We start from the raw sequence: 144179 nt of genomic DNA, 5'->3' as shown, positions 1-144179 counted from the left end.
AACTACCAAGAAGCAGGTTTTTCTTCTGGTGACACAGAATGCAATGTCTGGCGTTGGAGTGAAGAAGACATCTCCTCTTGTGGCCAAGACGGTTGGAAGAAGGAACCACCGTGTGTTGGAGTGGGATCTTCCCCAAACAGCAGTTCTGAACACCTTTCTCTGTTGTTTGGACAGCAGTACAACTCTTCCTCAAGTTCTTCCAGTAAGGCTGCATGGAGGCCAACCGATGAAGCTGAGGAGGAAACCCTGGACTGTGACTGCGCTGCAAACTGTCCATATTCCCGAAGTTCTGGTTACCACACAACAGACGCCTGCGCAAACGACCTGGACAGCGAGCCATCGAGGAGCTTGAGCTGCTCTACCGTTCTGTTGACTGATTGCGATGACGGTTACCCGGCACAACATTCACCCTGCGATGAATATCCATCTTCTGCGGATACTCTTGATCTCGGGTCCGCTGAGAGTCTGGACAGGGAATGGACAGACCAGAGCCTTTCCAGAGGGGAAGTATTGGAATCATTATCACAAACATCTTCTGACATAGATTCAGAGACCATACCCCAAACCCCCATTGACAAGGTTGATGAAACAATGTTCAGCGAGGCTGTGGTCACTTTTAGTTCTGCTTTAAAAGGGGAAATGAGGAAGATTTCAGTGCCCAACCTGAGGGAGTGACTGACTCTCACTTGTCTCCATCACCGGTTGGACGAGCCGGTGAACCCAATGAGAAGGAAGTTCACCAATTTACCTCTGCAATGCGGGACTGTGGGAGTAGTCAAACACATGACAAGACACCAGTTCTCCACAAGAACTTCCCACTCCAACCAAGTATAAATTAGAATTGGCACAAAAAACTGAGGAGAGCAGTGGAGAGTTGTCCAGCGTTGACGTAACCCCAAACCACAGTCCTGCAGTACGGCCGAAAAGTCTTCTGGACCCAATCAGCGAAAATGGTCCCACTGCTGAGGGAGACCAAGCGAACCAACTGATCCCAGCCATAGAGAGCGAATTGCTAATTTTCAGCGCATATTGAGAGAAAAAAGACAGACACAGCGTCGACTCTCCAGATCCACTCAGGGTTCCTACGGTCTCAGGGATCTCAGGGATCCAATCGCAAGACGAATTCATCCCAGGTATCTCTAAAAATGCATTCAGGTTCTTCTTCTCTAACTTTAATTACAATGCCAGAAATTAGGGTTAGGTATTAATTGGTGTTTTGAAGATTTAATTTTTGGATAATCTGGGTATGGGGATGAAAAATCGCATTTCAGCCAAAAATCACAATTGACCAACAAGTGAACGCAGAGTCTGATGCACTTGAATTTAAAAGAAAAATAATTTAAACCACTTTATGTGGTTTATATTATCCATGATCTGTTTTTTTTTCCCTTTTCAGAGTTTGGAAGAGAAGAAAATCAGGTTACACAAAATATTTTAATTATTCGCCCATGTTTCTTTGTGGTGTTGTTTATTTTTACTTGTTAAAGAAAATAAAAATGTGTTTTATGTTTTATGTTGTGTGTGTTTTTGTTTTCATTTGTTTTGTTCACAAGTTTTACCACCAATGCCGGTTAGAAAGTATCTGCATTAAAATATTGGTTTCGATCTGAAAAGTAAGCCGATATCAACAACTGATAAATATTCCTCTACACTGTTATAAATCTGTATTTTTTAATATTTTGACCTGTGTGAATTTGCATGCTACCACTAGTCTGTCCCCACTGTGGGAAAATAAAGTATATTTTTGTTCTTTTTCTTCTTTTGGCCATCACCAGGATACCATATGTACAGCTACTGAGTTTAATAACTTAATGAGTTTTTTATGTGACATCAGAGAGGTTAACCTCAACCAGACCGTTTCTCCTTTCCTCTCAAAATGTCTTCAACCTAAAATCTTTAAAATATTCCCACAGGTCAGAGATGTGGAGCCCAACAGCAGACAGGCCTGGGTCAAACCAGGGTAAGTTTTACCTTCTTATTACAAGTTTACTGATCACAGCTTGAATGCTTTTGACCAGGAGGGAAGGAGTTTATGGTGCCAGTGCAGATCTAGTGGAGGTTTCTGTGTTTTATGAGTTTCTGCCCTCATTATGTTGGCAGCGGTGGATCTGGCCTGTATGGAATCGACAGCAGATTTGCGTAAGAAGAAGCCCTTCCCCCTGGTCAGCGAGGTGGTCAGTACCGTTCATTCATTCTCTTCTATCTGTCATGTTGTTTGCTTCTTTCTCTTAGCTTTAAGTTTTTTATTGTGAAACAGATGTTACAGCCTAGTTGATTTTCTTTTTTTTTTTACTTTTGGGGGGATTTTATTGTAATCCATAAGGGGAACTAAGAAGAAAATCTTTGGGAACCATTGTGCAAACATATTAAAAACTTTTAACAAAAACAAAGAGCTTCTGTGAAAGTAAACCCTTTTTAGCTAAAAAAAGTGAAAGGAAAAAGTTCACATTTGCATGTAAAATGTAAACATGAACGTCTCTCCAGGATGAAGTCCTTCTTTGTCCACATTGGTAGAGGAAAAAATGAGCATTTTCTTATAAAAATGTAAAAGTAGCATCTCTATCTAAGAACAGATGTCAAAAGGGCACAGAAATCATAAATATTTTATGACTTCTATGTACTATATGATCTTCAACATGTTAGTTTATTACCAGGCTGAATTAAAACAAATGTGTGTAGTGAAAAACGAATGCTAATTTTTCTCTCCCTCCTCTCCTAAACCTGAAACTATTCCCCACAACTCTCTTGAATGCATTCTCTCTTCCTGGTCAGGCTATGGTAAGTTATAACAGAGATGTCCCTCCCCCTTTTCCTCCTCAGGTAAAATAGATAAAGTAGAGGGTAATAAAACATTAGCAGCATGGTGCAGGTTTAATCTGGATAGAAACGTGCATGCACCCTGTTGGTCCTGGGTGACTCTTCTTCCTGCTTCATTTTATCAATTAAATATTGTTTACCAATCATTTCCTCACCCTGTGGCTTTCCTCACCTCTGTTAGTTAGAAACTCCAGGGCACTAACACAGTTCACATTGCAAAGTCACAACATATCACCAAGTATTGTGATCCAGTTTGCAGTAAAAATATCTTAGTTCACTTAAAATAAGACAAAACTAACCTATCAATAAGTCCTTCATTATAAGGAGTTTACTGAGGTTCGTTTTGTCTTATTTCAAGCGTATGATATTTGCACTAAAAACTAAACCAAATATACTTTGTAAGTAAGTGCTGCTTTCTGATTCAAGCTTCTGGTCTGAATTTTCTGTTGATCTGCTTCAAACTAACAACACTCCGATGGGTTTGTTTCCTCCTTTAAGGGGTTGACTGATAAAAACCAAACTTTTCTAACCCTACTGACCTCTCCTCTAACCACCGTCACTCCAAACTGCTACAGCAATAAAATGGACCTTTATTGGGTTTTTTTTTTTTCGTGTGTGGCACATCAATTTGTTTACCGGATGCAAACTTATGCAAATGTCCCCCGTTCAGTCGCTCGTCCAAGCCAGAAAGGCAGGGATCGCCTCCGCCATGGCGGCACGATCCTCGTCAAAGACGAGGAGCTGGTGAGTCAAACTGCTTTGCTGGTTTTTATTTTTATCTGCCTTTATTTCAGTATAGTTTTTAGAAAGACGAATCATTTACATTTTTACAGTTGAAACTGGATATTTACATACACAATCCAGGCATCCTTTTCCTCACAGTCTGAAGTTAAATCAGACCAAACTTTTCTTGTTTTAGCTTATAATTACCTCAATTATTTCAATTTGCTAAATTCAAAAGTTTACATACACTTGGTATGTAAACTTTTAAATACCATGGGTTTCCATAGACAAGCTTCTCATTGGTCAACTGACACATGTGAGTTAATTGGAGTCATACTTGCTTTCTGGTTTGACTCAATGGAAAAGGAAATTGGTCTTAGCTTAGAAGAAAGTCAAAAATGTTCATCTATATCTTCATCTACATAAACAGATACTCTCCATCCATTTGTAGAAAAACCACGTTTACAAGAAGACCCTGCAGGCGCTCATCTACCCATTTTTCCTGCACGACGCCGCATAACTTTGAGGTGTGGACGGCCACCACTCCCACTTACTGCTATGAGTGTGAGGGGCTGCTGTGGGGAATCGCCCGCCAGGGCATGCGCTGCTCCGAGTGTGGCGTCAAGTGCCATGAAAAGTGCCAAGAGCTGCTTAATGCGGATTGTTTACAACGTGAGCATAGACAAGTTTCATGTTTCATGTTTACATCTGGAATCTCCAATTGGTGCACTGCATTCTGTCAGTTGGTGTTTTTTTAACTTTCTGGTGAATTTGCAGGCGCAGCTGAGAAAAGCTCCAAACACGGAGCAGAAGACCGGACCCAGAATATCATCATGGCCATGAAAGACAGGATGAAGATCCGAGAGAGGAACAAACCTGAGATCTTTGAGCTGATCAGAGGTCTTCGTCGTCACCAAAGCCATTCACGCTCAGCAAATGAAGACCATCAAGCAGAGCGTGTTGGACGGGACGTCAAAGTGGTCGGCCAAGATCACCATCACAGGTCTGATCAATACGTTTATTTAAAGCTTACCTCCTCAGTCTGCATAGCTTGATCTCTGTCTACGGTTATGCTTGTCTTTGTTGCAGTGGTTTGTGCGCAGGGGCTGCAAGCGAAAGACAAGACCGGTTCCAGTGACCCGTATGTGACCGTTCAGGTGGGGAAGACCAAGAAGAGAACCAAAACCATCTATGGGAACCTCAACCCCGTCTGGGAGGAAAAGTTCCACTTGTAAGTAAAGATTCATCTTGGTTTCATGTTTGGAAATCCAAACATGAAAAAGTTTTTTAAAAATGCTTATTTTGTTTTAACAATGCCATTGGCAGTAAAAATTTATTTTAATTTATCCTATAAATATGGCCGCCCTTGAAGGGAAACGAATGGCTTAATAGCCAAGACGCATTGTTAGAATGGGAAATAACTTTTTATGATAAGTTTGTATTTCTTAACTAATCTTTTCTTTTCTTACTTTAGCGAGTGCCATAATTCTTCAGATCGCATCAAAGTTCGTGTTTGGGACGAAGACGATGACATCAAGTCCAGAGTGAAGCAGCGTCTGAAGAGGGAGTCAGACGATTTCCTGGGTCAGAGTATCATCGAAGTTCGAACGCTGAGCGGAGAAATGGACGTCTGGTACAACCTGGGTCAGTACACTGTGGAAAAATGCAAATACAGAGGTTCACACAGAAACAAAAAGGGTCAAAAACAAGACAAATTAATCAGATTACCAATAAGAACAATGACAATACTGAGTTTTTGTAGCATTTTAGCATTAGCTTCTGCTAGAAATTCTCCTTTCTCCCATTTTTTCCCCTCACAACATGAGATAATCAGCTGCAAATCAACCGTTCTGCTGACATGTGAAAATTGCCCCTAATAATGCCCCTGTCAGGGCAAATAGCAGGCTGAGCCGCCGTTGCCCTGCCAGAATATTTCCATTAGTGCTGCAGAAACCGACTCCCTGCCATGGAGCTGCCATGTTAATGACCTGTAATTACAGAAAACAGATCATGTGTAACATGCAGCTCCAGAGCTGGAGCCGAGTTATGAATCAACAAGGGCTGAATGTGTTTGGCTGCAGAGAAACGGACGGACAAGTCGGCCGTGTCGGGAGCCATCCGCCTCCAGATCAACGTGGAGATCAAAGGAGAAGAGAAAGTGGCTCCGTACCACGTCCAGTACACCTGCCTGCACGAGGTACAGCGACAAACCAACCAGATGCTTTTACAAAATATGGAGAAGGATGTGGGCCATTGAGGAAGTCAGACGTCTGAGAAAAATGTCCAAATTCTGAGAAAATGTAGTTTTGAGAAAGTTAGAATATTGTGAAAGTCAGATTTTTGAAAAATAAAAGCAGAATTTAGGAAAAAAGTCAGACTTTTGATATTAGTGTCAGAATTCCTAGAAAAACATAAAAATTTGAGAAAAAAGTCAAATTTTATTGAAAAATATTCAATAAAATTCAGACTTTTTCTTAATATTGATAAAAAGTCAGAATTTTGAGAAATCAGAATTTTAAGTCATGCAACAAACTCATCTCCCATGAGTTTGTTGCGTTATTCATTTTAATCCTCTGGTTCTGAATTGCTTTCCTTCTGCAGAACCTGTTCCACTTTTCCACCGACGTTCTGGGTCAGGGTGCGGTTCGGATCCCCGAGGCCAGAGGAGACGACTCCTGGAAACTTTACTTTGACGACGTGGCGCAGGAAATAGTGGACGAGTTCGCAATGCGCTACGGGATCGAAGCCATTTACCAAGCCATGACGTGAGTCGCAGGCGCTCCCACTTCCTGTCTGTACAAATTAAAAGCCTGCAGCTGCATGTGGCTCTTCAGACCGAGGATGTTCAAAGTCTGGTTCGGGGGCCATTTGTGGACCCAGGATTGATTTTTCTTGTGTCCCCCCAAATTATAAATTAAGACAAATCTACGACTTTTAAATCAAAATAATATAAACCACAATGTAACATCGAAAGCAGCAGCAGAAGTTATGTATCCAAGATTATTCAAACTTTTGTGCTAAAACACAATTTTTGTTGAAAGACAAATTCCCTTTTAGCACAGAACATATTCTAAACTTCCAAGTTTAATATGAATTCAATTTTAGCTTTTATTTTTAAGTGGAAGTTATGCTACCAATCTTAGCATAACTTTCATGGTTGCTTTTTGTTGTCGAGGTGTTTCCACTTTGTTGGCCCTTCTTGGCCTCCGTACATCCAAACCAACATTTTTCCTCCCCTAACTTTGACTGTGTCTCTGTTTCCAGACACTTTGCCTGCTTGTCCACTAAGTACATGTGTCCTGGGGTTCCTGCAGTGATGAGCAGCCTGCTGGCTAATATCAATGCTTTCTACGCCCACACTACCGCCTCCACCAATGTGTCCGCCTCCGACCGTTTCGCTGCTTCCAACTTTGGGGTTCGTACAGCTGTGACACGAACAACAACGCCTGCGTTCTTCTCTTCTCTCTGCCTTTTTCAGCGTTTCTCCCTGTGATTAATTTTACATTTATTTCCTCACAATGCAGAAGGAGCGTTTTGTCAAGCTTTTAGACCAGCTTCACAACTCATTACGTATTGATCTCTCCACCTATCGGGTAAGTTTTATTTATGAAACGCCTCAAAGATGATTAAAAATCACATGTTGGAATATTTTCACTCAGAAAGGTAAATATGCTTACATGTGAAATCATTTGCATTCCAAACACTAAACTCTTGGTTGCACAATGTGAGAAATTAGCTAGAAAGTAAAATTTATTGATATTGAACTGGATGTTCTTGTGATATTTTTCTATTTCTATTATATTATTTGAAAATCGCAATAATTTTACCCTCCAGCGCATTAAATTCATGTTTTTTCTGTGCAGAACCATTTTCCTGCCAGCAGCAAAGATCGGCTGCAGGATTTGAAATCAACCGTGGATCTTCTGACCAGCATCACTTTCTTCAGGATGAAGGTACCAAACACCATAAACTTCTACGTTTCTCCATTTTTATGCTTCACATTAAGTTAGTTTCTTTATTTACTTATTTTTTCCAGGTATTTTGCTCTTTAACATCTTAGCTTCTTCTGTTCGTCGGCTCCAATATGGCCGACTTCACACCGGGTTTTCTGTATTTATTCTAACAAGAGGAAAAATCAACCTGTCAGTTACTGGTTGCGACGGAAATGGCAAGAAAACACTGGATAATAGTTTTCAGATAATTAAAACAACAAACTAAATAATCGGTGATTTAGACTGAAACGTTTATATTGTGATGAGATTTTGTAGAATTTCTTTCCAAACAGGACGTTGACGGTGGATCGGTTCCTCTCTAGCTGAACTGGTTTTGGATCTCCTGAAGCTGACAAACCTCCTGTTGTAACTTGATGTTGTTGTTTTTTCTCTGCCTGGCGTTCAGGTCCAGGAGTTGCAGTCTCCGCCCAGAGCCAGCCAGGTGGTGAGGGACTGCGTTAAAGCCTGCCTCAACTCCACCTACGACTACATCTTCAACAACTGCCACGAACTCTACAGCAGGCAGTACCAGCCTGCAGACGCAGTGAGTGATGCATTATGGGGATTCTGTTGGATTTATGGCTGTTTTTTGTTTGATTTGGTGAAGTTGTGGTTTAATTTCTGTAACCCAGAACAAGGAGGAGCTCCCCCTAGAGGAGCAGGGCCCCAGCATCAAGAACCTGGACTTCTGGCCCAAACTCATCATGCTGATCGTCTCCATCATAGAGGAGGACAGGAACTCCTACACACCTGTGCTCAATCAGTCAGTCGTCCGTTTCAATCGGTTTTTCCCCAGAATGTTTTTGATTTCTGAGTGAAACGTTTTCCTTCTCCAGGTTTCCACAGGAACTGAGCGTAGGAAAGTTTCAGCTGAAGTCATGTGGACGTTGTTTGCTCAGGACATGAAGTACGCTCTGGAAGGTTGGTCTTTAGATCCTTTCATGATTATTTTTGTTAAATTATACTCAAATTCAGTTAAACTGTGCAGAATATCTTTTCTCGATTAATCATTATCAGAACTACACAGAATAAAACATATTCAATATATATTCAGACCTGTAATTACTGTAATTGCCTTTAAAATGAAAACAGTTTTTCTTTTAATTTGTGGTATATTTTATATTCACTCAGTTCAAATTCTTTAAAGGAATAAAATGTTTTTCTTATTTAAAAATTATTCAAATTATTATCTTTTCTGTTAATGTATTTTTAACATTTTATAGAAAAGGCTTAAGTTAGCACAGCTTGTTGTGAATGCTAAGGCTAGTTAGCATGGCCATCGGTGGATAAAAGGCTTCCCATAGCGATAAGTTGTACCTGAGGATGATTGACAGCGCTAAGCCCCTCCTCCTGCCTCTGATTTGTTATTTTTGGTGCATTTCTTCAATAGCAGCTCAGGGAAGAGCTGGAAATCGATCTCCTCACAGATTATCTGTGATGACAGTTTGAGCAAATATGTAAAAAAAATATATTTTTTAATAAAACTTACATTCTGTAATTGTATTATTAAAGGCAGGATTGTTTGGTTTATAAATATTGTTTTCTCCTTTTCTACAGAGCATGAGAAGCACAGACTGTGTAAAAGCACCGACTACATGAACCTGCACTTTAAAGTCAAGTGGCTCTACAATGAATACGTCAAGGAGCTTCCGATCTTTAAGGATGTCGTTCCTGATTCCATCGTAAGACTGAAAACTTTTTGAAATCAGGAGAAACGTGGGCAGGTCAGTGCTAACAGTCGATTTTCTGTTCCAGTTGGTTTGTGCAGTTCGTTCTGCAGTGGTTGGATGAAAACGAGGACGTGTCGATGGAGTTCATGAACGGAGCGCTGGAGAGAGACAAGAAAGACGGAGTAGGAACAGTCAGCTGTCATATCTCTGTTTTCACCAGTAACGGCTGTTTCTACTGAAACCCAATGTGATTTAGTTCCAGCAGACGTCGGAGCACGCGCTGTTCTCCTGCTCCGTGGTGGACATCTTCACCCAGCTCAACCAGAGCTTTGAGATCATCAAGAAGCTGGAATGCCCCGACCCCAGCGTCATGGCTCACTACAGCCGCCGCTTCTCCAAGGTAAAAAACCTTTATTTATTATTCCTTTAATATTCTCTTATTAGTGATGCTTATATTCATGTTTTCTTTTAAAATTACTTTTTCATCCATCGATTGGAAACAGAAACTATTAAAAACCAAATAATACTCCAATGTTTCAGTGTCTTTCTCCACTTTACCAGCAGCAATTTGCTTTGAGCAGATTTATTTACACTGATTGTCTTGTTAATTTGTTGAAATACACTTTGATCACAAAGTGTTGAGTAGCAGTGATGAGCACACTAAATAAAAAAATTGCTGTGCTAACCATAGATATTAGTTCTGCTAATGCTAAATACTTTGCTTACATGGTATTTAGCAGAAGCTAATGCTGAATGCTACACAACAGTTATTTAGTGGAAATCGAGGCTAAAGTATTTACCAGAAGCTAACACTAAAGCCAAACACCAACATGCTATACCAAAATGGTATTTATATATTAAGGAGATGTACCAACATCGTATTTAGTGACAGCTATCGCAAGATGCTAGGCTACACTGTAGAACTAATGCTAAAGCGCTATGCTAACATAATATTTGGCAGAAGATGATGCTAACCACTATCCCAACATGATATTTTCAGGCTAAAGAACTGTAGCAACATGACATTTAGTGGCTAAATGAACATTTATTAGCACATTACAGATTTCTGGACCGATTCTTTGACTTCTCATTTCTTGCAGACAATCGCCAAAGTTCTCCTGCAGTACAGTGCCATCCTGACCAAGAGCTTTCCTTCTTATATTGACAAGGAGAAGATTGTAAGTTGTTCAGTTTTTTGTCATAGAACACATCCTTATAATGATATATTTATTTTAAATGAGTAGCTGTGAGTGCTGTGGATGAATCTGCTCATGTCCTCCTGCAGCCCTGTGTCCTCATGAACAACGTGCAGCAGCTGAGAATCCAGCTGGAGAAAATGTTTGAGTCAATGGGGGCCAAACAGGTGAGTCAAATGGGAAACAGGTCAGGTTGGAAGGCTTTAGGAGTACAAAACATTAAAAATGTTGTTGATCCGCATTCGAATTTGCTCCTTCTGTGTCAGACTGCAACAGAGGAAGCGCGGGTATGTACGTTAGCGCTAGCTTGGATTGTTTGGTAGATGAAGGGAGTCGTTGGATTGGTTCTGGGCTGTAGTCACTGGAGTTTTAGTGTTTGGGTTTTGGTTCAGTTCTGGCTGGTTTTTGGTTGGATTGTAGGTTAGCTTGCAGATCAACACATTTATTTACTTTACAATTAAAGCAAGACGAAATCACAGAGGAGGAGGAGGAGGAAGCAGAAGAAGAGGAGGTAGGTTTGGGTCACAGTCTGTTCAGGACGGATGTTTCTCTTTATAAAACTCATCTACACTGACTGTTTGTATCTGCCTGGAACAGCAGGTTGTTGCAGAGGATGAGGAGCCAAAACCGTTGGTGGGTGGATCAGTTGACTAGACGGTAGTAGCTAGTCTGTAGGAGTCGTCCCAGAGCTGTAGAGTTCAAACGTTGATGCTTTGCAGTTTGCTGGTACCAGTAGTTTTTTCTCACTAGCTGCAGTTGTAGAAGCTCATGGAAAATCCAAATCCAGTTTTTATTTCATGTTGTTTTATCACCTTGACAAAATTGGCAATAAGCATAGAAATAAACAAACTAATTAATGTGCAACAAAATGAGAACTTCCTCAACTTATTTGATGACGTAGTTTGATATAAATTACTTTATCAATCTGTACAGATGGGAATTGATAAGAAATTAGTGATAGATTCCATTTTTGACATCATATCAATTTGATTTGTTATTGATTGTTAGGAAATGCACTATGTTAAAATCATATAAAAGAAAATTAAGGCTGCCTTGGAAAATACAAATCACTGTTAAATTAATATTTTAATGTGCAATTCAAAAGTTTTTGTGCGGACAAATCTGCAGGTTTTCCTTTATAGGAAGAATAATCTAAGACTTAATGCATCTCAAACTGTGAAAAAACTGATATTCAGCTCATATATCTTTCTGAATTAGTTTTGTTTCATTTTAAGTGTCCAAATGTACTTGAACAATAAACTAGACCAAAAATAAATGGTAATATTTTGTTTTTCTCTGATAGTATCCATGTTTTAACTCAATATAAAGTCAGTTTTTGTAATTGTGGCTGGAGAAAGACATTCTCTACCTTTTCTCTGCTTTTCTAGCTGAAGAACAGCGCGCTAGCATGGCAGGCAAGTCCACTGCATATGCAAAACATGTAAACATGACTGCATATATGTCTTAAAAATAACTTTAAAAAAACCACTGCACAATTATCTGAATGAAGCAACAAGACAAAACCTTTGTTGCCTCTTTACTGCAACTCCTAGTTTGAAGGAAGTGAGGAGAGAGGAAGTTAAAGAGGAAGGGGAGGAAATGGAGGCAGAGGTTTGTTGCAGTTGAAAGTGGTTTTTAACATCCTTCATTCTCCAAATCCAAAGTCATTTCCAAAGATTTTCCCCAAACTGAAACTAAAACATCCAACATGGTGGAGTTTTGTTGTCTGGTTTGATTCTCATCTGTGAGGATTTCCTCTTTAGATTAGCAGCATTTTCCCTTATTTCCCATAAAAGCGCCACTTTCACGTCACCTTCAACTGTATTTTTTTCATTTTAACACTTTATTTTGTTCCTTTTCTAAACCATGTGTGATAGACTGAGAAGGATGAGGTGGGTTAAACATGTTATCTGGGATTAAATCACCTTAATATTCACCAAAAAGTCCAGAAATCATTTGGATTTATACAGCTCCTCCACCTCTTCAGGACAGTTTTGACACTGTTTGTGTTTTTTATATCTCTAACAATTTTCTGACTCAAAGATGGACGAACCGTTTGAGAAGGTAGGCACAAGCAGAATATCCTAAATTAGATCCTTAATAAGCAATTTCCCACTTAAAGAGTGTCAAAATGGGGCATTTCATCCAAAATGTCTTGTTTTACCTCCCAACTTTCTGCCACATAGAGAGAAAATGCATGTGAGGATCATGAGGTGAGTTCATGCGTGTTACAGGAGGTGAACTGTAACATGCATGTTATTATGAGTAGAAATGCAAACTACACCAACAAGGTGTTTAACGGACTCGTAATGCAACCGTAGACTCTCAGGTGTTTTGTAGTAATTCAGCTTTAGAAGTAATTTAGCTTCCAGGTTCTGAGTCTCAGTAAAATCCCAAACTTCCCAGTTTTATTTCCCTTTTTCTTTCTCTAAAACCTTTTGTCAGCCTTTTGAACTTGAAGGTTTCTCTCCTCCAGATGGACACGGAGGCCAGCGACCTGCTCAACGACCTGCAGGTTTCGGCTCAACAACGTTCTGGACGACCTCAGCAGCACGTTTGGGAACAGGTACGCCGCCCTCACACCCCCACGTTTCCCCACTTTGTCCCAGTGCATCACTGGCTTTTCTTCTCTTGCAGCTTCCAGAGCCGCATCACCGACTGCATGCGGCAGATGGCGTCGCTGCTGTACCAGATCAAAGGACCGCTCAACGAAAACACCAAGAACCAGGTGGAGGGCGACTCGGGACAACATGCTGCGGCCGCTCATGGACTTCCTGGATGCGCAGTGGGTTCAGTGGGATTTCCCCAAACACGGCTCGTCCGTCGGCGTGTGTGTGAACGTCTTGTTTTTGCAGATTAACGCTGTTCGCCACGGTGTGTGAGAAAACCGTCCTGAAGCGCGTTCTGAAGGAGCTGTGGAGGATCGTGATGACCAGCCTGGAGAAGAACATCGTCCTGCCGCAAGGGAACGACACCTTGGTGAGTCTGACGCTCGTCTCCGTCACTGGACAGGTTTCCATCCAGATGGTTTTTGAAATGTTGTCAAAAAGTGTGAATTACATGAAAAACACAATCTTACCAAATATTTTTGATCTAGTTGTCAGTGAAACTATCGTAGAACAGCAGAAAAATGAGAAAACTAACTCACAAGTAGCTTTTCAGCAAGAATAGAAGCTTGTTTTAAGTCAATAATTTCTTAATATTGCTGACAAAATTTGATTATTTCACCTAAATCAAGATATTTTTGCAATGTTATAAGGGAAATAATAACCAGACTAAAATCTCATTTTATATCAATCATTTTGTGCAAAATAAATATAATGAACTTATTTTGTGTAGGATGGATTATTTCACTTATAACAAATCATTTTCCCTTAAATTAAATAATCTGCCAACTACTTTTTTTTTAATCAATATTAAGGAATTATCTACTTAAACAAGCTTCTTCTTCTGATAAGTTACTATTAAGTTACTTTGGTCTTATTTAAAATGTGCTGAGATATTTTAAAATTCTAATTCAAACATACTTTATTGATCCCAAAAGAAAAGTTAAATGTAATTCACATTCGTCAAATTTGCACTAGAAACTAGAGCAAAAATACTTGGTAAAAGTTTATGGTTTTGCAGTGTAATTTACATTTTCTTTTATACATTATTATAAAAATTTGCTCAAAATTTGAATCACAGCTGGATGGAAACATGGCTGCCATTTTGAAATGGATCAACTCGTAATTGTGTCAGATGATGAGATGTAAACATTTGACAGACGTGACCAAACACAAAAAATATTTTTATCCATTATGTTTTAAAATGATGACTGTGGCATATTCAGTTTAATTATTAGTCAACAAACTGAACATCATCCAATCACATACAGAGTAGATAAATAACTCACTTTATGTATAAACATGAGTTGTATCGATGCTTTTTTTCCATTTCCATCAACTTTACTAATATGATACTTAAAATTGAAACAAGGCTTCTGAAAACTAAAAGAATCATTCATTTTTCTTTTTTCCTGAAGGGAGCACAGATCCTTTCTGCTGCTAAAGAACTGGGACACCTTTCCAAACTGAAGGTATCAGGTTGCCTTTGAGTTTGCTTTCTCCTGTGAATTGGTCTAGTCAAAGTCTTGGTTTGGGTTGTTTAGGATCACATGGCAGGAGACGCTAAAAGCCTGACGCCCAGGCAGTGTGCCGTCATGGATGTGGCTCTGGATACCATCAAGGTGAGAGCGAAACGTTGACCCCTGGTCAAACAGAAAAGTACAATTCATTCACATTTTAAGAGTCTTTTAGTTGATTAACTAAAAGTCTGATTAACTCCACTTTAAGTTTAATCATTCAGGTTGTAGAACGCTGATTCCTCTCGTTTTGTTTCCTACGCAGCAATACTTTCATGCGGGCGGGAACGGCTTGAAGAAGACTTTCCTGGAGAAGAGCGCTGAGCTTTCGTCGCTCCGCCACGCTCTGTCGCTCTACACCCAGACCACCGACACGCTCATCAAACCTTCGTGACCACGCAGCATTCACAGGGTAGATCCAAAACGCCTCAAAGGAGATTAAATACGGGAGAGTTTCAGATTCCTTGCTGCTTTTATCTCCTGGATTTGGTTGTTTAAGTTGCTGTCTTGTTTTTATCTCTGCTGCCTCTGTGCCAGTGCACAATGGGAAGGGTATTAGGTTAACCCCTAATGAGAATATCCAGCCCAGCAGGGGTAGGTCTCCATGAAATCATCATCAGCCCAACTTCCTTTCATCGTTTCTCTCTTCTGTTTTGTGAAACCTGCGTTTCCGTCGCATGACTATAAAACGTGGTTTTCTTTGCCTGCATTGGACCAAATGTTGTTTGTGTTAAACCAGGCTCAGGTGTGGACAAACCCATCGGAGAGGTTTCCCTGCAGATTGAGCTGTACACTCATCCCAAGAGCGGAGAGCGGAAAGTTACTCTCAAAGGTCCGTTTGGGCTCATTTGAACCAAAAATCAAAGCTGGAGCATTTTAGTGTCATTTCTGTTTAAATGTTTGTGTCATTGATGCAGTGATTGCAGCCAGTGATTTGAAGTGGCAGACGTCTGGGATGTTCAGACCCTTCGTGGAAGTCACGATGATCGGGCCGCACCTCAGCGACAAGAAGCGCCGATTTCAGACCAAATCCAAGAACAACAGCTGGTCTCCCAAATACAACGAGACCTTTCACTTGTAAGTTCAAAACCAAACATTGTGACACATTTAGGATTTGAAGCTCTTTTAATTCTGACTTCATAAACTGTTGGTTACACAAAACAAAGTCCTTGTGAAATTACTGGACAATGTCAGCTAATGCGCTAGCAGCACAGCTAATTGTTCATTTAGTGTTTCTGCTAAACATTTAGTGAACTTCCTCAAATTTAACTTTTCCAAATAAAATCCGGATTTATTTTAAGAAATTAATTGTGTGGCAATAGTTTTAAAAGTTATAAAAAAAGCTAAAATTAGCTCTACGATTAGCACATTAGCAGCTAATGGAAGTGTCCCTTCTACTGCAGATGTCAAACTTTATTCAACTGAAAGTCTGGAAAACAGCAAAAGTACATTAGTGCTTTAGAATTTAACTTGAAAAACTAATTTAGGGGAATCAAAATGTGTTGCACAACAAATTTGCTTAGCTATTAGCATATTAGCAGATTAGCAATAGTGTAATCTACCACTGCAGATGTGGACCTCAAATCAAAGTAAAAAGTTTTGATTTAAAATGGAAAATTAGATCATCAAAAGCTAGGTGTACGAATGTTTTTAAAGTTTCAGAAAAAAGCACAAAATCAGGAATTAGCTCTGCAATTAGCGCCCTAGCCCATGTGCTCCCACTCCTGTGTTCTGCTCTCGCTCTGCAGCGTTCTGGGTGTTCAGGACGGGTTCGAGTGCTACGAGGTTCAAGCCTGCGTCAAGGACTACTGCTTCGGCCGCGCCGACCGGGTGGTGGGCCTGGCCGTGGTGCAGCTGAGGGACATCATGGAGAGGGGCAACTGCGCCTGCTGGTGCCCCCTGGGGCAGCGCATCTCCATGGACGACACGGGCCTGACCGCCATGCGGATCCTCTCCCAGCGCTCCAACGACGACGTCGCCAAGGAGTTCGTCCGGCTCAAGTCCGAGACCCGATCAGCAGAGGAGGGAAGATGAGGCTCTGCTTGATGCAGTGGCACTGCTTTGACCTCTGACCTTCTTGGCTGCTGTGTAAAACCTCACCAGCTTCCAGTGTTCTTCAACTTCACATTTTTTTAAGTCTCGTCCGCCTCTACTGAGGAGACAGAACCCATCCAGAACCTGTCAAAGGGCCGAATAAGAACCCACCCGCCCCGAGTGTTCTTGTGCAATAACTCCAACCCACCCCTCCCAAAGTGTGGCCAAGTGGTTCAAGCCTTACTCTGCAAGCTGTGAATGTGTGTTCATGTAAAAGGAAAGAAATCCTGTTTTTAATGAACACAAGTCAAATATTTCACTTCACTTAGCAAAGAAAAACTACAAATCACAATTTGTTTTCTAACAGTTTGAGCAGGAAAATGCCTTGTCATGCAGAAACGATGCTAATCCTCGTTTTCACATGAAAAAATGTTTGAATTTAACTCATCGCTTCATTTCATCCTCTATTGGTAGTAATTTTTATTTCTCTGTTTTCTGCATGTCATGGCCCTTTTATTTATATTTTTGTATATTTATTTCCTTTTAAAGATTTGATCTGATTTCTGCTCATTTTTGACATTTTTGAGTTTTTTGGGGTTTTGTTACAAACTGAGTTGCACAGCAGGACTTGAGTTGGAATAATTACAAGTTTACATTTCTCTCCTCTTTTGTTTTTTATTCTGCTCTTCATACGAGTGGCCTTAATTATAAAAATGATGTTATTTTTAATCTCTTTACCTTGTAATGATTATAATTTGCATCTTGTTTCTCCAGATTGATGTCCTTAACATTTTGTATTTTTCATTTTAGTGATTTTTATGTAAGCTGTAATCTGTCATGCTGAGTATCAATCCCATGTTTTTTATTTACCATTCTTTGTATTTTCTGTAGACAGCGATTTATTTTGAGCTCTTTTTTTTCTGCAGCTTTTTAATGGATGAAATTAAACTACAGATCCAGCCTCTTACCTTCCCTCAGTAATTCAATGTTTCTGTTGATGGGAGCAAATATTTCCTTGTGCCAAGTTAAGTTTTCACTTTAGGTTTTTTTTAATTATTGCACATTTTTGTAACTTTGACCATAAAATCACTGCATTTATCTGGAGTTTTCATTGGACTGTCGTCTCTTTAAACCTGTCTCACTGTGTATGATTTCCACTCAATATTTTGTATAAAGTATTAAGACTTGTATGGAAATGTCTTTTATTTCTTACACTACAGACTAAAAATGTAATTTTCACGTGAAATCAGTGTTTTTATACTGGGCAAATTTATAATAGATCTTATTGCACTTTGTGAGGAAAAAGGCGCAAATTCAAACTGGAAGTCTCTTCTAACCCCACCTGCATCATCCAACCGTTGCTCCTGTTCATCACCATGATTAATCAACACTGGTCCAAGACGCGTCACGTCCAATCACTGTCCAAGTCCCAGCTGATAAATAGCACCGTCCATGGCGTCTTCTGCTGTCCAGCAGAGCTCAACCTCCTCCACCCCTTCACCTCCACTCGCTCGGCTCTCCGGCTGCATCCTTTCTTCACCTCCATCACCAATGTCTCGTCTCGGGGGATGACGTTCCTTTCAGCATATGGAATGCTCATCCAAGCTCATCGCAAAGATTGTGATGATCCATGTCCTCAGCCGGGGCCCAAGCGCCAAAGACTTAAATTTTGTATGTCAATAAACTCTTCTAATGGTTTCCATTTTCTCCGTCTAAGTCTCTCCAGATTGAATTAATGTTCAGATGAAATCAACTCAGATTTTTCCATTGTGAACTAACCATAAAAGTTCATCTGAATATGTGTGAAGTGCACAATTCTAGTCCAAGTTCAGGGAGCAAAAAACAATCTTTAATACATCTGCAGACAGAGGGAAAAATATACTCTGCATTAGGCGAAAATCTAAATCTGCTCTAACGAACTCAGAGTTACATAGTTGCTTTATTCACCTCTCAGCTAACAGAGGAGAAGATTAAGTTCCCAGACGACCCGCCTGGGAAACTTCAGCAGACGCATCTTGTTCAGTTAGTTTGTACACCCTCTGCAGCTGCACCGAAAAACATCTTGACTATGATACAATTACATTTATGTGATACATAAAAGAAGACTGTATGATGCAAATAAAACATTTTCTCTTAAAGAAAAATCTACTTCACATATGTTGGAATGTCATTGTTCCAGAAATGGTGAATTTCATATGTGCATCTTTTTTTCCACCAGTTTTTCTTTCCACTCCACTTTTTATTAAAATGTAATACTGTCTTCTGGGAAAAGCCATCTTGTTCAAGAATGAATTTTTGTGGCAGATATTCACCATGATTGATTACTCCATAATGTGGCATAGTTACCTTTTTATTGGTTTTGTGTAACCATGCAATTTATTATCTTACAGAATAAAATTTGTTCAATTAGCTAACTGAAAAGTGAGTTTAAAACTTCTTTTAGTGTTGTAGTTCAGTCTCCATCCAGTAGAGCGTCCCCACTGGTCATTCTGAGGAGCCATTGATACGAGTTTGCAGTGGTATCTCTGAAGAGGAATGAGGTCAAAACCATCAATATGGTCCAGTTTGGGGTCTCCATTCTCCATTTGTGGATTGTTTGGAAAATTGAGAACATAAATTTACTGGATTGAACTGGAGATTGATAAAACAAAGAGTGGAGTTTTCTAATTTACATTTTGTGCCATAAAAGGATTGGAAATCAAACGTGCAAAGAGTTTGACTGGAAAGTAAAAACCAGATTTAATAGAACACACTGTGTCAAATAAAGTGTTACTCCTTTCAAAACATTTATTTCCAGGATTCCAACCACAGATGGAGGTTGGAGGAATGTGTTGAATGGTCGGTCATCACACACGTCTTCTGGTTCTGACCACAAATAAGACTTTCTGGGAGGAAATGAAACAGGAGATTGAGGACATTCTGAGGACAGATCTCCCCATGGAGCCTCTTCTGTTTCTGCTGGACTAACACCAAGGATTTACTCACTAAACATCAATGTTACATATTGTTGCACCTCTGCTGCTGGTAGCAAGAAAGACAATAGACTAAACTGGATTAAACCCCAGTTCACCAACTGTTGCTGAATGGAGGAAAAACTGAAACATGACAACATGATGGAGCGTCTGACTGAACAACTAGACATGAAAAAGATCATTAAATATGTAGTTTGGAAAATAAATACTGAATTTGAAAATTAATGTTTAGTTTGTAAAATAAATATTTTTTTTGAAGCCAAACATTTAGCTAAAGTTTTATTTCCAAAAATTTTGTTTACAATCCAAGTAATATTTAGATTGTGAATTAAATATTTTAGTTTATAATGAACGTTTGAATGACATGATGAAAATATTTGTTTGAAAAATGCATTTTCCCAACTTTTTCGTTATGACATGATGAATAAACTAAAATACTGTTAGTATTTTCTGTACTATCAATCATCACTACAGTAATGATCAAAAGTAAGTACACCTTCATTTTATCAGAACTTCTCTTCTTCCTCATTAAGATTTTATCAACCTGCCTCTGATTTCACCTCAGAGCTTCTACTTCCTGGTTCTGTTGCTAAAAAAACTACAAGTCAGGTGAGCTGTGACGTCATCAGTTATACAACATCCGTCACATTTACTTTCGGTTTGGATTCACCTGTTCAGGTGCGACTCCAGTCCGTTTGTAGAGTCTCAGTCTGTTGTTTAAATTTTCTTCTTTAACTCTTTGGATCGTTTGAACAAACTGTAAGTTTAATTTGTTTTATTTCTTGAACTTTTCATCACTTTAACTTTTTCCTGATTGTTTTCTAATCTCTGATGTTTGGAAGAAAAAAATTATTTCCGATTTCAACTGAAAGTTTAATATCTGCTCTTTGAAGGCTAATCTACAGGATTATTAGATTATTGATGAACTGGAATCAATCAACATGATGAACAGCTGATGTTTCACTGTTTTCTTCTCAGAACTGATTCATGTTTTTATTTCCTGGGACTGAACTCAAGTCTCCACCATTAATGTCAGCAACAGTTTCCTGATGCTTCCTTTCAAAATAAAATATTATTAAAATATTATTATGATTCAGTCAAATTATTAAATAGTTAACATTTAATGGAGCGAATAATCCACTTGTATAAATTACTAATTGTGAACTATAAGACTTGTTCAGGTTGAATCAGTGAATGTAAATGTTGCTCCATGTCTCCATCTAGTGGACTGATTGTAGAAGTGCAGCAGATGGCAGCTTCCTCTGCCTCTCTGCTGTCTGACTGCATTCACCTGACACTGATATGAAGCAGAGAAGAAGAGCCAATCAGAGGAGGAGCAGCTGATCTTTTTCCAGCACTAATGATGTAAAGGATGATCAGAGTTGATGTGCAGATGAATGATGTGTGTTTCCTCTGCAGGTGAAGCTAGAAAGTGTGTGAGCTGATGTGGATTCAGCAGCATGGATCAGTGTGAGGACAGAGAGGAGGGAGTTCCTCCCTCTAAAACCACTCTGTGTGGGGAAGATGAGAGCCAGAGCAAAGGTCAGAGGTTGAGGTCACCATCTCTAACTGTCCACAGCCCTTTTCACACAGCGTTCACTATATCAGCCAGAACAGACGTGGTGATGAAGCTGCTGCTCCTCTTTGCTGATTAAGTTTTAATCATCATGTTTCTGTCAGGATCCATCAGAGACTCAAACCAGAACCAGAACCAGAACACGAGCCAGAACCAGAACCAGAACACGAGCCAGAACCAGAGCCAGAACCAGAACCAGAACCAGAGCCAGAACCAGAACCAGAACTAGAGCCAGAACCAGAACCAGCTGTGTGTCCTTTAAGAGTGACAGGTCAAAGGGTAAACTCATTCACTTTAAATCTCCTGGATCTCCACCATCAGAGAGGTGAGATGTTTCTAATTGCTGTTAGTGTGGAAACTGAACCAATATGAATATCCCAGTTTTTATTTATTCTGCTGACAGTGTGGAGTGTTTAAAGTGCAATATCAACTTTTTTACATAATCTGAGTGATTCTAGTGTTACTGTAATCCATCTTCCTCTTTCTTACTCCTTTGTATTGTGTTCATGTCATGCTCTGTTTTTCTGATTCAAGTATTTTTTAGTGTGAAACTCCTGGTGATTTCCTCTGTGAAAACTGCTGGATAAATATTTCATTACTTCCTAATTGTTCCTGGTTCCTCCACAGAGTGGACCAGCAGAGCTCAGAGGTTCCCAGTGGTTCATCTGTCCAGCACCATCAAACACAACTGGACTCCATATTTATGGTTTGTAAATATACAACTACTTTTCTGTGGGTTTTGTTCACAGTTATCTCCATGCTGCAATTTGTAGTCCAAAGGATTGTGAGTCTGTTTAACATCCATCTGGTGTTTGGCTCCATGATTTAAACTCTGACGTTTCCTTCATCTATTATTCTGTTTCCAGCTGCTGGAGGAAAACATTGTCACTTTTGTAAAAAATGAGCTGAAGAAGATGCAGAAAGTTCTGAGTCAAAATTACCCAGAATGCTCAGAGAGTCAGAGTGAGGATGTTGAGGTGTCAGAAGGTGATGATGAAGAGCAGAGGAGGAGCAGCAGAGAGGCAGTGATGAAGATCACACTGAACTTCCTGAGGATGATGAAGCAGGAGGAGCTGGCTGACCATCTGCAGAGCAGTAAGAGGATTTCTGCAAAGATATAACCTGATGGATAAATCAGAAATTTACTGATGTTTGAAAAGATGGAATTATACTTATTAAACCTCTTAGGAATATGATTTTGATATAACTTTTTATATTATTTAGAAAACCTTGCTGCAGTTTGTCAACATCAACTTAATCTGGTCTGAAGAAGAAGTTCCAGTCTGTGTTTGGGGATTGCTAAAGCAGGAAGTCCAACCCTTCTGAACCAGATCTACACAGAGCTCTACATCACAGAGGAGGGACTGGAGAGGTCAATGATGAACATGAGGTCAGACAGATTGAAACAGCATCCAGGAAACCAGACAGACCAGAAACAACAGTCAGACAAGAAGACATCTTTAAGTCCACCTGGAAGAGATCAACCAATCAGAACAGTGATGACAAAGGGAGTGGCTGGCATTGGGAAAACAGTCCTAACACAGAAGTTCACTCTGGACTGGCTGAAGACAAAGCCCACCAGAACATCCAGTTCATATTTCCATTCACCTTCAGAGAGCTGAATGTGCTGAAAGAGAAAAAGTTCAGCTTGGTGGAACTTGTTCATCATTTCTTAGTGAAACCAAAGAAGTCTGCAGCTTTGAACACTTCCAAGTTCTGTTCATCTTTGATGGCTTGGATGAGAGTCGACTTCCACTGGACTTCCACAACAAGGAGATCCTGACTGATGCTACAGAGTCACCTCAGTGGATGTTCTGCTGACAAACCTCATCAGGGGGAAACTGCTTCCCTCTGCTCTCCTCTGGATAACCACACGACCTGCAGCAGCCAATCAGATCCCTCCTCAGTGTGTTGGCATGGTGACAGAGGTCAGAGGGTTCAATGACCTCAGAAGGAGGAGTACTTCAGGAAGAGATTCAGATGAGAAACAGGCCAGCAGGATCATCTCCCACATGAACATCACGAAGCCTCCATCATGTGCCACATCCCAGTCTTCTGCTGGATCACTGCTACAGTTCTGGAGGATGTGTTGGAGACCAGAGAGGGAGGAGAGCTGCCCAGAACCCTGACTGAGATGTACATCCACTTCCTGGTGGTTCAGACCAAAGTGAAGAAGGTCAAGTATGATGGAGGAGCTGAAACAGATCCACACTGGAGTCCAGAGAGCAGAAAGATGATTGAGTCTCTGGGAAAACTGGCTTTTGATCAGCTGCAGAAAGGAAACCTGATTTCTATGAATCAGACCTGACAGAGTGTGGCATCGATATCAGAGCAGCCTCAGTGTACTCAGGAGTGTTCACACAGATCTTTAAAGAGGAGAGTCTGTACCAGGACAAGGTGTTCTGCTTCGTCCATCTGAGTGTTCAGGAGTTTCTGGCTGCTCTTCATGTTCATCTGACCTTCATCAACTCTGGTGTCAACCTGATGAAAGAAACATCAAACATCTAAGAATCTTCACTATTTAATAAACGTAAAATAATTTCTCTCCACCAGAGAGCTGTTGACCAGGCCTTACAGAGTCCAATGGACACCTGGACTTGATCCTTCGCTTCCTCCTGGGACTTTCACTGCAGACCAATCAGAGACTCCTACAAGGTCTGCTGACACAGACAGGAAGTAGATCACAGACCAATCAGGAAACAGTTCAGTACATCAAGAAGAAGATCAGTGAGAATGTGTCTGCAGAGAAAAGCATCAATCTGTTCCACTGTCTGAATGAACTGAATGATCGTTCTCTAGTGGAGGAGATCCAACAGTCTCTGAGTTCAGGAAGTCTCTCCACAGATAAACTGTCTCCTGCTCAGTGGTCAGCTTTGGGTTTCATCTTAGTGTCATCAGGAAAAGATCTGGATGTGTTTTGACCTGAAGAAATACTCTGCTTCAGAGGAGGTTCTTCTGGCTGCTGCCAGTGGTTAAAGCCTCCAACAAAGCTCTGTAAGGACACACATTGTTAATGCAGTTATCTTTGATAGAAATATACTAATGATGAGGTAATATATATGTTAATTTTTTAGCTTATATATTGTTGCATTGTCTCCTCAAAGTTTCTCACTGGGGGTGATGTGTGAAGGAGACACAGACTCCCTTCAGCAGCTGACATAGTGATACATATTAAAGCAGCAAAACTCGTCCTCTTTATGTTAAAATTTAAATTGCATTAACTTTGTTAATTGTGGAATTTTATCATTCTCTTTCCAGACTTCTTGTTTCCTGTAGTTATAAACTTTAAGGATGGTGGACTAACTATAAAATGAACCATTTCGCAACAAAAGGCATCATAAATATGTGTAAAATAAGATAGTTCATTCTCTGTCCAAGAAAAACCTTGAAAAATATAAATTTTTGTAGAATTGTATGAATAACATATTTCCTCCCTGTCTCCTCAGACTGAGTGGCTGTAACCTCTCAGAGAGAAGCTGTGAAGCTCTGTCCTCAGTTCTCAGCTCCCAGTCCTCCAGTCTCAGAGAACTGGACCTGATAACAACAACCTGCAGGATTCAGGAGTGAAGCTTCTCTCTGCTGGACTGAAGAGTCCAAACTGCAACCTGGAAACTCTCAGGTAAAATGTTCTCAATCCTGGTGAATCCAGATATCTGTCCATTATATTCTATCAGTTATGATTCAAATGTTTTTTCAATAATAGAAGAAAATGATAATAGATGTCTTACTGTTAGATGGGTATTTCCCCCTATATTGGTTTCTCAATGTTTTTTTTCCAAACATGAGTTTAAATTGGAGGAGTTTTTACACAATCCTTTTATAGAACAATTTGATTCTTGTTCAAATAGTTTTTGTCAGTTACTGCTCAGTTTTCTATCTCTGTATCCAATAGTTAAAATATGTAAAGATGAAACTGTAGATTTGCTCTGCTTTGATTCAAGCTGCTGTTTTCCCTCCAACCAGCTTTGATGCTGATCCTCAACTGAGCCTGATGCTGATCTTCAGCCCAGCCTTGATTCTCAGGCTTCATTGGACTCTTTCTGTTAAAACTGACATGGATTCATTTAGTTCATAGAGGAATTTAATATTTCTCTTGCCAGCCTCCTTGTTGCCTTTAGTTCAGTTCTTCATGGCTGGAGACCCAAATATAGACTGAACCAGTTCACAACAAAAGGCAACATGATTATATATAAAACAGTCCATTAAATCAGTAAAGAGGAACATTGACTGGAAAAAAGACATTTTAATAAATTATTTAATAGTATATTTTCCTCCCTGTCTCCTCAGACTGAGTGGCTGTAACCTCTCAGAGAGAAGCTGTGAAGCTCTGTCCTCAGTTCTCAGCTCCCAGTCTCCAGTCTCAGAGAACTGGACCTGAGTAACAACAACCTGCAGGATTCAGGAGTGAAGCTTCTCTCTGCTGGACTGAAGAGTCCAAACTGCAACCTGGAAACTCTCAGGTAACTCTGGGCCATCCGTCCATCCATCCATCAGTTCAGACCTTGGTCTCTACCTCAATGTTCTCATTTCTCATCATGTGATGAATCAATCAATCAATCAATCAAATTTTATTTGTATAGCACATTTCAGCTACAAGGTATTTCAAAGTGCTTTACATCATAAACACAAAACACAAAGGCATGCAACATAGAATAAAATACCAAGGTTTTTTTTTTTCTTTTCTTCCCTCCTCTTTCCCTTTCTTCCCCTTCCCTTTGACACGGAATTTAAGCGCCTGTTACCGCCGGACTCCGCCGTCCGTTTAACCACGGGTATTTGCCGGGCCCCGTTGCCCACAACAGGAAAAAAAATTAAAAAAAAAAATTACATACATATCCACAAAATCAAATCCATACATATTACATTTCAAATGCAACTCTAAACAGGTGCGTTTTTACTTGAGATTTGAAGGAAGTCAGGGTTTCCGCTGTTTTACAGTTTTCTGGAAGTTTGTTCCAAATTTTTGGTCCATAGATGCTGAAAGCTGCTTCTCCTCTTTTGGTTCTGGTTCTGGGGATGCAGAGCAGACCAGAACCAGAACCTGAGAGTCTGGAAGGTTGATACAACAACAGCAGATCTTTGATGTATTGTGGTGCTAAACCATTCAGTGATTTATAAACTAACAACAGTATTTTAAAATCTATTCTTTGAGCTACAGGGAGCTAGTGGAGGGACTTTAAAACTGGTGTTATGTCTCTATCTTCCTGGTTCTAGTGAGAACGCGAGCAGCAGCATTCTGGATCAACTGCAGCTGTTTGATTGATTGTTGACAGGCCTGTGAAGACGCTGTTGCAATAATCAATGCGACTAAAAATAAACGCATGGATGAGTTTCTCTAGATCTGGCTGAGACATTAGTCCTCTAATCCTGGAGATGTTCTTCAGGTGATAGAAGGCCGATTTTGTTACTGTCTTTATGTGGCTCTGGAGGTTCAAGTCCGAGTCCATCACTACTCCCAGGTTTCGGGCCTGATCGCTAGTTTTTTAGTTGTAATAACTGAAGCTGTGCATTGACTCTAGATCATTTCTCTTTAGGTCCAAAAATAATGACTTCAGTTTTATTTTTGTTCAGTTGGAGAAAGTTTTGGCACATCCACACATTTATCTGCTCTAAGCATTTATTCAGTGATTGGATGGGTTCAGAGTCACCTGGTGACATCGTAATGTAGAGCTGTGTGTCATCCGCATAGTTGTGGTAGCTAATATTATTTCCTGTTATGACCTGAGCTAGTGGGAGAATATAAATATTAAATAAGAGGGGTCCTAGGATTGAACCTTGGGGTACCCCACATGTGACCTTTGACCTCTTTGATGAGAAGTTTTCAATTGAAACAAAGAAATCCCTGTTCTTTATGTAGGATTCAAACCAGTCGAGCACCGAACCAGAGAGTCCAACCCAACTTTCAAGTCGATTCAGTAATATGTCATGGTCGACAGTGTCAAAAGCTGCACTGAGGTCCAACAGAACCAGCACTATGGTTCTCCCACAGTCCGTATTTATATGAATATCATTGAATACTTTGACTAGGCCAGTCTCCGTGCTGTGGTGAGCACGAAAACCAGACTGGAAAGTGTCAAAGCAGTTGGTCATCATTAGGAAACTATTTAATTGTTTACACACAGTTTTTTCAATAACTTTGCTGATGAATGGGAGGTTTGAGATTGGCCTGTAATTCTGCAATAGTGATTGTCCAGGTTGTTCTTTTTTAACAGTGGTTTGATGACTGCTGTTTTCAAAGCCTGGGGGAAAACACCTGATGTAAGCGATGAGTTTATGATTTGGATCAGATCAGTAACAATAACAGGCAGGACTTTCTTAAAGAAATGTGTGGGAAGGACATCCAGACAGCAGGAGCTTGACAGGAAGTTTGTGTGTCTGCAGCTTATCAGGCTGTTTGGTCTCAGAGGAAGGCTGTGCTTCTCTGGCCTCAGCTCTGACCTCCAACCCCTCCCATCTGAAAGAGTTGGACCTGAGCTACAATCATCCAGGAGACTCAGGAGTGAAGCTGCTGTCGGCTGGACTGAAGGATCCACACTGGAGACTGGAAGCTCTCAGGTATGGAGGAACCTGCTGCAGGAGCAGAGAAGGTCTGATAGAGGAGGAAGAGGGAGAAATGTCTTTAGTCAGTCTGCTGGAAAACATTTAGTTTGAAGATTAATAGTTAACTTGTTGCTCAAAGGAACAGTTTTTGTCAGTCACTGCTCAGTTTTCCATCTCTGAATCCAACCAGTTAAAAATGGAAAGATATAATCTAAGATTCTTTCTGCTTTTGTTGAAGCTGGTGTTTTCCCTCAAACCAGCTGATGCTGATATTCAGACTAGATTTTCAATGGACTCTTTCTGTTAAAACTGACACTGGATTAATGTAGTAATATTTCTCTTGCCAGCCTCCTTATTGCCTGTAGTTCAGTTCTTCAAGGTCAGAGTCCCAACTATAGAATAAAGTTTTGAAAAATATGACCTATTCTTCAATAAGTCCAAGAATATTGTTGACTGGAAAGTAACACAAACATTTGATGATTTCTTAAACATTGGGGGTTTCTGTAAAAAAGAAACGACTTCCTTCTGCATGGATATAAACTATAAAATTAAACAGTTCATAACAAATGGAAATATCATGTAAAATTAAATTGTTCTCTCAAATCAACAAAAACATTGTTGACTGGAAACAGAAGGCTTGTATTAATAACATATTTTCCTCCCTGTCTCCTCAGACTGAGTGGCCGTAACCTCTCAGAGAGAAGCTGTGAAGCTCTGTCCTCAGTTCTCAGCTCCCAGTCCTCCAGTCTCAGAGAACTGGACCTGAGTAACAACAACCTGCAGGATTCAGGAGTGAAGCTTCTCTCTGCTGGACTGAAGAGTCCAAACTGCAACCTGGAAACTCTCAGGTAACTCTGGGACATCCATCCGTCCAGACCTTGGTTTCTACCTCCATCTTCTCATTTTCTCATCATGTGATGAATTGTGTGTCTGCAGCTTATCAGGCTGTTTGGTCTCAGAGGAAGGCTGTGCTTCTCTGGCCTCAGCTCTGACCTCCAACCCCTCCCATCTGAAGAGTTGGACCTGAGCTACAATCATCCAGGAGACTCAGGAGTGAAGCTGCTGTCGGCTGGACTGAAGGATCCACACTGGAGACTGGAAGCTCTCAGGTATGGAGGAACCTGCTGCAGGAGCAGAGAAGGTCTGATAGAGGAGGAAGAGGGAAAAAATGTCTTTAGTCAGTCTGCTGGGAAACATTTAGTTTGAAGCTGAATAGTTAACTTGTTGCTCAAAGGAACAGTTTTTTCAGTCACTGCTCAGTTTTCCATCTCTGAATCCAACCAGTTAAAAATGGAAAGATAATCTGAGATTCTCTCTGCTTTTGTTGAAGCTGGTGTTTTCCCTCAAACCAGCTCTGATGCTGATATTCAGACTAGATTTTCAATGGACTCTTTCTGTTAAAACTGACACTGGATTAATGTAGTAATATTTCTCTTGCCAGCCTCCTTATTGCCTGTAGTTCAGTTCTTCAAGGTCAGAGTCCCAACTATAGAATAAAGTTTTGAAAAATATGACCTATTCTTCAATAAGTCCAAGAATATTGTTGACTGGAAAGTAACACAAACATTTGATGATTTCTAAAACATTGGGAGTTTCTGTAAAAAAGTAACGACTTCCTTCTGCATGGATATAAACTATAAAATTAAACAGTTCATAACAAATGGAAATATGTAAAATAAAATTGTTCTCTCAAATCAACAAAACATTGTTGACTGGAAACAGAAGGCTTGTATTAATAACATATTTTCCTCCCTGTCTCCTCAGACTGAGTTACTGTAACCTCTCAGAGAGAAGCTGTGAAGCTCTGTCCTCAGTTCTCAGCTCCCAGTCCTCCAGTCTCAGAGAACTGGACCTGAGTAACAACAACCTGCAGGATTCAGGAGTGAAGCTTCTCTCTGCTGGACTGAAGAGTCCAAACTGCAACCTGGAAACTCTCAGGTAACTCTGGGCCATCCATCCATCCATCCATCCATCCATCCGTTCAGACCTTGGTCTCTACCTCAATGTTCTCATTTTCTCATCATGTGATGAATTGTGTGTCTGCAGCTTATCAGGCTGTTTGGTCTCAGAGGAAGGCTGTGCTTCTCTGGCCTCAGCTCTGACCTCCAACCCCTCCCATCTGAAAGAGTTGGACCTGAGCTACAATCATCCAGGAGACTCAGGAGTGAAGCTGCTGTCGGCTGGACTGAAGGATCCACACTGGAGACTGGAAGCTCTCAGGTATGGAGGAACCTGCTGCAGGAGCAGAGAAGGTCTGATAGAGGAGGAAGAGGGAGAAATGTCTTTAGTCAGTCTGCTGGAAACATTGAGTTTGAAGCTGGTATACAGTCATATCATTTATAAATGAATGGATAACATTTTGAACCCCATTTTATCTCTTATTACAGTTTAATAACTCAAATTATCTCTTGTAATTTTGGTTGTGTAACTTTTCAAACAGCAGCTCATTTAAACTATAAGAATCTTCCACATGGTTCTGAATGAACCTGGGAAACCAACCCATCTACTGAACCACAATAACATGGTATTCAGAGCAGCAGGGGGCCAAATATAGCTCCATGTGGAACCAAGAGGTTGGAGAGAGAATCAGTTGAAACTGTTTCCTATCAGAGTTCAGTTTGTCTCTCTGTCTTCACAAACCAGGAGCATCATGGGCTGGGCGGGGCTTCCACTGATGATCTACTGAGGAAATACAGGAAGCTGATTGGCTGATTTAAAAATAAGTTAAAAATATGCAGATTAATGATATCATATAAAAGATATATGTAATTGTAGAGACACAGCTGGGAAACAATTTGGACTTTAAAAGAATATTTCATGGAGATCTAGACCAATCAGCCCAAATGAGGAAAGATCAGAAAATGGTCAGATGGATGTGGAAAAGTTCTCAAAAAGTGAAACAAAGATTCACAACTTTCAGGACTTAATGAAACCAAAAATACAAAAAACATGAAGCAAACTGTTTGAGGCAGAGTTTAGAAGTTTTATTTGTATGGTAGTTTGTCCTCAACTAGGTGGCGCTAGAGTCAGGAGGAGCAGCCTGGAGAAAAGGCTGATCCTCCCTGATCTGTTTCCAAGCAGTCAGAGTGTAGAAGTTGAGAGCTGGAGAAGTTTCCTCCTGTTGCTGCAGCAGCAGAGATGTTCTGCTTCATGGACTAAATCAGGTTGGAAAGAGGAGAGATCTTTACTGAGCTGCAGGATAAAAGCTGCTGAAACATTTCAACTCTTTCTGGAAACTAATGAGACAGAAAAACAATGGATGTTTTACCATCCAGACCTTTGGAACCAGTTCAGCTCAATAATTCAGTTGTATCTGTGGAAGATGAACAGATTTGATGTGAAATGATGAAATTCTTCATTTCTATCTGATGTTCCAGCAGATCTGTAGAAAATGGAGCTGCAGCTCTCAGATATTTCATGTTTTCTATCAATGAATCCACTGATTAAAGCAGGAATCTCATCTCCATGTTCTCCTCCAGAGGTTCCCAAGGTTTGTTCCTGGAAGCTGCTGCTGGTTCCTCCAATCCAGGCTCCGCCCCCTTTAGAGGAAATCTGCCCATATATGGCGCTAAGAGTCACCTTGATGCTGCAAAGCTTTGTTCAGGGATGAGATGTCAGGATGTTGGTGTCAGTCTGTTCCAGGCTTTAGTTGTTCTCCTCATGAGGAGCTGAAGTCTCTGACAGGAACGTGGAGCTGAACAGGAGAAGAACTTGAAGCTTCTTCTTGGCCTCTGATTGCAACAGCAGGACAATCCAACATTTTAGTCTGATTTCATCTGGAAATATTTCTTTGACCCTCAATCAGTGTGAAGGCAGGCCAGCTCCTCATCAGAGCTGAGATCTTCTCTGTCCTCCATGCTGGAAATGTAGAAGTCCAGCAGCTCCTGGTCAGTGACATCAGAGCGTGACATCATCAGCAGAGTGATGATGTCATTTCCTCTCAGAGCAGCTTGGAAATCTGAGAGGAAAGATGCAAACAAAGACTCTCTGGACTGTTGGATCTGCTGGTTCTGGTTCCAGATGCTCCTTGGACACTTTCACAAGCCATTACTGCGCTGCTGGATTCAGGATGCTGCTTCTTCTTCTTGGGCTCATTGTAAATGTGTGCAGCGCCACCTGGTGGTGCTGGTTGGTAGAGGAAGTGCTGAAGGTTGGAGGTGTTTGTCAGAGGTGTGTGATGATGGAAGCCTCTCCCTGGTTTGTGAGTCTGAGCTCAGAGATCAAATCTTTGATTCTTGTTGAATCTTTGTTGAATGTGATGCAGCTTCTCCTTTTTAATGTTTGTATTTCTGGATATTACAGTGAGGCCACAGCAGGTTTTCAGCAGCAGGGCTGTTTAGTGTTTCATTCCTTCATCTGTGTGTGGGAGTGTGGATGGATCAGGTATCCAGGTGTTGATCAGAGTTTAGATTGATTGTATTTTAATGCTGATTATTAAATCAGGTGGAGCTTCCAGAAATGTTTCCTTAGTTTCCTGATGTCCTTTTAGGCTTCAGTGAGTTTCTTCAGGTTGTTACTGAGGGATTTCCTTTCTCCTCTCTGTTGGAGCTTTTCCTGTGTTTGGAGAAATGAGTTGTGCTGCAGCAGCACCAACTGTCCTTCCTACATCCACTGCAGTTTGCAATCCAGATGTTGGACTGTTCCTGTCTCAGTGGAGGACAAAAACTACACTTGGCTGCAGCATGCGGAAAGGGGCGGGACGGACCATTGTCAGTCTCAGACCTTATATGGAAATGGGACTATTGCGTTCCGGAAATGAAGGGGGCGCTAGTGACACCATTTCCTGTATCAGCCGTGTTTCAATATATTATAATAATAACGCATTTTATTTGACAACGCCTTTAAAAACACCCAATAACACTTTTAAAATTTAAAATTAACTACAAATTAAACAGTAAGAAAATGACATACCACGTGTATGTCCCTTTTTTTATTTTTAAATCTTTATTAAATCTTTGTTTTGGATGTTAAAATTATATTAGTAACAAACAATCTAAAATAAGCAATAATAAGGAATCATTATGGATGTATTTATCTATCCTTACACCCTAACTTTCTCAAACAAAAGTCATAAAACATAAATTAACATTTTAGAGACAAATGTACACTATATTAAAAACACATTTATCAATCCATCAATTTTTACTCTCAGGTTATCCGTGCAGTGGGTGATGAGAGCTGCTGCAGGGACCCTGGACAGATCGCCAGTCCATCACAGAAAACAGATATAAACAAATACCTGCTGGTGTTGAAGTTCAAACAATAGATTTTGATGTTGTGAATGGTACTCTTAAAATAAATAAGTTAAAATCTAAATAGAATATCCTTTGCCTTATTTAATAAGGACTAGATGGAAAAGAGGCCGATAGTCAAATCGTTGACTAACAGTAAAACGTTTAGTCAATTTTGGCCAACTTGGTCCATCCATTCACAAAACACTTTTGTTCTGTTTATTTGGCAAATATTTTTTCTTATTCACATTGTGAATACAATTTATAAACAAATTAAATTACTTTTGAACTTCTAACAAGCTCAACTGTTATCATTGTTTACCATAATGTCTTAACCAGTAAACTGATTGGTGTCCCACTATTCTGTTTAGAAATTCAAAATCAATTCTACCAATTGCAATTGATTCATAAACTGAGCCCCAAAGACCTTAAATATGCCATTGTTGCAAAACCCAAGTGATTCATTTAAAAATTTAAATGTAGCTTCAACCTGGAAAGACTCACAGAAAGTAGGTTTTAGAAAGTTCATTTGAGAAGAAATGATCTTCGGACCCCGGCAGTAGACACTGAGCTGGTAACAGTCAGAGAGAATGATTCGCTGTTGGGTTTCTTTTTCTCTATGAAAACCTTTTTGAATAAATTCACTGGATACATAAATTAAATCTGTGTAAATTGTAACCGTCTCCTCTGATCACGGCGCCGGTCTCATCTCCTCCATCCTTCACAAACTCCGGCTTAATGTGCAACTGCTCCTCACCTGAGCCTCCATCACCTCCACCTGGTCTCCACCTTCACTCAGCTCACCTTTAGTCTTATGTTTGTATTATGACTTTGTAACTAAACAATGTTTCTGTATGTTCTTGCTTTATTATAAAACAACAGTTGATTCTGACTGTTAAAACAAACAACTTAGCCGTTTGTCAGGTTTGTAAAGAACATTTGTAATGATTCCAGTCATTGTTTAAAAAGTATAGGAAACATTGCATTTACACATTTAAAATATTGCAAGTTATTACTTAGCATGTATTTCAAATTTTTAAAACTAGGTGATCCAATTGCTAAACAACACTGTTACAATATATTTACAACTACTTTATTGGTTCTACTCTCTCCAACAAAATGCAGCCACAATGTAACACAATTTCTGTACAAACTAAATAATGTAAATCAACTGAGCTACAACAAAAGGAACATTCAAAAATGTACATAATATTGAAATAACACATTATGAAACAAATGACTGAACAAGTCAAAAGGCAAATGTGCTTCAGCATAGATGATTTAAAATGACATTTCACAAAAAAACACAATGTGTGACAACTGAAATGTGTGAAAGACTATAGAAAACAACTAATACTGTCCTAGCATTCAGTACTGGCATTCAGGGCAGTGTCCAGATGTGCCATCAGAGTAGTAACGAGGGAACTCTCCTCATCTTCCATGTTCAGTGAAGCCCACACAGTCTTTATGTTGCCGGTTGCAGGAAGAACATCTTACAACCGCAAAAGGAATCCTGTTTTCTGCCTTGAATGATTCTGAAAATGTCGCCCAGCTGATCTCACCTGTTGATGAAAAACTGTTTTATGTAGTTTGAAATCTAATTTCACATGTTTTAGGTGAAAAAAGTCAAAGGTCTTTACCATCTAGCCAAGCAAAGTGAGTCTTCTTCCTGAAAACTGGGTCAGACACAATGGCTTCTAAGCACTTGCAGGTCAATGCCAAGGTGAGGGAAGATGTGCCTCCCTGTGCCAGAATCACCTCCTGGAGAACAGCTTCCAGTGCAATCAAAGGCATCTGAAAATAATAATAATAAAAAAAAACATGTGCAATGCAAGACTCATACTGGAAGAATGGCTATGACATGATTATGAATGAATCTTAAAAAAGAAATGAATAAAATAAAAAAAACATCTATATACATTGCAGATATGTTTAAACAAGATGTGATTCATTCTCACTCAGAACAGAGCGAAGACTCAGCCTAATAGCTACTAAGATAAAAGAAAAAGGTTATTACACCAAGAAATATACAAATGATTGGAAGAACAAAAGGCATGTTTGAATTAATCACTGTAGATTCTTTAACGTTGTTGTAACTGTTTTGTAGGATTTAACAATTAATGGCTTCCAGATAACACATATATGTTATGCACAAAATGAACAGCCAAAGATTAACTAATCAGATTTACTCAATTACTCTGTAACTTTGATAAAAAAAATAAATAATTAGGACCATTTTTCCAAGTGTTATACTCTTGTGTTAATGTTGTTGATATGCAACATAATGCGAGAAACTTAACTGAATGAAGAACACATTTTTAATCCATAAAAGAATTAAAAACGATACACTGATAAATGTTGTTTATGTTAGGTTTCTTCTAACCTTAATTTGTTGTCTTGTATTAAAATACCTAACAGTGCACATAACTTCATTTTTATTAATGTCTGCTGAAATAAATGGGTAATATTACATTGCACATTATAATCAGTAAACAGTACTTAATAATAGCCATTTCACAAAATACTTTGTTACTTTTAAATGTGTAGTTTGCTGCACAGTTACTAAAAATACATTGAAGTAGTGCTGCTCGTCATTACAGTATCATCTCTGGGTTCCACTTATGATGGCAGCTGTTAGCTTATAAAAAAAGCTGTTAGTTTATAAAAAATATTAGACTTTCAAGAAATTTAACATTGGTGTGTCCAAAAACATATTAAAAATATTAACCTTTAAAAATGAAATAAAAACACTAGAAAACTGATAAGAATGTAAAAATAAACATTCATAAGTGTAGTTTCACATACTGTTATGTTGAGCCATAGCAGTTGTTGCTATGTGGTTCTGTACCTTTAAGACTCCTCCGCACTGTATGAGCAAAGGGACAGCGGTATTTGTCTTCAGACAGTACGGGAAGAATTTTCTGTCCGATCCCAATGTTGCAAATTGATAAGTGCATCTGTATAATGGAAAAAAAAATTGGGGCATAAAATACATTTCTCAAGTATACATTTTTCTACTTTTCGATTTTTATCTAATGATGCCCTGCACGGAAATAATTAGCTATGCTACATGCTAAAATTTGCCTTCCCCTGTACGAACTATGAATTTCACTCGTTTGCAGCTGTCAATTATATTTTCAACCTAATCTAGAAAAAGCGCTTTGATGTACTATGTGAAAAAAGTTTTAATAAGGTAGAAAATACCTTTTGCTGACTTTGTGCTTGTTCCATTATGAATAGCGTTCCGAACGTCAATGGCGAAACCTCTCAAACTTCTTCCAATCGACCTCTTCACCCCCACTTCTTTAAGGTATTAGTGATTGTGAAAATAGCGCCCCCTTCATTTCCGGAATACAATCGTCCCAATTCCATATAAGGTCTGAGACTGACAGTGGTCCGTCCCCGCCCCTTTCTGCAGGCTGCAGTCAAGACCCTCTCGAGGACAATGTGTGTCTGAGAGACATGTAATGTCCATGTTTGCTGCTGAGACTGATGGTCTGACCCCCTCCTCCTTTCAGGGTGGAGCCTGCTGGAGGCCGATTCTTGACTCCAGGTCTGAGGAAATGTAAGTGTGTTTTTCATCTGATTCATGACAACAAAGCAGCTCACATTCAACCATCTTCAAACTGTCACATCACTCATTCAGGAGTCAAAGTGTCAATAAATGATCAATAACTGCAGCTGGATTGTGTTTGTTCTCCATCAGATTCCTGTCAACTCACCATCGACACAAACACAGTGGACAGAAACCTCAAACTGTCTAAAGACAACAGGAAGGTGACATGTGTGAAGGAGCTTCAGTCATATCCTGATCATCCAGACAGATTTGATCTTCCTCAGCTGCTGTGTAGAACTGGTCTGATTGGTCGCTGTTACTGGGAGGTTGAGTGGACAGGAAGAGTTTATATATCAGTGAGTTACAGAAGAATCAGGAGGAAAGGAATCACTGAAGACTGTTGGTTTGGATGTAATGATCATTCCTGGAGTCTGAGATGCTCTGATATTGATGGTTACTCTGTCAGCACAATAACAGAGAAACTCGTCTCTCCTCCTCCTCTGTCTCTAACAGTAGCAGTGTATGTGGACTGTCCTGCTGGCATTCTGTCCTTCTACAGAGTCTCCTCTGACTCACTGATCCTCCTCCACACCTTCAAAACCACATTCACTGAACCTCTGATTCCTGGATTTGGGTTCTTATGGTCCAGTTCTGGTTCCTCTTCAGTGTTTCTGAGCTGATTTGAGTCTAAAGAGTCTAAAGTTTTTTCCTCCTGTCAGAAAACTCTCTCACTGTTGAACAGATAGTTCAGTCTGTACAATCTATTTCTTGTTGAAACGATTCTGATTGAGTCCTTGGAAACTTGTTCTTCTTCCAGTCCTTTAAAGATGGAAGCTGGGTTTATTCCAGGATTATTCCAGGATTATTCCAGGATTATTCCAGGATTATTCCAGGATTATTCTGGGCTTATTCCAGGATTATTCCAGGATTCACATGTTTTTCAGTTTGTTTTCTTGTCATAGCTTCACTCTATCAAGAGATGCTGGTATACTGGTGGTGAAGCAGCAGGCAGAAAACCCAGGATATAGTTAAATGATTTTTAATAGTAAAAATAGTCCAAGTGGAAACACAAAAACAGGCAGCATGGCTGAGCTGAAGCCAGGGCTCAACGCCTGTAGCAACTGTTCATCCTGGTGGACAGAAGAACAGGCTTGACAAATGACGTGAAGAACGATGAGGACCCGATGAGGAACAAAGGACAACCGTGGGATTAAATACACAGATGGTAATCACAGAACGAGAAACACCTGGGAACAATCAAGGGAAACAGGACAACGCAGAGACTGGAAGCATCACAGAAAAATAAGGACCGCTTCATTTTGAAGGCTGCCTACGTTCAATAACATGAAAAACTGCATGTTTTATATGAATTCAATTAGTATTTAATACTCTTTACACAAAGTGAAAGTACAAATGTAATGTGTTTTTTCTAAATTCCTTCATTTTATGAAAAGATGGTTAGCTCTCTTTATACAAGAGACTATTTTTAAGAGAGTTGCCACTGATCAATTAATCGTTATTGATTCTAAGACCAATCATCTTTAGATTAATTCAATCAATCTGTAAAAATGTTAAATAAATTAGTGGTTTTCACTGGCTATACCCAATAATTATTCATTAATATAACATTCTAAAAACACCAGTCTCTTAATGTTATTCCTTTTAAAATAAGTTTTGTTTCTAAAATGATCAAATTAAAATAAGTTACTTGTTGATTTTATAAGGATATTCTGTAAAATTGTAACAGTTTCAAATTTCACAATAAAATAATCTCATTAATCCTACATGATTAGTTTTCCATTTTTATTCAACAATTAATCATTTCACCTCCAAAAACCTAATTTTTAGTTTATTCCTTGTCAATTTTTTTTTTTATTATTCCCCAATAATTAAATCAAATTTACTGACAAAGATCCATAAGTTAAAACCTGAATCTCTAACAGGGAACATTTAATGTCCATATCTGGTTTAAAAGGCTCAAAATTAGCAGCCATGTTTAAAAATGTTGGTCATCCTGAAACCCAAGTGGCTGATGGGAAACCTGAGGGGTTAGCATGCTAATCTTTATCCCTGTATCTACACTTTAATTACTTTTTCAGTGAAATGCTGAATTTAAATACGTCATCATGTATATTTACATAAGTCTACTCTGAGTCTAGTCAAAGTTTTTATAATGAATCAGTGATTTATGATGTGTTCAGAGCCAATCCAAGCTAAATTATTTAATTGTTCATAACATAAATATCATGTTTTATTATAATTTGGCAAACCAAGAGATTATTCATGTGTTTTATTTACTGTCACAAAGCTTGACCTCATGACCTCGTGTGTTTTCTCCTGTAGAGGAAGTGCTGCTGCTTCTGTTTTAGCTCAAACCTGAAACAATCGACCTCCTGATGAACACAAAGTTCTGCAGAGTGTGTGTGAACACACCACTGGGTGTGTGTGTGTTGACCGCTGCCTTCTTGTCTTGATCACATGCAAATCAGCTGTTATGAAATGTATTTCCTGCTCCATTTCAGAAACACTTTCCCACTCAGAAGTAATAAAATACACACATTTTGAAGCGATGTTCATTTATATTTGTCAAACTGGCAGATTAAGCAAAGATCAGAGTGTTTGGTTATTGATCTCTGTTAAAAAGGGAGAGGTTTCAGGTTTTCATAACTTTAGAGCAAAGATAAACTCTGAAGGACTTTCCAGTGATTACATGATCCTTACAAAATCATTTTATTCTTAGACCAAAAATAACAATTCCTCTTCATTTCAGGTGAATAACTGCAAGGTGAAAGTCCTGATACACAAAGAGTGAGTCAAGATTCCAAGATTTTACTAATAAAACAGTTTTTTATCAAGCCAGATAATTTAGAGGATTTTCTTTCCAGGCTGAGAGAAGAAAAATGGATGAACATTCAGGTTGGAAACATCATCAAACTGGAGAGCAACCAGTTTGTTCCAGAACTTTCTGATCTCAGATCTGGAAACAAACTTTAACTGAGACGTTACTGAAGCTTGATGTTCAGTTGGTCCAAATCTAAAGCTGGTCTGCAGAGATGACTTCAGGGTTTGTTTGTTTCTGCTCACCTGGAGCACCAGCCGGGTGGAGTCAGTCTGAGTTCCTTCATCATCTAAAGAGAACATTGAAGATCCTCCTGGAAAAAATGGAGCTTTGGAAAGAAATCAGCAGGAAGTGAAAGAAAAATGAATCTTCATCACTTGTGAAGTGGACGACATCAGAGTTGGATTCAGTGGAGTCACATGAAGAACAGAAAACTGAGGCTAGAATAATAAACATCATCCTAAATATCAGCTGCAGCTAATCTGTCAGAAGAAGCTTCAGGTTGAATCTAAAGGAGGCTGAAGATCTCAAAGTGGATGAGAGGAAACCTGATGAGCTCTACAGTCCACTAGATCCAGATCAGAACCCTGGAGAACATCTACGCTGGAAGCAGAACCACAAGCTAGAAAATATCCAGGTTTCTATCCAACCTGAACACAGGAAGTCCTTTCTTCTTCTGCTGCAGCTGAGAAGGTCCTGCTGCAGAACTGGAGCCACACAGTTCCTCCACAGCAGAACAGAGGAGGTTCTGGAGGAGACCAGGGTCCACATCTGGACTCAGAGTTCTCCTGAGCTTCAGCAGAGCTGCTGGCTTTGGTTCTGATCCGCCTCTGTTCTGGTGTCTGATCTCCAGAGAGGATCTGAACCAACCCATCAGAACTCAGTGGAGGTGGAGGATGAGGATGGGGCGCGGCGAGGAGGTGGAGGAAGAGCGCCGTGATCCATCTCTCTGCTGTGGAGACCTGAGGGAATCTGACAGAGAAACAGCAGCCTTGAAATTACAACAACACACTATTATTTAATAGTGTTGTTGTAACACTATTGCTGTTATTACAATATCAATGACGATAACGTTTCTCCAACATTGATGTTGAGGGTCAAGTGTTCAAATTAGTGATAGATTCCAGTTTTGACATCATATCAATTTGATTTGTTATTGATTGTTAGGAAATGCACCATGTTGAAATCATATAAAAGAAAATTAAGGCTGTCCTGGGAAAATACGAATCACTCTGTTAAATTAACATTTTAATATGAAATTCAAAAGTTTTTGTGCAGACAAATCTGCAGGTTTTCCTTTTTAAGAAGAATATTCTAAGACTTAATGCATCTCAAACTCCCTCCAAGCTCATATATCTTTCTAAAAAGTTACTTGTAAATTAGTTTAGTCTTATTTTAAGTGTCCAAATGTACTTGAACAATAAACTAGACCAAAAATAAATGGTAATATTTTGTTTTTCTCTGATAGTATCCATGTTTTAACTCAATATAAAGTCAGTTCTTGTAATTGTGGCTGGAGAAAGACATTCTCTACCTTTTCTCTCTGCTTTTCTAGCTGAAGAACAGCGCGCTAGCATGGCAGGCAAGTCCACTGCATATGCAAACATGTAAAACATGACTGCATATACACCTTAAAAATAACTTTAAAAAAAACCACTGCACAATTATCTGAATGAAGCAACAAGACAAAACCTTTGTTGCCTCTTTACTGCAACTCCTAGTTTGAAGGAAGTGAGGAAGAGGAGGAAGTTAAAGAGGAAGGGGAGGAAATGGAGGCAGAGGTTTGTTGCAGTTGAAAGTGGTTTTTAACATCCTTCATTCTCCAAATCCAAAGTCATTTCCAAAGATTTTCCCCAAACTGAAACTAAAACATCCAACATGGTGGAGTTTTGTTGCTGGTTTTATTTCTCATCTGTGAGGATTTCCTCTTTAGATTAGCAGCATTTTCCCTTATTTCCCATAAAAGCGCCACTTTCATCACCTTCAACTGTATTTTTTTATTTTAACACTTTATTTTGTTCCTTTTCTAAACCATGTGTGATAGACTGAGAAGGATGAGGTGGGTTAAACATTCTTGGATTAAATCACCTTAATATTCACAAAAAGTCCAGAAATCATTTGGATTTATACAGCTCCTCCACCTCTTCAGGACAGTTTGACACTGTTTGTGTTTTTTTTTATATCTCTAACAATTTTCTGACACAAGATGGACGAACCGTTTGAGAAGGTAGGCACAAGCAGAATATCCTGAATTAGATCCTTAATATGCAATTTCCACTTAATGAGTGTCAAAATGGGGCATTTCATCCAAAATGTCTTGTTTTACCTCCCAACTTTCTGCCACATAGAGAGAAAATGCATGTGAGGATCATGAGGTGAGTTCATGCGTGTTACAGGAGGTGAACTGTAACATGCATGTTATTATGAGTAGAAATGCAAACTACACCAACAAGGTGTTTAACGGACTCGTAATGCAACCGTAGACTCTCAGGTGTTTTGTAATAATTCAGCTTTAGAAGTAATTTAGCTTCCAGGTTCTGAGTCTCAGTAAAATCCCAAAACTTCCCAGTTTTATTTTCCTTTTTCTTTCTCTAAAACCTTTTGTCAGCCTTTTGAACTTGAAGGTTTCTCTCCTCCAGATGGACACGGAGGCCAGCGACCCTGCTCAACGACCTGCAGGTTCGGCTCAACAACGTTCTGGACGACCTCAGCAGCACGTTTGGGAACAGGTACGCCGCCCTCACACCCCCACGTTTTCCCCCACTTTGTCCCAGTGCATCACTGGCTTTTCTTCTCCTGCAGCTTCCAGAGCCGCATCACCGACTGCATGCGGCAGATGGCGTCGCTGCTGTACCAGATCAAAGGACCGCTCAACGAAAACACCAAGAACCAGGTGGAGGGCGACTCGGACAACATGCTGCGGCCGCTCATGGACTTCCTGGATGCTCAGTGGGTTCAGTGGGATTTCCCCAAACACGGCTCGTCCGTCGGCGTGTGTGTGAACGTCTTGTTTTTGCAGATTAACGCTGTTCGCCACGGTGTGTGAGAACCGTCCTGAAGCGCGTTCTGAAGGAGCTGTGGAGGATCGTGATGACCAGCCTGGAGAAGAACATCGTCCCTGCCGCAAGGGAACGACACCTTGGTGAGTCTGACGCTCGTCTCCGTCACTGGACAGGTTTCCATCCAGATGGTTTTGAAATGTTGTCAAAAAGTGGGAATTAAAACACAATCTTACCAATATTTTTGATCTAGTTGTTAATGAAACTATCTTAGAAACTTGTTTTAAGTCAATAATTTCTTAATATTTCTGACAAATTTGATTATTTCACCTAAATCTAGATATTTTTGCAATGTTATAAGGGAAATAATAACCAGACTAACATCTTATTATATATCAATTTTGTGCAAAATAAATGTAATGAACTTATTTTGTGTAGGACAGATTATTTCACTTATAACAATCATTTTTCCTTAAATTAAATAATCTGCCAACTACTTTTTTTTAATCAATATTAAGGAATTATCGACTTAAACAAGCTTCTTCTTCTGATAAGTTACTACTACTAAGTTACTTTTGTCTTATTTAAAATGTGCTGAGATATTTTAAAATTCAAATTCAAACATACTTTATTGATCCCAAAAGAAAAGTTAAATGTTGTAATTCACATTCGTCAAATTTGCACTAGAAACTAGAGCAAAAATACTTGGGAAGAGTTTATGGTTTTGCAGTGTAATTTGCATTTTCTTTTATACATTATTATAAAAATTTGTTCAAAATTTGAATCACAGCTGGATGGAAACATGGCTGCCATTTTGAAATGGATCAACTCGTAATTGTGTCAGATGATGAGATGTAAACATTTTGACAGACGTGACCAAACAAAAAAATATTTTTATCCATTATGTTTTAAAATGATGACTGTGGCATATTCAGTTTTTAATTATTAGTCAACAAACTGAACATCATCCAATCACATATAGAGTAGATAAATAACTCACTTTATGTATAAACATGAGTTGTATCGATGCTTTTTTTCCATTTCCATCAAACTTTACTAATATGATACTTAAAATTGAAACAAGGCTTCTGAAAACTAAAAGAATCATTCATTTTTCTGTTTTTCCTGAAGGGAGCACAGATCCTTTCTGCTGCTAAAGAACTGGGACACCTTTCCAAACTGAAGGTATCAGGTTGCCTTTGAGTTTGCTTTCTCCTGTGAATTGGTCTAGTCAAAGTCTTGGTTTGGGTTGTTTAGGATCACATGGCAGGAGACGCTAAAAGCCTGACGCCCAGGCAGTGTGCCGTCATGGATGTGGCTCTGGATACCATCAAGGTGAGAGCGAAACGTTGACCTCTGGTCAAACAGAAAAGTACAATTCATTCACATTTTAAGAGTCTTTTGTTATTAACTAAAAGTCTGATTAACTCCACTTTAAGTTTAATCATTCAGGTTGTAGAACGCTGATTCCTCTCGTTTTGTTTCCTACGCAGCAATACTTTCATGCGGGCGGGAACGGCTTGAAGAAGACTTTCCTGGAGAAGAGCGCTGAGCTTTCTTCGCTCCGCCACGCTCTGTCGCTCTACACCCAGACCACCGACACGCTCATCAAAACCTTCGTGACCACGCAGCATTCACAGGGTAGATCCAAAACGCCTCAAAGGAGATTAAATACGGGAGAGTTTCAGATTCCTCGCTGCTTTTATCTCCTGGATTTGGTTGTTTAAGTTGCTGTCTTGTTTTTATCTCCTGCTGCCTCTGTGCCAGTGCACAATGGGAAGGGTATTAGGTTAACCCCTAATGAGAAAATCCAGCCCAGCAGGGGTAGGTCTCCATGAAATCATCATCAGCCCAACTTCCCTTCATCGTTTTCTCTCTTCTGTTTTGTGAAACCTGCGTTTCTGTCGCGTGACTCTATAAAACGTGGTTTTCTTTGCCTGCATTGGACCAAATGTTGTTTGTGTTAAACCAGGCTCAGGTGTGGACAAACCCATCGGAGAGGTTTCCCTGCAGATTGAGCTGTACACTCATCCCAAGAGCGGAGAGCGGAAAGTTACTCTCAAAGGTCCGTTTGGGCTCATTTTGAACCAATAAAATCAAAGCTGCAGCATTTTAGTGTCATTTCTGTTTAAATGTTTGTGTCATTGATGCAGTGATTGCAGCCAGTGATTTGAAGTGGCAGACGTCTGGGATGTTCAGACCCTTCGTGGAAGTCACGATGATCGGGCCGCACCTCAGCGACAAGAAGCGCCGATTTCAGACCAAATCCAAGAACAACAGCTGGTCTCCCAAATACAACGAGACCTTTCACTTGTAAGTTCAAAACCAAACGTCGTGACACATTTAGGATTTGAAGCTCTTTTAATTCTGACTTCATAAACTGTTGGTTACACAAACAAAGTCCTTGTTAAATTACTGGACAATGTCAGCTAATGCGCTAGCAGCACAGCTAATTGTTCATTTAGTGTTTCTGCTAAACATTTAGTGAACTTCCTCAAATTTAACTTTTCCAAATAAAATCTGGATTTATTTTAAGAAATTAATTGTGTGGCAATAGTTTTAAAAGTTATAAAAAAGCTAAAATTAGCTCTACTATTAGCACATTAGCAGCTTAATGGAAGTGTCCCTTCTACAGCAGATGTCAAACTTTATTCAACTGAAAGTGTAGAAAACAGCAAAAGTACATTAGTGCTTTAGAATTTAACTCGAAAACTGATTTAGGGGAATCAAAATGTGTTGCACAACAAATTTGCTCAGCTATTAGCAGATTAGCAATAGTGTAATCTACCACTGCAGGTTTGGACCTCGAATCAAAGTAAAATGTTTTGATTTAAAATGGAAAATTAGATCATCAAAAGCTAGGTGTACGAATGTTTTTAAAGTTTCAGAAAAAGCACAAAATCAGGAATTAGCTCTGCAATTAGCGCCCTAGCCCATGTGCTCCCACTCCTGTGTTCTGCTCTCGCTCTGCAGCGTTCTGGGTGTTCAGGACGGGTTCGAGTGCTACGAGGTTCAAGCCTGCGTCAAGGACTACTGCTTCGGCCGCGCCGACCGGGTGGTGGGCCTGGCCGTGGTGCAGCTGAGGGACATCATGGAGAGGGGCAACTGCGCCTGCTGGTGCCCCCTGGGGCAGCGCATCTCCATGGACGACACGGGCCTGACCGCCATGCGGATCCTCTCCCAGCGCTCCAACGACGACGTCGCCAAGGAGTTCGTCCGGCTCAAGTCCGAGACCCGATCAGCAGAGGAGGGAAGATGAGGCTCTGCTTGATGCAGTGGCACTGCTTTGACCTCTGACCTGTCTTGGCTGCTGTGTAAAACCTCACCAGCTTCCAGTGTTCTTCAACTTCACATTTTTTAAGTCTCGTCCGCCTCTACTGAGGAGACAGAACCCATCCAGAACCTGTCAAAGGGCCGAATAAGAACCCACCCGCCCCGAGTGTTCTTGTGCAATAAATCCAACCCACCCCTCCCAAAGTGTGGCCAAGTGGTTCAAGCCTTACACTCTGCAAGCTGTGAATGTGTGTTCATGTAAAAGGAAAGAAATCCCTGTTTTTAATGAGCACAAGTCAAATATTTCACTTCACTTAGCAAAGAAAAACTACAAATCACAATTTGTTTTCTAACAGTTTGAGCAGGAAAATGCCTTGTCATGCAGAAACGATGCTAATCCTCGTTTTCACATGAAAAATGTTTGAATTTAACTCATCGCTTCATTTCATCCTCTATTGTTGGTAATTTTTATTTCTCTGTTTTTCTGCATGTCATGGCCATTTTACTTATATTTTTGTATATTTATTTCCCTTTTAAAGATTTGATCTGATTTCTGCTTCATTTTTTGACATTTTTGAGTTTTTTGGGGTTTTGTTACAAACTGAGTTGCACAGCAGGACTTGAGTTGGAATAATTACAAGTTTACATTTCTCCCTCTTTTGTTTTTTATTCTGCTCTTCATACGAGTGGCCTTAATTATAAAAATGTTTTTATTTTTTGTTTATTTTTAAACTCTTGTAATCGTTATAATTTGCATCTTGTTTCTCCAGATTGATGTCCTTAACATTTTGTATTTTTCATTTTAGTGATTTTATGTAAGCTGTAATCTGTCATGCTGAGTATCAATCCCATGTTTTTTTATTTACCATTTCTTTGTATTTTCTGTAGACAGCGATTTATTTTGAACTCTTTTGTTTCAGCAGCTTTTTAATGGATGAAATTAAACTACAGATCCAGCCTCTTACCTTCCCTCAGTAATTCAATGTTTCTGTTGATGGGAGCAAATATTTCCTTGTGCCAAGTTAAGTTTTCACTTTAGGTTTTTTTAATTATTGCACATTTTTGTAACTTTTGACCATAAAATCACTGCATTTATCTGGAGTTTTCATTGGACTGTCACGTCTCTTTAAATCTGTCTCACTGTGTATGATTTCCACTCAATATTTTGTATAAAGTATTTAAGACTTGTATGGAAATGTGTTTTATTTCTTATACTACAGACTAAAAGAGTAATTTTCACAGTGAAATCAGTGTATTTATACTGGGCAAATTTATAATAGATCTTAATGCACTTTGTGAGGAAAAAGGCACAAATTCAAACTGGAAGTCTCTTCTAACCCCACCTGCATCATCCAACCGTTGCTTCCTGTTCATCACCATTGATTAATCAATGCTGGTCCAAGACGCGTCACGTCCAATCACTGTCCAAGTCCCAGCTGATAAATAGCACCGTCCATGGCGTCTTCTGCTGTCCAGCAGAGCTCAACCCTCCTCCACCCCTTCACCTCCACTCGCTCGGCTAACCGGCTGCATCCTTTCTTCACCTCCATCACCAATGTCTGGTCTCGGGGGATGACGTTCCTTTCAGCATATGGAATGCTCATCCAAGCTCATCGCAAAGATTGTGATGATCCATGTCCTCAGCCGGGGCCCAAGCGCCAAAGACTTAAATTTTGTATGTCAATAAACTTCTAATGGTTTCCATTTTCTCCGTCTAAGTCTCTCCAGATTGAATTAATGTTCAGATGAAATCAACTCAGATTTTTCCATTGTGAACTAACCATAAAAGTTCATCTGAATATGTGTGAAGTGCACAAGTCTAGTCCAAGTTCAGGGAGCAAAAACAATCTTTAATACATCTGCAGACAGAGGGAAAAATATACTCTGCATTAGGCGAAAATCTAAATCTGCTCTAACGAACTCAGATTTACATAGTTGCTTTATTCACCTCTCAGCTAACAGAGGAGAAGATTAAGTTCCCAGACGACCCGCCTGGGAAACTTCAGCAGACGCATCTTGTTCAGTTAGTTTGTACACCCTCTGCAGCTGCACCGAAAAACATCTTGACTATGATACAATTACATTTATGTGATACATAAAAGAAGACTGTATGATGCAAATAAAACATTTTCTCTTTAAAGAAAAATCTACTTCACATATGGAATGTCATTGTTCCAGAAATGGTGAATTTCATATGTGCATCTTTTTTTTCCATCAGTTTATTTCCACCCCACTTTTTATTAAAATGTAATACTGTCTTCTGGAAAAAAGCCATCTTGTTCAAGAATGAATTTTTGTGGCAGATATTCACCATGATTGATTACTCCATAATGTGGCAATAGTTACCTTTTTATTGGTTTTGTGTAACCATGCAATTTATTATCTTACAGAATAAATTTGTTCAATTAGCTAACTGAAAAGTGAGTTTAAAACTTCTTTTAGTGTTGTAGTTCAGTCTCCATCCAGCAGAGCGTCCCACTGGTCATTCTGAGGAGCCATTGATACGAGTTTGCAGTGGTATCTCTGAAGAGGAATGAGGTCAAAAACTATCAATATGGTCCAGTTTGGGGTCTCCATTTGTGGTGTTTGGACAATTGAGTTAATCAATTTACTGGATTGAACTGGAGATAGATAAAACAAGGAGTGGAGTTTTCTAATTTGCATTTTTGTGCCATAAAAGGATTGGAAATCAAACGTGCAAAGACTTTGACTGGAAAGTAAAAACCAGATTTAATAGAACACACTGTGTCAAATAAAGTGTTACTCCTTTGAAAACGTTCATTTTCAGGATTCCAACCACAGATGGATGTTGGAGGAATGTGTTGAATGGTCGGTCATCACACACGTCTTCTGGTTCTGACCACAAATAAAGACTTTCTGGGAGGAAATGAAACAGGAGACTGAGGACATTCTGAGGACAGATCTACCCATGGAGCCTCTTCTGTTTCTGCTGGACATAAACACCAAGGATTTACTCACTAAACATCAATGTTACATATTGTTGCACCTTCTGCTGCTGGTAGCAAGAAAGACAATTAGACTAAACTGGATTAAACCCAGTTCACCAACTGTTGCTGAATGGAGGAAAAACTGAAACATGACAACATGATGGAGCGTCTGACTGAACAACTAGACATGAAAAAGATCATTAAATATGTAGTTTTGAGATAAAAAATACTTACAAAAACAAATCTTTAGTTTTGAAAATAAATATTCAGTTAGAGAAAAATTGTTTAAATATCTGACATTTATGAATTTATGAATATCATGGTAAAAAAATATCACAGAAAAATCAACATGGTTTTTCTCTATGACTTGCTAAATGAACAAAAACATTATTAATTTTTTTTTCATCAATCATCTCTACAGTCATAGTCAAAAGTAGGCAGATCATCTTTATTTCCTGATCTGCAGCTGCAGTTTTGATGTAATGTGATCTCTGTAGCTGGAATCTTCCTGATACTGGAAAAGAGCAAAAGTCAACATTCCAGGTCCATTGTTCCTGAACCAGAAGCTGCTCTGAGATCAGTTTTATTGTGTTGCACTGAAATCTGAAAATATGAGTTTGTTTCAAAATCCAAATGATGTCAACAGGTAAACTTTCCTCTGACTCTGTTTGGAAAATTATTATCTTAGTTCATTTACTTTTATATTGAATGGTTATGTTTTCATATTATTCTGTGTGTTTTCTTTCCTTTCTTTTATATTCTTAACAGTATATTCTAACTGTCTTTTAGGGTTTTCTCTTAAGGGTTGGAAATGTGGTCATCATTGTGTCCCAATGATGGGACATCAACGGAAGACCTCCAGAACATCCTGTAGGATAGAGTATTGGTCAATTGTTTGCATGTCTGAGTGAGAAAGCCAACCTCTTTGTGTATTCACATGATAATAAAAGGCAGTTGGGGACTGAGAACCCATGGAGTTGATCTCAGACAGCGTTTGGCAGCGATTCTCCGCGTTGAGCTCTTCTCCCCTTTTCTACGAAAAAGTAATTTGTGTCCTTGGTTGATTCTTGCAGGTTGGGGAACTAAATAAACCCAACAGACTCCCAGTCAGTCTGACAAGTCAGACCAGTTTGGGCTCATTTCTCCTCTTTACACTTTCAGATCAAACACACCTGTTCAGGTCTGTCTGGTTTTACTGTGGTTCTGTTGGGTTTAGAAGCAACAGAATCACAGTAAAGAGATTAACTCTTTACTAAAGTAAAGAGTTAATCTTCATCAACTCTTTGGATCTTCTTAAATCGTAAGTTTGATAATTTGCCTACTTGAACTTTCTCTTCAGAAACAGATTGTTTCTGCTCTCTGATGTTTGGGGAACAGGTTCACTTCTGTTTCACCTCAAAATATTATCTCTCTGCTACTTGAAGGCTAATCTACAGGATTATTAGATTAATTGGTGAACTGGAATCAAAACAACATGATGAACAGCTGATGTTTCCTGTTTTTCTCTGAAGAAACTGCTTCATGTTTTTGTTTCCTGGCATCAAGCTCTGGTCCAGCATTAAAATCAAAGCCAAGAGTTGTTTGTTTCTTCCTTTCAAGATAAAATATTATTACAAAATCTTATTGAAATGTGTTTACTTCTGTCTGATTATTAAAAAGTAAATATTTGATGCAGCAGTGAATCACTGTAGAGTGTAATTGTGCAATACAATACTTCCTGTTGTTCAGGTTGAATGAGTGAATGTAAATGTTGCTCCATGTCTCCATCTAGTGGACTGATAGTAGAAGTGCAGCAGCTGATGGCAGCTTCCTCTGCCTCTCTGCTGTCTGACTGCATTCACCTGACACTGATATGAAGCAGAGAAGAAGAGCCAATCAGAGGAGGAGCAGCTGATCTTTTTCCAGCACTAATGATGTAAAGGATGATCAGAGTTGATGTGCAGATGAATGATGTGTGTTTCCTCTGCAGGTGAAGCTAGAAAGTGTGTGTGAGCTGATGTGGATTCAGCAGCATGGATCAGTGTGAGGACAGAGAGGAGGGAGTCCCTCCCTCTAAAACCACTCTGTGTGGGGAAGATGAGAGCCAGAGCAAAGGTCAGAGGTGAGGTCACCATCTCTAACTGTCCACAGCCCTTTTCACACAGCGTTCACTATATCAGGCCAGAACAGACATGGTGATGAAGCTGCTGCTCCTCTTTGCTGATTAAGTTTTAATCATCATGTTTCTGTCAGGATCCATCAGAGACTCAAACCAGAACCAGAACCAGAACCAGAACCCAGCTGTGTGTCCTTTAAGAGCGACTGGTCAAAGGAAGAGAACATCGACTTTAAGTCTTCTGGGCCTCCACCATCAGAGAGGTGAGCTGTTTTTAATTCCTGTTAGTGTGGAAACTGAACCAGTATGAACTTAGATGTTCCCAGTTTTTATTTAGTCTGTTGACAGTGTGGAGTGTTTAAAGTGCAATATCAACTTTTTTACATAATCTGAGTGATTCCGGTGTTACTGTAATCCATTTTCCTCTTTCTAACTCCTTTGTATTGTGCTGATGTGATGCTCTGTTTTACTGCTTCAAGTATTTGTAATGTGAAACTCGGTGATTTCCTCCATGAAAACTGTTGGATGAATATTTCCTGACTTCTGTTAAGAACAGAGAAAATAGCTTCACTGTTTCCCAGGTGCATCAGTCTCCGCGTGCGCAGAGGATAATAAAGAACAATCATACGACATGATTCTTCAGACATATAAGAGCTTTCTCCAGAAAATTCAATGCATACAGAATGTTACATCAGCATTACACCCAGATCATCAAAAAGTCTGACACATAACAACACAGAAAGCGTTCCCTGGACGAGTTTGAAAAGAAAAAACAAAACAAAATAGCATTTTTGAGAGTCGCTCACTCGAGCACAAAGTGATTGGAGCTTCTGCTGTAAAACAGAGCTTTTTATAAGAACGTGTATTCCCTTCATTTAAATATATGCATTAGGAGGTGTGTTGTTTCCCCTTATAGGGCTGTCTCAAAGTTAATTTTATTACCTCGAGACCTGCTAAAACACCCAGATCTTCCAGTGCCAGTCTCCTCCTTTTTACGTTACAGGCCATGATTTATGACCTGCAGCTGGACAGTCCTCTCTGCCTCAGAGATTCAGCAAGAAACTGATTTCTATTTTAAACAAACTGGCACAAAAATGAAATGCCAAATAATAACTATAAGTTTGGATCTAACAATAACAGGGTTATCCACTTTTGGAAAAGCTATTTTTTAGAATACCTGAAATTTAGAAGTAAAGTAGTTTCCTGATCCTATCGTATTTCAATAATATAAAATGCATGCAAATAGTATGGTTAAAAGCTAACTAATTCAAACATGCTGTTAATGCTTAAAGGAAATATCTTAATGCGTTTGATTATACTTTGGAGAAGACTTTTTAAAGTTTTAATATTTCACTGAACTCTTGAACCGACAACAAAAAATGTATTGATGCTGATGACAGATAGACTCCCTGTCTGCAGACTCCTTATGGGACTCCAACACTGCCTGTCAGAAAACCCTCCTTAGAAATTTATGTAAGTTCAGAGAGTCACCAGTTGTTTTAGTTTGGATCTTGTCTAAGTTTACCTAACTTGAAATCTACTCTAAATGTTCATGCAACATCTAATATTTCATATGCATAAAGGTTGACTGTCTTTAAAGTTATGCTAATGAGACTTATATTCTCAACACTTCCTAATTGTTCCTGGTTCCTCCACAGTTTGGACCGGCAGACCTCAGAGGTTCCCAGGGGTCCATCTGCCCAGCAGCATCAAACACAGCTGGACTCCATATTTATGGTCTGTATATGAACAACAATTAATTTTCCACGAGTTCTGTTCACATTCATCTCCATGCTGCACTTTGTAGACCAGAGGACTGTCAGTCTGTCCAACATCCATCTGGTGTTTGACTCCATGATTTCAGTCCATGTGTCCATCTATTATTCTGTTCCAGCTGCTGGAGGAAAACATTGTCACTTTTGTGAAGAACGAGTTGAAGAAGATTAAAAAGGTTCTGAGTCCAGATTACCCAGAACATTCAGAGAGTGAGAGAGATGATGAGGTGTTGGAAGGTGATGATGAAGCAGAGGAGGAGCAGCAGAGAGGCAGTGATGAAATCACATTGAACATCCTGAGGAAGATGAAGCAGGAAAAGCTGGCTGACCATCTGCAGACCAGTAAGAGCATTTCTAAAGAGATTTGAAATTATAAATTACACATTTGCTGAAGTGATGTAATAAAATTCAAAAGATGATTTTTCTGTCATATCTGATTTTTATTATTGTGTTAATTTAGGACATTTTGCTCCCGTTTGTCAACATAAACTTAAATCTGGTCTGAAGAAGAAGTTCCAGTCTGTGTTTGAGGGGATTGCTAAAGCAGGAAGTTCAACCCTTCTGAACCAGATCTACACAGAGCTCTACATCACAGAGGGAGGGACTGGAGAGGTCAATGATGAACATGAGGTCAGACAGATTGAAACAGCATCCAGGAAACCAGACAGACCAGAAACAACAGTCAGACAAGAAGACATCTTTAAAGTCCCACCTGGAAGAGATCAACCAATCAGAACAGTGATGACAAAGGGAGTGGCTGGCATTGGGAAAACAGTCCTAACACAGAAGTTCACTCTGGACTGGCTGAAGACAAAGCCCACCAGAACGTCCAGTTCATATTTTCCATTCACCTTCAGAGAGCTGAATGTTCTGAAAGAGAAAAAGTTCAGTTTGGTGGATCTTGTTCATCATTTCTTTAGTGAAACCAAAGAAATCTGCAGCTTTGAACACTTCCAGGTTCTGTTCATCTTTGATGGCTTGGATGAGAGTCGACTTCCACTGGACTTCCACAACAAGGAGATCCTGACTGATGCTACAGAGTCCACCTCAGTGGATGTTCTGCTGACAAACCTCATCAGGGGGAAACTGCTTCCCTCTGCTCTCCTCTGGATAACCACACGACCTGCAGCAGCCAATCAGATCCCTCCTCAGTGTGTTGGCATGGTGACAGAGGTCAGAGGGTTCAATGACCCTCAGAAGGAGGAGTACTTCAGGAAGAGATTCAGAGATGAGGAACAGGCCAGCAGGATCATCTCCCACATGAAGACGTCACGAAGCCTCCACATCATGTGCCACATCCCAGTCTTCTGCTGGATCACTGCTACAGTTCTGGAGGATGTGTTGGAGACCAGAGAGGGAGGAGAGCTGCCCAGAACCCTGACTGAGATGTACATCCACTTCCTGGTGGTTCAGACCAAAGTGAAGAAGGTCAAGTATGATGGAGGAGCTGAAACAGATCCACACTGGAGTCCAAAGAGCAGGAAGATGATTGAGTCTCTGGGAAAACTGGCTTTTGATCAGCTGCAGAAAGGAAACCTGATCTTCTATGAATCAGACCTGACAGAGTGTGGCATCGATATCAGAGCAGCCTCAGTGTACTCAGGAGTGTTCACACAGATCTTTAAAGAGGAGAGAGGTCTGTACCAGGACAAGGTGTTCTGCTTCGTCCATCTGAGTGTTCAGGAGTTTCTGGCTGCTCTTCATGTTCATCTGACCTTCATCAACTCTGGTTCTGACATGATCAAAGAAATACAAAGATCTAATACATCTTCATTACTTAATACATCTGATCTACAATCTCTCCATCAGAGAGCTGTTGACCAGGCCTTACAGAGTCCAAATGGACACCTGGACTTGTTCCTCCGTTTCCTCCTGGGACTTTCACTGCAGACCAATCAGAGACTCCTAAAAGGTCTGCTGACAAAGACAGGAAGTAGCTCACAGACCAATCAGGAAACAGTTGAGTACATCAAGGAGAAGATCAGTGAGAATGTGTCTGCAGAGAAAAAGCATCAATCTGTTCCACTGTCTGAATGAACTGAATGATCGTTCTCTAGTGGAGGAGATCCAACAGTCTCTGAGTTCAGGAAGTCTCTCCACAGATAAACTGTCTCCTGCTCAGTGGTCAGCTCTGGGTTTCATCTTAGTGTCATCAGGAAAAGATCTGGATGTGTTTGACCTGAAGAAATACTCTGCTTCAGAGGAGTTCTTCTGAGGCTGCTGCCAGTGGTTAAAGCCTCCAACAAAACTCTGTAAGGACACACATTGTTAATACAGTTATCTTTGATAGAAATATACTAATGATGAGGTAAATATATATGTTAATTTTTCAGCTTATATATTGTTGCATTGTCTCCTCAAAGTTTCTCACTGGGGGTGATGTGTGAAGGAGACACAGACTCCCTTCAGCAGCTGACATAGTGATACATATTAAAGCAGCAAAACTCGTCCTCTTTATGTTAAAATTTAAATTGTAGTAATTTTGTTAATTGTGGAATTTTATCATTCTCTTTCCAGACTTCTTGTTTCCTGTAGTTATAAACTTTAAGGATGGAGGACTAACTATAAAATGAACCATTTCGCAACAAAAGGCATCATAAACATGTGTAAAATAAGATTGATCCTTCTCTGTCCAAGAAAAACCTTGAAAAATATAAATTTTTGTAGAATTGTATAATAACATATTTTCCTCCCTGTCTCCTCAGACTGAGGCTGTAACCTCTCAGAGAGAAGCTGTGAAGCTCTGTCCTCAGTTCTCAGCTCCCAGTCCTCCAGTCTCAGAGAACTGGACCTGAGTAACAACAACCTGCAGGATTCAGGAGTGAAGCTTCTCTCTGCTGGACTGAAGAGTCCAAACTGCAACCTGGAAACTCTCAGGTAAAATGTTCTCAATCCTAGTGAAACCAGATTTCTGTCCATTATATTTTATCAGTTATGATGCAAATGTTTTTTCAATAATAGAAGAAAATGATAATAGATGTCTTACTGTTAGATGGGTATTTCCCCCTATATTGGTTTTCTCAATGTTTTTTTTCCAAACATGAGTTTAAATTGGAGCAGTTTCTGTTCCTTTTATAGAACAATTTGATTCTTGTTCAAATAGTTTTTGTCAGTTGCTGCTCAGTTTTCCATCTCTGTATCCAACAGTTAAACATGTAAAGATGAAACTAGATTTGCTCTGCTTTGATTCAAGCTGCTGTTTTCCCTCAAACCAGCTCTGATGCTGATCCTCAAACTGAGCCTGATGCTGATCTTCAGCCCAGCCTTGATTCTCAGGCTTCATTGGACTCTTTCTGTTAAAACTGACAGGGATTCATTTAGTTCATAGAGGAATTTAATATTTCTCTTGCCAGCCTCCTTGTTGCCTTTAGTTCAGTCCTTCATGGCTGGAGACCCAAATATAGACTGAACCAGTTCACAACAAAAGGCAACATGATTATATATAAAAACAGTTCATTAAATCAGTAAAGAGGAACATTGTTGATTGGAAAAAAGACATTTATTTTTTTTAATAAGTATATTTATTAGTTTTCAATGTTTTGACAAATGAACAAATACAATACAAAAACAAAAGAACAGTCCAGCTCTTACAGTTGCATACAAAAAGAGGAAAGAAAAAAGAAAAGGAAAAACAACAGCAATAATAGCAGTGTAATACAAATGGTCTACACCAAAGCATTTCAGATGTTTGCAATTCAGTCCCCCTCAAATTACAAATCCTCTCCAGAAAGATGCAGAAATTTCAAATCCTACATAGGACATAAAAGGCTCCCAAACTTTATGAAAGTTGTCTTCTTTATCGTGCAGTTTGCTCGTTAAGTAGTCCAAGGATATATAACCCAGTACTATTTAGCCATTGTGATTTACTTGGTGCTTTGTCAGAAATCCAGTTCAGTATCACACATTTTCTTGCACAAAAAGTAAGCATTCTGTAAAGTTGACGCTGATATTTGCCAGGTAAACTGGTGTCAGTCAAACCGAGTAGGAAATACAATGGATTGAATTGTGTGCAAACAGAAAAAATCTTATCTAATTCACATTTTTATACACCAAAAATGTTGAATTTTCCGACAGGACCAGTAACAATGTGTAAGGCTACCAGTCTCTATTTTACATTTTAGACACAATGGCGAGAGGCTAACACTGAACTTACTTCGTTGAGAAGGAGAGATGTGCGCCCGGTGTAAGATTTTCAATTGAATGGCCTTAACCCGATTACAAATACTTAGAGACTTTGCATTCTTCCAAGCCTCGTCCCATTCCTCCGGATTTATTTCCCACTGTAATTCCCTTTCCCAAACTTCTTTCAAATGTGTTGTATTTGACAAGGGTACTCTTTCAATAAGTTGTAAAAGGTTTTAATTAAAATTTGTACCCTAGGGGAGAATAACTGTTTTTCACACACCGAAATCGTTTGGTCTGCTTCGAGTGTGGTTTTTTCTGTATGAAATCTCTAATTTGTAGATAATGAAAGAAATCCTGCCTCCCAATATCATATCTATCCTTTAGCTGAGAGAAACGATAATAACGCAGCACCTCCCTTCAAGTCCGAAAGTGTTCGAATTCCCTTCATTGACCATGTTTTAAAGCCAGAGTCCATAGTGCCTGGTAGGAACATAGGGTTATCACAAATGGGTGTAAGAGGTGATATAATTTGGAACCTGCCCTCCAATTTTTTTAACCATTTGCCAAGCTCTCACAGTGTTAATAGTAATGGGATTACTGCAGTACTTCTTTATAGTATCATTTTTCTTCAGGAATAATACATTTTGTAAAGGAAACCTGGACATAGAGCTTTCTATATCAAGCCACAGAGAGGCAGGACCCCTTATCCAATCAGCGGCAACACGCATGTGAGCGCTGATCTGATACTTTCGTATGTCTGGGAGATCAAGGCCTCCACTTGCGGACGAGAGACACAGTGTAGAAATTTTTAGCTGTGGTTTCCTTCCTGCCCATATGAAAGAACTTAACCACCCATTTAAAGTCTTAATCGTCTTACGGAGAAAAAGAACTGGGATCATTTGTATGGGATATAAAAGCCTGGGTAAGACATTCATTTTTAAGAGAGACACGCGGCCCAACCAAGAGAGAGGCAATGTTTTCCATCTTTCAAGGTCCAGCACGTTTGGAATAAGGGAGTGAAATTCACCTTATATATTGTGTCAAAAGAAGGGGTGATTTTTATTCCCAAATATGTGAATCCTTCTGGGGGACCAAGTGAAAGGGAATGGGGTAGGCATAGACGGTTGATGTTTTAATAAGCCTAGTGGCATAACCTCTGATTTGTTAAAATTGATTTTATAACCCGAAAAATCCCCAAACCTATTAATGGTCTCTATGAGAAGTGGAAGAGTCCTCAGGCCGAGATAAAAATCTGAGCACGTCGTCAGCATATAAAGTAATCTTGTGTTGTCTCTCTCCAATGGTCAGACTGCCTATACCCCCATGGGTCCGTACTGCCTCTGCCAGAGGCTCTATAGCTAAAGCGAAAAGCAGGGGCGAAAGGGGGCAGCCTTGGCGTGTTCCCCTCCGCACCTGAAAATTTGGTGATCGTAGACCATTAGTGACAACAGCTGAACAGGGCTCACTGTAAAGTATTCTGATCCAGTTAACAAAATTTTCCCCCAAACCAAACTTTCTCAAAGTGTAGAAAAGGTATGACCACTTCACACGATCAAATGCCTTTTCGGCGTCTAGGGAGACCACTAAACCAGACATTGCACTTTGATTGAAGAACTGGATCACGTTGAGCAGCCTACGCATGTTATTGAATGAACTACGTCCCTTAATAAAGCCAGTTTGATCCTCATTGATAAGTGTTGGGAGTAAAGTCTCCAAATGTCTTGCTAATATTTTTGAAAGGATCTTTAAGTCCACATTTAATAAGGAAATTGGCCTGTATGAGGCACAATCTTCCGGTGGTTTGTTCCTTTTAAGTATTAAGGATATATTGGCTTCCCTCAATGACATGGGCAAGTGACCCTTTCGGGAAGAGTCGTTAAACATGTGCAGCAGTGGTTCGACTAGGAGGGTAGCGAACTCTTTGTAAAATTCTACAGTAAGAAAGTCAGGCCCTGCCGCTTTACCAGACTGCAGACCTTTAATGGCCTCCCTGACTTCTTCAATGGTTATAGGGCTATCTAACGTTGACTTTTGAATTTCTGTCAGACAAGGAAGGTTGAAGTTGGAAAAAAAGGTGTTTCATCAACTCTGTAGTGTCACTAGAGACCTGGGATTTATAAAGGTTCTCGTAAAAACATTTGAAAGTGTTATTAATACCATTTGAATCAAAGAGCTGTTTGCCATTCCTGTCATTAATGAATGCAATATTTTGGGAGTCCGATTCTTTTTGATCAGGTATGACAAATGTTTCCCAGGCTTGTCACCGTGTTCATATAGTTTTTGTTTAGCAAATCTAATTTTTTTTTCCGCTTCATTTGTTAGTAGACAGTCCAGCGCTGAGCGGAGTCTGAATCTCTTTAAGTTTCGCCAGGGTAGGTCTGATCTGATAGGCTTGCTCAGCTGACTTCAATTTAGAGTCCAGAATAAGTCTTTGTTCTGCTTGCCTGCGTCTTTTGCCATTTGTATAAGTAGTAATGAGGCCTCTGCAGTAAGCTTTGGAGGTCTCCCACAGTAAATGGATCATCAGTAGAAGATGCATTGACTGAAAGAAAGTGTTTGAATTCCGCTGCAAGTAGGTTCTAAATTTTTCGTCATATAAAATGGAAGAGTCAAAGTACCACCGTCTTGTTTGCCTGGCCCAGTTCAAATGTTACATTTAATATACACAGCGCATGGTCTGATATTTTATGTTGCCGATTGAACTAGAATGACTGATGGCAAGAACTGCCTGGGAACAAAAAAATCATTCTTGTATAACAAGAATGTACTTTAGAGAAAAATGTAAATTCTTTACCTGCTATATGTTGTGTCCTCCACACATCTACATAGGCCAACTCCTCACACAGAGTCGAGACCATTTTAGCTTGAGATGAGGTACGACATTTACCAACAGGGGATTTATCCACCAGGGGGGAGAGATGACATTTAAAATCTCCACCCACAATCGTATTCTTAATATTCAGATCCACAAGTTTGTAAAAGCAGACATTAGAAATGTACCTGGCTGACCAGGGGAAAGTATACATTCATAAAGGCAATCTCCTCCCCAAACAAAATACCTTTCACAATAATATACCTCCCACCAGTGTCTTTTATGCAATCTATAAATTTAAATGGTACATTTTTCCGGATCAAATGATAACACCTCTACTTCTAGATGTAAGGAGGAAAAGAAGGCCTGATTGAAAGGACCCTGTTGTAATTTTGCATGTTCTTTGGCATCCATATGGGTTTCTTGTAGCAAAGCTATGTGAACATGTTCCCTTTCAAGATAAGTTAGGACCTTTCTCCGTTTAAGAGGTGTGTGAATACCATTAACATTCCATGTACAAATATTAAGTGCAGACATAATAGCAGTCAGTTACATGCAAAAGGCACATGAGCTCTGACATAATGTTCTTAAGTATGCTGAAATCTGACATTTTTTTTTCCCCCCTCACCTCCCTCCACATCCCAAAAGACATTTTGATGGATTAATACCATATTTCCTCCCTGTCTCCTCGCCTGAGTGGCTGTAACCTCTCAGAGAGCTGTGAAGCTCTGTCCTCTTCTCAGCTCCCAGTCCTCCAGTCTCAGAGAACTGGACCTGAGTAACAACAACCTGCAGGATTCAGGAGTGAAGCTTCTCTCTGCAGGACTGAAGAGTCCAAACTGCAACCTGGAAACTCTCAGTAACTCTGGCCATCCATCCATCCATCCATCCATCCATCCATCCATCCATCCATCCATCCATCCATCCATCCATCCATCCATCCATCCATCAGTTCAGACCTTGGTCTCTACCTCAATGTTCTCATTTTCTCATCATGTGATGAATTGTGTGTCTGCAGCTTATCAGGCTGTTTGGTCTCAGAGGAAGGCTGTGCTTCTCTGGCCTCAGCTCTGACCTCCAACCCCTCCCATCTGAAAGAGTTGGACCTGAGCTACAATCATCCAGGAGACTCAGGAGTGAAGCTGCTGTCGGCTGGACTGAAGGATCCACACTGGAGACTGGAAGCTCTCAGGTATGGAGGAACCTGCTGCAGGAGCAGAGAAGGTCTGATAGAGGAGGAAGAGGGAGAAATGTCTTTATTCAGTCTGCTGGGAAAACATTTAGTTTGAAGATTAATAGTTAACTTGTTGCTCAAAGGAACAGTTTTTTGTCAGTCACTGCTCAGTTTTCCATCTCTGAATCCAACCAGTTAAAATGGAAAGATATAATCTGAGATTCTCTCTGCTTTTGTTGAAGCTGGTGTTTTTCCCTCAAACCAGCTCTGATGCTGATATTCAGACTAGATTTTCAATGGACTCTTTCTGGTAAAACTGACACTGTATTAATGTAGTAATATTTCTCTTGCCAGCCTCCTTATTGCCTGTAGTTCAGTTCTTCAAGGTCAGAGTCCCAACTATAGAATAAAGTTTTGAAAATATGACCTATTCTTCAGTAAATCCAAGAAGAATATTGTTGGCTGGAAAGTAACACAAACATTTGATGATTTCTAAAACATTGGAGTTTCTGTAAAAAAGAAACGACTTCCTTCTGCATGGATAAATACTATAAAATTAACAGTTCATAACAAATGGAAATATCATGTAAAATAAAATTGTTCTCTCAAATCAACAAAAAAAAACATTGTTGACTGGAACAGAAGGCTTGTATTAATAACATATTTTCCTCCCTGTCCTCCTCAGACTGAGTCGCTGTAACTCTCAGAGAGAAGCTGTGAAGCTCTGTCCTCAGTTCTCAGCTCCCAGTCCTCCAGTCTCAGAGAACTGGACCTGAGTAACAACAACCTGCAGGATTCAGGAGTGAAGCTTCTCTCTGCTGGACTGAAGAGTCCAAACTGCAACCTGGAAACTCTCAGGTAACTCTGGGCCATCCGTCCATCCGTTCATCCATCCATCCATCCATCCATCCATCCATCCATCCATCCATCCATCCATCCATCCATCCATCCCATCCATCCATCCATCCATCCATCCATCCATCCATCCATCCATCCATCCATCCATCCATCCATCCATCCATCCATCCATCAGTTCAGACCTTGGTTTCTACCTCAATGTTCTCATTTTCTCATCGTGTGATGAATTGTGTGTCTGCAGCTTATCAGGCTGTTTGGTCTCAGAGGAAGGCTGTGCTTCTCTGGCCTCAGCTCTGACCTCCAACCCCTCCCATCTGAAAGAGTTGGACCTGAGCTACAATCATCCAGGAGACTCAGGAGTGAAGCTGCTGTCGGCTGGACTGAAGGATCCACACTGGAGACTGGAAGCTCTCAGGTATGGAGGAACCTGCTGCAGGAGCAAAGAAGGTCTGATAGAGGAGGAAGAGGGAGAAATGTCTTTAGTCAGTCTGCTGGAAAACATTTAGTTTGAAGCTGGTATACAGTCATATCATTTATAAATGAATGGATAACATTTTGAACCCCATTTTATCTCTTATTACAGTTTAATAACTCAAATTATCTCTGGTCATTTTGGTTGTGTAACTTTTCAAACAGCAGCTCATTTAAATTATAAGAATCTTCCACATGGTTCTGAATGAACCTGGGAAACCAACCCATCTACTGAACCACAATAACATGGTATTCAGGCAGCAGGGGGCCAATATAGCTCCATGTGGAACCAAGAGGTTGGAGAGAGAAATCAGTTGAAACTGTTTCCTATCAGAGTTCAGTTTGTCTCTCTGTCTTCACAAACCAGGAGCATCATGGGCTGGGCGGGCTTCCACTGATGGATCTACTGAGAAATACAAGAAGCTGATTGGCTGATTTAAAAATAATTTAAAAATATGCAGATTAATGATGTCATATAAAAGATATGATATGTAATTGTAGAGACACAGCTGGGAAACAATTTGGACTTTAAAAGAATATTTCATGGAGATTTAGACTAATCAGCCCAAATGAGGAAAGATCAGAAAATGATCAGATGGATGTGGAAAAGTTCTCAAAAAGTGAAACAAAGATTCACAACTTTCAGGACTTAATGAAACCAAAAATACACAAAACATGAAGCAAACTGTTTGAGGCAGAGTTTAGCAGTTTTATTTGTATGGTAGTTTGTCCTCCAGTAGGTGGGCGCTAGAGTCAGGAGGAGCAGCCTGGAGAAAAGGCTGTTCCTCCCTGATCTGTTTCCAAGCAGTCAGAGTGTAGAAGTTGAGAGCTGGAGAAGTTTCCTCCTGTTGCTGCAGCAGCAGAGATGTTCTGCTTCATGGACTAAATCAGGTTGGAAAGAGGAGATCTTTACTGAGCTGCAGGATAAAAGCTGCTGAAACATTTCAACTCTTTCTGGAAACTAATGAGACTGAAAAACAATGGATGTTTTTACCATCCAGACCTTTGGAACCAGTTCAGCTCAATAATTCAGTTGTATCTGTGGAAGATGAACAGATTTGATGTGAAATGATGAAATTCTTCATTTCTATCTGATGTTCCAGCAGATCAGTAGAAAATGGAGCTGCAGCTCTCAGACATTTCATGTTTTCTATCAATGAATCCACTGATTAAAGCAGGAATCTCATCTCCATGTTCTCCTCCAGAGGTTCCCAAGGTTTGTTCCTGGAAGTTGTTGCTGGTTCCTCCAATCCAGGCTCCGCCCCCTTTAGAGGAAATCTGTCCATATGGTGCTAAGAGTCACCTTGATGCTGCAAAGCTTTGTTCAGGGATGAGATGTCAGGATGTTGGTGTCAGTCTGTTCCAGGCTTTAGTTGTTCTCCTCATGAGGAGCTGAAGTCTCTGACAGGAACGTGGAGCTGAACAGGAGAAGAACTTGAAGCTTCTTCTTGGCCTCTGATTGCAACAGCAGGACAATCCAACATTTTAGTCTGACTTCATCTGGAAATATTTCTTTGACCCTCAATCAGTGTGAAGGCAGGCCAGCTCCTCATCAGAGCTGAGATCTTCTCTGTCCTCCATGCTGGAAATGTAGAAGTCCAGCAGCTCCTGGTCAGTGACATCAGAGCATGACATCATCAGTAGAATGATGATGTCATTTCCCTCTGAGAGCAGCTTGGAAATCTTAGAGGAAAGATGCAAACAAGACTCTCTGGACTGTTGGATCTGCTGGATCTGGTTCCAGATGCTCCTTGGACACTTTCACAAGCCATTACTGCAGCTGCTGGATTCAGGATGCTGCTTCTTCTTCTTGGGCTCATTGTAAATCTGTGCAGCGCCACCTGGTGGTGCTGGTTGGTAGAGGAAGTGCTGAAAGGTTGGAGGTGTTTGTCAGAGGTGTGTGATGATGGAAGCCTCCCTGGTTTGTGAGTCTGAGCTCAGAGATCAAATCTTTGATTCTTGTTGAATCTTTGTTGAATGTGATGCAGCTTCTCCTTTTGAATGTTTGTATTTCTGGATATTACAGTGAGGCCACAGCAGGTTTTCAGCAGCAGGGCTGTTTAGTGTTTCATTCCTTCATCTGTGTGTGGGAGTGTGGATGGATCAGGTATCCAGGTGTTGATCAGAGTTTAGATTGATTGTATTTTAATGCTGATTATTAAATCAGGTGGAGCTTCCAGAAATGTTTCCTTAGTTTCCTGATGTCCTTTTAGGCTTCAGTGAGTTTCTTCAGGTTGTTACTGAGGGATTTCCTTTCTCCTCTCTGTTGGAGCTTTTCCTGTGTTTGGAGAAATGAGTTGTGCTGCAGCAGCACCAACTGTCCTTCCTACATCCACTGCAGTTTGCAATCCAGATGTTGGACTGTTCCTGTCTCAGTGGAGGACAATGTGTGTCTGAGAGACATGTAATGTCCATGTTTGCTGCTGAAAGAGACTGATGGTCTGACCCCCCTCCTCCTTTCAGGGTGGAGCCTGCTGGAGGCCGATTCTTGACTCCAGGTCTGAGGAAATGTAAGTGTGTTTTTCATCTGATTCATGACAACAAAGCAGCTCACATTCAACCATCTTCAAACTGTCACATCACTCATTCAGGAGTCAAAGTGTCAAAATGATCAATAACTGCAGCTGGATTGTGTTTGTTCTCCATCAGATTCCTGTCAACTCACCATCGACACAAACACAGTGAACAGAAACCTCAAACTGTCTGAAGACAACAGGAAGGTGACACGTGTGGAAGAGCTTCAGTCATATCCTGATCATCCAGACAGATTTGATAACTGGCATCAGCTGCTGTGTAGAACTGGTCTGACTGGTCGCTGTTACTGGGAGGTTGAGTGGAGAGGATATGTTAATATATCAGTGAGTTACAGAAGAATCAGGAGGAAAGGAACCAGTAGATACTGTGTGTTTGGATATAATGATCATTCCTGGAGTCTGATCTGCTCTGATCGTCATGGTTACTCTGTCAGACACAATAACATAGAAACTCGTCTCTCCTCCTCCTGTGACTCTAACAGAGTAGCAGTGTATGTGGACTGTCCTGCTGGCATTCTGTCCTTCTACAGAGTCTCCTCTGACTCACTGATCCTCCTCCACACCTTCAACACCACATTCACTGAACCTCTGATTCCTGGATTTAGGGTCTGGTCCACTTCTGGTTCCTCTTCAGTGATTCTGAGCTGATTTGAGTCTAAAGAGTCTAAAGTTTTTCCTCCTGTCAGAGAAACTCTCTCACTGTTGAACAGATAGTTCAGTCTCTACAATCTATTTCTTGTTGAAACGATTCTGATTGAGTCCTTGGAAACTTTTTCTTCTTCTAGTCCTTTAAAGATGGAAGCTGGGATTATTCCAGGATTATTCCAGGATTATTCCAGGATTATTCCAGGATTATTCCAGGATTATTCCCGGATTATTCCAGTATCCACATGTTTTTAATTTTATTTTCTTGTCATAGCTTCACTCTATCAAGAGATGCTGGTATACTGGTGGTGAAGCAGCAGGCAGAAAACCCAGGATATAGTTAAATGATGGTTTTAATAGTAAAAATAGTCCAAGTGGAAACACAAAAACAGGCAGCATGGCTGAGCTGAAGCCAGGGCTCAAACGCCTGTAGCAACTGTTCATCCTGGTGGACAGAAGAACAGGCTTGACAAAATGACGTGAAGAACGATGAGGACCCGATGAGGAACAAAGGACAACCGTGGGATTAAATACACAGATGGTAATCACAGAAACGAGAAACACCTGGGAACAATCAAGGGGAAACAGGACAACGCAGAGACTGGAAGCATCACAGAAAAATAAGGACCGCTCATTTTGAAGGCTGCCTACGTTCAATAACATGAAAAAACTGCATGTTTTATATGAATTCAATTAGTATTTAATACTCTTTACACAAAGTGAAAGTACAAATGTAATGTGTTTTAAAATTTCACAATAAAATAATCTCATTAATCCTACATGATTAATTTTCCATTTTTATTCAACAATTAATCATTTCACCTCCAAAAACCTAATTTTAGTTTATTCCTTGACTATTTTTTTATTGTTCCCCAATAATTAAATCAAATTTACTGACAAAGATCCATAAGTTAAAACCTGAATCTCTAACAGGGAACATTTAATGTCCATATCTGGTTTAAAAGGCTCAAAATTAGCAGCCATGTTTAAAAATGTTGGTCATCCTGAAACCCAAGTGGCTGATGGGAAACCTGAGGGGTTAGCATGCTAATCTTTATCCCTGTATCTACACTTTAATTACTTTTTCAGTGAAATGCTGAATTTAAATACTTCATCATGTATATTTCCATAAGTCTACTCTGAGTCTATTCAAAGTTTTTATAATGAATCAGTGATTTATGATGTGTTCAGAGCCAATCCAAGCTAAAATTATTTAATTGTTCATAAAAAAATATCATGTTTTATTATAGTTTGGCAAACCAAGAGATTATTTATGTGTTTTATTTACCGTCACAAAGCTTGACCTCATGACCTCGTGTGTTTTCTCCTGTAGAGGAAGTGCTGCTGCTTCTGTTTTAGCTCAAACCTGAAACAATCGACCTCCTGATGAACACAAAGTTCTGCAGAGTGTGTGTGAACACACCACTGGGTGTGTGTGTTGACCACTGCCTTCTTGCCTTGATCACATGCAAATCAGCTGTTATGAAATGTATTTCCTGCTCCATTTCAGAAACACTTTCCCACTCAGAAGTAATAAAATACACATTTTGAAGCGATGTTCATTTATATTTGTCAAACTGGCAGATTAAGCAAACATCAGAGTGTTTGGTTATTGATCTCTGTTAAAAAGGGAGAGGTTTCGGGTTTTTATAACTTTAGAGCAAAGATAAACTCTGAAGGTTTTTCCAGGATGTGATTACATGATCCTTACAAAAACATTTTATTCTTAGACCAAAAATAAACAATTCCTCATCATTTCAGGTGAATAACTGCAAGGTGAAAGTCCTGATACACAAAGAGTGAGTCAAGATTCCAAGATTTTACTAATAAAACAGTTTTTTATCAAGCCAGATAATTTAGAGGATTTTCTTTCCAGGCTGAGAGAAGAAAAATGGATGAACATTCAGGTTGGAAACATCATCAAACTGGAGAGCAACCAGTTTGTTCCAGAACTTTCTGATCTCAGATCTGGAAACAAACTTTAACTGAGACGTTACTGAAGCTTGATGTTCAGTTGGTCCAAATCTAAAGCTGGATGACTTCAGGGTTTGTTTGTTTCTGCTCACCTGGAGCACCAGCCGGGTGGAGTCAGTCTGAGTTCCTTCATCATCTAAAGAGAACATTGAAGATCCTCCTGGAAAAAATGGAGCTTTGGAAAGAAATCAGCAGGAAGTGAAAGAAAAATGGATCTTCATCACTTGTGAAGTGGACGACATCAGAGTTGGATTCAGTGGAGTCACATGAAGAACAGAAAACTGAGGCTAGAATAATAAACATCATGCTAAATATCAGCTGCAGCTAATCTGTCAGAAGAAGCTTCAGGTTGAATCTAAAGGAGGCTGAAGATCTCAAAGTGGATGAGAGGAAACCTGATGAGCTCTACAGTCCACTAGATCCAGATCAGAACCCTGGAGAACATCTACGCTGGAAGCAGAACCACAAGCTAAAAATATCCAGGTTTCTATCCAACCTGAACACAGGAAGTCCTTTCTTCTTCTGCTGCAGCTGAGAAGGTCCTGCTGCAGAACTGGAGCCACACAGTTCCTCCACAGCAGAACAGAGGAGGTTCTGGAGGAGACCAGGGTCCACATCTGGACTCAGAGTTCTCCTGAGCTTCAGCAGAGCTGCTGGCTTTGGTTCTGATCCGCCTCTGTTCTGGTGTCTGATCTCCAGAGAGGATCTGAAGCGACCATCAGAACTCGGTGGAGGTGGTGGAGGATGAGGATGGGGCGCGGCGAGGAGGTGGAGGAAGAGCGCCGTGATCCATCTCTCTGCTGTGGAGACCTGAGGGGATCTGACAGAGAAACAGCAGCCTTGAAATTACAACAACACTATTATTTAATAGTGTTGTTGTAACACTATTGCTGTTATTACATTATCAATGACGATAATGTTTCTCCAACATTGATGTTGAGGGCCAAGTGTTCAAATTAGTGATAGATTCCAGTTTTGACATCATATCAATTTGATTTGTTATTGATTGTTAGGAAATGCACCATGTTGAAATCATATAAAAGAAAATTAAGGCTGCCTGGGAAAATACGAATCACTCTGTTAAATTAACATTTTAATATGAAATTCAAAAGTTTTTGTGCAGACAAATCTGCAGGTTTTCCTTTTTAAGAAGAATATTCTAAGACTTAATGCATCTCAAACTCCCTCCAAGCTCATATGTCTTTCTAAAAAGTTACTTGTAAATTAGTTTTGTCTTATTTTAAGTGTCCAAATGTACTTGAACAATAAACTAGACCAAAAATAAATGGTAATATTTTGTTTTTCTCTGATAGTATCCACGTTTTAACTCAATATAAAGTCAGTTCTTGTAATTGTGGCTGGAGAAAGACATTCTCTACCTTTTCTCTGCTTTTCTAGCTGAAGAACAGCGCGCTAGCATGGCAGGCAAGTCCACTGCATATGCAAACATGTAAAACATGACTGCATATATGCCTTAAAAATAACTTTAAAAAACCACTGCACAATTATCTGAATGAAGCAACGAGACAAAACCTTTGTTGCCTCTTTACTGCAACTCCTAGTTTGAAGGAAGTGAGGAAGAGGAGGAAGTTAAAGAGGAAGGGGAGGAAATGGAGGCAGAGGTTTGTTGCAGTTGAAAGTGGTTTTTAACATCCTTCATTCTCCAAATCCAAAGTCATTTCCAAAGATTTTCCCCAAACTGAAACTAAAACATCCAACATGGTGGAGTTTTGTTGTCTGGTTTGATTCTCATCTGTGAGGATTTCCTCTTTAGATTAGCAGCATTTTCCCTTAATTCCCATAAAAGCGCCACTTTCACGTCACCTTCAACTGTATTTTTTCATTTTAACACTTTATTTTTTTCTAAACCATGTGTGATAGACTGAGAAGGATGAGGTGGGTTAAACATGTTATCTGGGATTAAATCACCTTAATATTTACCAAAAAGTCCAGAAATCATTTGGATTTATACAGCTCCTCCACCTCTTCAGGACAGTTTGACACTGTTTGTGTTTTTTTATATCTCTAACAATTTTCTGACTCAAAGATGGACGAACCGTTTGAGAAGGTAGGCACAAGCAGAACATCCTAAATTAGATCCTTAATATGCAATTTTCCACTTAAAGAGTGTCAAAATGGGGCATTTAATCCAAAATGTCTTGTTTTACCTCCCAACTTTCTGCCACATAGAGAGAAAATGCATGTGAGGATCATGAGGTGAGTTCATGCGTGTTACAGGAGGTGAACTGTAACATGCATGTTATTATGAGTAGAAATGCAAACTACACCAACAAGGTGTTTAACGGACTCGTAATGCAACCGTAGACTCTCAGGTGTTTTGTAATAATTCAGCTTTGGAAGTAATTTAGCTTCCAGGTTCTGAGTCTCAGTAAAATCCCAAAACTTCCCAGTTTTATTTTCCTTTTTCTTTCTCTAAAACCTTTTGTCAGCCTTTTGAACTTGAAGGTTTCTCTCCTCCAGATGGACACGGAGGCCAGCGACCTGCTCAACGACCTGCAGGTTCGGCTCAACAACGTTCTGGACGACCTCAGCAGCACGTTTGGGAACAGGTACGCCGCCCTCACACCCCCACGTTTCCCCCACTTTGTCCCAGTGCATCACTGGCTTTTCTTCTCCTGCAGCTTCCAGAGCCGCATCACCGACTGCATGCGGCAGATGGCGTCGCTGCTGTACCAGATCAAAGGACCGCTCAACGAAAACACCAAGAACCAGGTGGAGGGCGACTCGGACAACATGCTGCGGCCGCTCATGGACTTCCTGGATGCGCAGGTTCAGTGGGATTTCCCCAAACACGGCTCGTCCGTCGGCGTGTGTGTGAACGTCTTGTTTTTGCAGATTAACGCTGTTCGCCACGGTGTGTGAGAAAACCGTCCTGAAGCGCGTTCTGAAGGAGCTGTGGAGGATCGTGATGACCAGCCTGGAGAAGAACATCGTCCTGCCGCAAGGGAACGACACCTTGGTGAGTCTGACGCTCGTCTCCGTCACTGGACAGGTTTCCATCCAGATGGTTTTGAAATGTTGTCAAAAAGTGTGAATTACATAACAAAAACACAACCTTACCAAATGTTTTTGATCTAGTTGTCAGTGAAACTATCTTAGAACAGCAGAAAAATGAGAAAACTAACTCACAAGTAGCTTTTCAGCAAGAAATAGAAACTTGTTTTAAGTCAATAATTTCTTAATATTGCTGATCAAATTTGATTATTTCACCTAAATCAAAATATTTTTGCAATATTACAAGGGACATAATAATCAGACTAAAATCTCATTTTATTTCAATAATTTTGTGCAAAATAAATATAATGAACTTATTTTGTGTAGGACAGATTATTTCACTTATAACAAAACATTTTCCCTTAAATTAAATAATCTGCCAACTTTTTTTTTTAATCAATATTAAGGAATTATCGACTTAAAACAAGCTTCTTCTTCTGATAAATTACTACTAAGTTATTTTTGTCTTATTTAAAATGTGCTGAGATATTTTTAAATTCTAATTCAAACATACTTTATTGATCCCAAAAGAAAAGTTAAATGTTGTAATTCACATTTGTCAAATTTGCACTAGAAACTAGAGCAAAAATACTTGGTAAGAGCTTATGGTTTTGCAGTGTAATTTACATTTTCTTTTATACATTATTATAAAAATTTTCTCAAAATTTGAATCACAGCTGGATGGAAACATGGCTGCCATTTTGAAATGGATCAACTCGTAATTGTGTCAGATGATGAAATGTAAACATTTTGACAGACGTGACCAAACACAAAAAATATTTTTATCCATTATGTTTTAAAATGATGACTGTGGCATATTCAGTTTAATTATGAGTCAACAAACTGAACATCATCCAATCACATATAGAGTAGATAAATAACTCACTTTATGTATAAACATGAGTTGTATCGATGCTTTTTTTCCATTTCCATCAAACTTTACTAATATGATACTTAAAATTGAAACAAGGCTTCTGAAAACTAAAAGAATCATTCATTTTTCTGTTTTTCCTGAAGGGAGCACAGATCCTTTCTGCTGCTAAAGAACTGGGACACCTTTCCAAACTGAAGGTATCAGGTTGCCTTTGAGTTTGCTTTCTCCTGTGAATTGGTCTAGTCAAAGTCTTGGTTTGGTTGTTTAGGATCACATGGCAGGAGACGCTAAAAGCCTGACGCCCAGGCAGTGTGCCGTCATGGATGTGGCTCTGGATACCATCAAGGTGAGAGCGAAACGTTGACCTCTGGTCAAACAGAAAAATACAATTCATTCACATTTTAAGAGTCTTTTAGTTGATTAACTAAAAGTCTGATTAACTCCACTTTAAGTTTAATCATTCAGGTTGTAGAACGCTGATTCCTCTCGTTTTGTTTCCTACGCAGCAATACTTTCATGCGGGCGGGAACGGCTTGAAGAAGACTTTCCTGAGAAGAGCGCTGAGCTTTCGTCGCTCCGCCACGCTCTGTCGCTCTACACCCAGACCACCGACACGCTCATCAAAACCTTCGTGACCACGCAGCATTCACAGGGTAGATCCAAAACGCCTCAAAGGAGATTAAATACGGGAGAGTTTCAGATTCCTCGCTGCTTTTATCTCCTGGATTTGGTTGTTTAAGTTGCTGTCTTGTTTTTATCTCCTGCTGCCTCTGTGCCAGTGCACAATGGAAGGGTATTAGGTTAACCCCTAATGAGAAAATCCAGCCCAGCAGGGGTAGGTCTCCATGAAATCATCATCAGCCCAACTTCCCTTCATCGTTTTCTCTCTTCTGTTTTGTGAAACCTGCGTTTCCGTCGCATGACTCTATAAAACGATGTTTTCTTTGCCTGCATTGGACCAAATGTTGTTTGTGTTAAACCAGGCTCAGCTGTGGACAAACCCATCGGAGAGGTTTCCCTGCAGATTGAGCTGTACACTCATCCCAAGAGCGGAGAGCGGAAAGTTACTCTCAAAGGTCCGTTTGGGCTCATTTTGAAGCAATAAAATCAAAGCTGGAGCATTTTAGTGTCATTTCTGTTTAAATGTTTGTGTCATTGATGCAGTGATTGCAGCCAGTGATTTGAAGTGGCAGACGTCTGGGATGTTCAGACCCTTCGTGGAAGTCACGATGATCGGGCCGCACCTCAGCGACAAGAAGCGCCGATTTCAGACTAAATCCAAGAACAACAGCTGGTCTCCCAAATACAACGAGACCTTTCACTTGTAAGTTCAAAACCAAACGTCGTGACACATTTAGGATTTGAAGCTCTTTTAATTCTGACTTCATAAACTGTTGGTTACACAAAACAAAGTCCTTGTTAAATTACTGGACAATGTCAGCTAATGCGCTAGCAGCACAGCTAATTGTTCATTTAGTGTTTCTGCTAAACATTTAGTGAACTTCCTCAAATTTAACTTTTCCAAATAAAATCTGGATTTATTTTAAGAAATTAATTGTGTGGCAATAGTTTTAAAAGTTATTTTAAAAAAGCTAAAATTAGCTCTACTATTAGCACATTAGCATTTAATGGAAGTGTCCCTTCTACAGCAGATGTCAAACTTTATTCAACTGAAAGTCTAGAAAACTGAAAAGTACATTAGTGCTTTAGAATTTAACTTGAAAACTGATTTAGGGGAATCAAAATGTGTTTCACAACAAATTTGTTCTGCTATTAGCACATTAGCAGATTAGCAATAGTGTGATCTACCACTGCAGATGTGGACCTCAAATCAAAGTAAAATGTTTTGATTTAAAATGTAAAATTAGATCAGCAAAAGCTAGGTGCACGAATGTTTTTAAAGTTTCAGAAAAAGCACAAAATCAGGAATTAGCTCTGCAATTAGCGCCCTAGCCCATGTGCTCCCACTCCTGTGTTCTGCTCTCGCTCTGCAGCGTTCTGGGTGTTCAGGACGGGTTCGAGTGCTACGAGGTTCAAGCCTGCGTCAAGGACTACTGCTTCGGCCGCGCCGACCGGGTGGTGGGCCTGGCCGTGGTGCAGCTGAGGGACATCATGGAGAGGGGCAACTGCGCCTGCTGGTGCCCCCTGGGGCAGCGCATCTCCATGGACGACACGGGCCTGACCGCCATGCGGATCCTCTCCCAGCGCTCCAACGACGACGTCGCCAAGGAGTTCGTCCGGCTCAAGTCCGAGACCCGATCAGCAGAGGAGGGAAGATGAGGCTCTGCTTGATGCAGTGGCACTGCTTTGACCTCTGACCTGTCTTGGCTGCTGTGTAAAACCTCACCAGCTTCCAGTGTTCTTCAACTTCACATTTTTTTAAGTCTCGTCCGCCTCTACTGAGGAGACAGAACCCATCCGGAACCTGTCAAAGGGCCGAATAAGAACCCACCCGCCCCGAGTGTTCTTGTGCAATAAATCCAACCCACCCCTCCCAAAGTGTGGCCAAGTGGTTCAAGCCTTACACTCTGCAAGCTGTGAATGTGTGTTCATGTAAAAGGAAAGAAATCCCTGTTTTTAATGAACACAAGTCAAATATTTCACTTCACTTAGCAAAGAAAAACTACAAATCACAATTTGTTTTCTAACAGTTTGAGCAGGAAAATGCCTTGTCATGCAGAAACGATGCTAATCCTCGTTTTCACATGAAAAATGTTTGAATTTAACTCATCGCTTCATTTCATCCTCTATTGGTGGTAATTTTTATTTCTCTGTTTTCTGCATGTCATGACCGTTTTACTTATTTTTGTATATTTATTTCCCTTTTAAAGATTTGATCTGATTTCTGCTCCATTTTTTGACATTTTTGAGTTTTTTTGGGTTTTGTTACAAACTGAGTTGCACAGCAGGACTTGAGTTGGAATAATTACAAGTTTACATTCTCTCCTTTTTTGTTTTTTATTCTGCTCTTCATACGAGTGGCCTTAATTATAAAAATGATGTTTATTTTTAATCTCTTTACCTTGTAATCGTTATAATTTGCATCTTTGTTTCTCCAGATTGATGTCCTTAACATTTTGTATTTTTCATTTTAGTTATTTTATGTAAGCTGTAATCTGTCATGCTGAGTATCAATCCCATGTTTTTTATTTACCATTTCTTTGTATTTTCTGTAGACAGCGATTTATTTTGAGCTCTTTTTGTTTCAGCAGCTTTTTAATGGATGAAATTAAACTACAGATCCAGCCTCTTACCTTCCCTCAGTAATTCAATGTTTCTGTTGATGGGAGCAAATATTTCCTTGTGCCAAGTTAAGTTTTCACTTTAGGTTTTTTTAATTATTGCACATTTTTGTAACTTTTGACCATAAAATCACTGCATTTATCTGGAGTTTTCATTGGACTGTCACGTCTCTTTAAACCTGTCTCACTGTGTATGATTTCCACTCAATATTTTGTATAAAGTATTTAAGACGTGTATGGAAATGTCTTTTATTTCTTACACTACAGACTAAAAACATAATTTTCACAGTGAAATCAGTGTATTTATACTGGGCAAATTTATAATAGATCTTATTGCACTTTGTGAGGAAAAAGGTGCAAATTCAAACTGGAAGACTCTTCTCACCAACCTGCATCATCCAACCGTTGCTTCCTGTTCATCACCATTGATTAATCAACACTGGTCCAAGACGCGTCATGTCCAATCACTGTCCAAGTCCCAGCTGATAAATAGCACCGTCCATGGCGTCTTCTGCTGTCCAGCAGAGCTCAACCCTCCTCCACCCCTTCACCTCCACTCGCTCGGCTCTCCGGCTGCATCCTTTCTTCACCTCCATCACCAATGTCTGGTCTCGGGGGATGACGTTCCTTTCAGCATATGGAATGCTCATCCAAGCTCATCGCAAAGATTGTGATGATCGATGTCCTCAGCCGGGGCCCAAGCGCCAAAGACTTAAATTTTGTATGTCAATAAACTCTTCTAATGGTTTCCATTTTCTCCGTCTAAGTCTCTCCAGATTGAATTAATGTTCAGATGAAATCAACTCAGATTTTTCAATTGTGAACTAACCATAAAAGTTTATCTTGATATGTGTGAAGTGCACAATTCTAGTCCAAGTTCAGGGAGCAAAAACAATCTTTAATACATCTGCAGACAGAGGGAAAAATATACTCTGCATTAGGCGAAAATCTAAATCTGCTCTAACGAACTCAGAGTTACATAGTTGCTTTATTCACCTCTCAGCTAACAGAGGAGAAGATTAAGTTCCCAGACGACCCGCCTGGGAAACTTCAGCAGACGCATCTTGTTCAGTTAGTTTGTACACCCTCTGCAGCTGCACCGAAAAACATCTTGACTATGATACAATTACATTTATGTGATACATAAAAGAAGACTGTATGATGCAAATAAAACATTTTTTCTTTAAAGAAAAATCTACTTCACATATGTTGGAATGTCGTTGTTCCAGAAATGGTGAATTTCATATGTGCATCTTTTATTTCACCAGTTTTTCTTTCCACCCCACTTTTTATTAAAATGTAATACTGTCTTCTGGGAAAAGCCATCTTGTTCAAGAATGAATTTTTGTGGCAGATATTCACCATGATTGATTATTCCATAATGTGGAAATAATTACCATTTTTATTGGTTTTGTGTAACCATGCAATTTATTATCTTACAGAATAAAATTTGTTCAATTAGCTAACTGAAAAGTGAGTTTAAAACTTCTTTAATGTTGTAGTTCAGTCTCCATCCAGCAGAGCGTCCCACTGGTCATTCTGAGGAGCCATTGAAACGAGTTTGCAGTGGTATCTCTGAAGAGGAATGAGGTCAAAACCATAAATATGGTCCAGTTTTACTCCATTTGTGGATTGTTTGTCAAATTGAGAACATAAATTTACTGGATTGAACTGGAGATTGATAAAAAAGAAGTGGAGTTTTCTCATTTGCATTTTTGTGCCATAAAAGAATTGGAAATCAAACGTGCAAAGAGTTTGACTGGAAAGTAAAAACCAGATTTAATAGAACACACTGTGTCAAATAAAGTGTTACTTCTTTCAAAACTCTAATATCCAGGATTCCAACCACAGATGGATTTTGGAGGAATGTGTTTAATGGTCGGTCATCACACACGTCTTCTGGTTCTGACCACAAATAAAGACTTTCTGGGAGGAAATGAAACAGGAGACTGAGGACATTCTGAGGACAGATCTCCCCATGGAGCCTCTTCTGTTTCTGCTGGACATAAACACCAAGGATTTACTCACTAAACATCAATGTTACATATTGTTGCACCTTCTGCTGCTGGTAGCAAGAAAGACAATTAGACTAAACTGGATTAAACCCAGTTCACCAACTGTTGCTGAATGGAGAAAAAAACTGAAACATGACAACATGATGGAGCGTCTGACTGAACAACTAGACATGAAAAAGATAAATAAATATGTAGTTTTGATAAATAAATACTGAATTTGAAAATTAAATGTTTAGTTTGTAAAATAAATATTTATTTTGAAGCCAAATATTTAGCTAAAGTTTTATTTCCCAAAATTTTGTTTACAATCCAAGTAAATATTTAGATTGTGAATTAAATATTTAGTCTATAATGAACGTTTGGATGACATGATGAAAATATTTGTTTGAAAAATGCATTTTCACAACTTTTTCTTTATGACATGATGAATAAACTAAAATACTGTTAGTATTTTCTGTTTCTATCAATCATCACTACAGTCATGATCAAAAGTAAGTACACCCTCATTTTATCATAATTTCTCTTCTTCCTCTTTAAGATTTTATCAACCTGCCTCTGATTTCACCTCAGAGCTTCTACTTGGTTCTGTTGCTCTGGAGGAAAAAACTACAAGTCAGGTGAGCTGTGACGTCATCAGTTATACAACATCCGTCACATTTATTTTCAGTTTGGATTCACCTGTTCAGGTGCGGCTCCAGTCCGTTTGTAGAGTCTCAGTTTGTTGTTTAAATTTTCTTCTTTAACTCTTTGGATCGTTTGAACAAACTGTCAGTTTAATTTGTTTATTTCTTTAATTTTTCATCACTTTAACTTTTTCCTGATTGTTTCTAATCTCTGATGTTTGTGGAAAAGTTTCACTTTTGATTTCAGCTGAAACTTTAATATCTGCTGTTTGAAGGCTAATCTACAGGATTATTAGATTATTGATGAACTGGAATCAATCATCATGATGAACAGCTGATGTTTCACTGTTTTCTTCTCCGAACTAATTCATGTTTTTATTTCCTGGTACTGAACTCTAGTCTCCACCATTAATGTCAACAACAGTTTCCTGTTGCTTCCTTTCAAAATAAAATATTATTAAAATATTATTATTGATTCAGTCAAATTATTAAATAGTTAACATTTAATGCAGCTGATAATCCACTTGTAGAGATTAATAATTAACTAACTAAAATACTTCCTGTTGTTCAGGTTGAATGAGTGAATGTAAATGTTGCTCCATGTCTCCATCTAGTGGACTGATAGTAGAAGTGCAGCAGCTGATGGCAGCTTCCTCTGCCTCTCTGCTGTCTGACTGCATTCACCTGACACTGATATGAAGCAGAGAAGAAGAGCCAATCAGAGGAGGAGCAGCTGATCTTTTTCCAGCACTAATAATGTAAAGGATGATCAGAGTTGATGTGCAGATGAATGATGTGTGTTTCCTCTGCAGGTGAAGCTAGAAAGTGTGTGTGAGCTGATGTGGATTCAGCAGCATGGATCAGTGTGAGGACAGAGAGGAGGGAGTCCCTCCCTCTAAAACCACTCTGTGTGGGGAAGATGAGAGCCAGAGCAAAGGTCAAAGGTGAGGTCACCATCTCTAACTGTCCACAGCCCTTTTCACACAGCGTTCACTATATCAGGCCAGAACAGACGTGGTGATGAAGCTGCTGCTGCTCCTCTTTGCTGATTAAGTTTTAATCATCATGTTTCTGTCAGGATCCATCAGAGACTCAAACCAGAGCCAGAACCAGAACCCAGCTGTGTGTCCTTTAAGAGTGACAGGTCAAAGGATGAGTTGATTTTCTTTAAATCTCCTGGATCTCCACCATCAGAGAGGTGAGATGTTTCTAACTGCTGTAACTGTGGAAACTGAACCAGTAAGAATATCCCAGATTTATTTATTCTGCTGACAGTGTGGAGTGTTTAAAGTGCAATATCAACTTTTTTACATAATCTGAGTGATTCTAGTGTTACTGTAATCCATTTTCCTCTTTCTTACTCCTTTGTATTGTGCTGATGTAATGCTCTGTTTTATTGCTTCAAGTATTTTTAGTGTGAAACTCTTGGTGATTTCCTCTGTGAAAACTGCTGGATGAATATTTCCTGACCTAATTGTTCCTGGTTCCTCCACAGAGTGGACCAGCAGAGCTCAGAGGTTCCCAGTGGTCCATCTGTCCAGCAGCATCAAACACAGCTGGACTCCATATTTATGGTCTGTAAATATACAACCACTTTTCTGTGGGTTCTGTTCACATTTATCTTCTTGGTATCACTAAATTCATCTCCATGCTGCAATTTGTATTACAAAGGATTGTCAGTCTGTTCAACATCCATCTGGTGTTTGGCTCCATGATTTAAACTCTGATGTTTCCTTCATCTATTCTGTTCCAGTTGCTGGAGGACAACATTGTCACTTTTGTGAAGAATGAGCTGAAGAAGATCCAGAAGATTTTGAGTCCAGATGATCCAGAATGGTCTGAGAGTCTAAGAGATGATGATGAGGTTCTGGAAGGTGAGGATGAAGAGCAGAGGAGGAGCAGCAGAGAGGCAGTGATGAAGATCACACTGAACTTCCTGAGGAAAATGAATCAGGAGCTGGCAGATCGCCTACAGTGCAGCAAGTGGATTTTTTTACAAAGATTTAACCTGATAGATAAATCATAAATTTATTGATGTCTGAAAAGATGGAATAACATTCAATCCAGTCATCTCCATCTTTGTTTCATTATTGATTTTACTTTTTGTGTTAATTTAGAACATGTTGCTGCAGTTTGTCAACATCAACTTAAATCTGGTTTGAAGAAGAAGTTCCAGTCTGTGTTTGAGGGAATTGCTAAAGCAGGAAGTCCAACCCTTCTGAACCAGATCTACACAGAGCTCTACATCACAGAGGGAGGGACTGGAGAGGTCAATGATGAACATGAGGTCAGACACATTGAAACAGCATCCAGGAAACCACACACACCAGAAACAACAATCAGACAAGAAGACATCTTTAAAGTCCCACCTGGAAGAGATCAACCAATCAGAACAGTGATGACAAAGGGAGTGGCTGGCATTGGGAAAACAGTCCTAACACAGAAGTTCACTCTGGACTGGGCTGAAGACAAAGCCCACCAGAACATCCAGTTCATATTTCCATTCACCTTCAGAGAGCTGAATGTGCTGAAAGAGAAAAAGTTCAGCTTGGTGGAACTTGTTCATCATTTCTTTAGTGAAACCAAAGAAATCTGCAGCTTTGAACATTTCCAGGTTCTGTTCATTTTTGATGGCTTGGATGAGAGTCGACTTCCACTGGACTTCCACAACAAGGAGATCCTGACTGATGCTACAGAGTCCACCTCAGTGGATGTTCTGCTGACAAACCTCATCAGGGGGAAACTGCTTCCCTCTGCTCTCCTCTGGATAACCACACGACCTGCAGCAGCCAATCAGATCCCTCCTCAGTGTGTTGGCATGGTGACAGAGGTCAGAGGGTTCAATGACCCTCAGAAGGAGGAGTACTTCAGGAAGAGATTCAGAGATGAGAAACAGGCCAGCAGGATCATCTCCCACATGAAGACATCACGAAGCCTCCACATCATGTGCCACATCCCAGTCTTCTGCTGGATCACTGCTACAGTTCTGGAGGATGTGTTGGAGACCAGAGAGGGAGGAGAGCTGCCCAGAACCCTAACTGAGATGTACATCCACTTCCTGGTGGTTCAGACCAAAGTGAAGAAGGTCAAGTATGATGGAGGAGCTGAAACAGATTCACACTGGAGTCCAGAGAGCAGGAAGATGATTGAGTCTCTGGGAAAACTGGCTTTTGATCAGCTGCAGAAAGGAAACCTGATCTTCTATGAATCAGACCTGACAGAGTGTGGCATCGATATCAGAGCAGCCTCAGTGTACTCAGGAGTGTTCACACAGATCTTTAAAGAGGAGAGAGGTCTGTACCAGGACAAGGTGTTCTGCTTCGTCCATCTGAGTGTTCAGGAGTTTCTGGCTGCTCTTCATGTTCATCTGACCTTCATCAACTCTGGAGTCAACCTGATGGAAGAAAAACAAACATCTAAGAAGTTTTTATTATTATTTAATAAACCTAATCTAACGTCTCTCCATCAGAGAGCTGTTGACCAGGCCTTACAGAGTCCAAATGGACACCTGGACTTGTTCCTCCGTTTCCTCCTGGGACTTTCACTGCAGACCAATCAGAGACTCCTTCAAGGTCTGCTGACAAAGACAGGAAGTAGCTCAAATACCAATCAGACAACAGTTCAGTACATCAAGGAGAAGATCAGTGAGAATGTGTCTCCAGAGAAAAGCATCAGTCTGTTCCACTGTCTGAATGAACTGAATGATCGTTCTCTAGTGGAGGAGATCCAACAGTCTCTGAGTTCAGGAAGTCTCTCCACAGATAAACTGTCCTGCTCAGTGGTCAGCTCTGGGTTTCATCTTATTGTCATCAGGAAAAGATCTGGATGTGTTTGACCTGAAGAAATACTCTGCTTCAGAGGAGGCTCTTCTGAGGCTGCTGCCAGTGGTTAAAGCCTCCAACAAAGCTCTGTAAGGACACACATTGTTAATGCAGTTATCTTTGATAGAAATTTGTCAATGATGAGATAAATATTGAGTGTTGCTTCATCAGTTTGTCTTCTCAATATTGACCTCTAGCAGATGATGAGCAAAAGAGAGATCAGCTCTCATAGGTAATTATTCATAATGCTGCAAATTCAAGCAGCAGAAATTATTTTTCCTACTGAAAACTGACACTGGATTAATGCAGCTCATTACAGAAATTAATGTTTCTCTTGCCAGCCTCCTTGATGGCTGCTGTATTGTAGTCTCTTAAGACTTTAGGCCCAACTATAGAATAAAGCTGTTCACAACACATGTGAACTACCATGTATTGTGCCAGGATTAAAGATGTGGAAAATATGATATTCTTTTCAATCTGTTCAATTGGTGTTAATCTTTCAGGATTAACACCTATTAAACAAACACAGGAAAGACAAGAGAGTTAGATTCTTTCTTACTCACGAGGAGAACAGACAGTCATGTGCTTTCAGTTACAATCTTCTGCTGCTCTGAAAACACATTTGCCTGCTCCTCTCTTTTTATTGTTTTCAGGATCCCTAATCACAAAGAAACAGTGTAACTCTAAAGGGAGGGGAAAACACTTCATCACATAGCGACAGCACCAATGACAATCACTAACTATAACACAAGGTATCTGGCACTAGATAGTCTCGTTCCAGACACAGAGTTAAACAGAGCAAGTTGTACATCTTCACAGTCAGTTTCATAGTAATCTAGCCGGTCAAAGAGGCCTTGCTTCCCGCTGAGAGATAACCCTACAGAAACCTGATGTCACTGATTTCTTTCAGTGAGGCCTTCTGAGAATCAGAGTAATTCAACAATACAGAAACATTCTTAATGCTAAGATGAAACTAAACAATAAAAGCATATAAGAAAAGATACATTATAAAGATACATGAGAATAACAAATATTTGACAAATAACATGACAATTTATCCAACACTATCATTGACTGGAACATAAAACATAAAATTTTGAAGAATTGTTTAACAACATATTTTCCTCCCTGTCTCCTCAGACTGAGTGGCTGTAACCTCTCAGAGAGAAGCTGTGAAGCTCTGTCCTCAGTTCTCAGCTCCCAGTCCTCCAGTCTCAGAGAACTGGACCTGAGTAACAACAACCTGCAGGATTCAGGAGTGAAGCTTCTCTCTGCTGGACTGAAGAGTCCAAACTGCAACCTGGAAACTCTCAGGTAACTCTGGGCCATCCGTCCGTCCGTTCAGTCCTTGGTTTCTACCTCAATGTTGTCATTTTCTCATCATGTGATGAATTGTGTGTCTGCAGCTTATCAGGCTGTTTGGTCTCAGAGGAAGGCTGTGCTTCTTGGCCTCAGCTCTGACCTCCAACCCCTCCCATCTGAAAGAGTTGGACCTGAGCTACAATCATCCAGGAGACTCAGGAGTGAAGCTGCTGTCGGCTGGACTGAAGGATCCACTGGAGACTGGAAGCTCTCAGGTATGGAGGAACCTGCTGCAGGAGCAGAGAAGGTCTGATAGAGGAGGAAGAGGGAGAAATGTCTTTAGTCAGTCTGCTGGAAAACATTTAGTTTGAAGCTGAATAGTTAACTTGTTGCTCAAAGGAACAGTTTTTGTCAGTCACTGCTCAGTTTTCCATCTCTGAATCCGACCAGTTAAAAATGGAAAGATATAATCTGAGATTCTCTCTGCTTTTGTTGAAGCTGGTGTTTTCCCTCAAACCAGCTCTGATGCTGATATTCAGACTAGATTTTCAATGGACTCTTTCTGTTAAAACTGACACTGGATTAATGTAGTAATATTTCTCTTGCCAGCCTCCTTATTGCCTGTAGTTCAGTTCTTCAATGTCAGAGTCCCAACTATAGAATAAAGTTTGAAAAATATGACCTATTCTTCAATAAGTCCAAGAATATTGTTGACTGGAAAGTAACACAAACATTGATGATTCCTTAAACATTGGGGGTTTCTGTAAAAAAGAAACGACTTCCTTCTGCATGGATATAAACTATAAAATTAAACAGTTCAGAACAAATAGAAATATGTAAAATAAAAATGTTCTTTCAAATCAACAAAAAACATTGTTGACTGGAAACAGAAGGCTTGTATTAATAATATTTTCCTCCCTGTCTCCTCAGACTGAGTGGCTGTAACCTCAGAGAGAAGCTGTGAAGCTCTGTCCTCAGTTCTCAGCTCCCAGTCCTCCAGTCTCAGAGAACTGGACCTGAGTAACAACAACCTGCAGGATTCAGGAGTGAAGCTTCTCTCTGCTGGGACTGAAGAGTCCAAACTGCAACCTGGAAACTCTCAGGTAACTCTGGGCCATCCGTCCGTCCGTTCAGTCCTTGGTTTCTACCTCAATGTTGTCATTTTCTCATCATGTGATGAATTGTGTGTCTGCAGCTTATCAGGCTGTTTGGTCTCAGAGGAAGGCTGTGCTTCTCTGGCCTCAGCTCTGACCTCCAACCCCTCCCATCTGAAAGAGTTGGACCTGAGCTACAATCATCCAGGAGACTCAGGAGTGAAGCTGCTGTCGGCTGGACTGAAGGATCCACACTGGAGACTGGAAGCTCTCAGGTATGGAGGAACCTGCTGCAGGAGCAGAGAAGGTCTGATAGAGGAGGAAGAGGGAGAAATGTCTTTAGTCAGTCTGCTGGAAAACATTTAGTTTGAAGCTGGTATACAGTCATATCATTTATAAATGAATGGATAACATTTTGAACCCCATTTTATCTCTTATTACAGTTTAATAACTCAATTTTTCTCTTGTAATTTTGGTTGTGTAACTTTTCAAACAGCAGCCCATTTAAAACTATAAGAATCTTTCACATGGTTCTGAATGAACCTGGGAAACCAACCCATCTACTGAACCACAATAACATGGTATTCAGAGCAGCAGGGGGCCAAATATAGCTCCATGTGGAACCAAGAGGTTGGAGAGAGAAAATCAGTTGAAACTGTTTCCTATCAGAGTTCAGTTTGTCTCTCTGTCTTCACAAACCAGGATCATCATGGGCTGGGCGGGGCTTCCACTGATGGATCTACTGAGGAAATACAAGAAGCTGATTGGCTGATTTAAAAATAAGTTAAAAATATGCAGATTTATGATGTCATATAAAAGATATGATATGTAATTGTAGAGACACAGCTGGGAAACAATTTGGACTTTAAAAGAATATTCATGGAGATCTAGACCAATCAGCCCAAATGAGGAAAGATCAGAAAATGGTCAGATGGATGTGGAAAAGTTCTCAAAAAGTGAAACAAAGATTCACAACTTTCAGGACTTAATGAAACCAAAAATACACACAAACATGAAGCAAACTGTTTGAGGCAGAGTTTAGCAGTTTTATTTGTATGGTAGTTTGTCCTCCAGTAGGTGGCGCTAGAGTCAGGAGGAGCAGCCTGGAGAAAGGCTGTTCCTCCCTGATCTGTTTCCAAGCAGTCAGAGTGTAGAAGTTGAGAGCTGGAGAAGTTTCCTCCTGTTGCTGCAGCAGCAGAGATGTTCTGCTTCATGGACTAAATCAGGTTGGAAAGAGGAGAGATCTTTACTGAGCTGCTGGATAAAAGCTGCTGAAACATTTCAACTCTTTCTGGAAACTAATGAGACAGAAAAACAATGGATGTTTTTACCATCCAGACCTTTGGAACCAGTTCAGCTCAATAATTCAGTTGTATCTCTGGAAGATGAACAGATTTGATGTGAAATGATGAAATTCTTCATTTCTATCTGATGTTCCAGCAGATCTGTAGAAAATGGAGCTGCAGCTCTCAGACATTTCATGTTTTCTATCAATGAATCCACTGATTAAAGCAGGAATCTCATCTCCATGTCTCCTCCAGAGGTTCCCAAGGTTTGTTCCTGGAAGCTGCTGATGGTTCCTCCAATCCAGGCTCCGCCCCTTTAGAGGAAATCTGTCCATATATGGTGCTAAGAGTCACCTTGATGCTGCAAAGCTTTGTTCAGGGATGAGATGTCAGGATGTTGGTGTCAGTCTGTTCCAGGCTTTAGTTGTTCTCCTCATGAGGAGCTGAAGTCTCTGACAGGAACGTGGAGCTGAACAGGAGAAGAACTTGAAGCTTCTTCTTGGCCTCTGATTGCAACAGCAGGACAATCCAACATTTTAGTCTGACTTCATCTGGAAATATTTCTTTGACCCTCAATCAGTGTTAAGGCAGGCCAGCTCCTCATCAGAGCTGAGATCTTCTCTGTCCTCCATGCTGGAAATGTAGAAGTCCAGCAGCTCCTGGTCAGTGACATCAGAGCGTGACATCATCAGTAGAGTGATGATGTCATTTCCCTCTCAAAGCAGCTTGGAAATCTGAGAGGAAAGATGTAAACAAAGACTCTCTGGACTGTTGGATCTGCTGGTTCTGGTTCCAGATGCTCCTTGGACACTTTCAAGCCATTACTGCAGCTGCTGGATTCAGGATGCTGCTCTTCTTCTTGGGCTCATTGTAAATGTGTGCAGCGCCACCTGGTGGTGCTGGTTGGTAGAGGAAGTGCTGAAAGGTTGGAGGTGTTTGTCAGAGGTGTGTGATGATGGAAGCCTCTCCCTGGTTTGTGAGTCTGAGCTCAGAGATCAAATCTTTGATTCTTGTTGAATCTTTGTTGAATGTGATGCAGCTTCTCCTTTTGAATGTTTGTATTTCTGGATATTACAGTGAGGCCACAGAGGTTTTCAGCAGCAGGGCTGTTTAGTGTTTCATTCCTTCATCTGTGTGTGGGAGTGTGGATGGATCAGGTATCCAGGTGTTGATCAGAGTTTAGATTGATTGTATTTTAATGCTGATTATTAATCAGGTGGAGCTTCCAGAAATGTTTCCTTAGTTTCCTGATGTCCTTTTAGGCTTCAGTGAGTTTCTTCAGGTTGTTACTGAGGGATTTCCTTTCTCCTCTCTGTTGGAGCTTTTCCTGTGTTTGGAGAAATGAGTTGTGCTGCAGCAGCACCAACTGTCCTTCCTACATCCACTGCAGTTTGCAATCCAGATGTTGGACTGTTCCTGTCTCTGTGGAGGACAATGTGTGTCTGAGAGACATGTAATGTCCATGTTTGCTGCTGAAAGAGACTGATGGTCTGACCCCCCTCCTCCTTTCAGGGTGGAGCCTGCTGGAGGCCGATTCTTGACTCCAGGTCTGAGGAAATGTAAGTGTGTTTTTCATCTGATTCATGACAACAAAGCAGCTCACATTCAATCATCTTCAAACTGTCACATCACTCATTCAGGAGTCAAAGTGTCAATAAATGATCAATAACTGCAGCTGGATTGTGTTTGTTCTCTCCATCAGATTCCTGTCAACTCACCATCGACACGAACACAGTGAACAGAAAACTCAAACTGTCTGAAGACAACAGGAAGGTGACATATGAGGAGGAGCTTCAGTCATATCCTGATCATCCAGACAGATTTGATCTTCCTCAGCTGCTGTGTAGAACTGGTCTGACTGGTCGCTGTTACTGGGAGGTTGAGTGGAGAGGAGAAGTTTTATATCAGTGAGTTACAGAAGAATCAGAAGGAAAGGAAACAGTATAGACTGTTGGTTTGGATGGAATGATCATTCCTGGAGTCTGAGATGCTCTGATGATGATGGTTACTCTGTTTGTCACAATAAGATAAAAACTCGTCTCTCCTCCTCCTCTGACTCTAACAGAGTAGCAGTGTATGTGGACTGTCCTGCTGGCATTCTGTCCTTCTACAGAGTCTCCTCTGACTCACTGATCCTCCTCCACACCTTCAACACCACATTCACTGAACCTCTGATTCCTGGATTTGGGTTCTGGTCCAGTTCTGATTCCTCTTCAGTGTTTCTGAGCTGATTTGAGTCTAAAGAGTCTAAAGTTTTTCCTCCTGTCAGAGAAACTCTCACTGTTGAACAGATAGTTCAGTCTCTACAATCTATTTCTTTGTGAAACGATTCTGATTGAGTCCTTGGAAAACTTTTTCTTCTTCAGTCCTTTAAAGATGGAAGCTGGGATTATTCCAGGATTATTCCAGGATTATTCCAGGATCCCCATGTTTTTCAGTTTGTTTTCTTGTCATAGCTTCACTCTATCAAGAGATGCTGGTATACTGGTGGTGAAGCAGCAGGCAGAAAACCCAGGATAGTTAAATGATGGTTTTAATAGTAAAAATAGTCCAAGTGGAAACACAAAAACAGGCAGCATGGCTGAGCTGAAGCCAGGGCTCAACGCCTGTAGCAACTGTTCATCCTGGTGGACAGAAGAACAGGCTTGACAAAATGACGTGAAGAACGATGAGGACCCGATGAGGAACAAAGGACAACCGTGGGATTAAATACACAGATGGTAATCACAGAAACGAGAAACACCTGGGAACAATCAAGGGGAAACAGGACAACGCAGAGACTGGAAGCATCACAGAAAAATAAGGACCGCTCATTTTGAAGGCTGCCTACGTTCAATAACATGAAAAAACTGCATGTTTTATATGAATTCAATTAGTACTTAATACTCTTTACACAAAGTGAAAGTACAAATGTAATGTGTTTTTTTCTAAATTCCTTTATTGTATGAAAAGATGGTTAGCTCTCTTTATACAGGAGAAAACTATTTTTAAGAGAGTTGCCACTGATCAATTAATCGTTATTGATTCTAAGACCAATCATCTTTAGATTAATTCAATCAATCTGTAAAAATGTTAAATAAATTAGTGTTTTTCACTGGCTATACCCAGTAATTATTCATTAAATATAACAAATTCTAAAAACACCAGTCTCTTAATGTTATTCCTTTAAAAATAAGTTTTGTTTCTAAAATGATCAAATTAAAATAAGTTACTTGTTGATTTTATAAGAATATTCTGTAAAATTGTAACAGTTTCAAATTTCACCATAAAATAATCTAATTAATCCTACATGATTAATTTTCCATTTTTATTCAACAATTAATAGTTTCACCTCCAAAAACCTAATTTTTAGTTTATTCCTTGACAATTTTTTTTATTATTATTCCCCAATAATTAAATCAAATTTACTGACAAAGATCCATAAGTTAAAACCTGAATTTCTAACAGGGAACATTTAATGTCCATATCTGGTTTTAAAGGCTCAAAATTAGCAGCCATGTTTAAAAATGTTGGTCATCCTGAAACCCAAGTGGCTGATGGGATACCTGAGGGGTTAGCATGCTAATCTTTATCCCTGTATCTACACTTTAATTACTTTTTCAGTGAAATGCTGAATTTAAATACTTCATCATGTATATTTACATAAGTCTACTCTGAGTCTAGTCAAAGTTTTTATAATGAATCAGTGATTTATGATGTGTTCAGAGCCAATCCAAGCTAAAATAATTTAATTGCTCACAATATAAATATCATGTTTTATTATAATTTAGCAAACTAAGAGATTATTCATGTGTTTTATTTACTGTCACAAAGCTTGACTTCATGACCTCGTGTGTTTTCTCCTGTAGAGGAAGTGCTGCTGCTTCTGTTTTAGCTCAAACCTGAAACAATCGACCTCCTGATGAACACAAAGTTCTGCAGAGTGTGTGTGAACACATCACTGGGTGTGTGTGTGTTGACCGCTGCCTTCTTGTCTTGATCACATGCAAATCAGCTGTTATGAAATGTATTTCCTGCTCCATTTCAGAAGCACTTTCCCACTCAGAAGTAATAAATACACACATTTTGAAGCGATGTTCATTTATATTTGTCAAACTGGCAGATTAAGCAAAGATCAGAGTGTTTGGTTATTGATCTCTGTTAAAAAGGGAGAGGTTTCGGGTTTTCATAACTTTAGAGCAAAGATAAACTCTGAAGGATTTTCCAGGATGTGATTACATGATCCTTACAAAAACATTTTATTCTTAGACCAAAAATAAACAATTCCTCTTCATTTCAGGTGAATAACTGCAAGGTGAAAGTCCTGATACACAAAGAGTGAGTCAAGATTCCAAGATTTTACTAATAAAACAGTTTTTTAACAAGCCAGATAATTTAGAGGATTTTCTTTCCAGGCTGAGAGAAGAAAATGGATGAACATTCAGGTTGGAAACATCATCAAACTGGAGAGCAACCAGTTTGTTCCAGAACTTTCTGATCTCAGATCTGGAAACAAACTTTAACTGAGACGTTACTGAAGCTTGATGTTCAGGGTCCAAATCTAAAGCTGGTCTGCAGAGATGACTTCAGGGTTTGTTTGTTTCTGCTCACCTGGAGCACCAGCCGGGTGGAGTCAGTCTGAGTTCCTTCATCATCTAAAGAGAACATTGAAGATCCTCCTGGAAAAAATGGAGCTTTGGAAAGAAATCAGCAGGAAGTGAAAGAAAAACGGATCTTCATCATTGTGAAGTGGACGACATCAGAGTTGGATTCAGTGGAGTCACATGAAGAACAGAAAACTGAGGCTAGAATAATAAACATCATGCTAAATATCAGCTGCAGCTAATCTGTCAGAAGAAGCTTCAGGTTGAATCTAAAGGAGGCTGAAGATCTCAAAGTGGATGAGAGGAAACCTGATGAGCTCTACAGTCCACTAGATCCAGATCAGAACCCTGGAGAACATCTACGCTGGAAGCAGAACCACAAGCTAGAAAATATCCAGGTTTCTATCCAATCTGAACACAGGAAGTCCTTTCTTCTTCTGCTGCAGCTGAGAAGGTCCTGCTGCAGAACTGGAGCCACACAGTTCCTCCACAGCAGAACAGAGGAGGTTCTGGAGGAGACCAGGGTCCACATCTGGACTCAGAGTTCTCCTGGGCTTCAGCAGAGCTGCTGGCTTTGGTTCTGATCCGCCTCTGTTCTGGTGTCTGATCTCCAGAGAGGATCTGAACCGACCCCATCAGAACTCAGTGGAGGTGGTGGAGGATGAGGATGGGGCGCGGAGAGGAGGTGGAGGAAGAGCGCCGTGATCCATCTCTCTGCTGTGGAGACCTGAGGGAATCTGACAGAGAAACAGCAGCCTTGAAATTGAACACAAAACTCAAACTGTCTGAAGACAACAGGAAGGTGACATGTGTGGTGCAGCTTCAGTCATATCCTGATCATCCAGACAGATTTGATGATCTTCAGCTGCTGTGTAGAACTGGTCTGACTGGTCGCTGTTACTGGGAGGTTGAGTGGAGAGGAGAAGTTAATATATCAGTGAATTACAGAAGAATCAGGAGGAAAGGAGACATTACAAACTGTTGGTTTGGATCTGAAGATCATTCCTGGAGTCTGAGATGCTCTGATGTTGGTTACTCTGTCAGGCACAATAACATAGAAACTCGTCTCTCCTCCTCCTCTGTCTCTAACAGAGTAGCAGTGTATGTGAACTGTCCTGCTGGCATTCTGTCCTTCTACAGAGTCTCCTCTGACTCACTGATTCTCCTCCACACCTTCAACACCACATTCACTGAACCTCTGATTCCTGGATTTGGGTTCTGGTGGTCCAATTTTGCTTCCTCAGTGTTTCTGTGCTGAGCTGAGTCAAAAGAGTGTCCTCTTGAGTGAGAAACTTTCTCACAGCTTAAATGATAGTTCAGCCTTTTCAGAAACTTGTGTTCATGGCTCCAAACTTTTTCTTGGTGAAATTCTTCAACACAGTTCTTTACCAATTTCGTCTTTTGGCAGTCCTTAAAACATGGAAGCTGGGATTACTCCAAAATCCACATGTTGTTTTACTGTTTCCAGTCAAAGATTTACAATAAGTCTCAGGATGTTTTTTTCTGTCTTGGTTTTTTTCGTTTCACTCATCACTCAGATTTTTGGGAATTTCCAACAATATTTCTCAATCACTGAACATTTGATGTTTCTGTTAGCTCTTATTTTCTTAATACATATTAATTCAAATGTTAAATACTTTGTTGCAGTTGTTTTTCATATTTTTAGTGAACAATAAACATTTTTTTCTGCATTTCATTCATTTGCTGCTCATTCAGTACTGTTTCTTTTTAAATGTCGAGATTTTTTTCATAATTCCCTTACAGTTATACATTCCCATCTTTATTCTAGTTGATGAAGGCTAAGTGATGGTACTTTGAAAAATTAAACAGAGAAAATCTTGACATTTTATGTTTCTATCAGAACTTCTCGAAGACATTCTTTAACCTCTTAGTGGAGGTCCTTTGGTTTAGAAGTCTTTTTCATAGGGGTTGTGTCATGGAGAGAGTGATGTGCTTGTTTAAAGAGCAGATGGATTTACCATCTCTCCCCAACTGGCACCTTGCAAAACTGCACCCATTGCTTTCACTGCTCAAGCTCAGCAGCGAAACCTATAAGGTAACCTGACACACTTGTAGTCACACAATGATCTCTCTTAAGACAAAGAACCTCAACTGAAAGCTTCCTCAAAGACACCACTGGCAGGAAATGGACATTATTCGCAGTTCACATGATTCAGATTGAATTCAGAAGATTGAAATAGATTTATTTTTTCCATGCATTGGTTTCAAGTGCTTGAAAACAGATTAGTTGGACTGTTTGGATATGGTTTATTTATTCATTCACTATTAACTTAAGAGTAAATTATTAAATAATTACTGGAGATATTAGTTAAAGTCAAAATTAACTTAACTGTAATTAATATTTCTCCAATCATTTTGTAGGTTCTCAACCTACTCATGTGACTAAATGTTACCTGTTCAGATGCTGCTGATGAGATTTATTGCAAGAGAAGAAAAAAAAGCATAAAAGATGTCACTGGCATCTCTCTGGAGGAAGAAAGCCTTTTTCAAGTTTGGGAAAACCTTAGGGGTCTTAAGAGAGGAAAAACTTGACACCCACTTTCTGCTGATCAGGGCTGAGAAGGTTGAGTCAATCTGGGGATCCCACTGAAGAGGCTCATTTTGAGATTGGGCATTACTGATGATCTCATTTACCTGGGCCTGAATAACAGCTATTATCAAGCTTCTCAAATGTGTTTTCAGGGCTCAGTGTTGTAACTGTACACATTGCATTTATTTGTTCTAGGTGAGGATGGTACGAGGGATCAGGGTAAGGTCTAGCTTGTTTGTTTTCATAATAGAGATCTGAACATATGCTGACCTTTCCTGTGAGAGTCACCTGCTGTTTTTGCAGGCCTGCAGGTACCTACGACCATTCATCTGGAACAAGTACTGAGTGCTGTATCTAGGTGGAGTTAGGAGGAAAATGTTCTTCCCTATGCACACTGTTCCAACAGTTTGTTTTTATGGATCTGCAACATCTTGAACATGGACTTAGCTGTTTTAACTGACACTAAGAATGTCTGACTGATTTCCTGTATGTTTCTCCATTGACCCTCTACTTCTTCTGTCACATTAAATTCAGTAATTGGTTGTTCAGCAACATTTTTAATTATATGAGACTGAACCAGAAACAATAAATGCCTTTGTTTGCTGATTGTCACAGTCCAAGTGAATCTCAGTCTCTATCTGAGTATATATGAGTATATTGCATTTGACTATATTTGCTGTCATGGCTACCAGTGGTTCAGACAGGATTTCTGAGATTGGTCTCAGTGTTTTGTGAGAGAGGCGATTCTTTCTCCAGTCACCATTTATTAAACTTGCCTGAGCCCCTGTGTCCCATAAAGCTCTCCTACATTATCAAGATGGCACTGGACAGCACATCTTCCTCCAAAGAGACTGATGAGCTTGTTTTAGTGCAGTGAGGGAATATAACTCTCAGACTGAAGGAATTCATTGTTTTGGGATTACCTGGTGGCTCACATGAGCATTAAGTGTTGGTCTACATAAATAAAATGTCACAGGGACCTGGGGTAAACGGGTTACTGCTGGTCCCTCCTCATAAGCGCCTTCCTGTTTCCCTGTAAATTTCTCTGCTTGCAGCCATGAGAAATATGGCTTCTTGTCCAGAGGTGAAGCAGTGCAGATAGATACCAGCCATCCCAGCTTCTCTGCCTTCTTGGCGTCCTTTCGTTCTGACAGGTGTGAGCTTTGATGTTGCTGTTCCATGTAATTTCTTTATCTCCATCAGATCTGCTTTAAGGCCTTCAATCAACTTCAGTCTCTGAATCTGGCCATTGACTTTGCACTTGTTTCCTCTTGATACATTTTCACCTCTTTTAATCTGTCTCCCCTCTCATTGTCTCTGTGTTGTGAGTGAAAGTGAATATTCTGAACTTCTGCTTGTTTTCCATTTAATCTCAATGGTTTGATTGAGCACTATGTTTTGTTGCTAAATTTCAAGACTTGTAGCGTAATGTATCTTTTCAGTTAAAACCTCATCTATGATATTTTGGCGGCTCAATTTTGGGTTTAACTGGAACATCAGGGCTTCACTCAACAAACTTGTTTCCAGTGACTGCAGGAACTTAAGTTGGATCAGATTTGGCCTGAACTGCTCTGCCTCATGTTTTTCCCCAGACATGCAGAGCAGTGTTTCTCTCAACTCTAGTTCTCTCAACAGGAAGGCTTGAGCAGACTCTCTTGGGTCTTGGGAGATGTTCATCTGACCTCCTGTTCATGCAGTAGGTCAGATGATGAGTCAATTTTATAGTTGAATATAACTGTAAGAGTGCGGAGTGTGAGGTCCAACTTCACTTCCAGCAGATCTCTGAGATGAAGGTCAGGGCTGACGGCGTTAATGATGGCTTCAGTCATTTCTTCCTCAGAATATCTGTTCTTTCTGCCTGACTCCATCTGGTTACTGAGAGTGGTGACAGAAAGCTTGTCTGTCTGTCCTGTTTCTCCCGTCTGGTTCAATATTTTAAAGTCTTTCTTAATGTGACTTAAGGTATTCTGAGGGTTCCAGGTGGATTTGCTTTCCTATCAATATGACTATCATTCTGTTCACCTTTACACCCAAAGCACCAATTTTCTCTTCAAGGAGACATTGTTTTTCTGCTTGCATCCGGTGAAGTTGCTTCTTTCTTGCTTGAGTTTTTCTAAGGCAGGAATTTCTGTCTTTGAGACCCAAATTCCACAATTTCATGACTTTTCATTTACTGGACAACAGTCTAGTGTTATTGTTAGATTTCTAAATATATTTTATTTCATATACTCATTATCCTTATAGACTGTTTGACTGTTTGCTTCTAGAATGTGTGGCTTTTAGTGATGTCTACAGGAGGAGATAAGCATGCCAAAGTGGACGGAGAGGCCATCCATTCTGGAGGGCTGTGGCTGGCCTCACTCAAAGATTAAATGGTCGAAGTTTGTGACCCAGATATATGGAACTGCACTTAAGACCTCGCATGCAGAAAGATAGGAAACTACATTGTATAGAAAAGATATATAAATATGTTAGCAGCAGGGTTTGTTGTTTGCTCCTCCCTTAATCAGTAGCTGCTAAACTATGTAACCAGGGCTCTTGAATTTCAATAAAAGGAAAAGAAAGAGGGGAAACTCAGAGCAAGTTTGGAGTGTGAACCAATCGCTCCCTGTTCTTTCTCTCCTTGAGTAACAAATTTTAATTCATTTTCCTCTTTTTTCCTTTGTCTATGTCTGTGTGAAGGTGTTTAGGGTATTTTAACCTGACAAGTTATTTAAAAACTGCTGGAAAACTTGGGGCTTTTCACCATCCCAGAGTTAACCAGTTGTGGTTCCCACCATCCTTATTATCCTTCATCTGCCAGCCTCACTGCACTTTAGATTTTGACACATTTTGATTAGCTCTGGCTTCCCCAATGATCTTATCCAGTATCCATGTTGACTTTCTTCTAACATCTAGGTTCAGTTTTCTGGTAGGTTCTCTCAGAAGGCTTATTTTATCTCTTATTTCTTATTTTAATCTGGCTCACCAAGATTATGTCACACACATGGCAACACCCATTTTGTAATTTTATTTTATATATTTTTTAGTGTGGCCCTAATACTTTGTCACAGCAAATAAAACTGAACATAAATATATCACTTTCTACATATCTAAAAATTATGATCATTACATATGGGGAATACAAGATGCTAATTTCATTAGCTGATCTGGCTATGGTTATAACTATGATATGAATGGTGATTAGTCATATCTTGACTGAGGTACATTTATTCCTCCATACACCAGATTTCCCCTTTATCTGAAGGGTTCTTAGATCAGTTTGCCAATAATATAAAGTTATAAATAAAACAGAAGGATTGTGCTTCAAAAAAGATGTTTTACCAGTTTGATTTGTGATAAAGAGCAACATTTCTTTAAATTATGTTTGTCAGATGAACAAATCATAGGAGCCTGAAGCTTCTTTATACACATGGTAAGGTAAGATAAATTTAATGATATAGCACATTTTCAGCAACAGTAATTTAAAGTGCTTTCCATGAATTAGATGGAAATGCAAACAAAATAAACCAAAGAAAAGACATACGAAAACAAGAGTATTATTATATTAGTTCCCCATGTTTAAGAATGAGCTGTCTGTAATTTATAAACTAGTTTTTCTGGGATGCTAGATAAGTATGTATCCTCTGGAGTTTATAATTTTATTTTGAATTTGTAAAAGTAATGATTACTCCACAGTTTCTAAACATAATAATAAAAACTAAAAGTTCCTGTTGTGGAAGTAGTTTTTTTCTGGATGTTAAGTTTGTTCTAATTCCTTTTCTGGTTTAATAGTGAGTACTTAACACATTTTAAAAAAGTAATAAGGTAAAAAGAGGAATATACATATTAGGGAAGTATGCACATAGTAAAATTCAGACAATTCAGATATGAGCGAAAGGTGGTGGCATGATGGAGTCTATCTGTTTGCTGTGTCTGTGTATTGCATTTTATGGCCATGAACCATGTAGCTCAGTCTCCCGTCAATAGTCTGATATTAGATTAGGATAACCTTATCTAAGAGCATGTCCTTGGGTGCGTTCTGCTCCATTAATTTATTATTTCTTCCAGAAGCCCCCGTTCCCCATATCTGCATGTGGGTCAGAAGCTTAACCAGAGACATGACAGGATTCCATGCTTTGGAAAACTTCGATGATGACTGTAGCTCTGCCACTAAATAAAAACACTCATGTTTTGTTCCTCATGCAACAGGAACAAAACAAAGCTGCAATGAAACGTTCAAGCTTGCACAATAATGAATCAACAAAACTGGTGGAACTAATTTGGTTAGACAAACCTTTAAACAGGACTCTATTAAAAATGTTCATTTCCAGGATTCCAACCACAGATAGATATTGGAGGAATTTGGTATGGTCTGTCATCACACATGTCTTCTGGGATTGACCACAAATAAAGACCTGGGAGAAAATTGAATTTGATTAAACCATCTTCACAAACTGTTACTGAATGGAGGGAAAAATTAAAACATGTTAACATAATAAAGTCTCTCACTGAACAACTAGAAATTAAAATACACAAATTTAGCTTTGAAAATATTTAATTTTAAAATCATATGTTATTTTGGAGAATAACATTGTAGTTTGCCAAATAAATATTTACTTTGAAATTAGATATTTGTTTCAAAAGTTATGCAAATATCCAGTTTATATCCATTTTAAAAGATTTTCTGACATGCTAAATAACCTGAAATATTGCAAAAAATGTTTTTACAATCATCACTAGTTATGATCAAAAGTAAGTACATCCTCATTTTTATCAGAACGTCTCTCTTTCATGAATAATTTATAAACCTGCCTCTGATTTTACTGTAGACCTTCCACTTCCTGGTTCTCCTGCTGCAAAAGAAGAAACTACAAACCAGAAGAGTTTTGACACAATCAGTTAAGCGACCTCTATCACATTTGCTTTCAGTTTTAATTACACTGTTAAGGTGTGGCTCCGATCATGTTGTTGGATCTTTATTTGTTTTTCAAATGTTCTTCAACTTTTTGGATCGTTTGAATAAACTGTAAGTTTGCTTTGTTTCCTACTTGAACTTTGTCTTCAGGAATTTTCCTGTATGTTTCTGCTCTCTAATATTTGGAGACCAGGTTCACTGCTTATTTCTGCTCAATGTTTCATCTTTCTGCTGTTTGAAGATCAGTATTATATTACTGATGAACTGGAATCAAACAGGACTGAAAGGATGATGTTTCATCGATTTCCTCTCTTTACAAAGTGCTTCATGTTTTTCTTGCCTATAACCAAACTATTCTCCACCATCAAGGTCAGACAAAGTAAAATATCTATCTATATAATCTTTGATGTAGCATATAATCAAATCACTATAAATGATTACAAATTTTTTTATTTGTAGTGATTAAAAATTAACTAACTAAAATCCTTCCTGTTGTTCAGGTTGAATCAGTGAATGTAAATGTTGCTCCATGTCTCCATCTAGTGGACTGATAGTAGAAGTGCAGCAGCTGATGGCAGCTTCCTCTGCCTCTCTGCTGTCTGACTGCATTCACCTGACACTGATATGAAGCAGAGAAGAAGAGCCAATCAGAGGAGGAGCAGCTGATCTTTTTCCAGCACTAATGATGTAAAGGATGATCAGAGTTGATGTGCAGATGAATGATGTGTGTTTCCTCTGCAGGTGAAGCTAGAAAGTGTGTGTGTGAGCTGATGTGGATTCAGCAGCATGGATCAGTGTGAGGCAGAGAGGAGGGAGTCCCTCCCTCTAAAACCACTCTGTGTGGGGAAGATGAGAGCCAGAGCAAAGGTCAGAGGTGAGGTCACCATCTCTAACTGTCCACAGCCCTTTTCACACAGCGTTCACTATATCAGGCCAGAACAGACGTGGTGATGAAGCTGCTGCTGCTCCTCTTTGCTAATTAAGTTTTAATCATCATGTTTCTGTCAGGATCCATCAGAGACTGAAACCAGAACCAGAACCAGAACCCAGCTGTGTGCCCTTGAAGAGCGACAGGTCAAAGGATGAGAACATTGACTTTAAGTCTTCTGGGTCTCCACCATCAGAGAAGTGAGCTGTTTTTAATTCCTGTCAGTGTGGAAACTGAACCAGTATGAACTTAGATGTTCCCAGTTTTTATTTAGTCTGTTGACAGTGTGGACTGTTTAAAGTGCAATATCAACTTTTTACATAATCTGAGTGAATCTAGTGTTACTGTAATCCATTTTCCTCTTTCTTACTCCTTTGTATTGTGCTGATGTGATGCTCTGTTTTACTGATTCAAGTATTTTTACTGTGAAACTCCTGGTGATTTCCTCCATGAAAACTGCTGGATGAATATTTCCAGACTTCCTAATTGTTCCTGGTTCCTCCACAGAGTGGACCAGCAGAGCTCAGAGGTTCCCAGTGGTTCATCTGTCCAGCAGCATCAAACACAGCTGGACTCCATATTTATGGTCTGTAAATATACAACTACTTTTCTGTGGGTTCTGTTCACAGTTATCTCCATGCTGCAATTTGTAGTCCAGAGGACTGTCAGTCTGTTCAACATCCATCTGGTGTTTGGCTCCATGATTTAAACTCCGATGTTTCCTTCATCTATTATTATGTTCCAGTTGTTGGAGGAAAACATTGTCACTTTTGTGAAGAAAGAACTGAAGAAGATCCAGAAGGTTCTGATTCCAGATGATCCAGAACGGTCTGAGAGTCAGAGTGAGGATGAGGTGTTGGAAGGTGATGATGAAGAGCAGAGGGGGAGCAGCAGAGAGGCAGTGATGAAGATCACACTGAACATCCTGAGGAGGTGAAGCAGGAGGAGCTGGCTGACCATCTGCAGAGCAGTAAGAGGATTTTTAAAAAGATTTAACCTAATAGATAAATCATAAATTTATTGATGTCTAAAAAGATGGAATAACATTCAATCCAGTCATCTCCATCTTTGTTTCATTATTCATTTTACTTTTTGTGTTAATTTAGGACATTTGGCTGCAGTTTGTCAACATCAACTGAAATCTGGTCTGAAGAAGAAGTTCCAGTCTGTGTTTGAGGGGATTGCTAAAGCAGGAAGTCCAACCCTTCTGAACCAGATCTACACAGAGCTCTACATCACAGAGGGAGGGACTGGAGAGGTCAATGATGAACATGAGGTCAGACAGATTGAAACAGCATCCAGGAAACCAGACAGACCAGAAACAACAATCAGACAAGAAGACATCTTTAAAGTCCCACCTGGAAGAGATCAACCAATCAGAACAGTGATGACAAAGGGAGTGGCTGGCATTGGGAAAACAGTCCTAACACAGAAGTTCACTCTGGACTGGGCTGAAGACAAAGCCCACCAGAACATCCAGTTCATATTTCCATTCACCTTCAGAGAGCTGAATGTGCTGAAAGAGAAAAAGTTCAGCTTGGTGGAACTTGTTCATCATTTCTTTAGTGAAACCAAAGAAATCTGCAGCTTTGAACACTTCCAGGTTCTGTTCATCTTTGATGGCTTGGATGAGAGTCGACTTCCACTGGACTTCCACAACAAGGAGATCCTGACTGATGCTACAGAGTCCACCTCAGTGGATGTTCTGCTGACAAACCTCATCAGGGGGAAACTGCTTCCCTCTGCTCTCCTCTGGATAACACACGACCTGCAGCAGCCAATCAGATCCCTCCTCAGTGTGTTGGCATGGTGACAGAGGTCAGAGGGTTCAATGACCCTCAGAAGGAGGAGTACTTCAGGAAGAGATTCAGAGATGAGGAGCAGGCCAGCAGGATCATCTCCCACATGAAGACATCACGAAGCCTCCACATCATGTGCCACATCCCAGTCTTCTGCTGGATCACTGCTACAGTTCTGGAGGATGTGTTGGAGACCAGAGAGGGAGGAGAGCTGCCCAGAACCCTGACTGATATGTACATCCACTTCCTGGTGGTTCAGACCAAAGTGAATAAGGTCAAGTATGATGGAGGAGCTGAAACAGATCCACACTGGAGTCCAGAGAGCAGGAAGATGATCAAGTCTCTGGGAAAACTGGCTTTTGATCAGCTGCAGAAAGGAAACCTGATCTTCTATGAATCAGACCTGACAGAGTGTGGCATCGATATCAGAGCAGCCTCAGTGTACTCAGGAGTGTTCACACAGATCTTTAAAGAGGAGAGAGGGTCTGTACCAGGACAAGGTGTTCTGCTTCGTCCATCTGAGTGTTCAGGAGTTTCTGGCTGCTCTTCATGTTCATCTGACCTTCATCAACTCTGGAGTCAACCTGATGGAAAACTCATTTACACTTCAGACAGCCAACTTATTTCAGAAACCTAAACTAAAGTCTCTCCATCAGAGAGCTGTTGACCAGGCCTTACAGAGTCCAAATGGACACCTGGACTTGTTCCTCCGCTTCCTCCTGGGACTTTCACTGCAGACTAATCAGAGACTCCTACAAGGTCTGCTGACACAGACAGGAAGTAGCTCACAGACCAATCAGGAAACAGTTCAGTACATCAAGGAGAAGATCAGTGAGAATGTGTCTGGAGAGAAAAGCATCAATCTGTTCCACTGTCTGAATGAACTGAATGATCGTTCTCTAGTGGAGGAGATCCAACAGTCTCTGAGTTCAGGAAGTCTCTCCACAGATAAACTGTCTCCTGCTCAGTGGTCAGCTCTGGGTTTCATCTTAGTGTCATCAGGAAAAGATCTGGATGTGTTTGACCTGAAGAAATACTCTGCTTCAGAGGAGGTTCTTCTCAGGCTGCTGCCAGTGGTTAAAGCCTCCAACAAAGCTCTGTAAGGACACACATTGTTAATGCAGTTATTTTTGATAAAAATTTGTCAATGATGATATAAATATTAAGTGTTGCTTCATCAGTTTGTCTCCTCAATGTTGGCCGCTAGCAGATGATGAGTAAAAGAGAGATCAGAGCTCATAGGGTGACTATTCATAATGCTACATGTTCAAGCAGCAGAAATTATTTTTCCTACTGAAACCGACACTGGATTAATGCAGCTCATTATAGAAATTAATGTTTCTCTTGCCAGCCTCTGATGGCTGCTGTATTGTAGTCTCTTAAGACTTTAGGCCCAACTATAGAATAAAGCTGTTCACAACACAGGTGAACTGCCATGTATTGTGCCAGGCTTAAAGATGTGCAAAATGAATATCTTTCAGGATTAACACATATTAAACAAAAAAAGGAAAGACAATAGAGTTAGATTCTTTCTTACTCATGAGGAGAACAGACAGTCATGTGCTTTCAGTTACAATCTTCTGCTGCTCTGAAAACACATTTGCCTGCTCCTCTCTTTTTATTGTTTTCAGGATCCCTAATCACAAAGAAACGCTGTAACTCTAAAGGGAGGGGAAAACACTTCATCATATAGCGACAGCACCAATGACAATCACTAACTAAAACACAAGGTATCTTGCATTAGATAGTCTCGTTCCAGACACAGGGTTAAACAGAGCAAGTTGTACATCTTCACAGTCAGTTTTATAGTAATCTAGCCAGTCAAAGAGGCCTTGCTTCCCACTGAGAGATAAGACCTACAGAAACCTGTTGTCACTGATTTCTTTCAGTGAGGCCTTCTGAGAATCAGAGTAATTCAACAATACAGAATCATTCTTAATATTAAGATGAAACTAAACAATAAAAGCAAATAAGAAAAGACACATTATAAAGATACATGAGAATAACAAATATTTGACAAATAACATCACAATTTATATCATTGACTGGAACATAAAACATAAAATTTTGAAGACCTATTTCATATTTTCCTCCCTGTCTCCTCAGACTGAGTGGCTGTAACCTCTCAGAGAGAAGCTGTGAAGCTCTGTCCTCAGTTCTCAGCTCCCAGTCCTCCAGTCTCAGAGAACTGGACCTGAGTAACAACAACCTGCAGGATTCAGGAGTGAAGCTTCTCTCTGCTGGACTGAAGAGTCCAAACTGCAACCTGGAAACTCTCAGGTAACTCATCCCATCCATCCATCCATCCATCCATCCATCCCATCCATCCATCCATCCATCCATCCATCCATCCATCCATCATCCATCCATCCATCCATCCATCCATCCATCCATCCATCCATCCATCCACCATCCATCCATCCATCCATCCATCCATCCATCCATCCATCCATCCATCAGTTCATACCTTGGTTTCTACCTCCATGTTGTCATTTTCTCATCATGTGATGAATTGTGTGTCTGCAGCTTATCAGGCTGTTTGGTCTCAGAGGAAGGCTGTGCTTCTCTGGCCTCAGCTCTGACCTCCAACCCCTCCCATCTGAAAGAGTTGGACCTGAGCTACAATCATCCAGGAGACTCAGGAGTGAAGCTGCTGTCGGCTGGACTGAAGGATCCACACTGGAGACTGGAAGCTCTCAGGTATGGAGGAACCTGCTGCAGGAGCAGAGAAGGTCTGATAGAGGAGGAAGAGGGACAAATGTCTTTAGTCAGTCTGCTGGGAAACATTTAATGTGAAGATTAATAGTTAGCTTGTTGCTCACAGTTATAGCTTTTTTCAGTTGCTAGTCAGTTTTCCATCTCTGAAACCAAGCTGTTTAAAAACGGAAAGATAAAATCTTAGATTCTCTCTGCTTTGCTTGAAGTTGGTGTTTTTTCCTCAAACCAGCTCTGATGCTGTTCTTCAGCCTGGATTTTCACTGGACTCGTTCTGTTAAAACTGACACTGGATTAATTTAGTTCATGATGGATTGTAATAGTTCTCTTGCCTCCTTGTTGTCTGTTGTTTAATTCTTCAAGACAAGAGGGCCATCTGCAAAATTATCCACTTCTCAATAAAAGTCTACATAAAATATGTTGAGTAAAAAGTCCTTTTAATCTTTCCAAGAACATTGTTGACTGTAAATAAAATAAATATTTGTGATTGGCTTAGTAACATATTTTCCTCCCTGTCTCCTCAGACTGAGTGTCTGTAACCTCTCAGAGAGAAGCTGTGAAGCTCTGTCCTCAGTTCTCAGCTCCCAGTCCTCCAGTCTCAGAGAACTGGACCTGAGTAACAACAACCTGCAGGATTCAGGACTGAAGCTTCTCTCTGCTGGACTGAAGAGTCCAAACTGCAACCTGGAAACTCTCAGGTAACTCTGGGCCATCCATCCATCCATCCATCCATCCATCCATCAGTTCATACCTTGGTTTCTACCTCAATGTTCTCATTTTCTCATCATGTGATGAATTGTGTGTCTGCAGCTTATCAGGCTCTTTGGTCTCAGAGGAAGGCTGTGCTTCTCTGGCCTCAGCTCTGACCTCCAACCCCTCCCATCTGAAAGAGTTGGACCTGAGCTACAATCATCCAGGAGACTCAGGAGTGAAGCTGCTGTCGGCTGGACTGAAGGATCCAGACTGGAGACTGGAAGCTCTCAGGTATGGAGGAACCTGCTGCAGGAGCAGAGAAGGTCTGATAGAGGAGGAAGAGGGAGAAATGTCTTTAGTCAGTCTGCTGGAAAACATTTAGTTTGAAGATTAATAGTGAGCTTGTTGCTCACAGTGATAGCTTTTTTTCAGTTGCGAGTCTTTTTTCCATCTCTGAATCCACATTGTTTCAAACCGGAAAGATAACATCTTAGATTCTCTCTGCTTTGCTTGACGTTGGTGTTTTCCCTCAAACCAGCTCTGATCTGATGCTGTTCTTCAGCCTAAATTTCCACTGGACTCTTTCTGTTAAAACTGACACTGGATTAATTTAGTTCATGATGGATTGTAATAGTTCTCTTGCCTCCTTGTTGTCTGTTGTTTAATTCTTTAGTTCCATCTGCAAAATTATCCACTTCTCAATAAAAGTCTACATAAAATATGTTGAGTAAAAAGTCCTTTTAGTCTTTCTAAGAAGAACATTCTTGACTGGAAATAAAGAAATAAATATTTCTGATTGGCTTAGTAACAGATTTTCCTCGCTGTCTCCTCAGACTGAGTGGCTGTAACCTCTCAGAGAGAAGCTGTGAAGCTCTGTCCTCAGTTCTCAGCTCCCAGTCCTCCAGTCTCAGAGAACTGGACCTGAGTAACAACAACCTGCAGGATTCAGGAGTGAAGCTTCTCTCTGCTGGACTGAAGAGTCCAAACTGCAACCTGGAAACTCTCAGGTAACTCTGGACCATCCATCCATTCATCCATCCATCCATCCATCCATCCATCCATCCATCCATCCATCCATCCATCCATCCATCCATCCATCCATCCATCCATCCACCCATCCACCCATCCATCCATCCATCCATCCATCCATCCATCCATCCATCCATCCATCCATCCATCCAACCATCCATCTATCCATCCATCCATCCATCCATCCATCCATCCATCCATCCATCCATCCATCCATCCATCCATCCATCCATCCATCCATCCATCCATCCGTTCAGACCTTGGTTTCTACCTCAATGTTCTCATTTTCTCATTATGTGATGAATTGTGTGTCTGCAGCTTATCAGGCTGTTTGGTCTCAGAGGAAGGCTGTGCTTCTCTGGCCTCAGCTCTGACCTCCAACCCCTCCCATCTGAAAGAGTTGGACCTGAGCTACAATCATCCAGGAGACTCAGGAGTGAAGCTGCTGTCGGCTGGACTGAAGGATCCACACTGGAGACTGGAAGCTCTCAGGTATGGAGGAACCTGCTGCAGGAGCAGAAAAGGTCTGATAGAGGAGGAAGAGGGAGAAATGTCTTTAATCAGACTGCTGGGAAACATTTAGTTTGAAGCTGAATGTTTAGTTTAGTTTACAACCATGTGAATAATAAATGAATGATAACATTTTGAACCCCCTTTTTTATGACAGTTTAAAAATTCAATTTTTGTCTGGTGATTTTGGTTTTGTAACGTTACAAACATCAGCTCATTTAAACTATAAGAATCTTTCACATGGTTCTGAATGAACCTGGGAAACCAACCCATCTACTGAACCACAATAACATGGTATTCAGAGCAGCAGGGGGCCAAATATAGCTCCATGTGGAACCAAGAGGTTGGAGAGAGAAAATCAGTTGAAACTGTTTCCTATCAGAGTTCAGTTTGTCTCTCTGTCTTCACAAACCAGGAGCATCATGGGCTGGGCGGGGCTTCCACTGATGGATCTACTGAGGAAATACAAGAAGCTGATTGGCTGATGGACAGGAAGTTAAAATATGAAGATTAATAACATCATGAATTAGATATTATTGGTACTGAAGCAAATGTAGATTTTAGAATCAGTAGAAATATTTCAGTGACAGTAAGATGAGCAACATCTAGAAAAGATTCTCTATGTTCAGAGAAACTAGTAGAAAAACTGATCTAGATTATGTAGCAATAAACACAATAATTGATGAGCTTAAATTATGTAGAGATGATAATTATGAAAGTTAGATTAGAATCAGTTAATCCACATCAAATATTTAGATAATCCCAATGCAGATACAATGGGATGAAAACAGAAGACATGTAAATGAACAAACGGTAAAATAATACTTAGAAGAAACAAACTGATGATGTTTGAATGATGGAAGAGAAACAAGAACAGATGTTGATCCAGGAAATGGATCAGTCCTTGATTTAACACTATAGTGTCCAGGAAGATTTCAGCTGAATGTGAAATGAGATTATTAGTCTAATAATCTGGAGGCAGAGATTATTACCCAGTTTTCTGGAATATTCTCCTGACTAATAACGGCTCACAAGGAAAATTAAAGAGTGAAGGGTCTTTAATGGAGCTAAAATATATTAATGAAAATATTCAGATTCTTCCTCAAACTGTCACATTATTCATCAAAGAGTCTGAGGAGTTCAGCATTTAGATTTCCATGATGATCCACTGATGGCAGAAAGACTTTAAAACCATGTTGGATGGAGCTTCAGACCAATCAGCACCAAGAATCAAAGATGAGAAGAAAATGAGCTTCATGTTGGTCAGATGGATGTTTAAAGGAGGCGACATCTGCAAAATAATTAAATATATAAATGGAATCAGGAAAGAAATTAAATCCCTTGTTTTCCAGAAGGAGGAAATAAATCCAGTGAATGATGAGGAAAAAGTAGAAATGAGAGCAGAAACTGGTTCAGATCCAAAGTTCTGATAAATTTACTGAGAAAGATAAAAAGTCAAGATCAGCTCATCCAGAACTTCTACAGTGGAGGGAGGATTACTTTCACAAGCCATTACTGCAGCTGCTGGATTCAGGATGCTGCTTCTTCTTCTTGGGCTCATTGTAAATGTGTGCAGCGCCACCTGGTGGTGCTGGTTGGTAGAGGAAGTGCTGAAAGGTTGGAGGTGTTTGTCAGAGGTGTGTGATGATGGAAGCCTCTCCCTGGTTTGTGAGTCTGAGCTCAGAGATCAAATCTTTGATTCTTGTTGAATCTTTGTTGAATGTGATGCAGCTTCTCCTTTTGAATGTTTGTATTTCTGGATTACAGTGAGGCCACAGCAGGTTTCAGCAGCAGGGCTGTTTAGTGTTTCATTCCTTCATCTGTGTGTGGGAGTGTGGATGGATCAGGTATCCAGATGTTGATCAGAGTTTAGATTGATTGTATTTTAATGCTGATTATTAAATCAGGTGGAGCTTCCAGAAATGTTTCCTTAGTTTCCTGATGTCCTTTTAGGCTTCAGTGAGTTTCTTCAGGTTGTTACTGAGGGATTTCCTTTCTCCTCTCTGTTGGAGCTTTTCCTGTGTTTGGAGAAATGAGTTGTGCTGCAGCAGCACCAACTGTCCTTCCTACATCCACTGCAGTTTGCAATCCAGATGTTGGACTGTTCCTGTCTCAGTGGAGGACAATGTGTGTCTGAGAGACATGTAATGTCCATGTTTGCTGCTGAAAGAGACTGATGGTCTGACCCCCCTCCTCCTTTCAGGGTGGAGCCTGCTGGAGGCCGATTCTTGACTCCGGGTCTGAGGAGATGTAAGTGTGTTTTTCATCTGATTCATGACAACAAAGCAGCTCACATTCAACCATCTTCAAACTGTCACATCACTCATTCAGGAGTCAAAGTGTCAATAAATGATCAATAACTGCAGCTGGATTGTGTTTGTTCTCCATCAGATTCCTGTCAACTCACCATCGACACAAACACAGTGAACAGAAAACTCAAACTGTCTGAAGACAACAGGAAGGTGACATGGATGAAGGAGCTTCAGTCATATCCTGATCATTCAGACAGATTTGATCTTCCTCAGCTGCTGTGTAGAACTGGTCTGACTGGTCGCTGTTACTGGGGTGTTGTGAGAGGAGATGTTTATATATCAGTGAGTTACAGAAGAATCAGGAGGAAAGGAAACAATAGAGACTGTTGGTTTGGATGTAATGATCATTCTGGAGTCTGAGCTGCTCTGATCATCATGGTTACTCTGTCTGGCACAATAACATAGAAACTCGTCTCTCCTCCTCCTCTGACTCTAACAGAGTAGCAGTGTATGTGGACTGTCCTGCTGGCATTCTGTCCTTCTACAGAGTCTCCTCTGACTCACTGATCCTCCTCCACACCTTCAACACCACATTCACTGAACCTCTGATTCCTGGATTTGGGTTCTTATGGTCCAGTTCTTGTTCTTCAGTGTTTCTGAGCTGATTTGAGTCTAAAGAGTCTAAAGTTTTTCCTCCTGTCAGAGAAACTCTCTCACTGTTGAACAGATAGTTCAGTCTCTACAATCTATTTCTTGGTGAAACGATTCTGATTGAGTCCTTGGAAACTTTTTCTTCTTCCAGTCCTTTAAAGATGGAAGCTGGGATTATTCCAGGATTATTCCAGGATTATCCAGGATCCACATGTTTTTCAATTTGTTTTCTTGTCATAGCTTCACTCTATCAAGAGATGCTGGTATACTGGTGGTGAAGCAGCAGGCATAAAACCCAGGATACAGTTAAATGATGGTTTTAATAGTAAAAATAGTCCAAGTGGAAACACAAAAACAGGCAGCATGGCTGAGCTGAAGCCAGGGCTCAACGCCGGTAGCAACTGTTCATCCTGGTGGACAGAAACAGGCTTGACAAAATGAAAGAACGATGAGGACCCGATGAGGAACAAAGGACAACCGTGGGATTAAATACACAGATGGTAATCACAGAAACGAGAAACACCTGGGAACAATCAAGGGGAAACAGTCTCTTAATGTTATTCCTTTAAAAATAAGTTTTGTTTCTAAAATGATCAAATTAAAATAAGTTACTTGTTGATTTTATAAGGATATTCTGTAAAATTGTAACAGTTTCAAATTTCACCATAAAATAATCTAATTAATCCTACATGATTAATTTTCCATTTTTATTCAACAATTAATAGTTTCACCTCCAAAAACCTAATTTTTAGTTTATTCCTTGACAATTTTTTTTATTATTATTCCCCAATAATTAAATCAAATTTACTGACAAAGATCCATAAGTTAAAACCTGAATTTCTAACAGGGAACATTTAATGTCCATATCTGGTTTTAAAGGCTCAAAATTAGCAGCCATGTTTAAAAATGTTGGTCATCCTGAAACCCAAGTGGCTGATGGGAAACCTGAGGGGTTAGCATGCTAATCTTTATCCCTGTATCTACACTTTAATTACTTTTTCAGTGAAATGCTGAATTTAAATACTTCATCATGTATATTTACATAAGTCTACTCTGAGTCTAGTCAAAGTTTTTATAATGAATCAGTGATTTATGATGTGTTCAGAGCCAATCCAAGCTAAAATTATTTCATTGTTCATAACATAAATATCATGTTTATTATAATTTAGCAAACCAAGATTATTCATGTTTTTATTTACTGTCACAAAGCTTGACCTCATGACCTCGTGTGTTTTCTCCTGTAGAGGAAGTGCTGCTGCTTCTGTTTTAGCTCAAATCTGAAACAATCGACCTCCTGATGAACACATTTTATTCTTAGACCAAAAATAAACCATCATCCATCAGAGAGGTTCTATTAAATAATTTATTGTATCTGCAGGTCAGATAATAATCAGGTCTGGATTCACTGGGAAAATTAGCTCAGATTCCTAAAAACATGTGGTTTAATCACAGTTAGTTCATGATTAATAAAGGGGTGAATATTTGCTCCATCTTATGAGTGTTAAATGTGTCATCTTTTGATTTTTTGCACCTTTTTTGTACCAGGCGCACATGAGTGGTGGCAGCTGGTCTTTGGGCCGGGTCAGGATCTGGTAAAGCAGTTTGGACATCCTGAAAAAGTTTGGGATGTTTGACCGATTGTATGACAGGAAACCGGCTCAGCTCACTTACAATGTTTGGAGGTTTGTCTTTGAGTGGCTGGACAGGAGCTATTTCAGCTGGATTCATCGTGTTTCCTTGTTCAGCAGTTATGACCTGGGTTGGTTTGAGTTGAATTTGAGGTTTGGTTATTCTGCAGTCCTTCGTCCCTTTCTTTAATTAGATTAGTCTTGTTTCTATTTTTACTTTAATATCTTGTTATTCTTGCTATTTTATGTTTCTTAGGTCCAGTTACAATGTGGTATCTTGGGTTTTTTTTTCTAGTTTCCCTGTTGTGTTCTCTTCTTTGCCCCCTGTGCCATTTTCTCTCTCTCTTTCCTCCAACCTGTTAATCAGCCCAGGTCTTTTGTTCCAGCATTCACCCTCACAGTATTTATTCTCTTCTCCTGCTCACACTTATTGCTGTTCCCTTCTCTTAAATCCCATCATATCCTGGTTACTTGCCTTTTGATATTCTGCTTATTTTTGCTCCTGGTTCCTATTTTTGGTCTGCTCTGGCTCCTTGTGATTTCTGTGTGTTTTCAGGTTTCAAAACATTCAATTGATCCATACTCCCAGCTTCTGTTTGCATTTGTCCCCTCTGCTCTTGATCTGACTCTGACTTTAAATTCAGGTTGATGATTGAAATGAAATTTCAACCTGGATCAGCAGAACCTCCTCAGCTGATCCTGGTTTTAACCAGAGACTGTCCTCACTCTGCTCACCACACTAACATCATGATCAATGATTATATAGGAGCTTTAGGAATAATCTGCATTAGAACAATGTGTGGTTTCAGCTGCAGTAGTGTGGTGATGTTAAGGATTATAGTTTAGTTTAGTTTTATGTTTATTTTCTGTTTGATCAGATACTGCAAAATAAGGAAACCAGCTTTTCTTTTCTCTGGGCTCATTTCATCACGGAGATTTTGTCAACCTGCCTCTGATTTTACAGCAAACCTTCTGCTGCTCAGAAAGACACTACAAACCAGGTGTGCCGTCAAATAATCACTTATGCAACACTTTTCACACATTGAGTTTGAACTTTGAGTTGTTCAGGTAAGGTAAAAGTCCAGATCTGTTGTCTCTGTACAGGTGTGGCATTAGTCTGAGTCTACCGTGGCTCTATTAGGTCTCAGTTTGGTGTTCAGACACTCTTCAACTTTTTGAACCGTATGAAGAAACTGTAAGTTTGCTTGGTTTCCTACTTGAACTTTGTCTACTGGAACCTTTTTATATGTTTCTGATGTTTGGAGAAGAAGCATCACTTCTGACTTCCACTCAGTTTGATCTCTCTTCTGTTTGAAGGTTAATTTACATATTTGATTACTAATGAACAAGAATCAAACAACATGATGAGCAGCTGGTGTTTCTATGTTTTCTTTTCTGCTTCATGTTTTTACCTCCATGAGTCAAACTGTTAAAGTCAGGAACAAAAGTTTCTTGTTGCATCCTTTCAAAATAAGTGAATATTATGTATTATTTTTACTAAATATTTTTGTTGAAATGTGTTCAAGTGATTATAATAGTTTTATGCAGAAACTAATCCACTTGTAGAGTTTAATAATTAACTGACTAAATCACTTCCTGTTGTTCAGGTTGAATCAGTGAATGTAAATGTTGCTCCATGTCTCCATCTAGTGGACTGATAGTAGAAGTGCAGCAGCTGATGGCAGCTTCCTCTGCCTCTCTGCTGTCTGACTGCATTCACCTGACACTGATATGAAGCAGAGAGAAGAGCCAATCAGAGGAGGAGCAGCTGATCTTTTTCCAGCACTAATGATGTAAAGGATGATCAGAGTTTGTGCAGATGAATGATGTGTGTTTCCTCTGCAGGTGAAGCTAGAAAGTGTGTGTGAGCTGATGTGGATTCAGCAGCATGGATCAGTGTGAGGACAGAGAGGAGGGAGTCCCTCCCTCTAAAACCACTCTGTGTGGGGAAGATGAGAGCCAGAGCAAAGGTCAGAGGTGAGGTCACCATCTCTAACTGTCCACAGCCCTTTTCACACAGCGTTCACTATATCAGGCCAGAACAGACGTGGTGATGAAGCTGCTGCTGCTCCTCTTTGCTGATTAAGTTTTAATCATCATGTTTCTGTCAGGATCCAACAGAGACTCAAACCAGAACCAGAACCAGAACCCAGCTGTGTGTCCTTTAAGAGTAACTGGTCAAAGAGTGCAATCATTGACTTTAAATCTGCTGGATCTCCACCATCAGAGAGGTGAGCTGTTTCTAACTGCTGTAACTGTGGAAACTGAACCATTATGAACTCAGATGTTCCCAGTTTTTTATTTATCTATTTATTTATTTATTTACTTATGTATTTATGTATTTATTTATCTTAGTTAAACCCCAAATAGGGTGTTCCCTAATATGTCATTTCCTTTAACAATAGCTTTGCATGTCTGTACTCTATGTGTGTGCACATATGTTACGTCCGCCAGGATGCCATATTTAAAAGGACACGTAGACAAAAGGATTCCAAGAAAAATATTCCTTTATTCATTTTTTTTCTTTCTTTTAAACTTCCTTGTCCTTTTCTACTTGTTTTTTCTTCTGTAAAGGAAGGAAAGAACCCCTCTTCCCGTGTCCCAAAACGTAACAAAAAAAGTAAGAGAAAAAAGTTCAACAGAAAGGTGGACCTGGTGAGCCGGTCCAAAGAAACAAAAAGGTACAGCAGGGGGCCAACCCTATACAGGGCCGTCGAAGCCCCTGCTAGTACCAGACTAAAGAAAATAGGGAAAAATAATATAAGCTATTAACACAAATGACCGAAAACAGGACAACCGGACACACCAGGCCAAACAAACCAAAAAACAACCCAAAAAATCCCCATGGCAGGCAGGAGGCGTCACATGGGTCCAAAGGCCGACAAAGTTGGAGGAGCCTCCTCCGAGCGCATCCCTCTTGGAGGAGGAGATGGAGGTGGATGAGCGAGCGAGAGAGAGCGGCTGGGCGGCCAACCATTACAACCCAGCCTATATATAGGCCGTCCTCGCCCACCAATTAATCACTACACTAAAAATATATTAAACACAAAACCACTCAACTTAAATCAATACAAGATTATTTAAGAAAATAAAAAGAATTAGAGAGTGCCCAAAGAACATAACACCCCCACCCAAAGACTCTGAATCTTTGACGTGAGATTCAGAGAAAAAAATATAAGTCTAGAGACGTGAGAGTGCATCGGCCACTACGTTGTCTTTACCACGAACATGTTGGATCAAAATATTAAAAGACTGAAGACGTAAAGACCAGCCCATCAAACGGCGATTTTTATTACGCATGCGGTCCAAGAAGACTAACGGGTTATGGTCTTTGAAAACCACCACAGGTCCACTGGAACCGCCTACATACACCTCAAAGTGCTCTAAAGCCAAGACCAGCGCCAGTGTCTCCTTTTCAATGGTGGAGTACCATTTCTGATATTTGTTCAATTTCTTAGAAAAATAAGAAACCGGATATTCCAGCCCATCAGAACCATCCTGTAAAAGGACAGCTCTGACGCCCGAATCACATGCGTCCACGGCCAACTTAAACGGCACGTCAAAGCGAGGCGCAGACAACACCGGTGCCTTAACAAGTAGATGTTTAGTTTACTCAAAAGCAGATTGACACCGATCAGACCAAATAAACGCTACTTTAGGACTAAGTAGGTCTGTTAAAGGGGCAGCAACGGAGGAAAAGTTCTTACAGAACCCCCGATAGTAACCAACCATAGCCAAATACCGTCGCAACTCGGTACGACTGGTGGGTGCTGGCACAGACAGAATAGCCTCTACTTTAGCCTCCATGTCTCCATCTAGTGGACTGATAGTAGAAGTGCATTAAAAGAATTGGAAATCAAACGTGCAAAGAGTTTGACTGGAAAGTAAAAACCAGATTTATTTGACACTGTGTCAAATAAAGTGTTACTCCTTTCAAAACGTTCATTTCCAGGATTCCAATATGGAATTAAATGCCAATTTAACCTCTGGCCAAATTGGCATTTGGAGAGGTTAACGGTCAAATTAGCCTCACACAGACGTGCAAAAACAGATTTTACATGTTCAATGTGCTCAGCCCATGTAGAAGAACAAATCACCAAATCATCCAAATAAGCCTCACAAAATGATAAACAGGACAAAACCACATTCATTAACTGTTGAAACGTCGCTGGGGCATTACGCATCCCAAAAGCCATCACAGTATATTGAAGGAAATCATCGGGTGTGACAAAAGCGGAAATTTCCTGGGCTCGCGCAGTTAAGGGTACTTGCCAGTATCCCTTCAGCAAATCCACCTTGGTCACAAAGCGGGCAGCCCCCACATGATCCACACAATCTTCCATATGTGGCAGTGGATAACAATCCGGCTGAGTCACCCCATTTACCTTCCTGAAGTCCGTACAAAAACGGTCTTCTCCATTGGCTTTAATAGTGAGGAGGCACGGCGAACTCCACGCACTACTGCTGACAACAGCCAGTCCATGTTTCACCATGTACTCCACCTGCGCTTTCAAACGGCCTCTCTTGTCCGGGTTCACTCTGTAAGGATGTTGTTTAATTGGCTTGAAATCACCAACATCAATGTCATGGCTGAGAACACGAGTCTGAGTGGGAATATCTGCAAACAATGACCTATAAGACTTCATCAAATTAATGACATCAGCCTGCTTGGAGAAATCAAGGTGAGACAACAAGAGAGGTAAGTTTTTCAACACCTCCGAATTTGGAAACTGACCTTTAGAGGCATCAGGGAAAAATACGTCCTCTTCAGGTTCAGCACTGGACAGCTCCTCCCGTGCGTCCGCACCTGCTCCGACGCATGAGTTCGTTTGGTCACTGGACACACAACTAACCACTTTAGGCAGAGGGGGCGCACGCTCGATGTACGGTTTTAGCATATTAACATGACATAGACGTGACGCACGCCTTCGATCCGGAGTAGAGACCACATAATCTCTATCTCCGACTTTCCTCTTAATCACATAAGGGCCACTGTAACGTGCGTGTAAGCTAGAACCAGGAACCGGAAGTAATACCAAAACTTTGTCACCAGGCTCAAAAACTCTCATGGTCGCTTTTCTGTCAAATAAAGACTTCATTTTAGCCTGTGCAGCTTGAAGGTTTTCTTTGGCTATCTCGCACGCACGGTTCAGCTTCAGTCGAAAGTTACTAACATAGTCCAATAAATTTTGGTCACTTTTCTCACACAACCAGTTCTCCTTCAATAGCTTTAAAGGACCATGAACTGTGTGAGCAAAAACCAAGTCGGACGGACTAAACCCCAATGATTCCTGAACCACCTCCCGTATAGCGAAAAGTTGTAAGTGTACACCTTCGTCCCAGTCCTTTTCAAACTCCAAACAGTAGGTGTGAAGCATTGTTTTCAGCGTCTGATGGAAACGCTCGAGTGCGCCCTGGCTTTCCGGGTGATAAGCGCTGGAATAACAGTGCTTAATGTCAAGTTGTTTTAAAACCTGTGCAAATACTTTAGACATAAAATTAGAACCCTGGTCAGTCTGCACCACCCCGAGGCAAACCAAACAGCGAAAAAAACTTCGTTAAAGCCTTCACTACAACTGGCGTAGATATTTTTCGCACAGAAAAAACTTCTGGAAAACGAGTGGAGGTACACATCACTGTGACCAAGAACTTATTCCCCGCTTTAGTTCGCGGCAACGGACCCACATAATCAACCAGGACACGTTCAAAAGGTTCAAAAATGGCTGAATGGGATACAACGGAGCGGCAGGAATTATCTGGTTAGGTTTTCCAGAAAGCTGACAAAAATGACAGGAATTGCAATAGCGCACAACATCACTTTTTAACCCTGGCCAAAAAAAATGTCGCAAAATGCGATCATAAGTTTTCATTATGCCTAAATGACCTGTCAGTGGATTATCATGCGCTAAGCGCAGTATCTCTTCCCGATATGGAGTGGGGACAACAAGCTGTTTCACCATACTCCATTCTTCAACAGGGAAACATTCAACGGAGTCCACTTACGCATCAAAATCCCATCATTCAGAAAATAACCAGTAGAGACAGAATCAGGCTCATCAGTTACTACATCATTAAACAATGATGTTAAGCTTTTGTCAGTGTTTTGAAGTTCGATTAACTGTTGTTTCGACATATGTATGTATAAGCATGCAAAAAGCTAAAGGAGATAGAGAAAAACAGAATTATTTATTCTCAAAAGGATTTCCAGGATACATTATAAAACTCTCATTTTAACACTCAGTAGAGGACCACTCTTGGACACACACCCACATATTACAATCAATCAATTTTATTTATAAAGCACCTTATATTAAAAACACCTAAAAGTGCTCAGTTGTCCTTCATGTCCACATCACCTCAGATCTAATCATCAGAACATGATAGATGTCCCACACTGTCCTGAAGACCTGTGTGGACAGAGCTTTCACTTCCACTGTCTCCCCATCTCTGGGACATTGTCTCTGCAAGTATGAGATCTAATGACAGTGTGGAGTGTTTGAAATGCAACATCAACTTTTTTACATCTAATAAATGATTCTGGTGTTACTGTAATTATGATTCCTCTTTCTAACTCCTTTTGTGTTGTGTATTGTGTTCACAACATGCTCTGTGTTTCTGCTTTTCAGTATTTAAACTGTGAAACTCTTGGTGATTTCCTCTGTGAAAACTGCTGGATGAATATTTCCTGACTTCCTAATTGTTGCTGGTTCCTCCACAGAGTGGACCAGCAGAGCTCAGAGGTTCCAAGTGGTCCATCTGTCCAGCAGCATCAAACACAGCTGGACTCCATATTTATGGTTATTAAATATAAATCTACTTTTCTATGGGTTCTGTTCACATTCATCTCCATGCTGCACTTTGTAGACCAGAGGACTGTCAGTCTGTCCAACATCCATCTGGTGTTTGGCTCCATGATTTCACTCTGATGTTTCCTTCATCTATTATTCTGTTCCAGCTGCTGGAGGAAAACATTGTTACTTTTGTGAAGAACGAGTTGAAGAAAATCCACAACGTTCTGAGTCCAGATTACCCAAAACATTCAGAGAGTCAGAGAGATGATGAGGTGTTGGAAGGTGATGATGAAGAGCAGAGGAGGAGCAGCAGAGAGGCAGTGATGAAGATCACACTGAACTTCCTGAGGAGGATGAAGCAGGAAAGCTGGCTGACCGTCTGCAGTGCAGTAAGGAATTTTACAAAGATTTAACCTGATCGATAAATCATAAATTTATTGATGTCTGAAAAGATGGAATAACATTCAATCCAGTCATCTCCATCTTTGTTTCATTATTGATTTTACTTTTTGTGTTAATTAAGGACATCTTGCTGAAGTTTGTCAACATCAACTTAAATCTGGTCTGAAGAAGAAGTTCCAGTCTGTGTTTGAGGGGATTGCTAAGCAGGAAGTCCAACCCTTCTGAACCAGATCTACACAGAGCTCTACATCACAGAGGGAGGGACTGGAGAGGTCAATGATGAACATGAGGTCAGACAGATTGAAACAGTATCCAGGAAACCACAGACCAGACAACAATCAGACAAGAAGACATCTTTAAAGTCCCACCTGGAAGAGATCAACCAATCAGAACAGTGATGACAAAGGGAGTGGCTGGCATTGGGAAAACAGTCCTAACACAGAAGTTCACTCTGGACTGGGCTGAAGACAAAGCCCACCAGAACATCCAGTTCATATTTCCATTCACCTTCAGAGAGCTGAATGTGCTGAAAGAGAAAAAGTTCAGCTTGGTGGAACTTGTCCATCACTTCTTTAGTGAAACCAAAGAAATCTGCAGCTTTGAACACTTCCAGGTTCTGTTCATCTTTGATGGCTTGGATGAGAGTCGACTTCCACTGGACTTCCACAACAAGGAGATCCTGACTGATGCTACAGAGTCCACCTCAGTGGATGTTCTGCTGACAAACCTCATCAGGGGAAACTGCTTCCCTCTGCTCTCCTCTGGATAACCACACGACCTGCAGCAGCCAATCAGATCCCTCCTCAGTGTGTTGGCATGGTGACAGAGGTCAGAGGGTTCAATGACCCTCAGAAGGAGGAGTACTTCAGGAAGAGATTCAGAGATGAGAAAACAGGCCAGCAGGATCATCTCCCACATGAAGACATCACGAAGCCTCCACATCATGTGCCACATCCCAGTCTTCTGCTGGATCACTGCTACAGTTCTGGAGGATGTGTTGGAGACCAGAGAGGGAGGAGAGCTGCCCAGAACCCTGACTGAGATGTACATCCACTTCCTGGTGGTTCAGACCAAAGTGAAGAAGGTCAAGTATGATGGAGGAGCTGAAACAGATCCACACTGGAGTCCAGAGAGCAGGAAGATGATTGAGTCTCTGGGAAAACTGGCTTTTGATCAGCTGCAGAAAGGAAACCTGATCTTCTATGAATCAGACCTGACAGAGTGTGGCATCGATATCAGAGCAGCCTCAGTGTACTCAGGAGTGTTCACACAGATCTTTAAAGAGGAGAGAGGTCTGTACCAGGACAAGGTGTTCTGCTTCGTCCATCTGAGTGTTCAGGAGTTTCTGGCTGCTCTTCATGTTCATCTGACCTTCATCAACTCTGGTGTCAACCTGGTGAAAGAAACATCAACATCTAAGAAATCTTCACTATTTAATAAACATAAAATAATTTCTCTCCACCAGAGAGCTGTTTGACCAGGCCTTACAGAGTCCAAATGGACACCTGGACTTGTTCCTCCGTTTCTTCCTGGGACTTTCACTGCAGACCAATCAGAGACTCCTACAAGGTCTGCTGACAAAGACAGGAAGTAGATCACAGACCAATCATGCAACAGTTCAGTACATCAAGAAGAAGATCAGTGAGAATGTGTCTGCAGAGAAAAGCATCAATCTGTTCCACTGTCTGAATGAACTGAATGATCGTTCTCTAGTGGAGGAGATCCAACAGTCTCTGAGTTCAGGAAGTCTCTCCACAGATAAACTGTCTCCTGCTCAGTGGTCAGCTCTGAATTTCATCTTAGTGACATCAGGAAAAGATCTGGATGAGTTTGACCTGAAGAAATACTCTGCTTCAGTGGAGGTTCTTCTGAGGCTGCTGCCAGTGGTTAAAGCCTCCAACAAAGCTCTGTAAGGACACACATTGTTAATACAGTTATCTTTGATAGAAATATACTAATGATGAGCTAAACATATATGTTAATTTTTCAGCTTATATATTGTTGCATTGTCTCCTCAAAGTTTCTCACTGGGGTAATGTGTGAAGGAGACACAGACTCCCTTCAGCAGCTGACATAGTGATACATATTAAAGCAGCAAAACTCGTCCTCTTTATGTTAAAATTTAAATTGTATTAATTTTGTTAATTGTGGAATTTTATCATTCTCTTTCCAGACTTCTTGTTTCCTGTAGTTCTAAACTTTAAGGATGGAGGACTAACTATAAATGAACCATTTCACAACAAAAGGCATCATAAACATGTGTAAAATAAGATTGATCCTTCTCTGTCCAAGAAAAACCTTGAAAAATATAAATTTTTGTAGAATTGTATAATAACATATTTTCCTCCCTGTCTCCTCAGACTGAGTGTCTGTAACCTCTCAGAGAGAAGCTGTGAAGCTCTGTCCTCAGTTCTCAGCTCCCAGTCCTCCAGTCTCAGAGAACTGGACCTGAGTAACAACAAGCTGCAGGATTCAGGAGTGAAGCTTCTCTCTGCTGGACTGAAGAGTCCAAACTGCAACCTGGAAACTCTCAGGTAAAATGTTCTCAATCCTAGTGAAACCAGATTTCTGTCCATTATATTCTATCAGTTATGATGCAAATGTTTTTTCAATAATAGAAGAAAAATGATAATAGATGTCTTACTGTTAGATGGGTATTTCCCCCTATATTGGTTTTCTCAATGTTTTTTTTCCAAACATGAGTTTAAATTGGAGCAGTTTCTTTACACAATCATTTTATAGTACAATTTGATTCTTGTTCAAATAGTTTTTATCAGTTGCTGCTCAGTTTTCCATCTCTGTATCCAACAGTTAAAACATGTAAAGATGAAACTAGATTTGCTCTGCTTTGATTCAAGCTGCTGTTTTCCCTCAAACCAGCTCTGATGCTGATCCTCAAACTGAGCCTGATGCTGATCTTCAGCCCAGCCTTGATTCTCAGGCTTCATTGGACTCTTTCTGTTAAAACTGACATGGATTCATTTAGTTCATAGAGGATTTTAATATTTCTCTTGCCAGCCTCCTTGTTGCCTGTAGTTCAGTCCTTCATGGCTGGAGACCCAAATATAGACTGAACCAGTTCACAACAAAAGGCAACATGATTATATATAAAACAGTTCATGAAATCAGTAAAGAGGAACATTGTTGATTGGAAAAAAGACATTTATTTTTTTTTAATAAGTATATTATTAGTTTTCAATGTTTTGACAAATGAACAAATACAATACAAGAACAAAAGAACAGTCCAGCTCTTACAGTTGCATACAAAAAGAGGAAAGAAAAAAGAAAAAGGAAAAACAACAGCAATAATAGCAGTGTAATACAAATGGTCTACACCAAAGCATTTCAATTTCAGTTTGCAATTCAGTCCCCCTCAAATTACAAATCCTCTCCAGAAAGATGCAGAAATTTCAAATCCTACATAGGACATAAAGGCTCCCAAACTTTATGAAAGTTGTCTTCTTTATCGTGCAGTTTGCTCGTTAAGTAGTCCAAGGATATATAACCCAGTACTGTATTTAGCCATTGTGATTTACTTGGTGCTTTGTCAGAAATCCAGTTCAGTATCACACATTTTCTTGCACAAAAAGTAAGCATTCTGTAAAGTTGACGCTGATATTTGCCAGGTAAACTGGTGTCAGTCAAACCGAGTAGGAAATACAATGGATTGAATTGTGTGCAAACAGAAAAAATCTTATCTAATTCACATTTTATTATACCAAAAATGTTGAATTTTCCGACAGGACCAGTAACAATGTGTAAGGCTACCAGTCTCTATTTTACATTTTAGATACAATGGCGAGAGGCTAACACTGAACTTACTTCGTTGAGGAGAGATGTGCGCCCGGTGTAAGATTTTCAATTGAATGGCCTTAACCCGATTACAAATACTTAGAGACTTTGCATTCTTCCAAGCCTCATCCCATTCCTCCGGATTTATTTCCCACTGTAATTCCCTTTCCCAAACTTCTTTCAAATGTGTTGTATTTGACAAGGGGTACTCTTTCAATAAGTTGTAAAAGGTTTTAATTGAAATTTGTACCCTAGGGGAGAATAACTGTTTTTCACACACCGAAATCGTTTGGTCTGCTTCGAGTGTGGTTTTTTTCTGTATGAAATCTCTAATTTGTAGATAGTGAAAGAAATCCTGCCTCCCAATATCATATCTATCCATTAGCTGAGAGAACGATAATAACGCAGCACCTCCCTTCAAGTCCGAAAGTGTTCGAATTCCCTTCATTGACCATGTTTTAAAGCCAGAGTCCATAGTGCCTGGTAGGAACATAGGGTTATCACAAATGGGTGTAAGAGGTGATATAATTTGGAACCTGCCCTCCAATTTTTTAACCATTTGCCAAGCTCTCACAGTATTAATAGTAATGAGATTACTGCAGTACTTTTTTATAGTATCATTTTTCTTCAGGAATAATAAATTTTGTAAAGGAAACCTGGACATAGAGCTTTCTATATCAAGCCACAGAGAGGCAGAACCCTTATCCATTCAGCGGCAACACGCATGTGAGCGCTGATCTGATACTTTCGTATGTCTGGGAGATGAAGGCCTCCACTTGCGGACGAGAGACACAGTGTAGAAATTTTTAGCCGTGAACTTAACCACCATTTAAAGTCTTAATCGTCTTACGGAGAAAAATAACTGGGATCATTTGTATGGGATATAAAAGACATTCATTTTTAAGAGAGACACGCGGCCCAACCAAGAGAGAGGCAATGTTTTCCATCTTTCAAGGTCCAGCCGGATACGTTGGAATAAAGGAGTGAAATTCACCTTATATATTGTGTCAAAAGAGGGGTGATTTTTATTCCCAAATATGTGAATCCTTCTGGGGACCAAGTGAAAGGGAATGGGGTAGGCATAGACGGTTGATGTTTTAATAAGCCTAGTGGCATAACCTCTGATTTGTTAAAATTGATTTTATAATCCGAAAAATCCCCAAACCTATTAATGGTCTCTATGAGAAGTGGAATAGAGTCCTCAGGCCGAGATAAAAATCTGAGCACGTCGTCAGCATATAAAGTAATCTTGTGTTGTCTCTCTCCAATGGTTAGACCGCCTATACCCCCATGGGTCCGTACTGCCTCTGCCAGAGGCTCTATAGCTAAAGCGAAAAGCAGGGGTGAAAGGGGGCAGCCTTGGCGTGTTCCCCTCCGCACCTGAAAATTTGGTGATCGTAGACCATTAGTGACAACAGCTGAACAGGGCTCACTGTAAAGTATTCTGATCCAGTTAACAAAATTTCCCCCAAACCAAACTTTCTCAAAGTGTAGAAAGGTATGACCACTCCACACGATCAAATGCCTTTTCGGCGTCTAGGGAGACCACTAAACCAGACATTGCACTTTGATTGAAGAACTGGATCACGTTGAGCAGCCTACGCATGTTATTGAATGAACTACGTCCCTTAATAAAGCCAGTTTGATCCTCATTGATAAGTGTAATATTTTTGAAAGGATCTTTAAGTCCACATTTAATAAGGAAATTGGCCTGTATGAGGCACAATCTTCCGGTGGTTTGCTCCTTTTAAGTATTAAGAATATATTGGCTTCCCTCAACGACATGGGCAAGTGACCCTTTTGGAAAGAGTCGTTAAACATGTGCAGTGGTTCGACTAGGAGGGTAGCGAATTCTTTGTAAAATTCTACAGTAAGAAAGTCAGGCCCTGCCGCTTTACCAGACTGCAGACCTTTAATGGCCTCCCTGACTTCTTCAATGGTTATAGGGCTATCTAACGTTGACTTTTGAATTCTGTCAGACAAGGAAGGTTGAAGTTGGAAAAAAAGGTGTTCATCAACTCTGTAGTGTCACTAGAGACCTGGGATTTATAAAGGTTCTCGTAAAACATTTGAAAGTGTTATTAATACCATTTGAATCAAAGAGCTGTTTGCCATTCCTGTCATTAATGAATGCAATATTTTGGGAGTCCGATTTCTTTTTGATCAGGTATGACAATATTTCCCAGGCTTGTCACCGTGTTCATATAGTTTTTGTTTAGCAAATCTAATTTTTTTTTCCGCTTCATTTGTTAGTAGACAGTCCAGCGCTGAGCGGAGAGTCTGAATCTCTTTAAGTTTCGCCAGGGTAGGTCTGATCTGATAGGCTTGCTCAGCTGACTTCAATTTAGAGTCCAGAATAAGTCTTTGTTCTGCTTGCCTGCGTCTTTTGCCATTTGTATAAGTAGTAATGAGGCCTCTGCAGTAAGCTTTGGAGGTCTCCCACAGTAAAGATGGATCATCAGTAGAAGATGCATTGACTGAAAAAGTGTTTGAATTCCGCTGCAAAGTAGGTTCTAAATTTTTCGTCATATAAAATGGAAGAGTCAAAGTACCCGTCTTGTTCGCCTGGCCCCAGTTCCAATGTTACATTTAATATACACAGGCGCATGGTCTGATATTATTATGTTGCCGATTGAACTAGAAATGACTGATGGCAAGAACTGCCTGGGAACAAAAAATAATCAATTCTTGTATAACAAGAATGTACTTTAGAGAAAATGTAATTCTTTACCTGCTATATGTTGTGTCCTCCACACATCTACATAGGCCAACTCCTCACACAGAGTCGAAATCATTTTAGCTTGAGATGAGGTACGACATTTACCAACAGGGGATTTATCCACCAGGGGGGAGAGATGACAGTTAAAATCTCCACCCACAATCGTATTCTTAATATTCAGATCCACAAGTTTTTGTAAAAGCAGACATTAGAAATGTACCTGGCTGACCAGGGGGAAAGTATACATTCATAAAGGCAATCTCCTCCCCAAACAAAATACCTTTCACAATAATATACCTCCCACCAGTGTCTTTTATGCAATCTATAATTTAAATGGTACATTTTTCCGGATCAGAATGATAACACCTCTACTTCTAGATGTAAAGGAGGAAAAGAAGGCCTGATTGAAAGGACCCTGTTGTAATTTTGCATGTTCTTTGGCATCCATATGGGTTTCTTGTATCAAAGCTATGTGAACATGTTCCCTTTCAAGATAAGTTAGGACCTTTCTCCGTTTAAGAGGTGTGTGAATACCATTAACATTCCATGTACAAATATTAAGTGCAGACATAATAGCAGTCAGTTACATGCAAAAGGCACATGAGCTCTGACATAATGTCTTTCTTAAGTATGCTGAAATCTGACATTTTTTTCCCCCCTCTTCCCTCCCTCCACATCCCAAAAGACATTTTGATGGATTAATAACATTTTCCTCCCTGTCTCCTCAGACTGAGTGTCTGTAACCTCTCAAGAGAAGCTGTGAAGCTCTGTCCTCAGTTTCTCAGCTCCCAGTCCTCCAGTCTCAGAGAACTGGACCTGAGTAACAACAAGCTGCAGGATTCAGGAGTGAAGCTTCTCTCTGCTGGACTGAAGAGTCCAAACTGCAACCTGGAAACTCTCAGGTAACAGCCAGCTCTCAGGTATGGAGGAACCTGCTGCAGGAGCAGAGAAGGTCTGATAGAGGAGGAAGAGGGAGAAATGTCTTTAGTCAGTCTGCTGGGAAACATTTAGTTTGAAGATTAATAGTTAACTTGTTGCTCAAAGGAACAGTTTTTGTCAGTCACTGCTCAGTTTTCCATCTCTGAATCCAACCAGTTAAAAATGGAAAGATATATCTGAGATTCTCTCTGCTTTTGTTGAAGCTGGTGTTTTCCCTCAAACCAGCTCTGATGCTGATATTCAGACTAGATTTTCAATGGACTCTTTCTGTTTAAACTGACACTGGATTAATGTAGTAATATTTCTCTTGCCAGCCTCCTTATTGCCTGTAGTTCAGTTCTTCAAGGTCAGAGTCCCAACTATAGAATAAAGTTTTGAAAAATATGACCTATTCTTCAGTAAATCCAAGAAGAATGTTTGTTGACTGTAAAGTAACACAAACATTTGATGATTTCTTAAACATTGGGGTTTCTGTAAAAAAGAAACGACTTCCTTCTGCATGGGATATAAACTATAAAATTAAACAGTTTCATAACAAATGGAAATATCATGTAAAATAAAATTGTTCTCTCAAATCAACAAAAAACATTGTTGACTGGAAACAGAAGGCTTGTATTAATGACATATTTTCCTCCCTGTCTCCTCAGACTGAGTGTCTGTAACCTCTCAGAGAGAAGCTGTGAAGCTCTGTCCTCAGTTCTCAGCTCCCAGTCCTCCAGTCTCAGAGAACTGGACCTGAGTAACAACAACCTGCAGGATTCAGGAGTGAAGCTTCTCTCTGCTGGACTGAAGAGTCCAAACTGCAACCTGGAAACTCTCAGGTAACTCTGGGCCATCCGTCCGTCCGTCCGTCCGTTCAGACCTTGGTTTCTACCTCAATGTTCTCATTTTCTCATCATGTGATGAATTGTGTGTCTGCAGCTTATCAGGCTGTTTGGTCTCAGAGGAAGGCTGTGCTTCTCTGGCCTCAGCTCTGACCTCCAACCCCTCCCATCTGAAAGAGTTGGACCTGAGCTACAATCATCCAGGAGACTCAGGAGTGAAGCTGCTGTCGGCTGGACTGAAGGATCCACACTGGAGACTGGAAGCTCTCAGGTATGGAGGAACCTGCTGCAGGAGCAGAGAAGGTCTGATAGAGGAGGAAGAGGGAGAAATGTCTTTAGTCAGTCTGCTGGGAAACATTTAGTTTGAAGATGAATGTTTAGTTTTAGTTTAATGTGAATAATAAATGAATGGATAACATTTGAATCCCCTTTTTTATTACAGTTTTAATAATTCAAATTATCTCTGGTACTTTTGGTTGTGTAACTTTTCAAACAGCAGCTCATTTAAACTATAAGAATCTTTCACATGGTTCTGAATGAACCTGGGAAACCAACCCATCTACTGAACCACAATAACATGGTATTCAGAGCAGCAGGGGGCCAAATATAGCTCCATGTGGAACCAAGAGGTTGGAGAGAGAAAATCAGTTGAAACTGTTTCCTATCAGAGTTCAGTTTGTCTCTCTGTCTTCACAAACCAGGAGCATCATGGGCGGGCGGGGCTTCCACTGATGGATCTACTGAGGAAATACAAGAAGCTGATTGGCTGATGGACAGGAAGTTAAAATATGAAGATTAATAACATCATAAAACAGATATTATTGGTACTGAAGCAAATGTAGATTTTAGAATAAGTAGAAATATTTCAGTGAAAGGAAGATGAGCAACATCTAGAAAAGATTCTCTATGTTCAGAGAAACTAGTAGAAGAACTGATCTAGATTATGTAGCAATAAACACAATAATTGATGAGCTTAAATTATGTAGAGATGATAATCATGAAAGTTAGATTAGAATCAATTAATCCAAATTAAATATTTAGATAATCCCAATGCAGATACAATGGGATGAAAACAGAAGACATGTAAATGAACAAACAGTAAAATAATACTTAGAGGAAACAAACTGATGATGTTTGAATGATGGAAGAGAAACAAGAACAGATGTTGATCCAGGAAATGGATCAGTCCTTGATTTAACACTATAGTGTCCAGGAAGAATTCAGATGATTATAAAATGAGATTATTAGACAAATAATGTGGAGGCAGAAATTATTACCCAGTTTTCTGGAAGTTCTCAGATAGAAAAATAACTGAATTTGGATTTTAAGCAAAATTCACAAATTTGATAAAGTTAAGTTGAAATATTTCACACATGAAACAGCATCTAGAAAAAACACGAGGAAATAATGAAAGATTCAAAGTATAGTATTTCTATCTATTTGCTATTTTAACCTCCACCAGGAGGCGCCGTCTGGAAAATAATCAATTATATATATGGAATCAGGAAAGAAACTAAATCCCTTGTTTTCCAGAAGGAGGAAATAAATCCAGTGAAGGATGAGGAAAAAGTAGAAATGAGAGCAGAAACTGGTTCAGATCCAAAGTTCTGATAAATTTACTGAGAAAGATAAAACGTCAAGATCAGCTCATCCAGAACTTCTGCAGTGGAGGGAGGATTACCTTCACAAGCCATTACTGCAGCTGCTGGATTCAGGATGCTGCTTCTTCTTCTTGGGCTCATTGTAAATGTGTGCAGCGCCACCTGGTGGTGCTGGTTGGTAGAGGAAGTGCTGAAAGGTTGGAGGTGTTTGTCAGAGGTGTGTGATGATGGAAGCCTCTCCCTGGTTTGTGAGTCTGAGCTCAGAGATCAAATCTTTGATTCTTGTTGAATCTTTGTTGAATGTGATGCAGCTTCTCCTTTTTAATGTTTGTATTTCTGGATATTACAGTGAGGCCACAGCAGGTTTTCAGCAGCAGGGCTGTTTAGTGTTTCATTCCTTCATCTGTGTGTGGGAGTGTGGATGGATCAGGTATCCAGGTGTTGATCAGAGTTTAGATTGATTGTATTTACTGCTGATTATTAAATCAGGTGGAGCTTCCAGAAATGTTTCCTTAGTTTCCTGATGTCCTTTTAGGCTTCAGTGAGTTTCTTCAGGTTGTTACTGAGGGATTTCCTTTCTCCTCTCTGTTGGAGCTTTTCCTGTGTTTGGAGAAATGAGTTGTGCTGCAGCAGCACCAACTGTCCTTCCTACATCCACTGCAGTTTGCAATCCAGATGTTGGACTGTTCCTGTCTCAGTGGAGGACAAAAACTACACTTGGCTGCAGCATGCGGAAAGGGGCGGGGACGGACCATTGTCAGTCTCAGACCTTATATGGAAATGGGACTATTACGTTCCAGAAATGAAGGGGGCGCTAGTGACACCATTTCCTGTATCAGCCGTGTTTCAATATTATAATAATAATAACGCATTTTATTTGACAACGCCTTTAAATCTTTAAAAACACCCAATACCCAATTTTTAAATCTTTAAAAACACCCAATAACACTTTTAACATTTAAAATTAATTACAAATTAACTACAAATTAAACAGTAAGGAAATGACATACCACGTGTTACGTCACGTGGTATGTCTGTCACGTGGTATGTCTGTCACGTGGTATGTCCCTTTTTTATTTTTAAATCTTTATTAAATCTTTGTTTTGGATGTTAAAATTATATCAGTAACAATCTAAAATAAGCAATAATAAGGAATCATTATGGAGATGTATTTATCTATCCTCACACCCTAACTTTCCCAAACAAAAGTAATAAAACATAAATTAGCATGTTAGAGACAAATGTACACTACATTAAAAACACATTTATCAATCCATCAATGATTTTACTCTCAGGTTATCCGTGCAGTGGGTGATGAGAGCTGCTGCAGGGACCCTGGACAGATCGCCAGTCCGTCACAAAAAACAGATATAAACAAATACCTGCTGGTGCTGAAATTCAAACAATAGATTTTGATGTTGTGAATGGTACTTTTAAAATAAATAAGTTAAAATCTAAAATAGAATATCCTTTGCCTTATTTAATAAGGACTAGATGGAAAAGAGGCCGATAGTCAAAATTGTTGACTAACGGTAAAACGTTTAGTCAATTTTGGCCAACTTGGTCCATCCATTCACAAAATACTTTTGTTCTGTTTATTTGGCAAATATTTTTTCTTATTCACATTGTGAATATAATTTACAAACAAATTAAATTACTTTTGAACTTCTAACAAGCTCGACTGTTATCATTGTTTACCATAATGTCTTAATCAGTAAACTGATTGGTGTCCCACTATTCTGTTTAGAAATTCAAAATCAATTCTACCAATTGCAATTGATTCATAAACTGAGTCCCAAAGACCTTAAATATGCCATTGTTGCAAAACCCAAAGTGATTCATTTAAAAATTTAAATGTAGCTTCAACCTGGAAAGACTCACAGAAAGTAGGTTTTAGAAAGTTCATTTGAGAAGAAATGATCTTCAGACCCCGGCAGTAGACACTGTGCTGGTAACTGCCAGAGAGAATGATTCGCTGTTGGGTTTCTTTTTCTCTATGAAAACCTTTTTGAATAAATTCACTGGATACATAAATTAAATCTGTGTAAATTGTAACCGTCTTCATCTCTGATCACGGCGCCGGTCTCATCTCCTCCGTCCTTCACAAACTCCGGCTTGATGTGCAACTGCTCCTCACCTGAGCCTCCATCACCTCCACCTGGTCTCCACCTTCACTCAGCTCACCTTTAGTCTTATGTTTGTATTATGACTTTGTAACTAAACAATGTTTCTGTATGTTCTTGCTTTATTATAAAACAACAGTTGATTCTGACTGTTAAAACAAACAACTTAGCCGTATGTCAGGTTTGTAAAGAACATTTGTAATGATTCCAGTCATTGTTTAAAAAGTATAGGAAACATTGCATTTACACATATAAAATATTGCAAGTTATTAACTTAGCATGTATTTTCAAATTTTAAAACAAGGTGATCCAATTGCTAAAACCACACTGTTACAATATATTTACAACTACTTTATTGGATCTACTCTCTCCAACAAAATGCAGCCACAATGTAACATCATTTCTGTACAAACTAAATATGTAAATCAACTGAGCTACAACAAAAGGACATTCAAAAATGTACATAATATTGAAATAACACATTATGAAAACAAATGACTGACAAGTCAAAAGGCAAATGCTTCAGCATAGATGATTTAAATGACATTTCACAAAAAACACAATGTGTGACAACTGAAATGTGTGAAAGACTATAAAAAACAACTATATTGTCCTAGCATTCAGTACTGCATTCAGGGCAGTGTCCAGATGTGCCATCAGAGTAGTAACGAGGGAACTCTCCTCATCTTCCATGTTCAGTGAAGCCCACACAGTCTTTATGTTGCCGGTTGCTGGAAGAACATCTTACAACCGCAAAAGGAATCCTGTTTTCTGCCTTGAATGATTCTGAAAATGTCGCCCAGCTGATCTCACCTGTTAATGAAAAACTGATTTTATGTAGTTGAAATCTAATTTAACATGTTTTAGGTGAAAAAAGTCAGGTCTTTATCATCTAGCCAAGCAAAGTGAGTCTTCTTCCTGAATACTGGGTCAGACACAATGGCTTCTAAGCACTTGCAGGTCAATGCCAAGGTGAGGGAAGATGTCCTCCCTGTGCCAGAATCACCTCCTGGAGAACAGCTTCCAGTGCAATCAAAGGCATCTGAAAATAATAATAATAAAAAAAACATGTGCAATGCAAGACTCATACTGGAAAATGGCTATGACATGATTATGAATGAATCTTAAAAAAGAAATGAATAAAATTAAAAAAAAAACATCTATATACATTGCAGATATGTTTTAAACAAGATGTGATTCATTCTCACTCAGAACAGAGCGAAGACTCAGCCTATTAGCTACTAAGATAAAAGAAAAAGGTTATTACACCAGGAAATATACAAATGATTGGAAGAACAAAAGGCATGTTTGAATTAATCACTGTAATTCTTTAACTTGTTGTAACTTTTTGTAGGATTTAACAATTAATGGCTTCCAGATAACACATATATGTTCTGCACAAAATGAACAGCCAAGATTAACTAATCAGATTTACTCAATTACTCTGTAACTTTGATTAAAAAAAATAAATAATTAGGACCATTTTTCCAAATGTTAATTCTTGAGTTAATGTTGTTGATATGCAACATAATGCTAGAAACTTAACTGAATGAAGATCACATTTTAATTCCATAAAAGAATTAAAACACGATACACTGATAAATGTTGTTTATGTTAGGTTTCCTCTAACCTTAATTTGTTGTCTTGTATTAAAATACCTAACAGTGCACATAACTTCATTTTTATTAATGTCTGCTGAAATAAATGGGTAATATTACATTGCACATTATAATCAGTAAAACAGTACTTACTAATAATAGCCATTTCACAAAATACTTTGTTACTTTTAAATGTGTAGTTTGCTGCACAGTTACTAAAAATACATTGAAGTAGTGCTGCTCGTCATTACAGTATCATCTCTGGGTTCCACTTATGATGGCAGCTGTTAGCTTATAAAAAAAAGCTGTAGTTTATAAAAAATATTAGACTTTCAAGAAATTTAACATTGGTGTACAAAAACATATTTAAAAAATATTAACCTTTAAAAATGAAATAAAAACACTAGAAAACTGAGAAGAATGTAAAAATAAACATTCATAAGTGTAGTTTTACATACAGTTATGTTGAACCATAGCAGTTGTTGCTATGTGGTTCTGTACCTTTAAGACTCCTCCGCACTGTAAGCAAAGGGGACAGCGGTATTTGTCTTCAGACAGTACGGGAAGAATTTTCTGTCCGATCCCAATGTTGCAAATTGATAAGTGCATCTGTATAACGAAAAAAAAAAAATTGGGGCATAAAATACATTTCTCAAGTATACATTTTTCTACTTTTCGATTTTTATCTAATGATGCCCTGCACGAATAATTAGCTATGCACATGCTAAAATTTGCCTTCTCCTGTACGAACTATGAATTTCACTCGTTTTCAGCTGTCAATTATATTTTCAACCTAATCTAGAAAAAGCGCTTTGATGTACTATGTGAAAAAAGTTTTAATAAGGTAGAAAATACCTTTTGCTGACTTTGTGCTTGTTCCATTATGAATAGCGTTCCGAACGTCAATGGCGAAACTCTCTCAATCTTCTTCCAATCGACCTCTTCACCCCGCTTCTTTAAGGTATTAGTGATTGTGAAATAGCGCCCCCTTCATTTCCGGAATGCAATAGTCCCAATTCCATATAAGGTCTGAGACTGACAGTGGTCCGTCCCCGCCCCCTTTCTGCAGGCTGCAGTCAAGACCCTCTCGAGGACAATGTGTGTCTGAGAGACATGTAATGTCCATGTTTGCTGCTGAAAGAGACTGATGGTCTGACCCCCCTCCTCCTTTCAGGGTGGAGCCTGCTGGAGGCCGATTCTTGACTCCAGGTCTGAGGAAATGTAAGTGTGTGTTTTTCATCTATTCATGACAACAAAGCAGCTCACATTCAACCATCTTCAAACTGTCACATCACTCATTCAGGAGTCAAAGTGTCAATAAATGATCAATAACTGCAGCTGGATTGTGTTTGTTCTCTCCATCAGATTCCTGTCAACTCACCATCGACACAAACACAATGAGCAGAAACCTCAAACTGTCTGAAGACAACAGGAAGGCGACATGTGTTGAGGAGCTTCAATCATATCCTGATCATCCAGAGAGATTTGTTAATTATCTTCAGCTGCTGTGTAGAACTGGTCTGACTGGTCGCTGTTACTGGGAGGTTGAATGGAGAGGAGATGTTAATATATCAGTGAGTTACAGAAGAATCAGGAGGAAAGGAATCACTGAAGACTGTTGTTTGGATGGAATGATCATTCCTGGAGTCTGAGATGCTCTGATGTTAATGGTTACTCTGTCTGGCACAATACATAAAAACTTATCTCTCCTCCTCCTCTGTCTCTAACAGAGTAGCAGTGTATGTGACTGTCCTGCTGGCATTCTGTCCTTCTACAGAGTCTCCTCTGACTCACTGATCCTCCTCCACACCTTCAACACCACATTCACTGAACCTCTGATTCCTGGATTTGGGTTCTTATGGTTCAGTTCTGGTTCTTCAGTGTTTCTGAGCTGATTTGAGTCTAAAGAGTTTAAGTTTTTTCTCCTGTCAGAGAAACTCTCTCACTGTTGAACAGATAGTTCAGTCTCTACAATCTATTTCTTGTTGAAACGATTCTGATTGAGTCCTTGGAAACTTTTTCTTCTTCCAGTCCTTTTAAGATGGACGCTGAGATTATTCCCGGATTATTCCAGGATTATTCCAGGATTATTCCAGGATTCACATGTTTTTCAGTTTGTTTTTCTTGTCATAGCTTCACTCTATCAAGAGATGCTGGTATACTGGTGGTGAAGCAGCAGGCAGAAACCCCAGGATATAGTTAAATGATGGTTTTAATAGTAAAAATAGTCCAAGTGGAAACACAAAAACAGCAGCATGGCTGAGCTGAAGCCAGGGCTCAACGCCGGTAGCAACTGTTCATCCTGGTGGACAGAAAACAGGCTTGACAAAATGACGTGAAGAACGATGAGGACCCGATGAGGAACAAAGGACAACCGTGGGATTAAATACACAGATGGTAATCACAGAACGAGAAACACCTGGGAACAATCAAGGGGAAACAGGACAACGCAGAGACTGGAAGCATCACAGAAAAATAAGGACCGCTCATTTTGAAGGCTGCCTACGTTCAATACATGAAAAACTGCATGTTTTATGAATTCAATTAGTACTTAATACTCTTTACACAAAGTGAAAGTACAAATGTAATGTGTTTTTTTTTTTCATTTTATGAAAAGATGGTTAGCTCTCTTTATACAGAGAAAACTATTTTTAAGAGAGTTGCCACTTATCAGTTAATCGTTATTGATTCTAAGACCAATCATCTTTAGATTAATTCAATCAATCTGTAAAATATAAAATAAATTAAAGCTGCAAGCAGCCTCGAACGGCCCTCGCAGCAAAGCGCCGCTCCGGCCTATTGCCACCGCGGGGTACGAGCAACCGCCGCATCACGCCAGCCACCACAGAAGCTCTCACGCAGTTTTCAGCGCCTCCGCCCGCACCGCGGAAGCTGTTGCTCAGTTTCCATCAACGCTGCGCACGTGCTAAGACAGAAGTTGTTGCGCAGTTTCCGCGCCCGTCCACCAGGCGGTACGCATCTATGTGTTCGGCGGCTATCCTTCACGATGCAAAAAAATGTGGTATATATTCATTGGTTTAGCGAGGAAATATAGCTGGCGGATTAATGTAGGGGCGCAGTGGAGCCAAAATACATTTCAATGCTGTTTTACTCTTTAGAGGTCAACAAAGGTCATACGTATCCAATTTGGCGCCAGTCCGATGATCCACGTGTCATTTAGAGCCGATCATATGCACATGGCGAAGTAATGCATTTCGTCATTTCTTCACCCCAATGCGGTTCGGTCAGCAGCCAGCATTCATAGAGTTCATCATGTTATCGTTTTTAGTCAGTATTCACATGATGAAACCCATATAAATTATAATAACAGTAAAACATACAGCAGAAAAAACATGTGACTGCCTCTTAAAAGTGGGCGGGGCTACAGTGAGGTCATCAAGTGACCATGGAAATGTGTTCAGGGCTGTTCTCTAGAAAGACAGAGGAAGTGTAATGATGCAGCTGTGATCTTGCATTTGGAAGTCATTTAATGTTGATCTTTCATGGTAAATAGTGAAAGTTTTACACTAAGCCACACCCACATGCTTGATGTTAACTACAACTGAGATCTAAATGCAGTGCAACTTTAACGTTATCGTGAAATGAGTCAGGAAAATGGTGAGGTTAAGATGTATCAGTTTAATAAACCGCACTGTTCAGTAATAAACCAAGGGCAATGCACAATAACAGAGCACAGTTAACTTTCAGCACATTAGAACAATAGCACAGGCTGAATCCCATCCATTAATTAGGTATTAATCACAGGAAGTGCTGCAACTAAATATTACAACCCCAATGGATCGGTAAAAAGATACTTAGCATTTTTTCAGAGCTCTTTCAAACGACATTTTAAACATCTTCTATACATAATAACAAACAACTCTCAATGTATGAAACTGGATGTATCACACACACTATTCAGTTTATTGAATTAGTAAAGCGCTTCGTTAGCATTAAAAACGTTGCAGGCCTCAGGCATTGGGTTAGCATCCTCCTCAGAATAACTGTTCCAAACATGACGGCTTCCAGAACCAGCAGGAAGGAATAAATACTCACCGCACCGCGAGTTACGACTGTTTAAACGAACAGCAATGGGCTCTTTGCACCTGCCGCGCTGACGTCACAACTGTATACCCGAATGCGGCTCTTTATTCCACTTTCAGAAACTATGACTGCTATAAAAGACAAAGTCGTACTTAAGACACAAATAAAACAATACTATGTACTTTGTTTAGGTTTTCATGGATTTCCAAGCCATCCTCAATGAAGACAGCTTGTAAATATTCGTTGCTACAAGTTAAAGCTACCACTTGAAGCTAACGCCGTACACACCGCTCTAAACACCGTCTTAATGAGCCATTCACAACAAGCATGCAAAAGTAATAAAACGAAATAACACAGAAATCTTAAGCAACACGGCCATATTTTTCTAAAAGTAATAACTCTGAATCTGAACAGTCAGCTGAACTAGAACTCCGATACCAGAGTAAGCTCTGTGCTCGTTTTTCTTCGTCATACTTCAAGCAAAAACTCTGGACTGTAATCTGCCCCCCCCCCCCTCCCCGCTGCTTTATTGTCGTTAACAATAAACACACGTAATATGCTTGAAAATAAGGCACAAACAGTGTCCGTTAGAATGGCTGAGAAATCTTTAGATAATTAAATAGCAGATTTTTACAAGACAAATGTCCGAAAATAATCCCTGCTAGCACAAGCTAGCAGGCTTGTGCTAGCAGTTTAAAGAAAATAAAACTCACCTTCATATCTGTGAATGTATAACGAGGCGAACATCTTAAAACTTATCTCCGGCTTACTTGTTTGGGCTTCGGATCGACATACATTATTAATTGTTACCTTGGAAAAACATTTGAGCCGTAACGCGGAAGCTGAGGTGCAAAGAGCCCATTAACTGCTCCAACTCCGGTCCAACAGAGCCTTCTTGCTCAAAAGCGTGGTTCGGATTTGCAACTCCAAAATCCAAGCAAAATGTTGAGCGTAGTCCAGTTCTGTGGCTCCAAAAAGCAGGCAAAATGTTCAGGAAAACTTTGCAGCTCCAGCTGTCGCCGGCTGACTGTTATTACATAGCCTCAATCTGTTTTCTCATTGATGGAGTACCACTGCCTCCTGCTGGTGCAATACTGGTATTGCACTAGCAGTACCAGTACTTCGCCACAAGGTGCCAGCGGTACTCCATCAACACTGATCCCAGTGTGTTTTTACTTCGCTGTTTCATAAGTTTTGCTGAATGACTTTTTTGTATTATTTCTAGCAAAAATTAATGAATGTTTGTACTTTAACCCACAAAATAAACATATATCTATAAAAAGTTATAATGTATATTTAAATAATTAATAACAACATAACCTATGGGCTGCTGTTTTCTAGGGGGAGCTATAGAGAAATTAGGCCACACCCTACAAATATTGTGATGGATTCCTGTCGGGGAGTGGATGAAGATCCATCCTTGTGAGTTTGGAGCAGCTGCGCCCAAAAATGTGGAATTGAGAGCCAAACGTATGGCGATGGCGTTACAGGTCACTTCGCCACGCCGCCACGCCCAGCTGCTCCATCGAAGCTGGTCGGGGTTGGAATCCTCAACACACCAACATGTCTTCTGTGTCTGGCACAGTTTCATGTTGATGAGGTCAAAGGGGTCAGATAGCGACCATTCAGAGTAAAACATCACACTTCCTTTTCTCAGGGGGCGTGGCCTAAGTGATGTCATCATTCGACCATAGGGTATTGTAGGACACCTGATGATGATCAATCACAGAAACTTTGGTGCCTCTGTGAGTTTCTGTGTAGGAGATATAGCAGTTTATTTTTTTATGGGGAGTAGGTGAACTTTGACCCCTGTTAACCCCCCTTCAGCATTCTCAAAACTCACCGTTTTGATAACTTTAGATGGGACATGCCTTATGAGCAGACTGACCGAGTTTGAAGCCGATCAATCAAATCCCTAGGAGGAGTTCGATCAAATACGGAGGCTGTAAACGGCAAAAATGGGTCAAAATCCAAACTTCAATCCAAATGGCTGACTTCCTGTGGGGTTTAGACAATGGCTCCAAGAGACTTTTTTGTAAGTCCTGACAAGGTACACACGTGTACAAAGTTTCGTAATTGTAGGTTAAAGCATGGCTTGGGGCTGATCATTTAAAGTGTTCTAGGGGGCGCTATAGAGAAATTAGGCCACACCCACCAAATATGTGATGGATTCCTGTCGGGAGTAGACGAGGGTCCATCTTTGTGAAATTGGAGCAGCTGGGCCCAAAATGTGGAATTGAGAGCCAAACGTATGGCGATGGCGTTACAGGTCACTTCGCCACGCCGCCACGCCCACCTGCTCCATCGTAGCTGGTCGGGGTTGGAATCCTCAATACACCAACATGTTTTCTGTGTCTGGGCACAGTTTCATGTTGATGAGGTCAAAGGGGTCAGATAGCGACCGTTCACAGTAAAACATTACACTTCCTGTTCTCAGGGGGCGTGGCCTAAGTGATGTCATCATTCGACCATAGGGTATTGTAGGGCAGCCGATGATGATCAATCACAGTAACTTTGGTGCCTCTGTGAGTTTCTGTGTAGGAGATATAGCAGTTTATTTTTTTACGGCGAGTAGGTGAACTTTGACCCCTGCTAACCCCCCTTCAGCATACTCAAAAACTCACCGTTTTGATAACTTTAGATGGAACATGCCTTATGAACAGACTGACCGAGTTTGAAGCCGGTCAATGGAAATCCCTAGGAGGAGTTCGATCAAATATGAAGGCTGTAAACGGCAAAAATGGGCTCAAAATTGGACATTCAATCCAAAATGGCCGACTTTCTGTGATACTTGCACTATGACATTAATTGTAAATTTTGAGCATCTTGGGGAGCTCTACAAGTGTACCAAATTTCATGTCTCTAGGATAAAGTAAGTGAATAGCAAAGGGTCCTTTGAAAATTTCTAGGTGGCGCTATTGAGCCATTTCTTGTGGGATTTTTGCGACGACTTTAAAATACGTAAATTTGAAACAGGCTTAAGCCCTCCGCCAAGTTTGGTGAGTTTTTGAATATGATAAAGCCCCAAAAAGCCAATTCATTTGGAGGGAGAATCGTAATAATAATTAAAGCTGCAAGCAGCCTCGAACGGCCCTCGCAGCCAAGCGCCGCTCCGGCCTATTGTCCACCGCGGGTACGAGCAATCGCAGTACCCCGAAGCCACCACAGAAGCTCTCACGCAGTTTTCAGCACCTCCGGCCGCACTGCGGAAGCTGTGGCTGAGTTTCCATCAATGCTTCCCACGTTCCAACACAGAAGTTGTTCCGCAGTTTCCACGCCCGTCCACCAGGCGGTACGCATCTATGCGTTCGGCGGCTATCCTTGACGATGCAAAAAAATGTGGTATAGATTCATTGCTTTAGCGAGGAAATATAGCTGGCGGATTAATGTAGGACGCGCAGTGGAGTCAAAATATTTCAATGCTGTTGTTCTCTTTAGAGGTCAACAAAGGTCATACGTATCCAATTTGGCGTCAGTCGGATGATCCACGTGTCATTTACAGCCGATCATATGCACATGGCGAAGTACTACAGTTCGTCATTTTTCATCATTTTCAGCTGTGTTTCTAAAGCACTCTATTTCATTGTTGGAGTAATACTTACTCAGAGTGGCGAATTACTGAAATGGTTTGGAAGAAGTAAGAAAACGCTACATTTACTGCAAGATTTAATTCAACAAAAATTATCTGAGACATTTCTATCCTTTTAGAAATGTCATGGCAACACACTCACAAAGTTTTCACGCCCATCCGCCCGTGGATCTGTTTATCATCGGTGGAGGAACACTGACACCTACTGGCGAATACTGATATTGTTCTTCATCCTGATTATCTGCTGTTTCATTTGTGGAGCAATACTGACCCCAAGTGGCGAATTACTGAAATGGTTAATAAACGGCAAAAATGGGATCAAAATCTGAACTTCAATCTAAAATGGCCGACTTCCTCTGGGGTTTAGACCATGGCTCCAAGAGACTTTTTTGTAAGTCCTGACATGGTACACATGTGTACAAAGTTTCGTAATTGTAGGTTAAAGCATGGCTTGTGGCTGATCATTTTAAATTTTCTAGGGGGCGCTATAGAGAAATTGGGCCACACCCTACAAATATTGTGATGGATTCCTGTCGGGGAGTGGATGAAGATCCATCCTTGTGAGTTTGGAGCAGCTGCGCCCAAAAATGTGGAATTGAGAGCCAAACGTATGGCGATGGCGTTACAGGACACTTCGCCACGCCGCCACGCCCACCTGCTCCATCGTAGCTGGTCGGGATTAGAAATCCTCAACACACCAACATGGCTTCTGTGTCTGGGCACAGTTTCATGTTGATGAGGTCAAAGGGGTCAGATAGTGACCTTTCACAGTAAAACATTACACTTCCTGTTCTCAGGGGCGTGGCCTAAGTGATGTCATCATTCGACCATACGGTATTGTAGGACACCCGATGATGATCAATCACAGTAACTTTGGTGCCTCTGTGAGTTTCTGTGTAGGAAATATAGCAGTTTATGTTTTTATGGCGAGTAGGTGAACTTTGACCCCTGCTAACCCTCCTTCAGCATTGTCAAAAACTCACCGTTTTGATAACTTTAGATGGGACATGCCTTATGAACAGACTGACCGAGTTTGAAGCCGATCAATCGAAATCCCTAGGAGGAGTTCGATCAAATACGGAGGCTGTAAACGGCAAAAATGGGGTCAAAATCTGAACTTCAATCTAAAATGGCCGACATCCTGTGGGGTTTAGACCATGGCTCCAAGAGACTTTTTTGTAAGTCCTGACAAGGTACACATGTGTACAACGTTTCGTAATTGTAGGTTAAAGCATGGCTTGGGGCTGATAATTTAAAGTTTTCTAGGGGGCGCTATAGAGAAATTAGGCCACGCCCACCAAATATTGTGATGGATTCCTGTCGGGGAGTGGATGAAGATCCATCCTTGTGAGGTTGGAGCAGCTGGAACAGAAACTGTGGAATTGAGAGCAAAACGTATGGCGATGGCGTTACAGGTCACTTCGCCACGCCGCCACGCCCACCTGCTCCATCGAAGCTGGTCGGGTTGGAATCCTCAATACACCAACATGTTTTCTGTGTCTGGGCACAGTTTTCATGTTGATGAGGTCAAAGGGGTCAGATAGCGACAGTTCACAGTAAAACATTACACTTCCTGTTCTCAGGGGCGTGGCCAAAGTGATGTCATCATTCGACCATAGGGTATTGTAGGACACCCAATGATGATCAATCATAGAAACTTTGGTGCCTCTGTGAGTTTCTGTGTAGGAGATATAGCAGTTTATTTTTTTACGGCGAGTAGGTGAACTTTGACCCCTGCTAACCCCCCTTCAGCATACTCAAAAACTCACCGTTTTGATAACTTTAGATGGGACATGCCTTATGAACAGACTGACCAAGTTTGAAGCCGATCAATCGAAATCCCTAGGAGGAGATAGATCAAATACGAAGGCTGTAAACGGCAAAAATGGCCTCAAAATTGGACCTTCAATCCAAAATGGCTGTCTTCCTGTGATACTTGCACTATGACATTAATTGTAAATTATGAGCGTCCTGGGGAGCTCTACAAGTGTACCAATTTCATGTCTCTAGGATAAAGTAAGTGAATAGCAAAGGGTCCTTTGAAATTTTCTAGGTGGCGCTATTGAGCCATTTCTTGTGGGATTTTTGTGATGACCTTAAAAATCAAAATTTTTAAACAGGCTTAAGGCCTCCGCCAAGTTTGGTGAGTTTTTCCAATATGATAAGGCCCCCAAAAAGCCCCCCAAAGAGGTGGGAAGAAAAATAATAATAATAATAATAATAATAATAATAATAATTAAAGCTGCAAGCAGCCTCGAACGGCCCTCGCAGCCAAGCGCCGCTCCGGCCTATTGCCACCGCGGGGTACTAGCAACCGTCGCCTCACGTCAGCCACCACAGAAGCTCTCACGCAGTTTTCAGCTCCTCCGCCCGCACCGCGGAAGCTGTTGCTCAGTTTCCATCAACGCTGGCCACGTGCTAACACAGAAGTTGTTGCGCAGTTTCCGCGCCCGTCCACCAGGCGGTACGCACTGATGCGTTCGGAGGCGCTCCTTGACAATGCAAAAAATGTGGTGCAGATTCATTGGTTTAGCGAGGAAATATAGCTGGCGGATTAATGTAGGACGCGCAGTGGAGTCAAAATATCTTTCAATGCTGTTGTTCTCTTTAGAGGTCAACAAAGGTCATACGTATCCAATTTGGTGTCAGTCGGATGATCCACGTGTCATTTACAGCCGATCATATGCACATGGCGAAGTACTACAGTTGGTCATTTTTCATCATTTTCAGCTGTGTTTCTAAAGCACTCTGTTTCATTGTTGGAGTAATACTTACTCAGAGTGGCGAATTACTGAAATGGTTTGTAAGAAGTAAGAAAACGCTACATTTACTGCATGATTTAATTCAACAAAAATTATCTGAGACATTTCTATCCTTTTAGAAATTTCATGGCAACGCTCTCACAAAGTTTTCACGCCCATCCGCCCGTGGATCTGTCATTGGTGGAGGAACACTGACACCTACTGGCGAAAAACTGATATTGTTCTTCATCCTGTTTATCTGCTGTTTCATTTGTGGAGCAATACTGACCCCAAGTGGCGAATTACTGAAATGGTTTATAAACGCCAAAAATGGGATCAAAATCTGAACTTCAATCTAAAATGGCCGACTTCCTCTGGGGTTTAGACCGTGGCTCCAAGAGACTTTTTTGTAAGTCCTGACATGGTACACACGTGTACAAAGTTTCGTAATTGTAGGTTAAAGCATGGCTTGGGGCTGATCATTTAAAATTTTCTAGGGGGCGCTATAGAGAAATTAGGCCACGCCCACCAAATATTGTGATGGATTCCTGTCGGGGAGTGGATGAAGATCCATCCTTGTGAGTTTGGAGCAGCTGCGCCCAAAATGTGGAATTGAGAGCCAACGTATGGCTATGGCGTTACGGGTCACTTCGCCACGCCGCCACGCCCAGCTGCTCCATCGAAGCTGGTCGGGGTTGGAATCCTCAACACACCAACATGTCTTCTATGTCTGGGCACAGTTTCATGTTGATGAGGTCAAAGGGGTGAGATAGCGACCGTTCAGAGTAAAACATGACACTTCCTTTTCTCAGGGGCGTGGCCTAAGTGATGTCATCATTCGACCATAGGGTATTGTAGGGCAGCCGATGATGATCAATCACAGAAACTCTGGTGCCTCTGTGAGTTTCTGTGTAGGAGATATAGCAGTTTATTTTTTTACTGCGAGTAGGTGAACTTTGACCCCTGCTAACCCCCCTTCAGCATTCTCAAAAACTCACCGTTTAGATAACTTTAGATGGGACATGCCTTATGAGCAGACTGACCGAGTTTGAAGCCGATCAATCGAAATCCCTAGGAGGAGTTCGATCAATAGGAAAGCTGTAAACGGCAAAAATGGGGTCAAATCTGAACTTCAATCCAAATGGCCGACTTCCTGTGGGGTTTAGACCATGGCTCCAAGAGACTTTTTTGTAAGTCCTGACATGATACAAATGTGTACAACGTTTCGTAATTGTAGGTTAAGCATGGCTTGGGGCTGATCATTTAAAGTTTTCTAGGGGGCGCTATAGAGAAAGTAGGCCACGCCCAGCAAATATTGTGATGGATTCCTGTAAGGGAGGAGATGAGGGACCATCCTTGTGAGTTTGGAGCAGCTGGGCCTGAAAATGTGGAAGTGAGAGCCAAACGTATGGCGATGGCGTTACAGGTCACTTCGCGACGCCGCCACGCCCACCTGCTCCATCACAGCTGGTCGGGGTTGGAGTCCTCAACACACCAACATGTTCTCTGTGTCTGGCACAGTTTCATGTTGATGAGGTCAAAGGGGTCAGATAGCGACCATTCTCAGTAAACATGACACTTCCTGTTCTCAGGGGGCGTGGTCTAAGTGATGTCATCATTCGACCATAGGGTATTGTAGGGCAGCCAATGATGATTAATCACAGTAACTCTGGTTCCTCTGTGAGTTTCTGTGTAGGAGATATAGCGTTTATGTTTTTATGGCGAGTAGGTGAACTTTGACCCCTGCTACCCCCCCTTCAGCATACTCAAAAACTCACCGTTTTGATAACTTTAGATGGGACATGCCTTATGAACAGACTGACCGAGTTTGAAGCCGATCAATCGAAATCCCTAGGAGGAGTTCGATCAAATACGGAGGCTGTAAACAGCAAAAATGGCCTCAAAATTGGACCTTCAATCCAAATGGCCGACTTCCTGTGATACTTGCACTATGACATTAATTGTAAATTTGAGCGTCCTGGGGAGCTCTACAAGTGTACCAAATTTCATGTCTCTAGGATAAAGTAAGTGAATAGCAAAGGGTCCTTAGAAAATTTCTAGGTGGCGCTATTGAGCCATTTCTTGTGGGATTTTTGTGATGACCTTAAAAATCAAAATTTTTAAACAGGCTTAAGGTCTCCGCCAAGTTTGGTGAGTTTTCCAATATGGTAAGGCCCCCAAAAAGCCCCCCAAAGAGGTGGGAAGAAAAATAATAATAATAATAATAATTAAAGCTGCAAGCAGCCTCGAACGGCCCCTCGCAGCCAAGCGCCGCTCCGGCCTATTGTCCACCACGGGGTACGAGCAATCGCAGTACCCCGAAGCCACCACAGAAGCTCTCACGCAGTTTTCAGCACCTCCGGCCGCACTGCGGAAGCTGTGGCTGAGTTTCCATCAATGCTTCCCACGTTCCAACACAGAAGTTGTTCCGCAGTTTCCACGCCCGTCCACCAGGCGGTACGCATCTATGCGTTCGGCGGCTATCCTTGACGATGCAAAAAAATGTGGTATAGATTCATTGCTTTAGCGAGGAAATATAGCTGGCGGATTAATGTAGGACGCGCAGTGGAGTCAAAATATATTTCAATGCTGTTGTTCTCTTTAGAGGTCAACAAAGGTCATACGTATCCAATTTGGCGTCAGTCGGATGATCCACGTGACATTTACAGCCGATCATATGCACATAGCGAAGTACTACAGTTCGTCATTTTTCATCATTTTCAGCTGTGTTTCTAAAGCACTCTATTTCATTGTTGGAGTAATACTTACTCAGAGTGGCGAATTACTGAAATGGTTTGGAGAAGTAAGAAAACGCTACATTTACTGCATGATTTAATTCAACAAAAATTATCTGAGACATTTCTATCCTTTTAGAAATGTCATGGCAACACACTCACAAAGTTTTCACGCCCATCCGCCCGTGGATCTGTTTATCATCGGTGGAGGAACACTGACACCTACTGGCGAAATACTGATATTGTTCTTCATCCTGATTATCGCTGTTTCATTTGTGGAGCAATACTGACCCCAAGTGGCGAATTACTGAAATGGTTAATAAACGGCAAAAATGGGATCAAAATCTGAACTTCAATCTAAAATGGCCGACTTCCTCTGGGTTTAGACCATGGCTCCAAGAGACTTTTTTGTAAGTCCTGACATGGTACACATGTGTACAAAGTTTCGTAATTGTAGGTTAAAGCATGGCTTGTGGCTGATCATTTTAAATTTTCTAGGGGGCGCTATAGAGAAATTGGGCCACACCCTACAAATATTGTGATGGATTCCTGTCGGGGAGTGGATGAAGATCCATCCTTGTGAGTTTGGAGCAGCTGCGCCCAAAAATGTGGAATTGAGAGCCAAACGTATGGCGATGGCGTTACAGGACACTTCGCCACGCCGCCACGCCCACCTGCTCCATCGTAGCTGGTCGGGATTAGAATCCTCAATACACCAACATGGCTTCTGTGTCTGGCACAGTTTCATGTTGATGAGGTCAAAGGGGTCAGATAGCGACCTTTCGCAGTAAAACATTACACTTCCTGTTCTCAGGGGCGTGGCCTAAGTGATGTCATCATTCGACCATACGGTATTGTAGGACACCCGATGATGATCAATCACAGTAACTTTGGTGCCTCTGTGAGTTTCTGTGTAGGAAATATAGCAGTTTATGTTTTTATGGCGTGTAGGGTGAACTTTGACCCCTGCTAACCCCCTTTCAGCATTCTCAAAACTCACCGTTTTGATAACTTCAGATGGGACATGCCTTATTAACGGACTGACCGAGTTTGAAGACGATCAATCAAAATCCCTAGGAGGAGTTCGATCAAATACGGAGGCTGTAGACGGCAAAAATGGGGTCAAAATCTGACTTCAATCTAAAATGGCCGACTTCCTGTGGGGTTTAGACCATGGCTCCAAGAGACTTTTTTGTAAGTCCTGACAAGGTACACATGTGTACAACGTTTCGTAATTGTAGTTAAAGCATGGCTTGGGGCTGATCATTTAAAATTTTCTAGGGGCGCTATAGAGAAATTAGGCCACGCCCACCAAATATTGTGATGGATTCCTGTCGGGGAGTTGATGGCGATCCATCCTTGTAAGTTTGGAGCAGCTGTGCCCGAAAATGTGGAATTGAGAGCCAAACGTATGGCGATGGCGTTACAGGTCACTTCGCCACGCAGCCACGCCCACCTGCTCCATCGAAGCTGGTCGGGTTGGAATCCTCAATACACCAACATGTTTTCTGTGTCTGGCACAGTTTCATGTTGATGAGGTCAAAGGGGTCAGATAGCAAACAGTTCACAGTAAAACATTACACTTCCTGTTCTCAGGGGGCGTGCCTAAGTGATGTAATCATTCGACCATAGGGTATTGTAGGGCAGCCGATGATGATCAATCACAGTAACTTTGGTGCCCTGTGAGTTTCTGTGTAGGAGATATAGCAGTTTATTTTTTATGGCGAGTAGGTGAACTTTGACCCCTGCTAACCCCTTCAGCATACTCAAAAACTCACAGTTTTGATAACTTTAGATGGGACATGCCTTATGAACAGACTG

At 40.3% G+C, this 144179-nt stretch overlaps 2 long non-coding RNA genes and 2 pseudogenes across 2 annotated transcripts; all 4 read left to right on the top strand.

The window, feature by feature from the left end:
* LOC129379598 (protein unc-13 homolog B-like) overlaps window positions 1-45616 on the top strand; it is a 46405-nt pseudogene extending 789 nt beyond the window's left edge.
* A 23283-nt stretch (window positions 45617-68899) lies between these two features.
* On the top strand, window positions 68900-71593 carry LOC129379597 (protein unc-13 homolog B-like; annotated as a pseudogene).
* A 25471-nt stretch (window positions 71594-97064) lies between these two features.
* Window positions 97065-97746, top strand: LOC129379630 (uncharacterized). Its single transcript, XR_008608206.1, has 3 exons — window positions 97065-97129; window positions 97264-97383; window positions 97691-97746. It is a non-coding gene; the product is annotated as an uncharacterized LOC129379630 (long non-coding RNA).
* Window positions 97747-103740: 5994 nt separating this feature from the next.
* On the top strand, window positions 103741-106408 carry LOC129379629 (uncharacterized). Its single transcript, XR_008608205.1, has 3 exons — window positions 103741-103911; window positions 106133-106179; window positions 106321-106408. It is a non-coding gene; the product is annotated as an uncharacterized LOC129379629 (long non-coding RNA).
* The last annotated feature ends 37771 nt before the right edge of the window (window positions 106409-144179 follow it).

Source organism: Poeciliopsis prolifica, unplaced genomic scaffold, assembly GCF_027474105.1.
Source record: "Poeciliopsis prolifica strain line A6 unplaced genomic scaffold, Auburn_PproV2 SCAFFOLD059, whole genome shotgun sequence".
Taxonomy (NCBI): domain Eukaryota; kingdom Metazoa; phylum Chordata; class Actinopteri; order Cyprinodontiformes; family Poeciliidae; genus Poeciliopsis; species Poeciliopsis prolifica.
The sequence above is the reverse complement of the archived record's forward strand: the minus strand, read 5'-3'. Positions and strand labels throughout refer to the sequence as shown.